This window comes from Dicentrarchus labrax, unplaced genomic scaffold (genome assembly GCF_905237075.1).
Source record: "Dicentrarchus labrax unplaced genomic scaffold, dlabrax2021, whole genome shotgun sequence".
Taxonomy (NCBI): Eukaryota; Metazoa; Chordata; class Actinopteri; family Moronidae; genus Dicentrarchus; species Dicentrarchus labrax.
Genome location: NW_026136714.1, coordinates 17554856 through 17699034, shown reverse-complemented (window position 1 = coordinate 17699034; position 144179 = coordinate 17554856). Strand labels below are relative to the sequence as shown.

The window sequence follows — 144179 nt, the reverse complement described above, 5'->3', positions numbered from 1 at the left end:
GAATCAGAAAGAGAGACAGAGACAGAGAGAATGTGTGTGAGAGAACACAGAGTGCTGCGAAAGGGAGAGGGAGGGAGGCCGACAGAGAGGGAGGGAGGCCTGTATGTGAGAAAGGAGAGGTAGCAGAGCAGCATAAAGAGAAGCAAGAGAACCTGAAGGACATAGGGAAAATGATGCAAGGTGGGAACGTGTTTATGTGTGAGAGACAGATCCAGCCGATATATATGCCGATGCCTGCTTCTAAAATTGAAATTCATCCAAGGCAGAATACAAGATCCATCATATTTCTATTCCCAACGTTTGCAAACTCAGACAGATTTAGATAAATAAACCTACTTTCCATCATATAAAAGTCCAACCACATTTCACTCATTTCACTCCTAATACCTTACATAATCATGACCTCGCAGTGCATATTTTAACTTTTCTTCTCACGTATGAATATATTCTCCTTCTGAATTTTCTATCAGCAGTGGTGGAAAGTAACTAAGTCTATCTAATCAAGTACTGTACTGTACTTGATTTTATGCTACTTCACACTTAATTACATTTGCCTTTCAGAGGGAAATATTGCACTTGAACTGTTTTTGCCACTGATAGGTATGAGCTACTTTGCAAATTTACAAATAAAACTTATATAACAATGTATCATATCTTATAAAATCAAGTGCTGAAAATATAGCTTAACCGCAACCAGCTACAGCATGAATTCTTTACCACCCACTCCTATTTTAGGGGACGAACTGCACTAAATAATAAAAGAAATGGACCATGTTTGATCATAAAACCCTTTGGATGAATTCAGACATAAAGTACTCAAAGATTTATTACATTGTTGGACTGCCTTTTGACTTTGAAGGTAGGGAAATGTCATATTTTAATGTCTTACTTACTCTGACAATTACAGGACAACATTTGTTTGACATGGCATTCTCTTTGAAAACTGACCACAATTTTTGAAAAGAAGCGAGTATAAATATGGGATTTATGTACTGATAGATACAATTCACAGCCAGTACTCATGGTCCTTTCCACTAGCAGTTCATGAAAATGTTCTACACAACGATTGCATCACAGAAGTGTGACACTGGTGGGTAAAAGGCTACTAGATATTATGCTTCAGTAATCATAAACTACTTTAAATTGATAAAGAGCAATTCTGCATAATATGTGCTTTTTATACTGCAGTAGATTTTATTGATATTACTTGAGTAAAGCAACTAAATACCTTTTAAACCACTGCATATCAATCCTATAGGTAAGCCTCTGTATTACTATTACTGTCACATGCATGCTACAAATGCTTACTGCTATAATACTTAATGTCATTATTTTTTTTTCAATATATCCTAAAATAACACATTTATAATATGTAAAGACGCTCAGTTTGGATAAGAAAAATCCCCTTCAGAAAACCCACATAATGTCATGTTGATTTCACAATACAGGGGTAATGCCAAGCTACATGATGTATAACCGTTGCCAAACAGTACAATCCGGTCTGCATTTACTGTACGTTGATGCATTGAGCTAAGCCATTGACTGTGGGCTGCAGGTTTTTTGTTGCTTAAACAGATGGAGCCCCCATCTCTTTGCATCTTGCTGGGTAGGTCACCAAGCTCACCAAAACAGTTTTAATTAACCCAGATCTCTGTAGAGTGAGTTTCTCCTAATCCTTATGTACTCGCGGCTGGGCACCACCACCCGCTTGTGTTACGCAACTCCTCCTGCCAGCCAAGAAATGCTACGCAATTACACATACACACACACACACGCACACGCACACGCACACGCACACACACACACACACACACACACACATACGCACACACACATACGCACACACACATACGCACAGGCACACCTCATCTGCCCTCCCTTCAGGTTGTTTAAAAGGAACAATCTTCTGTGAAACCTTTTAGCACAGGCAAAATACTTAAATACCTTAAAGGTCTAGGTCTATTTTGTTATCTGGTGGTGTGTTTTTTTTTACTTGTTACTGGGGATAACCAATCATAGAGTAATGTCATGTCAAAAACTTGTGAGTGTAGCCTATTTATAATAGAGTTTAATGGGGGAAAAAATCTTTGTCTGTAACATCAATAGTAAATGTCAGGCTTTGGTGTCATTCCCTCTGTATCAAAGAGCAAAAGGCTTCTTTCTAGTGTCATAATTTTGCACTGATGTTTGACTGTCACACACGAAGAAAATCCACCACAGCAGCAGAAATCATAATTTCTTCATTCCTCAAAAGCCCAGAATGCAATGCAAGAAATGACTTGAGTAAAACACACTGTCACTTTTACTCAAAGTCTTTTGCAGTTACTTTATCACCCTCACAGGTGTGATCTTTAGCTGAGTTTATGTGTGTTCTTTTTGGATTGTTGTTTTCCAGGAAGGATATGAAGTTATTAACTGATAGATGTAGGTGAGGCAGTATGGTACTTTCTTTGAACTCTGCACAATTATAGACACAACTTATTTGCATGGTGCCTTATCTTGTATAACATTTTCCAAATCCATCCTGCTATACAGCACAGTATGGTTTTATTGTTCTCATCTAAGACAGGGTTGCTGTTTTGAGCCATAGAGGTTTCAGGTCAGCCTGTGGAGATGAGTGCAAGCTACTCATAGTCTGAAATGTTTCTGCTCAGTGAATCAACTGACTTTGATCCTTAACACTAGTGTAAGCACTTTGTGATTTCATTTTCCCTCAAATCACCTTTTTTTTTACTGTAGACATGACACATGAGTTTTGTCCACCCTTATCATGATGGCTGCGAGATGTACCAAAAGAGGAAAAAAATAGTTCAGACAGCTGATTAAATGACATAATGTTGATGGAACTCAATTTCCTGAAAGACAGGATATTCGATATTCCATTGTTGGTGAATATGTGTGTGAGGTGGTCTGAAACGTGCCATTTGTCAGGTTGCAGCCATAGCAACATGTGTGTCGCATGTTGTACTTCCATTGACCTGTTATATGCTACATTTATTCTAGGGCATGGTTTAAGTGATGGTTCAGGAGTCATAGAAAACAGGATTGAAGAGAACATGACAGCTGGTAAAAAAAAAGCAGCAGCAGCAGCTCTGCCTCATGGTATCAATGAGGAGATAGGACAGGTGGTGCAACTTCAAAGCGGCTTAGATAGATGGGAGATATTGTCTCGTGAAAGATGGCATGCTTTGATAGGAATCAGTACAGCGATATTGACATCAAAGTGATGTATGTAATCCGAACCGTGGATGATCTTATTATCAATGCAGATCTGCAGCAATTAAACTGTAACAGATCCATTTCTTTAATTACACGTGGACACTGCACACAGCTTGTAGACCTCTGCTATTTCCTAATGTGGGCAAACTGCCAATTAGAATTGAGGATGCATTTTCTCACTTTATTTCAGTGATGCATTATGTTCAAGTGGCTTTGGTTTTGCTGTACCATTTTGCAGGCATATTTAAATGGTAGTTTTTAACACTTGGCTCAGTTTCAGTGCTCATCCACAGGCACAGAGGACTTTGTTGCAGCTTTGAGAAACCCTCTAAATGACACAGCAGCTTAATTCACTCAAGTCTGTGAGCCATATTCAATATGTCTCACCGTATTTAAGCACAACAGGAAGTGATTTGCAAAACCCCTGTGAGTGTTCAACACTGACAACCACTGTGAACACTTTATGGGCTTAGCAAAAGCAGCAAACAAACTACAGCACTCCCTATGTCACTCCCTCGAGGAAGCCATTTTAGTTAATCCTTGTTCCACAGACCTTGGTAGGGTGGGGCCAAAAATTAATTTAACCATTGGAAAGCCCCCTATTGCTACAATCCCTGGTTCCTTTTCTCATGAGAAATCTTCCCTGAAACCATTATTTTTTGTATGGTGTGTATCTGATGGCATGTCAGGGGACTTTAAACACATTACTCCCTCTCTTTAAAAAGAGAAGCTGTCACATTTTCTTCATTAGAACTCAGCTACATCTAGAATAGCATTCTTTTAATCTGGTAGTTTGGTACTTTAATCTGCCTCACATATGGTCCTCAGGATAAATCAGACAAGCTCCACTCTGCTCTGCACAGTACTGCCCCACTGGAATTATCAACATATCTATCCTTCAGCGGTAATAACTAGCTGCAATAAGCCAGAGTCAACTCTCATCCACTGTTTCTACACCGTTGTCATTTCTGTCTGACACCCTCACACTACGACAGTATCCTACTGTCTGAGCACACGGAGAAACTGTGTTTAAAGGAGATTTTTCACTTTATTTGTTGTGATGCGTGTCTGTGAATTCTTGTGCATCTCTGCGTGTGTGTGGTGTGAAAGAAGTTGTAAATAGATATGACATCCACTCCTCTACGCTGTCAGAATAATTTACAGCTATTAGCTTGCGACTTCTGTACTCAGCATTAATCTTTTGCGAAAATGACACACCTCCGACTTCCCCTGCTCAACATCAACTTGAGCGATCTAAACTGTCATCAGGATTTGCTGAACTGTTCTTTACCATAACCAAGCATTTTAACACATGGGATGAATGCGAGAATGCAAACGGGGCCTGTGTTTTGTATGGCCAGCCATCCGCACCAAATTTCTCTTCGACTCTACGGTACCAGACTTTTACACTTGGAAAATGTTGTAGGTGGACAGGATTCAGCTGGGATTATGTTTCCTACAAAATGTATTTACTACTGCAAATTAATTGTATGAACAGATTTTTTGGATAGGGTTGAAAGTGTTTGTGGTAGTAGTGGGAGAGCACTAACCTATGTGAGCTGTTTGGTGTCAGTCGGTAGCGAAATATGATGGAAATGCATTAATAAACTGAGCATGAATGAGACAACTGACTAGTGACAGCTAATCATATTCATAAAAGTGTATTAGGCAGATTTTACAAAAAGATGAAGAAAAACCTGAACTTCCAGGTCTGTTCCAGAAGTCAGAAAACCTAAAAAAAAATCCAGCCTCCAAACTAACCTTACTCAACAGATTGTTATGTGGTTTACTCCATATGTTTACATAAGGACGGTAAAAATAATAATTACAATAACAATAATATCTAATATATATATATCTAAGCTTTAAGAAAGTAGAGAAAGCAAGACATTTTCATAGAAGCTGTAGATATTTGAATCTCTAATAGCAAGTGCTGAAGTGGACAGATAGAATATGGAACATGATTATTTTTTTCAGAAAGACAGATGAAACAAAGTGACTAATCTCCTTATATGATTGAAGCTTTGGTATTGTTGTCATGCTAAAATCCAAGTTCATGTGTCTTTACAGCGATTTTACAATTATGTGTTCGGGAGAGGTTCTTCACAACATTTCTTGTTGGTGTTTGAATTCTTGAAGAGCTCCCTCAAAGAGCATGACCTTAGTAAGGATGGAATCTGTGGGGAAGCCTGTTGAATTCTGATTTGTTATTTATGTTTTACAGCATTTCTGCTTGCTTGGTGGTCATATGAGTTAATGTGACAATGATTGTGAGTTTATTCTTGTTTCTTTGAAATTTGTGATGCAGCATCCTGTCATACTGAATAATAGTGGTACATCCTTGATGTTTCAGTCCCCACTTGAGCATGTCTCTGCAATTAATGTATTGTAAATCTGACAGGGGTTGAGCCTTGTTAAAACTTTATTCTATCTATCTGTAACTGGTTACTGTCACTGTGAATATGGAGTGGATTACGTCAATGATAATAACCTACAGGCCTAGTGTCATGGTGAGGTTCTTCAAAGACGGTTTAAATGTGGGAAGGTTGAAGTCTTATGTGTAAAATACAAAGCCTGCCACTGGGCCTAACGTAATTCTTGGCATGGTTGACTCCATATGCCATGAGTCAGTACCATTAATTCAAATATTTTCCCCAAAGAGGTCTTCATTTCCCAACACACTGTGGGAAAATACATCATCAATCATACAATCCTGTTGAGCTCTTCTAGCTTGACTTGCCTTATTGTTCATGGGCACACTAATTTAAAAGCTCCCCTGCAAGGTGATTATAGCTGGGTCTCCTCTGGCATCTTTGGCAATTTGTTGTAGTTAAAGATGGCATTTATTCACACATTTAAATGCCATGATAATTATCTCAAAACACTCTTAAAACAAAACAGGAGCTCATTATAATATGAATATATTAACAGATTTAATTAACAGCTGACTAGTTATGCTAACTTAACATATATAGCCCAATTAAGGGCTATATATGGCAATAAGTAAGCAAACAGTTGAAGTTCAATCACAATCTGGGTCATGATGACAACTTTGGAATATTTCTCAAATATCTGACAATCCTTCAAAATGATAGGAGTTTATATTAAATCGTTTTGCTCTCATCTCAATCAGTGGAAGGTGATATGTTATTTTGACATAGAGGCTGAGGCCACTAACTGGATGTCATTAGGATTAAGCAGCAGAATGAGGGTTTGCGGTTAAAAGGTGGACTGGATATCCTCTCTGTTGGCACATATTTTCAGACATGATATATGGTAAGGTACACTAAGGGAGAGCGCTGTCGAGATTTTTTTTTTTGAAAGCAGGGATTAACCTCTATTGGTTGTAATTAGATGGAGCAGTCACTTCCACTCCACTACAATGGATTTGTGTACCAGTGGCTTCAACATGCTGGTGCTCCAATTTCACTGTGATTCATTTGTCGTTTGTCTGTGTTGAGCACTCGCACTGGACAAAGAGCTCAAGGAGGTAAATGGGCTCGAGTTTAGGATTTGGCATCTATCTGTCATTAGATTTATTATAACACAAGACACACATTAAACATGTATGATCTCAGCCATTTCTGGGAGAGGAAACCACTGTACAGTTGAACAGTGCCCTGTCACAGAGTTTTTGTAAATATAATTTAATAAAAAAAATAGAAATAGTAAAAATGTTCATTGAAGATAAAACTCAATCATCAGGCATAAAAGTGGGGATCAAGCTCTGGATGTTCTCATGTTCAGTGTTCCCTTCGATTTGATTCTTTATTGACTTGTTCTGTTGCATGGTGTAATAATAACCACTAGCTCACAAAGCCTCTGATTCTCAAATTCAAATTGTTTCAAAGAACTTAAAAGGACCAGTGTGAAGGAATGAGTGGCATCTAGCAGTGAAGTTGCAGATTGCAGTGCGGGAGAAACTAGGGTTGCCACTTGTGAAAAACACAAAGTCCCTACCTAGAACCAATGATTGGTTTGTCATCTACTGTAGAAACATGGCGGTTCAACATGACACCTGCGTAGAAGGGGACCCCCTTCCTCTGTATACAAGAATGGCACATTCTAATCAAAACACATAATGAAAACATACCTATGAATATTATATTCGATTTCTGACAATAGATCCTCCTAAATATTATACACTCGACCTTTAAGAGAGAAACAACTATTCACAGCACCAGACATACAGTATTTATTCAAAAAAATCTGAAATATGGTTGTTGATTCAGACATTTGGAACCTGGCTAGACTATAGACAAAACTAGCCTGAAGGAGGTTGACCAGTAGGTGCAACAATAGTCAGTTGCTATGGTTAAAATTCCTGCATCCCACCATCAGATTTTTTTGTCTCTCCTCAAATCCCTCGATTACATGCTCACTTGAAATCATTCCATGCAAATATACATACACCTTTAAACAGTTACACATTCTTATCTGCTCAGCATGTGCTGTATATTGCAAATCTTTTTTTAATGGTTTGTTCTTTTAATATTTATTCTGCCATTGTATTTGTGTGTGTATGTGTGTGCAGTGCATGCAAATGTTATGAGCTATATTATATTAATGGTCTTCAGGACTGATTTATAAGCATTATATTTACAAGACTGCCTTTACTGCCTTTTCTGCTTCTGGTAAACATGAGTTTACTCTCATCAGTTCTTTATCCATTCAATAATATCCCATTCTTGTTTAAAGGTGTGCAATGTATGGCATTTAATGAAAGATATGCTTTAATGTTTTTAGTGTTTTAATAATCTTTTTTATAAAATGATTATGTCAATCAGGGAGACTAAGTTAAAGCAAAGATCAACTTCCATTGGCTATAATTATATGGAGCAGCCACTTACGCTTCTGTAAAATGACTTTATTTACAAATGGCTTCAACATGCTTCTGTTCCATTTTCTCTGTGATTCATTTGTCATTTGTCTACGTTGAGGAAAGAGCTCAAGGAGGTAAATGGGTTCTGTACCAGGGAGTTTAGGATTTGGCAGTAATATGCCATTAGACCCCTGCTCCACTATGCAGACACATTCACATGTGTGCCTTCATCCCATCTTGGACAGCTAGTAAATCATTATGCAGATGACACAATCCTTCATGACTGGGAAAGAACAGTACATATTCAAGTAGAATTTTCTTATATTTCATTACACAGATTACTCAGTCCTGCACCATGCACAGCGCCCTGTTATGTTTGATTTTGTTCTATAATTTGCAGTGTAATTACTTTATTAGTCAATATGTAAATCATGGCAGATAAAATCAACATAATGCCATTAGGTGTTCAAAAGGTGGTCTACAAACTCTGCAACATTGTGTTGATGACTATTTGATTAATTCAGCTCAAGGATCCAACAAAGCCCTCTTGTATGACAACCACCGGGTTCAGAATAGATCATCTCTCTGCCGCAACAAAAAGCAGATAAGACCAAGAGCTGAACAACACATCCACCATCAGCCAGTCTTATTTACCAACCAGAAAATCAAAAGCGGCCACTTAATGAATCAGCACATCTCCAGACCGTCAGCCGTTTCAGAAGAAAACAATACTAAACAGCATTAAAATCCATAGTTCCATTGGAGACAAAAACCCAACGTGGAGGATTATCCGTTCAGCAAATTAGGCCAAAGAAAAACAGCTAATGTGTTGAAATGAGAAAGAAAAGGAAGGAAGAAAAATCTTTATGGGTGTAACAAGATACAAACAGGCCGATAATCCGCTTTAACAAGATGAGTGATCATGGCCTTTTGTCAGTGCGTTGAAGCTGCACAATCAATGGTGGTGATTTAGCCCCCCGTGAGCTCCATGGCCCCCTCTGTAGCAGAAGTCTGGATCTTCATTTATCAGGCACACGTCTTGCACAAGACAGTGCCCTCGCCTGTGTCATGGCTGATCAGGAGTAGTGGCAGAGGGGTGGGGAGGAATTTAGGGGAGGCAGGATAGGATGAAGGTGGGGGCAATTGGTGCGGACAGGAAAGGAAAGACAAAGAGGACAAGAAGGAGGAGGGAAACACGAGGAATAGAGATTCAAAGGGAGGCGAAGGCTCTATACTTGTCCACTGCACTGCTGTCAGGTAAATGCCATCTGGGTGTTTTACAGATGAGACTGTAGCTGTTGGCATTTTGAATGCACCTCCTACACTCTTACACAGGCTCCGCTGAGAACAGCCCAACATTTGACATTATCTAAAACTGGTATACTTTCAGAAATACCAATAGGTAATAAACATGTTGTAAAATCACAGCCAGTGAAGTACAGAAGATGGAGAGAATAATCACACTCTGAGGTACTGTATGGTATGTTTTTCCTAGCAGGGCTGTGCCTATTATATAATGACCACCACGTACTGTCAGGTTGAGGCTATGTGGCTAAATACTCAATCTGTTTTAGTTCCCTGCAGCCCCACTGTAGAAGATGAACACATTGGAATTCCCAAGACAATCCATCAGTGCTACGCTATTCCCATATTGGAACATGGAATACAATGTGGGGAAAACCCCACTGTGACTTTATGAGAATTAAAGATAAGATCATTTTTTTTTGCAGGAATAACTACTGGTCCATTTTCAGATTTTGGCCATGGTTATGACAGCACTGTAGTGACTTCATCAGCAATCATTCACATTTTTCTTCATGTGCAATTTAGGTTTTACCCTGAGGCCTCCAAAAATGTTTTAGCATTTGTGTCCTACTAAAATGAACAGTACCTCTATAGCAATTTTCTCTGAAGGCCATGAAGCTCATGAAAAATACATTTTGAAAGCCTTGAAATATTTTTATTCGGCCTTCAAACCTCTCTGCTCATAGAATAGCAAAAATAACAATAGATGTATTATTGAGACAGGAAATGCCTGACAAAAATCATCCTCTGCATCCAGTAATATGAATGATTGTCCCAGGAGATTTGGAAGAACTCTGAGCATACCCACAGCCGGGGCGTCCTGATAAAATTGCCCTGCTTGCTCTTAATTCTACAATATTCTCTCTGCTGTTATTGTCCATCTCTGAGAATGTAGGTCAGAGGCAAGCTGTTGACGTTCTGCTGAAAGGTAGATTTACACCACCGCCTAGGCTGTCACAGCCTCTGACTCACTGACTGGACGTTGAGTTCACACCCACCCTCAGAGGTAAAACCTGAAATTAAATTATTCTGCCTTCTATTTGTCCTGTAAGAACAAACACAGGTTAGCTCTTAGCTTCAGCTGCAGACATTATTATTACATTAAAACTAATGGGACAGGGTTCTTGATGCTCATTTTAATTTCATACCTACCCTCCTGTGGATTATGCAGAGTACTACAAAAACAGTGGTACAGTAGTAGTCTGATAATACACTTGCAGCACCTTTCCAGCCCTGCTCACAAACCCATATACCTGACACTCTAAACTTAATATGTTTTAGCTGCGTTTTTCACTCATGCATATTATGTCCATCTGATGATACAGACAGACTTTTATTTTGGGCCATATCTACATAGGTTTCAACTGCTTCCATTTTGTTCCCCTCTTACATGCAGTCGTAGATGATTGTATGTTAGGCCTGTGACTGTCAAAAAACCTGCAAGGCAGTACCGTAGTTAAACACATCCAGTTAAGACACTGATGAGGACTCAGCTGCTACTTTTGTGACACATTCGCTGTACAGCTGTAGACGAGGCGCTCGCTTCAAAGTGACCAAAAATAGCCTAAACCTCCTTGACTTGAATAAAACTTTGTTAACTTACTTGCTAATGAGAAAAGTGGCCAATTGTGCATGTCAAATACTTTTGAGGCTTTCACTTGTGTCAATGACCAAATTGTTAGTGGTTCTTGTTTTTTCTTAACACTGGCATCCAAGGGCTGTGATAGAAAATACAATTAAATGACATGATTATCTAAAAAGGAATGCATCCAAAGAATACAAAAAAGAACTCTTCTCTTCTACTACTTGTTGGTGAGAGCTAAATGTTGATATATATCTATATTGTCTGGGCATCAAGTGACATACAGGCAGATCTAATGCAGATCCCAGTATGTCAACTGTACAGTACAAAGCTTTAATCAGATTTTTGTCATTATATCAAATAATAGAAGAAGTTACTGTGTACTGTGGAGAATATCTGAGCAAGAGTAGAAAGATAGAGATTTCAAGCTGAGATCAAATTGGACTTTTAACAGGTATTCCAAGGTGGCCAATAAGATAAGGAAAATATACCTGTTTAGGAAACATTATTCTTACAGCAATTAGAGCAAAAACAATTGGTTCATTAATCCATTAGTCAAATGACATAAAAATAAATTGTGACTAATGTCATAATTGATTAATCGTAATTTAAAATTAGGTAATTAAAAAGTAATTTTCAAGCAAAAATGCCAAACATTTCCTTGTTCCAGGTTCTCAATTATGAACATTTTCAGGTTTTCTAAGTTGATGAACTTAATATTGTTATTTTTGAGTGTCAAAACTATTTTATGACTATACTTTTGGCATTAGGAAAGGACATTTCTTATTATTTTCTTTTTTAGACCAGTGGTTCCCAACCTTTTCCTTAAGGGGGACTAGTTTTCTATCATTGTGTAAAGCCACAATCATCACATTTTATGGATATTTCATATTATATTCAATGCCTAACAATAACAGAATAAAACTGATAAACTGTATAATTAACCCAAATATTGAACATAACAACTGCAGGAAGTTTGAGTCAAATTATCAGTTTGGATGAATTTCGACCAAATTTATTCCTTTGAATATTACATCAGATATGAGCTCTCCTGATATTTTTAATTACTTTTAATTATCTGTCTGTATTATATTTTTTAGCAATCATACATATATATTAATAGGCCTCTTTTTTTTGACAAATTCAGTCTTTTATCCTTTGATCTTTGGCTCTTGTTCTATTAGCTCTTTGGTTGTGTAGAATGAGGCTGTTAAGCAGAGAGTAAAGGCTCTGTGAATATAGCTTGTGTTCAGGTCTTCAGAGGTTAGATCTTAGATAATAATCTAAACTAAGCTAAATGTTCGCACATATAATTTGATTTGAAAGTAGATATGAGTAGAAATACCATGGATATTGAAGTGTAGCGCATTATAAAACTGTAATACTCTATTTTAATATGAATAGTGGTGCTGTAAGCCAGACAAGAAATAGAATACTTATACATCATAACCATCAGCTGTAATGACTAAAATGTTTCACTGTACAGTAATCTCAAGAGGAGGTGGACATTGAACTATAGTCACTGTTCAAAATGCTTGGTGTCCTCCATCATGTAGATCAAAAAGATGATTTAAAAATAAAAGATTAAGACACTGGTTGTCAAACCTCCACAACATGAGGGAATATACTATTTTAATCTCCTATGTATGAACTGACTGAATTGCTTCGAAGATCTTGTGAGATAAAATTATTTCTAGAAGGTGTCACTGAAAGATAAAGATTTGAAATTATTGATGAAAAAGCATCTGTCACACAGGCCACACCTAAACTATTCTATTAGCCTGGTCCCAGAGCTCTGAATCACCGCCCCCATCTCAAATTTTCCCCAGAAATTCAATGAAATGGCCGCTCAGACTGAATATCAGGCTACCATCCTATTACTACACCAGCCTAAATGTCAATGGCTAATTACAAATGGTTGCCTTATATGGTTCCCAAGGTCTCAGCTAATTGGCTATTTAGACCCAAGGAAATGGCACTGCCTCAAGGCCAGTCACCCCTGGATACCTGAGAATAAGCAACCCGACTCTCATGAGCAGGAGCAGGATTAATCAGTCAAGTGCGAGTAGACAACGAGGTAATGGGTTTGAAGAAGGTTTTGGTACAACATATCTTTGAAGGTTAGAGCAAAAACCTAATGACCCGTGTAAAACAGTATAAAGGGTTAATGGAGCCTGCTCTTGCAAAGCTCGGTGAAATTAGTGGGATGTGTATAAAGGAAATAACGTGCTCCATGCATGTCATTTGAGAGAAGTGCATTTCCTAACTACATAAGGATTGGTGGAAAATGGACTACAAACACAATCCAATGAAACAAAATAGAAGGAAGTATAGTGGTTGGAGGGTAAATGGTTTGATTGGAGATATACATTTCCAGCAATTTAGCTTTATCTCCCAAATTAATGAAAATAAATGTTTTCTACTTAAACTCAATCACCCAAAAGTAACAAATAACTCTGACATTAAACCTAATTTAGCCTTACATTAGTTCCTACCCCTAGCTTAGTAATGACAAAATACATTTTCAGCAACATTGTCTATTTTTAATTAATAGACTTTAGATTTCTAAGAGTAACACATAACACTGACAGCAAGCTGCAAGGGATGTAATCATTTCCTAGTCTCTGTAAGGATTATGGGCCACTATCCGACAAGTAGTGAAGCAGTGGCAGACTGATTCAGCAATAAGCTGTGTTGAAATGAGTTCCTGAAGTAAGACTCAAGCTGGATTTTTTATGTTTCCTGTTTGTTGTTCCTGTAGTAAAACCAAGACAGTTTAGTAAATGTCTGTTACGTTGCTGTTGCTGTTGATGTGGTTATTCCTCTATATCTGTCTTTGAGAATATGAGGGCCTTCTTTGGAAAGCTTGTATGACGAGACTGAATCATCTTTATCTCATAATCCCAAATCCGTAGCAGATATGATTGAGTTCACAGATATTAAGGCTAAATTTAGATCTAAATTTGCTTGATTTAAATACGAGTAAGAACTTCTACTAAAACTTGTACGCATATATTCGGACAATACCCTGTTTTGCACTGAATATTTTTTCAGGTAAAAATGTAGACCTCTTTATGTGGATCCTAAATAAACATATACCATACCATACAATAAACCAGCCCAAACTCTGACTATAACGTTGAAGTTGTTTGACTTACCTAAACTTAACCAATCTTTTCATATCTGACCTGTATTTAATTTTATTTAGTTGCATTTTAATTTATAAAATGTATTTTATTTGTATTTGTGCTCCTGCAGAATCCTTCATGTGTGGTAGTGCTCACATTATTCCTGTCCACTGTAATGTGTTTGAGTTTATTGGGTTCACAATTATATGACACTGTTTGTGTACAAAGTCATTCCATTTACAAAACTATATTTGTAAACTGTAAATATTAGTGTTACAAAACTTCATAAACCATCATAAGACGGCATTGAACAGAAGACATGATCTTTACATAATGAAAGAAGTAATATAACTCCAGACAAACTGAGGCCCTGAAAAAATAAATATTCTGTGTTCTTTTCACCTTCATGGATCTGGGGATGATAGATGTATCACACATGATCTTTTCCTCCCTCACACTCCAATGTTCACTTCTGGGAGTTATTACTCACCAGAGCTGTGGATATGAAAACACTTTAAAATAGATTGAGACTACTTGTTGAATAGATCACAAGGTACAGTAGAATGGTACTGGCTTGTATTGAGTCTGATTTAAGCATGGCTCTGCTCAAGGGTGCTTGAAGAAGAAGCACTGTTTCATTTATGTCCACATGCTCCAAAGGGGCAGCATTTCACCTCCTGCCACCCTCGATGCGATGACACTGTTCAAGACTGATAAACATCACAATATCCTCAAAAATGTAGCAACCTTTCCCAGTTATTTTTTTGTCCTCTCATGTAGGACTGATGGTAGACTGGATGCAGCAGTTACTCACTATCGCATATTGAGGCACAAGTGGTAAAATAAGACAGTACAGGCCAATAGCAAGATATCTACTAGATAGAAGAAGACAGAATGTTTGAACATTCATAAACTATAATTCTGGCCATATCTTACACATTACTACTTTAAACAGATACAGGCAGCAACTGTATGTGATCATCAGCCACTACTGTGTGTGTTACATTAGGCAGCTGCATTTAAGGTAGGTCAACTTAAATAGGACACTCAGTGACTGTTAGTGTGAATTATGAATGATCTAATTGCTGATCTAATGGCTGCTGTGGCACACGACTAAGCATAGAATCAAAAGCCCAATGGATAACACATCCCTGTCCTGTCATACAAGTACGTTAGATGAAAGAGGCGTGTTTAACTTTGTTTTTTTTAAATCCTGCTTCTGATTCAAACCATCTGTTGGATGTCTTAGTCCCCTTTTTATGTTGCATAACCGAATAAACCAGACCAAATAATAGATTAATTATTCATCCCCCTAACCCCAAATATCAGAAGGTTTTTTTTCCCAGTGGCATGAAGGAAAAAAAAATGGCAGCAGTCAGCACTATGGGCTCTTGCGCCGCTGAGGGCACAGAGCATACAGACAGTTCTATTTCCAGCCACATCCACTCTGCGCTCTCCTGAGATGCAGACTAAGTTTTGTCCTGGTGCAACAGAATGTCAGCACAAAAAAAAATAATGAAAAAAATAAATAAATAAAAAAAGGTCCATCCCTCTGCAAGAATGCAAAGCCAAAAAAAAAATAGTGTCTAGAACAACCACTCAGACATATTGTGTTTGTTTACAGTTGGAACAATGACCCTCACCTGCCCACTCCAGCCTCCCAAGACAAGAGATTACTGTACATACTGCTAGATGGTTAATCGGACTGTTGAATAAATTCATGCTTCAGAGTGTGTGTGTATGTATGTGTGTCATGTAGCATTGGGTTCAGTACAATGGGGTTTAACTAAAACCCCAAAACTATTTGCAGTCTGTACGGAGATGACAAATCTTTGAGGCGAATTGAACTGAGAGGTCACACTGCCGACAAAAGCAATTTCCCCTCCAGACACGCACTCCACACACACACGCGCACACAAACTTGGTTTTCAACAATGGAAATTCACCCATTGTATGCACATGTATTAGTGTGTTTGTATTGCCTTGTGACGTGGCAGATTTGTATGGTATTTATTAAAATGGCTTTAAAATGCATTATGTTTTATTCAACTTTCAGAAACTTGTTTACATAATCCAGGCCACATTAAGCGATTAGCGGTTAGGCTATTCAATCAGTAATGGAACTTGTCTAGTTTCTGAAGCCGCTATACAGCTCAGATTTTTGTTAAGATTCTGTGATGGTTACACTTGACAAGGAGGAAAAACATGGCAGAAAAGAAACTTGGAGGAAAACAATGTAATATTCATCTCAGTGAATGTGGATTCAACACAATAAGATGCATTCATAAAAAAGGTAATTTAAGTGTTTATATGTATATGTGAGGTATTATTGAATACCTGCAACTGCCCAAATATCTATGGATATTCATGACACATTCTCAAATATGCATGAATCCACAATATTCAAAACCATTTCAGTGGTGTGAGTCTCTTTTATATCTCTCACCACTGATGAGCTGACAAGCTGCACCTGACTGCACATTAATGTTAAGTCAAACCTCCCTGCAGGTTAATTGATCACAAGAAATTCCCTTAGGAGATAAGACTGCATAAAGAAAGCCTGGGATATTGGAGGGATATTTATAGGGTTTTTCCGTGAAGCGTCTGGTGAACAGCCAAGCTGTGCTGTCACAGTGTGTCACTTGATGACATGTTGGATGCGTGCCAGGTAGTTGTCCATATCTGGTTGATTAGACCTGTGTAAATTATATATTTATATATTATATTGGACAATAGCACAGCTAATAAAGGTTTGCTAACTTGATTGTAGACACATTGCATTTCCAATAATTTTTTCACAATAAAACAATCTTGTCGGTTTACCTTTTGATCTGGAACAGCAGCATTAGGAAAAGTTAGTTCAGCTTCCATGTTTGGAAGTGTAGTAGCGATAAACAAGAGTAAACAGTAAAATAAAACTGATATCTGAAAATAAAAACAGGAACACAGGAGCAAAACTAAACTCCAAACAGCATTCAGGTAGAAACTGCAAAAGCTGTGAGCTGAGACAGACTTTCCTCTCCAGCACAGACGTGTGAGTTTATCCACTGAGGACACAGTCAGGGGTTGGCCATGGTCAACCCTTCTACCAAGCAGGACCACAGCAGCATGGCTTGGTGTGGTTATCCCCTACTGTGCGGCTTTAGTGGAAATGTGTAGCTTGGCACAGTGTGGCTAAAGCAGACGGACCCGAGCCCATGGGTAAATCCTATTATCCTGTAAGTTTGTATTTATTGACTAAATATGTCATACAACCTGTTCCACTTTAAAGGCTTATGCAAGCAGAAATACATTCTTCTTTTGCCACTGGGAGGAAACAATCAATGTATCCTTAGCAGCCATCACTTTTACATAATCCATTGCATGTATTGTTTAATGGAGCCTTTAGGCAATCATCAACAACTTTAAAGTCAGGAAATGTCATGTGATCAAGTAATAATTACGAAGTATTTGTGTTCAGGAAGTAATCAGTCACAGGTAAATTGTGTGTCTCCAAGGATATTCATGCCACATTAAAGCCATTCATCATCAAATCTTGATAAAAACTCTGCAGGGTGCAAGTAACTCTAACTCTTGTTAGTTGCCTGGATTAATCAGATAAATTAAAGTTATGTGGATATATCAACCTGGTACATTATTTTCCAGTTTAGAAATGAAATATTACAGCTCATATTGTAACAAAAGGTATCAAGGGAACCAGTTTACATTTATATTTTGTCATCTACTCTAGGGCAACAACCTGGTGATAAACTTAGAGAGTTTTGACTTTACAAGTTGACAGAGGCCAACAAGAACCAGCCTTAGTTATGGTCTTAGTCTAATTCCAGGGGAAAGTGCAATCTCAGCAGGTCCTCTGAAGGACTCGTCCCACAAACCTAGGTCCTTTAGATTATCCTGAACTGGGACATAGCAACACAGCTGAACTCCCCCACGGGTATTACATGAAAAGTTAAATGATGATCAGTCTATGTGAATCCATAATGCCATTAAATTTAGAATATTCAATTCCAATCTCAGTTTTATATTGGTATATAAATGAACAAAAGGAAAATAATCATAAAACAGCAACAACAATCTACAGAATTGGATTTTCAAAACCAAACTGAGACAAACATAACTTTATTACCTCTTACTTAAGAAATACAGGGACATTGGAATATAGGTCAAGTACACAATTTAAACCAGAACACATTTGCAATTGTCTGGTGATCCAAGCATTTGTAAATTATGTAAGGGAATGTTTTTGTTGAACCACTAACACTTTTAGACATAAAGATATAAACCTTTGAACAGCTGCGCTAAGGAGAGCAATGAACCATTGCTTTTTTTAAAGGATGTTAAGTTATTGTAATTTTATTTTGCATTCCAGTTAGAGAGAGAATACCTAAAATTGCACCGCACATGCTGCCCGCATTTGTCTCTTTTTCAGCTGAGGAATAGCCTGTAGAAAATGCACAAATAACAACCAATCTTTACCTACAATGAGTTACTACAGAAGTAAGCACTTGATTATGCATGCATTCCTTTCCTTTTTTTTTAAGTAGCAGCTGATTCTTTGGTCAAGTGTTCTGCCTCACTTGAGAATTTAGCTAATGATCCATTTATCTGAATTATGCTGTGAATTATGTACAAGTTTATATGTACACAGTACCAACTCCCAAGCTTGTTAGAGTCCAGGGACTGACTTTTTTTCTCAACCAAACACTCTTATCTATCATGAAAGTCCATTGGAGCTGGGGCGTCAACTTTAAACAGACAATGGTATCAAATTGTCAATATACATCAATTTCAATTTAATTAGAAATAGAAGAGGAGTGTAATGAGGTATGCATGGTCAAAAAAAAGTGCCAGTAGCTACATTTGTCATTGCAAATAATGACTTCTGATTACAAAAAACATAGAAATTAAGAGTATAGGACGTCCATTATGTCGCCAGAGGGTGCATTTTGTTTCCGTAAAATGCTGTTGCTCCATGATGGATGACTGGCGAATATGGATTGTTTGGTGTGAAATGATGTGATACACTATGGAAATCTATACTGCACTAACACTCACTTAAGGTCTCATCCTAACCAGACCTCCGTCCTATTGGCCATCCCACATCCCAGGCATGGATCTGTCATCTCATGCTACACACTGACACACAGCATGGCGCCAAGATGAATACACAGCCCAATCAAGGAGGCAGGGAGACAAGAGAGCTCAGCATTTCCAACTGGCTGAGCAGAACCCGAGCCCTGAAATCTAGTGGAGCCTTGCGCAGGGAAGAGTGACAACGGATCGATACTTGTGATTAATTAACTTCTAATGAGTTCATCTGAGCGGTGAGAGACCCAGAAAGTTGGACACGTCCCATCGTCTCTTTCTCTCTGACCTATCCAGTCCCCCACCCTTCCTCTCATGCTCTCCTGCATCTATTGATCTGATTTGAAGGCAAGTGAAAATTATCTGTTGTTTTAATTTCTGATGTAACTCTTTCCTCTCTCGGGATCTTTTTTATTGAATTGTTAAATAATACAATTTTAAACTATAAGCAGGGCAACAACCTGAAACGGATTATTGGTTTCCAATTTTGGGTCGATAGCAGTCTGGGGGTCACAGCACAACGAAGGTACCTCATTGTTAACCATTCCTATTATTGTGCATCAATAACACATAGCACAGTGAAGATCGAATGCTATTGAGCTGACCTGATTTCCTGTAGCTCCTAAAGTTAGAGCTGCGTAAGTCGTGGTAAAGTCAGTACAGTGATGGTAGACACAGGTTCCCACATGTGATTACCCCAGCAGTCATTATGATCCTTCAGAGAGTGAGAGTGAAAGCTGGGAGCGCAGAAGCAATGGAGATGAATGGTCATGTGAATAGGGAAGTGGATTGGGGAGCCGAGGCTCCCCGTGTAGCTTGGTCTGCCATTTTCTCTCTCCATTTTTCAGCTCCGAGGGCCGAGCGCAGAGTTATTTGTCTCGCAGTGAAATTAGTAATCGCGCCGCCATCCATCATTGGCTGACCTGCTATTGATCGCCAGTGCACCTTCTCTTTTCAACTAAATTATATTACAAAAAAAGAATAGCAAATGTCTGCACACTCTTGAGTGGTCCACACTTTTGCTCGCCTCAGCAAACGACTCAGAGCAAGAAAAAAAAAAGCAAGACTTTTTCTTTGTGTAACGTTAGTGAGACATGTCAAGCAATTCTGCTCAAAGAGATTAGAGTTGTTGTTTTGAAGGTGACAAGTGTGGAACAGGTTTAAACGAACATAGACTCTAAAGCGCGGGGGGGGGATTTCAGCTATCACGGCTTGTTATACACCAGTGACACCTCAGTGACAAATGCTGTATGCTGTTCCCTTGTCCTAAACAATATACAGGATGGAACATGCTGATACAAGCATCGACTTGTAAATGTTTCAGAGGTAAGGTACATGCCCTCTCCAGTAGAGAGATTTTGCACAACATTCTGTATCTAAATATAAACTTTCAATTTCAACAACAGCTATAAAAATGTTCTGCAGTGCACCAAAATGAGGTCAAGAGCAGCTTTTTTTGTCTAGACTTTTTCCATTACACAGTCAATAACAAAGACAGGCACTGCGCTCACGATTAGCCTGCTATTGATCACTGATGCCCCATGACTACCAAAACACAGTACACAGAGGTCACTTCGCACCGCATATTCACTTGTGTCCCTTACAATAGCATGACTACAATAGGATTTGCTGCTGCGAGTTAGATTATGAGCTTAGTGGCTCGCAGTCAGTGCATGATACAAATACTGACATGATACAGACAGACCGTTAGAAGTTGGTGTGTGTGGGAGAGAGCTATACACTGCACAAAATACAGAAAAGGGAAACTCACTGTCACTGTGACAGAGAAGCACATTAAAGCAGCATTAATTACAATACAGCTGTCTAATTGCTAAAAGGGAAAGGAATTGTGGGAACATATTGGTAATAGCTGATCACAGCTTCCAAAACCTGCAAAGAGGCAGATTAGAGAAACTGAGATTATACTGTCGGGGAAAAGTAGGCCTTCTGTTTATCAGGAAAGGGGTTAAAACCTAGTGATGGATGACACACAACCTCTGCATTAACTGTGTGTGTGTGTGTGTGTGTGTGTGTGTGTGTGTGTGTGTGTGCAAAGTGACATAATGTGATGGTAAGGTTCATGTATTAAATCCCCTTAGGAGCAGATCAACACCAGGGCAAAGCGCTGTCCTCTACACGGAGGCCACTGTTTTGCATCTGACCAACAGGCTTCACTCACATTTTCCCATTTACAAATCCCTAATCCCTTACCCCAGAACTGGGACACTTTAGCAGAATTCTCCACCATATAATCACAGTACAGCAAACTGTAATCCCACAGGCTCTGTGTTCTCTCAAATGTACTGTACACAATTTTTTTTTTTTATTGCACAGCACAACTTATAAAACCTAATGAAAAGATGGTACATCTTGGCCTCTGACAGTCTGCTTTCGCACAGGCACATGAATGTTCTCCCAGACCTCCTTGTCTATCCTTATCTCAATCCTTCCAATCCTCATCTTCCCAACTGCCTTTCCCAATGGATTCTTTCACACACATTAGGTAGCCTCTAAGTCATCCAGTGTTGTGTCTTCTTCAAAAGTCTGTGTGCTGTGGACTTTGAACTGTGGATGCCCCAGGCACCCAGGAGAGACCTGAGAGGGCCTGCGGTTTGGCCTTCAATCTATCATATCTCGCCTGCAGCCATGAAGAGACAGACTCCCTCCATCTAGCACACTAACACACATCACAAGTATTGACCCCCTCGACAGACCATTGAAGATCAGTGAATCTCAGATTCCACTCAGACTGAGTTGATGTGTGGAAAAAAGATAACATTATACCACTTCAAAAAAGTGTGGTTTAGCCACATTGCAAATCTGTGGCAGCATTTATCAGTACTGGATCTTGAACAAGATACTGCTGCAAGTTCTGAGGCAAGTTCTTGGAGTTCAGTGAATCTAGTTGAAATTCCTGAATTTATTATTTAAACTGGAGACAACTTATTTGAATATATTTAGTTGTCGGTGTTGGTTTAAATATTTATGATCACTCTTAGACCTGTAGCTTGATTTCCTTCATCTTTAACAATGAGATGAAGGATTTCCTTTTCTTTTCTTTTGTTCATTTTTAGCTTTAGCTTTATAATTGGGCTGGGGGGTGGGGGGGCTGATTATATGGTCCCAATGGGGGAAGGACTCTTGAAAAGCATGGAATGAAAGGTTTGTGTTTGTTTGATTTTGTTATTTGTAATTAATTAGTGTCCTAACTAATATAAAATAGGCAGAATATCTCAATTTAGAGGGAAAAAAAGACTCTCTGAGGCTCCTCTCACCCACCTTACAGAAGGCAAACAATGGTTTAGTGTGCCCCTGCACTAGGATTCATCTCTAAATTCATCTAATGAGCCAGTGACCGCTAATGCTGGTTTGAGTACAGTCCTTCTTTGCAGCGATATTTAGCCCCTTTTCCATGACACGCTTGGTATCAGCAAATTCATTGCAATCTCGAGGTTCATATGATAATGCTGATGCTTCACGCTATCTTAAAAACTGAGCCCACAACTGCCTTCAAAATATGGTAATGTTAATACCAGATAATCCACCATCATTTTCCGAGGGTTAAAAGTAGGCCATATAATCCAAGAATTTATTTTTGTTTCCTCAAATAAAACATGGCTGGAGAGCAGACGCAAACATCACATGTGTCAGCATAGGCTACCATAAGATGCATTGAGTTTTTTTTTTCAATCACTGCAAGATTGATCATCCTAAGCCTACGTAGGTATGCTACCTATGTAGGTATGCTTCTTCAGCTTTCTAAAGTTTTAATTATTTAGCTTTTAGGTCTACGCTGTGGGCTTGAATACTAAGACAGATTCAATGTGTTGAAACTGTACATGCTACAATATATTGGCTAGCTCTTATTGGAAAGCAATTTGTTTGTCCTCTTGTTTCTGCAAATAAAACATGACTCTAATGAATTCTTGTCAAGTTTTCTTTTATTATGCAGTATAGTAAGCATTTTCTCAATGTAGGGGTTAGAAAACAGTACAGTATAACACGTGGTGTTTTTTTTAGCTTTAGTCTTATATCTTGGGAATGATAAATATTTCAACATGAAGAAAATAATGTTTTCTTAACCATGACACTCTAAGCAAACCTCATTTACCCACAGTAAACATTCCACACAGTAAATGTAGGATGTTGAGACAGAGCTGAAATGTGGTGAGATTTCAAACTGTGCAGACTTGAGCACATATCACAGTTTATCTCTCATTCAGTTTCATCATTATCACTTGTTTAAGTGTATGAATAGTTCATTCGTGACTACCCAAATAACCAAATATTTACAGTTATTGGCTCAATTATTTGTAATGTGTTGCTGTTGGTTCAACAACATTGAATCCACATATTCCCATTTTAAAATCCTTTGTGTTACAGTACTTCTACTCCCAGAAAGTGTAACAATTCTGCATGTTTATGCTGGCCATCAGTTTTAAATATTTTTTTAAAAAATTCTGAAAAACCTTGTTGTGTTAGTCAGTTTGGAATGTAGCAAGGCCATGAGACTTGGTTGCTGAACCCATCAAAAATTATTGATATTATTATTATTATTTATTCTCTTCCCTGAGATTTTGTGCACTTTATCAACTTTTTTTTAGAGAACCAGGAATTTAACAATTTTCTGTGGAAATGAATGTGACGTTTACCAGGGGTATCTGAAAAATACCTGACCTCACCAGCAGTCAACTTAATTAGTTGTTGTGTTTGTAATCTGTCTGTATGAAACTGAAACGGACTAAAAGGCAGCAATTTATCATGTCAGGGTTTTCTTTGTTCTGGACCAAGGGAATTTAACTGCAAGTGTAAAAGTCACCATTAAACTTACTAATGATATAAATTACACAATGAGTGTATGAGGCATGAGTTATTGGTATTGTTTTGGATAAGGCCCATGCACTTAAATGTCCAAAATCAATTTGTTGTGAAACCCAAGTTTTCTCAGCATATTGAAACACTGCAGTGACAGTGCTTCCTTTCAGCACTGCCTGGAAAGAGCCTTCTTGGAATTGAACAATTTCTTTTTCAAAACTTTGCTGTTGGCAGAAACCCAGCTATGCCTGAGCAATGTCTAATTGAGCACTTTGCTCTCAATTGTATTAAAATCTCTTTTTCGTGTCTAAAAACAAGTCTTGCTGAACAGACATCACCCCTTCTTTTTTTTCCCTGTTAGAGAACGGCTTATAAATGGTCTGAAGACCTCCATTAGTATCTGCATGTGTGATTTATTGAGCCCGGGGAGACTTCCGCTGAGGTGTAATGTAACAACTGGACAGTCAAGGCTGTATTTAGCCCCAATATAATGGATAACTACACAGAACGGCAGGCGAGAATCTGCTGAAAAGCCAGAGATTAAAATGCAAAAGAAGAAGACAATGTTCTCCAGGAGAAAGCGCTCTTTCATGTCAAGTTGTATACTCTGTACTCAAAGATGTACAGCTTTTTTCATTCCCAGCCTATAATTGATATTTTTATATAAAAGTGTAATTTCCATGTGAGCAATGTTTTTAGGTGTAAAAGTATCACCTTGACATTTTGTGCCCCAATCTATCACATGCTAATTAACATAATGCACCAAATTTATGACTCTGTGAAGGTTGGCCTGCCCTCATCACAAACTCCCACAACTCTGCACCACTCTTCTGATCATCCATTCTGGAGGCAGTGCTGGGCGTTTGAACATCAACTGCCCGTAAACCTTCCTGACAGGAGAATGAAGACATATTTCCCTCGTCTGTCCATGTATCCCTGGTGATTGTCTGGGAGGATGAGAACATCATCAATAACGCAACGTTAGAAAGCGGGTGGGTGGCTGTCGCTAAAGCTACACAAACCTCCCACTGACACCTCCACGGGCTGCAGTGAAATTAAATCGAATCAAAAGGAATCACTTTTACCCCTGATGCTGGTGCAGGAAACGTCTCTCTCACACACGCTCATACTAATATTATAATATTTACACACAAAAAAAAGACTGTAGGAAAGCTCCATCTGCTCCACCTGCTTCTTTGACTGTACGGTTGTTTATTGTAAAAATGACAGAAACCAAGAAGCACCCTCCAATTTCTAAATTCATCAACAGAAGGGGAGCGTCCATCTGTTCCCAGTCTCCATACATGGCCGAGTGTACGTTTACCTTTTGAAGGCATCCTCCAAGTCAATGCTGGCAAATTACAAAGAAAGAGAGAGGCAGCAATTGAAGGCTCAAACCATTAATTTCCCTGGAGAAAGTGTGCACTCTGCTTGCAGGGCCAGAGTGACCTTTCGCTGACAAGAGTGGAGCGGAAGAGACAGGCACAGTGGACAAATGAGATATTAGAATACAGCAGCAAGAGGGGATGGAGGAGAATACAGACAGCTGAGGATAGATATAATCACTGTAAGAATGTCGTTTGGCTCACGTGTATCTGAGAAGAATTAAAATATGCAGTAATAGTATATTTTTTCATGGTTGTTGGTTAGATGTACTTATGCTGTGTTTTGGTCCATGTAGAAAGATGAACCTCAGGCTCTGAATAAATATTGGCTTGCAGGCAAATTGCCTTTGGTGCTGGTCCTCCACTCAAACGCATTTTACTGAGAACAAAGAAATCTTTGTATAGTATCTCTCAACAAAAATCAAATAACAATCCAAAGCATTTTTTTTCCCTTGTTTGCACCCTAACTCATATCATATGTCAATCAGCAAGCCACTGAGGGCGCTCAGACTGCTTTACAGCTTTGAACAGTACAATTTTAAATAGCAGCAGACTGAGTGGGTGCTTGCATTTGTTTTTTGTTATGCACTACTTTTCTAGTGCTGAGAACAAGGTTTTGTGAAAACTCACTTAAAAATGTATGCAGCAGTATTGACGTCTTGTCACTCAGTATGATGCAGATGATGTTAACTTTAAGTTGTCAGCCCTGGTCTTACTGAACTTATCAGTATTAATAAACTGCAATTGCATACATTATATATTTTTTTCTTATATATATAGCAAATATAGGAATAAAGTGTTTTTGAGGAAGGGAATTTATTGTCAAAGTCCCAGATTTACTCCCTTTTGAGGTGTGACGCCGACTGATATGACTGTCTAGTGCTCTCCAAGAAATTCTGATTGTTTTGTCACAGTCCTGGTCAGCTTTGGTTCCAACTCTGGCTGTTTACCCAGTATGTTGAGAAGTCAGCTTTTATTTATGTGTACATGTGGAAAAAGATAAAACAGAAAGAAAAAAAAATAGATTATGCAGAAGAGATAAAAAGAACCCTAGGGGGTTATAAAAACTCCTCACCTCAGAATAAACAAAAATACACAAGTTAAAAAAAGAGTGCTGGGATAAATAAAGATACAACCAAGTCTGACTGCAAGTCCTATACGGCTGAAGTTTGAAAGATAATAAAAGTAAAGGCAGTAGCACCATATAACTGAAATCCAAGCCCATAACTGTCTCTTGGACCATGAGGCAATTTTATGACTGTGTAGCGTGTGTCATTTTGATGGACAAGGTCACCGTAAACAGGATACGGGTCTGTTGCCAGTTTCTTTCTCATGTGGAGCTCTCTTGTGAAATGTGTGTGTATTGTTTGCTTTGAGACCATACTTACCTGCCAGGGCTGAAACTGAGAAAAGTAATAAAGGTAAGAGGCAAGGAGCCATTGTGAAAGTTATAACCAACCTGTGTGTACTGGACTCTCAGAGCCACTGTAGCTTTGTTAAAGAAGCTTGATTTCACTTGGAGTTTTCTTGATCTCAAGATTCAAGTCAATTTTGTATACAATTTTCAGGTTCAACTTTGACATGTTGTACTTAGTTGTACATGCAGACAGTTTTTCTGTGAAATGATGGATTATTACAAACACCTTACTCCTGCAAATAAAGGGGTCTCGATCAAGGGGTCTCAAGAGCTGAATGGTAACAAAAAGGGATAAGAAAACAAAGATTTAGAAATGTTTTACTTTGAATTGTTAAATACTGGTTACTTTCACCTATTCAGGCCACCAAAAATCTGAAAAAAGAGTCTACAGCCATTCTAGCAGCTCTGTTAGGCTGTACTTGTTAACATCAACATGCTCACAATGACAAATGACTGATATTTAGCTGGTAGGGATAACATCACAACTGCTTGTTCACCATCTTAGTTTACCATGTTAGCATTCTAGCATTTTTTTTAGTACTGTATTTGTTTATGAACCAAAGTGCTGAACAAATGAAATTGTTGATCTAATGGTGGTTCTTGAGGAAAAGTCAGGGGGGCTCAAAGTTATCATAATCATCTTAATGAGGCATGAGTGTGTGTTCCAAATGTCATGTTAATATATCCAATAGTTGTTGAGATGTTTCACTTAAAACCACAAATGTCAACCTAGTGGTGCTATAGGGGAATAGTAGAGGGGGCCAATATTCTCTGAGTTCCTTAAATTGTTGTGCAAAATTTTACACTCACTACTTTGTTTATGGGGTCACAAGCCAAAAAACACATAATGCTGGCTTGTTTACAACCTGTCGGAAAATGTGGCTGCTTTTGACCTGTCTGACTTTGTTGTACAGATCGCCATGTTCATAATCTCAGCAATTACTTTGGCGAGTACAGTGTAAGCATAACTAATAGAAAAATAGAATACAGTTTAAGTCTGACCACACCCTTGTCAGATGCTCATTGATGCCAATATTTGACATATTCCAGGCTTTTAAATGCATAGTGGAAGCAAGTGTATGTTGTACTTCACTTCACTGTTGTACATTGCTCACTTTTGAATTTGAATTCCAAGACATCAAATCACCTTTAAATGCTCATGGATGTCTATGACCAAACTCTTAATAACCTTAACACCAATAGTGCACAAGAGTCTACTACTTTCCTTTTAAGAAATCCCATCACAAAACTTCAGGAGGCTCATCACACAAAGAACAAGCATAATAAAGTGCCTTTTTCAAGGGTACATTAAAGAGTTTGCATGGACTAAAAATCAGCAAGCTTTCAGCCAACCTGCAGTCCTGCATTAATTATAACTGTGAGGATGTGAGGATCAGCGCAGTAATCTCATAATATACATCCCCTACCCACACAGAGAGAAAATCAACAGCAACCCCAACAGTGACTAATGACTAACACCCCCATGCCTGGTCTAAATTACACAGTAGCCACTTCAGTTCAATGGATATGGTGCACTAATGCACATTGCTATGTTGTGTACTAGAAATATATGACAGGCTTGGGCACTGAACAATATCTGAGAGGGTACTTAGGCCAGAATGTCTAAGGTTATATAACAAAGAAATCAATTGAAAAACATAACAGTGTCAAAACCAGAGTGGCAAATTATAATTTTGGCTAATCAGGCAGACTAGCTGCCTCAGATCTTACCCACTTTTTACCATTTGATTTGGCAGATGTTTTCGTCCAAACACAATCTCTGGGAGCAAAATAGGGTTCAGTGTCTGGTTCAAGGGCACTTGTATACATGTGACCTGTTGAATAAAAGAATCCAACCTTGAAGGTGAGCTACAGTGAGCTACTTTGATGCATAAAACCCAAATTATTTGGATTTTTGAAAATTATGCACTGCATCTTTTTTATTCAGAGAATGTTTAAGGATGGTCGCTATACTGATTTTAGTGTTCCCTATTAGAGGTTAGAGAAGCAGGCTTTAGACTGGAAGGTCACCAGTTCTATTCCCAGACAGGCAGACTACATCTTGGTGGTGAAATTGAAAAGCAATTGCTTTCAGTTAGACAAGTGAGTGCCTCAAATCTACCAGACTCTCTGTTAGATGTTTTTATCATTTTGTCATTATCATCACCAAGGTGCACTTGAGCAAGTCCCTTAACCCCAACTGGTCCAGTGGAGTTGCACAGCAGATTAAACTTTTCACCAGGCGGCTACCAGGTGTGAACGACTGACCGTGATCAAACAGTATCTGCAAAGTCGAGCCGGCTGTTTGTAAAACCTTAACTGAATAAATAAAGTTTTAAAAACACACCTTTTCAAAATATCTAGAAAATATTATTCAAGGTTCAGAGAACAATCTACTAGAAACGAGCTTTTAAAAAAAACGACTGTGGATAATCGATAAAGGGTAGCGATCTAAAAAATGTTCCAATAACCAAACATTGCATAGCTTATAAATTGAAATGTTCAATATCTCAGCTCTTGCATGTGAGAGCTTTAAACAGCATAAGATGCAACCTCAGAGTGCGTTTTGATTCAGTAGATAAAATAGAAGAATTTCTTCTAATATTTCATCAGCCATTCATTATTTTTCGTATTGGACAAAACACCAACAGTACACAGAATGTGTTTTCAGATGATTGAAGTAAATGTTTAAACAACACATCCACACATATGCACTTACATACAGCAGGTATGTCAGTTGTCTGAAATGCTTAGAAGCAATAACATTACATTGACTGTGTTCAGGAAAAAGCCCTTAATTGGGTTTGAGTGTATTGACCACTGGCTGCGTTATGGGCGGTCGATACACCGGGGGTAGCGGTCAAAGGCGATAGAACTTGTCCTCCCGCCTACATCAGCTTCATGTTTCTGCCCTTAGGTCATGGTTGTATCTGTCTATCAGGAACAAATGTTCAGAGAGGAGTCCAGTAAGTTTGCCTCGAGGTGTTCCTATGGAGCAAGCCCACATGTGTGCAGGTGAGAAGGTTGAATTTGGCAGCTGTCTGACCTGACTCCCTACTACACTGCATTCAAGTTGGTATGAACCATTCAAACCATTACAGAGGTGCATGTTCCAAACATGTTCAACCAGTTTATTATCTGCATTTTGTTCTTTTAGATTTCATCCTCTTCATTTAAACCTTTTCTAAAACTTGATTGTGTATAACAATGTGAATGAGCAAAGCAATATAATCCATCTGCAGTGTCTTTTGAAGTTGTCAACCTGACAACTATTTCCCAAATTGTACTAATTTACACATTGTGTGCTCATTCATTACAATTAATTAATTACAAGATAACATGCCCCAGCTAAAGAGCAAAACATTTACTAAAACACACTGCTGCATTATGCTGTACAAATTAAATCAATCAAAGGAATTTTCACAGTGAATATAATTTTCTGTGACACACTGTGTACAAACATTTAAGATGATTCAAGACATACCTGTGAGAAATTGCAGCTTGTGTTAACATACTTCCTTCATTGATGTCATGGAAATAGATCACAAAGCCAAGACTGTTTACTATACAACTTGACGGAAATTTGCATCTTCCATATGTTCAAAGGGGATGTGAATGGCCATTTTACATAGTATCACAGAAAAAAAATGCATGAATATAAAGCACACACATTACTTTACATAAAACATGTATGTAATCATGTGATCTGCAGTGTTATAAGTAAAAGGGACCAAAAGCATGCCATGGTCCTTGGCATGCTAGGAGTGGTTACCATGCTATGCTTGAGTGTGTTTTTGTGCAAAAGATTGCCACCAAAACAGCACAGCGTTATGTCGTTTACGCATGGTCACATTTAAACTGTACATTTCTTTGTTCAGCTGGTGTGAATCACGCCTGAAATAACCTGTTTCATTATCACAGCTTAATTGCAGTCAACAACGTAGCATGATTAATCAAAGTGTTTTTCCGAACCGGCTGGAATTGCCTCTCTCTCATTTAGAGGAGCACATCCAATCATGACATCACAGGCACATCACAACAAATTAGACGGGGCGGTTTCCATCTAATGATGTTTATCGCTTGATGTGTAGATGTAGGGACTTAATCACATTTCCTTCACTTGGTGTGAAACTAAGTGTTTATCCTTGAGCCGGGCTAACACATTTGTGTTTAGTGATGCTGTAAGTGCATCATGACTGGAAACTTATCTACAGAGGACGTTCAATTACATCCTGACAAGAAGATAGGTTTTTCAAACTCCACGCAAATGCTTTTCTCTTCTTTAAGCCAATTAAAGGTTTTGACGAAAACACTTCTTTCATTATTCATCATAAAGCGTGTCAGCCTTGTCAAAGTAGGACTGCTCTCACCCTGATCTAAGTGCTGTTAAACACAACACCACTGTGAATAGTGAAATGTGTCAGAAACACAGATACTGGCTCCGGGTGCTGCCGGCCTGTTTCCACCATCCCCTGCCAAGGATTTAGTCCTGTGAAGATGGCCTGCCGAGTTGACGGTAATTAAACTCCACATTTCCATTGATCTCCTTCATCTCTTCCTACATCCTCCCTGCCTCCTCCCTCATTCCCATTCTCGTCCTAAGGAGGGATCCTGAATAAATAATGCAGGTTTCCAAGTGCGGGTGTGTTAATTGGCCTGTCTTTATGAGCCCAAAGGGTTCCTGCTGACCTTTTGCAGAGATAGCCAGTAGCCCGGGGCCAGACGCCTGCAGAGAGACAAAGTGAGAGCTGTTAGCCATGGGATTGTGTGGAGGCAGCTGCCCAGAACTTCTACTCTAGCAGGGATTAAGTCCAGCCTTTGTGCTCATTATGCCAGGTCTAATGCCACTTGTGTCACACCTGTGAACATCCCATGAACATCTATGATCACGTCAAGACTAATTGTTGATCAATTTTATTTGAACCTTTATTTTTCAGGTAATTTTAACCGAACAAACATCTAACAACCAATAATGCATTAACTCACACCCATGCAGTTCTACACGGGGGACATCCAGCAGAAGACTGTTGACCACTGAGGAGCTTCACAGCATAGATTTAAGTGTTGCACATGTCAAATTAAAGAAGTGTGTTACTCATAAACAGTTACCACCCATTGTCTCCCCTTTAAAAGAGGTATTCCATCCTTAAACGTGTTTTTGAGCTGTAAACTAAATCATATGACTAGTATACTGTGATGAAACACATCAATGCCGCCTTTCTGCCCCCCCCCATGGTTTTAAATCACGCTGACATAGAGTTGACTGGTTACTGAACGTCATGACATTTAAAAAACAGTGTTAACGCCCTCTAATTACAAGCCACAAGCTTTGTTAACCATTAGGCTACAACTACCAATCAATGTGCAGTACTCCATACAGAATTGAAGCTTACCCATAATAAATCGTCATATTTTTGGTTTTTATTAATGCAACAAATGATCAGGAGCATAATTTTTAAAGTACTCTGTCAGGATTGGGCTGCCTTGATTTGGCTCAAATCCTGCACATATATTGATATTTTTCTTAAAACTTAAATGTTACTATTGATGAATAATATCCATCATTGCTGAGATGCTACTAGAAATTCCCAACCAGAAAAATGCTAACTAATCATGCATCCTGGTGTGCTGCCTGGCTCTGCAGATGGCAGGTCTAAGAGTCAAATCTTTGACTGCAGGCCACACGAAGGGTGTCACAGAATGGCATGTGAGCCATCAGTCACTTATTAATTTTTACGACACAGAGAGGTGGCAATAAACTTCTAGCCGACCCTTGAATATTTTGACCATATATATCATTGTTTTCTGTAGTAAAGTGTCACAAATCCACGAGTCTGTCTATACATACTCCCCTGGTGCCTCTTATGAGTAATGCAATAGATTTAAATCCATTGTTCATTAGTTTCTGCACTAAGCACTAGGCTCATAAGTGCCTTGTGTTCAGATGATAGAACATCATGTTCTCCTTGAAAGATCATGTTAGCATGGATAGGAGTCATTATTTCATTAAGAGTGGATCATGTCTTGGTTTAATGTAAATAGTCGGAGACATAAAGATCTGTGGAAAGATATCCAGACATATGCACACTGGGATAGGCATTTGCTCTGCCTGTCGTGAAGTCACCAGTAAGCTTATACTTTAAACCAAAATTGACTTAGAAAAAGACACTTACCACCATACTGTTTCTTGGATATCAAAGTAGAGACTCTTCAGGCTAAACCCCTTGTGATTTCAGAGGCAAACCTGGTAAAGTAAGCAGATGCATCCTGCCAGGCTCAGGGCTACCTGGCTTCCTCTTTCACTTCCTGCTCAGAGACACTTTGAAGCCCCTTGTACATAGGCAAGTTCTGTAAATCAAATGGACTGCCTCATCTGTAATTCATTTTGTCAGGGTACATGTCACAAGGATAAAAAAGATTTACAGTATTCCTAGGAAACAATGTATATTTATATGTTCTGCTGAGAGGCTTTAAGGGCTTTTTTTGGCTGGCAAAGAAGATTTTTTCAAAGAAAATGAATAGTTACGCAAGCCGGACTGGCAGATTGCTCACAATCTGAGAAATATAGCATGTTTCTTTTGGTTAATCATGTGCAGTGGTCATTATTTTAGTGACCATAAGCATGCAATCTTGATGCGCACGTCTTATCGCCTTTTGTAAGCTTAGAGAAAAAATATTTCTATTCTATGCAAGATTGATTACATTTTCATAGACTCACAATATCTCTCAGGAAACCATATTATTCTGAACGATTTAACAACAGACCACATTTAAATTCAAACATAGACATGCCATCAGACTGTATCAATCTGGGTGTATCTCTGTGCAATACATGCAACATGTTATTGATGTCGTCGTATGATACCATCTATATATCAGGGAGTAAGAAGATCTCATTATATGATTTCACAAATCATAAACTCAGTAACTGTGGCCAGGGATTGCATTAGGATTTTAATATTGGACTCCAGTGGACTAAAAGATCATCAATTGATAAAGCTCTCTGAAATAACTTTGTTGCGTATCATGTTACATTTACTGAAAAGTGATGACTTTAGACGGTAATTGTCTTGAAGAATACAACAAATCTGATTGTGCTGGAAAAAAGCACTGCATCATTGCACTTCTTGTGATGCTTTCCCCAAGACTAATACAATGAGGGAACAGAAAAAAAATAGACTAAGCTCATAATCCAATCTGATTCAGAACTACAATGTGATCTGCCTTCCCTCAGCTTGTGAACAACAGAAGCCCCAAAATAGCCTGGAATTTGGTGGCAAATCCTAGACTCCTTTAATAATTTCATAGGTGGAACTGAGGCAACCGCTGTGTTTTAGTCATTTCCTTTGAAACAGCTGTTGTATGTAGTGAGTATGACTAAAAGAGAGCTAGCTACAGTACTGTCTCAATTACCACATTTTGTGAATATCTCGAACAGTATTTCAGGTTATAAATTTGATAGTAAGGAAGAGTCAAGAGAGGGAACAACTGAAGTGAGGTTGGCAGTGGAGATTACACTGAAGTGAGGCAAATTACCTAATTCCATTTAGACGGTGTGTAATCGGCTTTATCTACTGTGGAGATGGTATTAGACCACTAAATAATCTGGAATTTGAAGGATTTAAGAAATAAAGAACCGAGAGAGTACTGCCTCAGCTTTGCTCGTCAGCTCACCTTGTAGATTTTTAATCTGACCTGAATCGACCTGGAATCCAAGGGAGCGCAATATGAGTTCCTGTAAGACTCCTTTGCTTTGCCTTGTTTCTTTGTTCAGGGCAAGTCAGGACAAATTGTTCTGGTGCATGCTGTTACACAAGAACACAAGAACACAAAGCAGACTACATAAAAGACAAGTGTTTGATCCTAAGGGTAGTCGAGTAGCTTGTTTTTAAAATGCAATGACCACACACTCCTAAATAATAACCAATAAATGTCCTTCATGAATAAATAATATTAAATTTAAGAAAGCCTTTCAAGTGCCAAATTGCTCAGAGAACAATAGACAGAGATATGTGTAAAATAGAATAAAATATTTAGGAGCTGTGGATAAGACACTTACAAAATGTTTAATTATTACCCTGTAAAAGGAGGCCTAAGGATAATTACAGTATGTCTGTCAGTTAGTCCAGTCCAAGATGTTTGGGATAAATTGACAGAATTTGGGACACTTGATTGTATTGTTGAAAGCGCCACCGTCAGGCCAACATTTACATTTTTAGCCATGCTTGTGGCCAGGCCAGAAATGGCAATGTGCTGTTGGTCAGTTCACCACTTTGTTCCAGACTGAAATATCTCAAAAACTATTGGCTGGATTGTCATGAAATTTTGTAAAAAAATAAAAATAAAAAAACCATTCTCAGACAATAACTCCCACTGAATTTGGTGATCACTTGCCTCTTAATCTCATTCTATCCATTAAGCCAAATTTTAAGTTATAAGCCACCAAATCTAGCTGTGCATTTTGTTTAGTACCAATTAGCCAAAGTTAGCATTTTAAACTAAAATGGTGAACATTATAGCTGCTAAACTCAGCATGTTAGCATTTTCATTGTGAGCTTGTTAGCATGCTGATGTTAGTATTTACCTCAAAGCACCACTGTGCCTAAGCCTCAAAGAGGTGCTAGCTTGGCTGTAGACCTTTAGGGTGTGTCCCAAATTCATATCACATAGTAGTTCTATACACTATACATGTACTCATCATCATACTGTTGAAGCAGTACAGCAATACAGAACAATATTGTATGTAGTTTATACTAATAAAACACACAAAAGCCAGAGTAAAACAAACATCCACTGACAATGTACATCATTGTGTAGGTTTTCAAGTGTTAACACACAAATATAAACTTAAAATCTGATTAGAATTAGCATCATTAGTCTTGTATTTACACATACGATATATCATGCACCAGTGCTATGTAATTTAGTGAGTACATTCATGGTACTAAAGGGAATAAACTCTGGTGCATGGCCTTTTCATAGTCTGGAACTCTCAATATAAACTATTTTAGGCCTAAGTAAGAATAGCTAAATTATCAGTAGCCATGTTGTTCTAATCTTCCAACACTTCTGTATGAGGTGTAAAGAATACTGCAGCCTCTGGGAGCTGCTAGACCTTAAATCAGTTTCAATCTCATAAAAATGTAAATGTGTGTGTAGTTGCCAACATGTTTCTAAAAACTTTCTGTACTTGTTGGAAATTCATTTCAGAAAAAACAGATATTCCTCATTAAGTAACTAACTGACATACTAACTAAAAGCAACACAGAGACTGCAAATGTCTGCTAACAGTAAATTATTCTTCAATGTGCTACTGGAGATTTGATTTTCACATTTTAATTGATTTAAGTAGCTGTTTTCTGTTTCAGCTGATGTATTTTAGAGTGTTTTTTAGATGTGTTGAAAAAAAAAGATCTGATTAAATGTTCCTGGGCCCAAAGGCTTCATTTTTGTGCCAGTTTTCATAGGTTTTTAAGATTTCTTGCTGGCAGGCAAACAAGTACTTCAGAGTAAAATCATGATCTTCTTGCTTCAGGTAATACGTTGTGTCAAATGCAAACGCCTTTTTCTTATTTGACTGATTTCCATAAAATCATGTGGTCATAATGTTCAGGAAAAGATTCCAATGTATGTTTCGGTTTACATAATTTAGAGAAATTGTAATGTATCCTTTGGGAAGATTGTGAGTGTACACTCTGTGGACTGACAGAGGCGGCAGGAAGAAGTCATGGCTGACATCTCCTATCTGTGCCCCCTATCACCCATTAGACAACACCAAATCAAATCCACATGAGACAGATGCACAAAGCCTGTGTTCATCCAAGCGTCACTCTTTGTCTCTGTCTCTCTGTCTGTCTTTTCCCTTTTTTCTCCCTCTCCGTCTTTCACTCGAAAAGGACGAGACAAATCAAGGTCAGGCCACCAAGCACGTGAAGTTGCAGGGGAATAAATTTCCACATACTTGTCCTTTCCGACCCACTGACAGGCTCAAGGAATGTAGCCTTGTCAAGCCAGGTAATATATGAGTAGTGAAGACATATGGCATGTTTACATGGGGCCCTATGTCTACCCTCCCTTTCCTCTCTCCTTTCTTTATCCTCTCACACACGGCACTCAAATCCATATAGAAAATGATGGGTTGGTGGGTGGGTGCTTAATTCATGAGTCAAAAGCAAGTCCACATTGTCAATGTTTGAGTAGAGGAGAATCTAATTAAATGGCAAATGGAAAGAGAAGAGAGAGAGTGAGTAAGGGAGGGAGAAAGTGAGTGAATCAGCATAATTACAGCTTAATGCAAACAACTCCACATTGTCTTTATTCCAATAAGTTAATGAGGTTACAGACTGGAAAAAAACAATTCCATCACTACTATTGTCTTCTGCAGGCCACCAAGGAAAATGAGCTGTCACCCGATCTTAATGGCGACAGGGTTTTCACCCAGGCCAGAATTAATATCTGACTCCCAGGCCTAATGAGCAGGAGCTGAGAGAGCAGAATGAACTCTTTGTCCTGCGAGTTTGGAGAAGAAAAGGGAGCAGAAAAAAAAAAACCTAACAAAATAAATAAGAAGTGGACGCGCAGAGAATAATGGCACACGTCGCTATGATTGGATTCTGCTCCTCAAGGGCAGTTTCAGTTCAAACATGTCTTAACAGTGTGACTATCGGAAAAATTAATCTCAAAGTGATTCACCATACACTGCAAAAAATATATACAAAGTATATAGTAGTAGTAATAGTAGATTACAACTAATTGTATGTGTAATCTAGCACCAACACCTACCATCTTACTGTTTGGCGTTATACATTATAACTAACCCTAAATCTACAGTACAGTTATATGTGGAATACATATTCATTCACTGGAAACCCAGGACAGTCCCTGGAGTTTTATCTGGTGAATTTGGGGATTATTTGCAGTTTGGGGAAAGTTTTCATTAAAAACTTCCATAAGGTGGGGTATTTTACATGCTGATTTTTAGATTTAGTGTTTTCAAAATTCTCCACCAGAACTGTGATAACTGATATGTGGAGAGGGCAATCCTTCATACAGGTATTACAGAAAATATAGACAAATACATACAAGTGAACAATTCAGACTGTAAATATAAACTACCCCTGACCAAATTATTTTTACACTTCTTGCTATAGGGCCCTGTCTGTACTGTACTAATTCTAATAGTATATATTTTATTTGGATGAATGAGTAGCCATTCTTGCAAAAGTAAGTATATGCACACAGATATAGTACAGTACACATTGTACACTGGCCTCACATTGTAGACAGATGTTTTCTGTCGCTGCAAGAGATGTCGGCATATATATATATATATATATATATATATATATATATATATATATATTTATTATTTTTTTCTGTATTCTCATTTACACAGACGAATCTCCGCAGCGTAATTGATACTTTTGTTTGAGTTAAAAACCCTAATGCTCTATTTGAGACAGATTTCAGGCCCTCTTTAACAGCTCCAAAATCATACTTAACATTGTTTTATTCGCTAAATACTTCACAGCTTTTCCTAATTACATGATAATTGCTCCAAACATGTTTTTAAACTGATGTTTAAATGTCATGTTTCAAAAGTATACTACAGAAAATAATGCATTACATCTGATTGGGGGTCTCAGACAGCCTGCATGATTTCATATGCATCACATCTGTGATTGTTGTTAACAGTAGTGTTTAGACAGCAGCGTCTTCCAAAATGTATTAAAATTTATGCAACTGGAATTTTGTAAAGAGGTCTAATGGGAAATGATTTCTAACTGACCCCAAAAATAAGTAACATCACTATGTAAAATAACATGCTGCACATTTTTTGCCTTTGAATCACTTCAGTTGATATGTCAATATCATCAGAGCACAAGGGCTATGCTTGACAACATACTTTATCTTTATCTGTTATCTATATTTCTCTTCTATGTTTTGCTGCTTTTGTATCCTCTAGTCTATCTTCCACCTTTTGTTTGTGAGAGTTTGTTTAACATGGCCTAAAGGAATAATCCACAAATTTCTTTATTATGTGCAGAGTTATGAGACCAATAACTCATATTCCAAAGATTAGTATAAAAAAATAACAGTATTGCTCTGAACTGGTTTTACCTATTATATTTCACAAACACATACTGTGTACTCAGCCAGCAGTGATTCCCTTCCTGAGGAGGATTTGCATTTTCTCTCCTTTTTTCTTTCTTTCTTTTTTGTTCCTTTTATTGAAATCAAACATTTTCTATCCTAGTCACCCCATGCTGCGGGTTTGTGAGAAAGTTGTAAAAAGAGTGGTATTGCCTAAAGTGAGAAATGTACTATTCCAGCTCAGTTATGACCTAACAATGGCCCAATGCAGCAGAGAACGTGACAAACACATGCATCTCTTACACCTTTTTCTTGAATATATTTGAGAGGACTGAAGAGATGAGAAAAGCTCATTCAAGAGGAAAACTAAATATGCCACAGTGATGCTTGATGTGAGTGTATGACGGATAGATGACCTTTGACACATGAACCACCAACATTATGCTCTACCTCATCCTTCAGTAATCTTGAGTGAGTAAAAGCCTTCAGTTTTAGCCTTCATTCATAGACTGTAATTAACACTGGTCCCACTGTATAGCTCCTGTGGCAGTGGGACACAACTAACTTTCCCATTACCAAAGGAAGTCATTTATGCTCCCGTTCTCCTTTTGATCCGTCAGACTTGTGATGAAAAGAATAGTAAAGCTTCAGCCTAGGGATCTGCTGCCTTTGAGACTCAACAGCTTGACTCATTTCATTACTGTCATGAATTAAAGATCCCCAATCTCTTTTTTTCCATTCACATGGCAATGATCCACCCTTAGTTAATTTACAGTCGCTCGTTGTGCAAGGCCTCCGGCCTCAAAGCTCCCATGACAATTTACCTGTGTCCTTTTCACTTGCTGGTGCATATCATTGTGATATACTATAATGGAATAAGCGGAGGACTTGGGAGTGAGTGGGCATGTTCTAAAATGAGCTGGGGGAGGTATAGTAATCAGTTACAGTATACCTTTTACTTCCTGGCAAAAGGAAGGCATCTTAACCAGTGAGCCAAATGAGTGTTTTTCTAACTGGGGATATATTTAGGAAGGGTTAGACTCTGGGAATGTCTTGTTGTGGCCAATTTTTGTGATCATGTCAACATTGTACGCTGTGACTTAATTAAGATCCTTTTTTATATGCAACTCATGTTTGTGTCTTTTTAATGATGTTTCTCTTTTAAGCTAAGAGTTAGCACATACATGAAAGTGATTTCACAGCAAGTAAACATGTCTCCAGAAGTGAGTTTCTCCAGAATATTCTATAGGCTATTATTCTGCATACAGACTACAGCTGATATATGAATGTTAGTTTAGGAAATGCTGCATTTCCTATCAACGCCCCCACCCCTCCCTCCTTGTTAGTAGTGGTGATAACAGTTCATTATTTTTGGTCTTGTGAAAAGCCTTATAAAATCCAGCCCCAAAAAATGCCTTTTGTCTGTTACAGTACACTCCAAGGCACACACAAACACACAAACAAACAGCATACAAATGCATGACAGGATTATGCACACACACACACACGTGTTTGCTCACACGGATGCATTCAGATAAAGCAGGAGAGACATAGACAACTGTGAAAGGTGACAACATTTCCTTTTCTCGCGGGGTGACCTCGTTCTCAGCGGGTCGCTGCGGCAGCTTTGGACTGTGTCTCCACTGGCCATCTGGCCGTGCCGGTCTCCGCTGTGAGCAAATTCCAGGCGAGTGGCTCACTGACATATTCTGATGGTGTGATTCAGTATTGGTGGTAGTTGTAAGCTTGGGATTAGCCTGCTGCACATACCTCCATTTCACTCGACTACACCACCCACCTGTCTGTGGTTTCCATTCACCTACTCTCGAACGTAATCTGTTCTCAGTCTACATTCTATAGTGTAATTAACGCAAGCATTTCCTCCTGTGCCAGTGTACCCCCATAATACACACAAGCTGTTTTCTGTATGTATCACAATTCAACAGCTAAGCTGCTATTTCAAGTGACAGATTGAGTGTGCAATTTGGAAAAGTTCCCACATTTCATTATGAATGTACAGGCCTGCAGATGGAAATATTTCAGATTCCCTTATAGGAAATGCAATGAATATAAATAAGTGTAACTTTGTGCAGTCAGTAATTTATCTGCCAGAGCTTACAAACACATATACTGTATGATTCCTTGCTGTCTTTTAGGGCAGGGAATCCTCTTCCACAGATGAGACTTCTCTGTCTCTGTCCATGGTGCTGATCTATTTTTATGATTGCCGGTAGGGGGCGTGTGGTACCTAAAGATAATAGCACTGCTGCTGTCCAATCCTCGTGGGTCTCCAAACTGAGCAGAGCTGCAGACTCGAGCAACGGTGAGCTGGTCCTCGGTCCGATCAGCACAGCCATAGAGTGTGTCTATGCTGCTTGATAATCACTTCATAAAAGCAACCATTATCATATCAAATGCATGGAAACGGAATGTCTAATGCGGGATTCTCTCTAAGGACATGCTTTTGCTTGCAGGCACTTTGACTTCCCACATGAAGACAATGCAGAGCCAAAGGTTAATACATAATATATAATAATTACACAACAATAACAATAATATACAGAAATGCAAAAGTATTTTCTACACAATAATGAGTAATACATTAGAATGGGAGGTGGGAGAAAGGTGCTGTGCTTTTACTGGTTTAGCATTTTAAAAATCACCAGGAGATCATTTTCATAACAATCCCACGTCTCAGGTAAGTTTGAGGATTTAAAATGTTCCTCTGTCTGTCCGGTTAACCAAGCAGAACTGAGATCTTTGTTTATTCCTCCGCCTACGACATCAGAACAGCCAAATTGTCCAGTCCTCGGGAGGATGCGCAGGTCCCACAAGCAGGCCTGGCCCTTCCCCTGTCTTTTGGGGGTATTTTCGTATGCATGTGCGTGCCTGGCCGTGTCCGATCCAAATAGATTCGCCTCACGTCACCTACCCACCCACCACCACCACCCCCTGCACATAAAACATTCATTAGAGCGCAGCTCTGTGCTGCAAGAAATGTCCGTCCGAATAAGTCATTATGTCTCAGATTCACTCTCAAAATCTTTAAAGTCGCTCAGTTGTGTAAAATAACTTCTTTTCACAGTACATTTTGGTTTGTGTAAGGAGTTTTTGTCTATACTATCTGTAGTGAAAGCAGGCAAAAAATACAGCGGATGAAATAAACACAAAAAATCTCTTTGGTTTTCCTTGATTGATGTGAAAATATCACTTTGAGATTAAAGGGGAATATTTTTTGCAGCGTGATATATACCCATAAAACATTCATCTCTGAATACTCTCTCTCCCTCTTTCTCTCTCTTTCCGCCAAACGCACCTCACTGCCCCGCCCTCCCTCCCCACCTCCCCACCTCCCCGTGGTAAACGCACACTGACGCTCACCAGCGCGGCCGACATCCGTGCGCATCCACCGCACTTTTCTCCGTGTACTTGGGAAATATCACAGCGGGGCAAGAGATCCGACTGGATATGTGCTGCGATTTCCAAAACATGGATCCAATACTGATTTTTCGCCTGTGTCGCTGATTCTCCACTTGTGCGTTAACACTTTGAGCTCTTCTCTGTTTGCGCGTCCTATATTTTGGGGAGGTGTCGACTGGTGTGTCGAGTCTACTGATCCCAGTCTGGATGTTTATTGCTGACAATTTTTTAATCCCTCGTCCAAATGACTGAGCCTGGGTGCAGCCGGAGACGTGGCTCCCCACTCGGGAAGACCTACGGCTAAAGTTTGAAGGGTGCAGGGGTGCTTTAGGTTGTCCGTCTCCCACCGTGCACTGGATTTGCAATTACCCATAAATTGCAATAAACAGCGGATATCCTATCTGTCTCCGCACACACTGGGATTCATTCGACTTGGATTAATACTGCTTCTGGATTTCATCCCCATCTAAATCATGAAGATCGTTATTATTGATGGTGAGTAAGCATGAGACAATAGGACGTCTTTGTAAAGTTTTCTCATAAAACAGACAGGAAGACCCTGCTGGGTTACTGCGCAATGATAAAATCCACGCCGGGCAGTGTAGCTGCTCTGTAGAGAACAGACACAACCAAAGATAAATCAGATGTCCTAATTGGAGTTTACTCTGCTGGCTCCTCCGGGCGTTTGGTTAAACTGGTACATGACTGACAATATGCGCAAAAAACACCTCCAATCTCCACAGTAACAAATAATTATAGATTTTTTTTTTTGGAGCGGACCACCAAGCAGCGGCAATATCAGTTATGGATATTGCGGCTGTGAACGACCTTGACTCAGTGGCTCTTAATTGAGTCATAATTCAGAGCAGATTTCGTGCGTGCTTCTTTCTTGATCTCTTTGCGTGCGCGTGTGTACCAGTGCGCGAGCGAGCTGGAGCGCGTGAGAGAGTGAGAGGTTTGTGGCGGTCAATATGCTCCGCATGATATCGCAACTTAACCCGGGCATCCGTTCAGCCCGTCTGGACACTGTGGGCTGAGCTTTTTGATATCTGCAGATGGTCCGCTTGGCGGCCCAATAACACCGCTTTACTCTCCAGCTCCTTGGCTTATAATTGGTTGGGGTTTTTTTGTATGTGGCATCATCCCACTCAGGGTGCCGCGCAAAAAAAAGACAGGAAATTGGGCCTTGTAGCTTTCACCGACTGGACCTGGAGCTATTCAAATGAGGACGGGGATGCTTTGCATTCCCGCCGGAAATGGCTAAGAATTCCATTTCTTGGCAGGGGCGCGCTGTAAGGCTGTGTGTTTGTGTGTGCAGACACGCGCGTCCACGCTGATAGGTGGAGGGAGGAGGGGTGGGGCAGTGGGAGGGGGGGGGGAGCACCTGGCATGTCAGTGCGTATGTTCCTGCGCGCCTGAGTGTGCCCGTGCCTGTTTTATTGTGAAAATACCTTAAAAGAGCGCAGAGAGAATAACACCGGCATGGCGTGAGACGTTCGATAAGCAGCGACACTATGAGATAAGTGCATGTATGTAATATCCAATTTGTTCCATCACAAGCTTGTGGAAAACTCTCATCTCCACCCTGCCCCACCCTTGCACACACTGCCTCAGCAAACACACACACGCACAGTGCTTATGCAACATGCTGTACACACTCCCTCTTCCTCACGTTGTTCATTACTTGGCTAAAACTGATTATGGTAAGAAAGAGGCAGATTATTGAAGGCCTACAGAGTAACTTTGCATTTCACAACTAGCAAAATCAAAGAGGCACATCTACTTTTGCATTCTCTTTGATATGTCACAGGGTGATGCAAATTCAAGTGCACACCCCTTCATTGGCACAGAATGGCTCTGGGTCCCTCAGACCCTTCAGGCAGGTTTTCATCATCCAACTGCTGCTGTGATTTAGCACCAGGCTCCAGACACACACCTATGTCTGATTTTTTTTCCTATTGTAATTACAACTGGTATCCATCTCTCAGGCTCCTGATTTGGCGGAGAAAATATGGCCTGTCGTGTCTTGTGTTTAAAGTGTCAGAGTGAGGAGGGACTTTAATTTGCACTCTTTTTCACCCAGTCAGCATATGATCAAATGACTCTGTGGGAAAGCTGTTGCTCGGGGGTGCCGTTGCTCCCTGTCTACTGCCAAGCAAAGCCAATAAAGCCCAAATGAATGGATAAAACCATTATGGTGGAACTGAAAGCTTTCTCTTCAGGAGTTTTAAAGCACTACACAATGAGGGCATTTTTTTCAATTAGTTAACTTTGTTATTGTTTTGGCAGTGCCTTGCCAAAAACTCTGCCCTAATTTCAAAAAATAGGCCACAAGATGCAGCATCTGAGGTGGTAAGATAATTGTTTAGAACGTATCAAGCTGTAAATAAAAAGATGCCGTGAAAAAAAAAAAAAAAAAAAAGAGAATAGCAACAGCTCATTTGCATAGCAGCATTAGGTGGGATCAAACATTGTGCCATAAACTGACAATGAGACACGGCATCTTCCGCATCCTGAAAGAGAATGTGAAATTGATCCATCTTTGTGTTTGTATGGGTGCATATTTGAGCACAGGAGGAGGGCTGGGAGGGATAATGTGTGTGTGGGTGTAGTGTTCTATGAGTGTATGGGGAGGTCTGAGGAGGGGAAAGGCAGTGAGGAGAAAGAAAGATAGCTGGAAAAGGAAGAGAGAATGTGAAATTTGATGTCAATGTGAAAATGCGGAGTGTGAGTGTTATGTGACTTATCATGGCATACCACCATGTGTTTTCCGGTTGAAGTGTCTCTCATCACGTGTGTCAGCTGCATGGGTGATGCAGCAAAGTGAGAGAAAGAATTAGAAGCTCTGTAATTTTGCTTTAACATTGACTCCATCGGTGAGGAATGTGTTTGCATTCTTGTGAGTTCTTGTTGAGTTTCTTTCTTCTCTTAATTGGCCATGGTCTGCAATGAGACCAATAAAAGGACAACTCTTCTCTTGAGGTATTCAAAGGGAAATACTATGTAGGATTTTTTTAACTCCCACAGTACAAAATGCCATAATATATCTGTAGCTGGCAAGGTTGTTGATCAATACAACTGACTCATTGATTACTCTGCCAGGTGCTGAGATTTCTGGCTTTCATTTCTAGCTTTTTCAGCCTGAATTTCAAGATCCTCCCAGTCTCCCCGGTCTTATTTATTCTCTTTTTTCCAAGTCTTTAACAATTGAGGATGGTATGAGTAAGACCTTTCAGTTATGAAGACTAATAAGCCTCATTAGCTGCACCAGAGACCAGAGCATCTCCAAGAAGAGGAGATAAGTTCTGCTAATGTTGTTGCAATTCCTTCTGGTCACCAATAGAGGTCGATAAAAGTCACAAATTGGTTATTGGGCCCTTTTGTGATGGAGTTTTTGGGGGGTCAATAGGAGTCAACACTGATAAATTCAACATATAGTTTGACCAAATCACACTGAACGCCTTAAACAGAAAGTTTGACTTAACAATCCAATTGTGTTCTGCCACAAAACATATCAGCATTGTTCCCTGGGTTGCCACTGGACCCAGTAGACAATGAAAGTAAGTACAGAAGGTAGCTTTTAAGGGTAATTGGCTCCAATGCAAGCATTCACTTGTCTCTGTCTTATCTGCAAAACATTGCATTTTTCCCCATCACAAGGGAATCTCTTTGTTTCTCTCACAAGTCAATAACACTTCCATCCAATTATTTATTTACCTGTTCACCCAGATTCATAATTAAAGTTTTGTAGCAACAGATACGGTTTGATAATGGTATTTAAAACTTAATCTCTCTAAATATGTACAAAATGTGATTGTTCTCTTCATGTAATGCATTACCTGATGATATAATTACATCTCTGGAGAGTTGGTGTTGAATTAAAATATGGAGAGCTACTTTTTACATGTAATTATTTAATTTCATTATGTTTTATTTAATGCATGACAGCTTATGTGATCGTGCTGTACATTATATAAAATAACAGATGATTACATTTTGTCTGATGACCCATTTAGGAACATATTACAGTTTGCCAATTTTGACTTGGCATTGCAATATTATTACTGTTATTAAAGTTACATTGTATTATTGGTGATTCTAAACAAGGGCTTGCATTACTGGGGACAGCCCATGCAAGATACAAGTGCAAAATTCAGTGCAAAATTTAGATTCATACATAAAAAATGTGTCGTTGTACATTTGTGTTCCTGTACATTTATGTTCCTTGTAGTCATATTTACTTACCGACCACTCAATGTCTAAAGGATGAATATGTCAATATTTTGTGCTACAAAGCCTTGGTGGTATTAATGCCTTAGTTACAGTGACAGACTGCAGCAGGGTATCTGAGAGTGGATCTGCTATGTTCACTGCATCCTGATGAGCACCCTCCTTCAGGGGCTTCTTTTAATTGGCCGCGCCCTTCAAGTAGCACTGCATTTATTTATACAGTACATACACACACACACACACACACACACACACACACACACACACACACACAGATTCCCACTGATACACATACACAAGCATGCTGGCCTCAGATATCCTTGGAACTTTCCGCTCTAGGTTATCCCAGCCTCCCAGCCCCTTCAGCCCTAATCAGCAAGACAGAGGAACTAAGTGGATAAACAAGTAAAATTCTATTTGTTTATACAGAGGAAGCTAAGGGGCGAAAATATACAGAAAGTAGTAGAAATGGAATACACTATTCCCCCAGATTACCAGTCCTTAATCCTCTCTGTGGGTTATTATACTACTGTCAGAATATTTGGACCGACAATGAGCATAAAACACACTGTAGATGCTAACCCCCCACTCCCTATACTCCTCTCTTGAAATGAAATAAAATAAAAACTAACAATAAGTGTCTCTTGTCTTCTTGAGGAGGGTGTGGGAGAAGAGGGAGGACCAGAAGAATTAGCGTTATGCAACTTTAGGGTGGTGAGGCGGGTGGAGTTTTTATGGGGGGATTTATTTATGTCTTTTTACAAAAATCCACTCTGACACTGTATCATAATCCTTTAAAAGTGCCTACGCATGACAGAACAGATCAAAACCTCCAATGTACTAAAGCCCAACCCTTAAATAAAAGACAAGTGAAATCTGCACACTATATGCAGTTGCATCAGAGCTGCGTTCACACTAGAGTCGTGATACATAACAACCGGTGAGCCAGCAAGCAACACGAAAGCCCCCCCAGGGGAGCGAATATGCATCTGTTGATTCCTTTAACACGGCAATAACATTATACGGCCGCAGCTCCTAGCAAGCAGACAGAGTTGGCTAATTTGTCGAACACGTTGCCCATCTCACTCTGCTGCACAGTGTCATCTTTCAATCTGTGGTTTCACAGTTGTTCTTGTTGTGTCCTTGGAACTCACCGTGCCCATTTTTCTCTCTGTGTATCCATGAAAGTTGCATGGTTGTTCTACTCCTATCGCAGATCCGAAAGTGTGCACCGAGCCGGCTGAACGTTGGTGCCGCTGATTATACCACAATGGGCAGGCTGACTGATGGCCTAGTAAATTGTTAATTAGACAGAGCAGAAGCCGCTCTTAAATTAGACGCACGAATGGAGCCGTTGTCAGCCTTATAAGTCAACCCTGCTCCCCTCCTCTTCCTGCAGGCTGCAGTGCCACTCAGATAGATAAAGTGGCTGAATGATCCAAGACGTGAGCACGAGTACAATGTCATTGATCACAGCGTTATGAGGTGGGCAGAACTGATCAATGGCAAAACACACATACATAGATAGATAAATAGATAGATAGATAGATAGATAGATAGATAGATAGATAGATAGATAGATAGATAGATAGATAGATAGATATAGTAAAACTTTTAAAAGCAGGGTCTTTAGTCCATTAAGAGTCCACCGATCAAAAGAATCAAAGGATTTCATTAAAATTAATCTGAGTTGAGGAATCTTGTCATGTGAAGTCTGTTGCTCACTTTCTGTTTGCTGGGTGCCGTAAATCTTTGACTTCTGTAACATTACGTTCACGTTCAAGTGTCATGGCAGTGGCACAGAGGAAAAAGTGCGACCTGAACTTCAAGCTGTTGGTTGTCATATTTGTGCTGTATCCCGCAAGTTCCTTTTTATTCACACCAACATTGCAACTGTAAAAATCCCTGAAATTGTTGCTTTTTCAGTTAGAAGTGTTTTTGGTTTGAGGGAAATTGAATTTTTGAGTATCACTACTGATTCATAGGATGCAAACTACTTGTAATAAGAAAAAGGCATAAAAGTACAGAAATATCAGAAACAGTGTCTACTGCCATATCTGTGAAACCCTGATAGATGTATTCAGTTCAGTTCAGTTTTATTTGTATAGAGACACAGCCTCTTCCTTGTAGATATTTTAGTTTGTATTTATTTTATGACCTGATCTGAAGCCTGCATTGAGTCAGTATTGGCTGCTGCACTTGTAACAGCAGGACTGTCAAATGTTCCAGTGCATATTTTAGTGAGGATACCCTGAGGAAGAACCTCCGACTTTTTTTCTCCACGGATAGATAAATATTCTCTGGTAATTTTAGCCTTGTTGATTTTATTAGAATCAGTGACGCAAAATGGAGTCCCTACCGATCCTCTTGATCACTCTGAGTGAGTCTGCCGGTTGTTGTGATTAGTTTGAAAACTCGACAGATGGGAGTTGGTGTTTTGATGCTAAATCCCTGGCAGCATGTCTTTGTGGTGCTTAAGCCAAGTCACCTTTCTCTATTCTATGCGTTGTTGGATCCTGTTCTTCTCGTTATTTGTCTTCATTTAAGATGAAGTTCTAAAGGACCACTTCAGAAGGACTCTGTGCTTTGCATAAATAGCTGCATATATGGGTGTTTTTTTTTATGTGAAGGACAGATGATGTATGCTGAATTGAAATACTGCATATTTTAGCAAGCTTTCAAATGGTAGATCTGCAGCGTGGGGTGAAAGAAAAAAGCACCTTGAGATGACGGAGTAAGGAGCCCACTTAATGACAGAAAGGGCAGCTTACTCAGACAGACAGGCTAGACAAACCATAGATAGACAGATAGATGTATTTCACATGCCTTTCAAAAACATTTGAGGGAAAAAAAGATTTTGCTGATAGATGGATAATTTACCTATTTATGGCATCAGAACAACACACTGAAGTCTCCAACAACAATTTTAACAAGGCATTGTGCTCATTATAACTTTATACAATCATATTTTCTTGAAACAAGTTTAAAACCATCTTCCAATAAGCTGATGCAATTCTTCATTGTCAGAAATGTTCTTTAAAGGACCAGTGTGTAGGATTTAGTGGCATCTAGTGCTGTAGTTGCTAATTGCACCGCTCTAGCAAGTAGGAAAAACTATGGTGGCACAAAAACTCACAAAAAAATGCAAAAGGCCACATTCAGAACCAATGTTTGATGTACGACTACTGTAGCAACATGGTGGTTCAACATGACAGACTCAATGGAGAGGACCCATTCCCTCTGTAGATAAAAACGGGTCCTTCTAAAGTCCCTTAAATTTAATTTCTGCCACTAGATCCTCCTAAATGTTACATACTGGACCTTTAAGTTGAAATCCTTACGTTATCAGTCCTGGTGGATGGAATAACGTTACAGATAACACTCCTTAAGTAACAGAAGAGCAACTGGTGTATCTCTTTACAGTGCAACCAAACAAATTCAAGTTTTATTAAAGAAAGTCAGTCAATAGTAATTGAAACCATGATCTGATTTTATACTGCAAAGTGCAAGTAGTTTTAAACACAACAGCAGGGTGCAGTAAAGGGTGGTCAAGTACAGCTCTTTACCTAATAGCAGCTTCTTCTCGCTCTATGCAAAACATACATAAGCTTCCTTGTTTTGTAGACATATTCTTTATTAAACAATCTCAGTCAGTGCTTTGAGAAACACATTACATTTTCTGTGGCTGCTTCACAATATAAGTGTTTCGTCAGTTGAATGCCTTGAATGTGAAGCAGCAGAAGGATGTTCTGTTTGCATTAGCTGTAACTCAATACAGCTTTGACACGGTGTAAAGAGAGTGAACGCTAAATGGTGAGCCTGTTATCGGTGAGATAAAATTGGCTGGATTGCATGCATACCTTGTTTCCAAGGATTCATGCAATTCCCTCATGCTTAGGTAGGTATGGGGGATTTACCTCCCAGCCTGGTAATAGTGGACCAATAAACTAATATGTAGAGGGTACTTTAAAGAAGGAAATATACATTGGAAACAAGTGGAATTATTTTTGGAGGGTGCTTGTTTTGGAATTTAATTCAAAATGACTCTTTAAGATGTTTTCCACAGTACATCATACATATTCAGAGAAAATATCTTGTATAGATGGATAGATGGATCTGAATTTTCCATTGTGCTATACTTCCTTCAAAAATTGAGGTAGAACAAAGCATTTCAGAAACTCAGTGACAGATTGTGGTTTCATACAGTCACATTGCTATACAGTCACCACATGTTTCTCCCTGTGAGCTTGGTAGGTAGTTCACAGCTGAAATATGTATGGGGAGCCCTTCAAAGGAAATAGGTCGTCACTCCTTGGCTCAGGGGAAATTGATCTGTTATAGATGTGAAAGCTCATTCTGTAGGTGCTAAACATATATAATATATACCTGTTCTGGAGGCTTTATACAAGAATTCCACAAATTTAACGTGGCAGATATAACTTTATTTCATACACAAATCAATGTGCTCAATGGCAAGTGGGAGTAAAAGGATTTGTCGAGCAGGAAATGCATAATCCTGCAACTGATGCAGGAGCAAGGTAAGACTTTCTAAACATACTCAGAAGCACAACAGTGGAATCAATGAAGATCCCACTCGTCTGCTACAATATGAGCGCCCTATAACCTTCCCTTTGAAAGAACAACACTATTGTTTATCTGCATGTAATTGGACAGGGCTGCCCTGGCAAAAGCAAAATATAGTATGAGGGAAAGGTAACTCCTTCCAAGTTAAGATGTAATGTCTGTGTTCAAGGCCGTTCACTTGAATCAGGTTTTGCTCTCTCATCTCAGGGGCCCAAAGTAGGTCATTCTTATTAAAATGCAAATCTGACAAGTGCGCTTCATCTGTACTCTCCTATTGTCCCTGTGGATTGTGTGCCCAATGCTTATTCCCTTCGAATCTTTATGATATTTCCTTCACTCATGCGCTCTCTTACTCCTCTCACATTGTGTTGGTTATTCTTCTCTTTCTAATTCTATTACTGTCTCACCCCCATACACACTGTCGCTCATCTTTCTGTCTTCACTCTCAGGTGTAAATGCTGATTATCTTGTGTAGATATCAGGCCATGGCAAATTAAATGTGACCGCAGCTAGCCTGCCAGGACGTCCATTATAATGATATCTGTAATCTGCTGGGCTCAGGGGAAGCAGTTGGGAGGGGTGGAAAGATAGAGGGATGATGATGGAGGGGGATTCAGTGTGTATCCGGTAGCTGGCAGGAGAGTGGCGGACATGGATTTTCCTCCACTGATGAGGTTTGCGTGGACTGCGGGACCATATGTCATCCATGGGTTTAAGTCCCATGAACCAGAGGCTGAAACATCAAAAGATGAGGTCATGAACTGTTGTATACAGTATGTCGAGCTAGTGGAAAGCTGATTTTTTTCCCCCTTACTTTAGCCTTTTTTTCCTTTTTTGACTGCAACTTTTGTGCTAAGTGTTCCTTGTATGATGTTTCTGCACCATAAAGAGTGATTTAACATCTTAATCTCTGTATTTGTATTTGTATGTCTGTTGGTAAGTATCAGTGGTCTGATCTGTGTCTCTTCAGCCATATGGTAGCAATCAGTGATCATGATTCCTGTTCTCCAGGGGATTTTTCCCGAGAAAGATCAGTGTCAGTATCAGCAAATATAGACACTTTTTATTAGTAAGTGATAAAGACTGAAACTATTGTTAATCATTATATCAGGGCACCGTGCACCATCGAAACAGCAGCATTGATATCCTGCAGTGCAGCATTTTGAAACGATTCTCAACGCATTACAGCGGGTGGGAGACCTTTATAAAAAAATTCCCACGGAATCCCTTTGGAGAGCACAAAGGAAGAATTGATCTGATGAGCACGAAGATTGCACTGGGGATATGATACTGTCGCTTGGCTTTTCCAAAACCTCTAATCAGAAATGGTGCTTGTTTTCACATGCCTGTCCGTGTTCCCAGCAAAGCCTGCCGTTGCAGCAATTATTCCAGTGAGGCATTGAGCACTGCCAACACTCCATCTCGGAGCTGTAAACAAATTATGCTGAGGGGTCTTGATGATGTCTGCGTCAGAAACGAAATAATCTGAAACCAATTTTGATGGTCCCGCTGTGCCTTCTTGGGTCCTTAGCCAGCAGATACTCATGGGGTTGAAAGTGTGTGCGTGCTGGAAGGGAGCTGGCTGTTACAGCAGTGCCTTCCAGATGTACGGTGTATCTGTGAAGTATTGGGTTTTTTTTTTGTCTTCCCAAGCTGTATTTACCCATTTTGCATCTCTCATCAAAAGTACAGACTCCGCTTCACTTGTTTGGATAATGAGTTTTGATGGATCCAGCTTTTTCTCTGTTAGCATAAATCAAAGCTTAAAATTTCCACCTGGCAGTTTCAAGAAGTAATTGATGAAGATACAATTGCCATATGCACTTTTAAACGTAATATAATTCAACTTGATGCCGTGAAGTGAGAGGAGGTAATTTTACTGACATGACTTTGTAATTAGTCAAACAACTGGTGGCTTGTGTTTTGATCTATTGCATGTTTAAGCTCTTTTGTCTTGTGGAAATTTCTGGTGGTTTTCAATAAATCTTTCAGTGGTTTTGCCGTGGGTAATTGACAGGTTATGTTTTCTCCCCCTCCATCGCTCCCTTGGAAGGCATTAGCATATTGAGTTTCGTGCCTGACTGTGAAGCGATTCCCACCATGCCTTTAAAAGGCATCGCATGAATAGGCGGCACATTATACCGCAGAGAAATATGAGACAGGAGAGAGAGCACACTCTTCCTTTACTTCTCCTCTCAGCTCATACACACTTTCAGGGAGATGAGCTCGACACACGTGCAAACACACACATACACACACTGGCTGCTAGAGGCCCCTGCATGCTGACTCATACAAGCTTCAGGAGGCGGACCGTATTTTCGGGAGGTGTGAGTAGTGCATGTTACATTCCCATCTCCCATGGTTAACTCCGGAGAAACAGCCATGAAATAGGTACATCTTACCCTCCAAGTTAAAGACACCTGATCCTTCCCTGGTTTTTCGCTTGTTTTTTGTTGCCTACTCTACCGTGACACTGAAATTAGAGTTGGAAACTCTACAGAATCTGATCAGTAGTTCGAAATCACACCTAACTACGGGGCTGGAAATACAAAATCAAAGTGCTGGACTACTTTTCCTCCAAAAGTCAATAACCGAGTTTGGATTTACTGTCAACAGCGCTATGTACCATCAAATAAATTTCTGAGACGGCTAACAAATTATCTCATGGAGAATATTTAACAACATTGATTTTCCAGCTTTTCACTTGCATAAATTAAAACCAGAATGAAGGAATAGAGCGGTACTTTTACCGCCATTCATTCGTTGTCTTTTCTGCAGATATTATGTTCAATTTAAAACTATACTTAATTAGAATTACATAGGCTGTTGTATATAGGCTATAGGAGGGGCTTTTCAAGTCAGTTACGCTAGAGCGATCAACATGAACATATGTTTCGTATAGGAGGTCAAGAAAGGCCTCTAACGACCATATGTCTTCATTAGTTATTCTAGGAACTAGAAGATAACAAGAAGTACAGAAAAAAGATCACAAAGTATAAAAACATTGATGTATGCATTTAAATACATTAATAAGAGATAAGGAAAATACAAAGATCCATCGCAATCAAGATCACAAGCACAAAAAACAGTGGACAATAAGTTAAATAGTAAAATAAAACAAAAAAAAGTTTGCTTTAATTGTTTTTTACGTAAATAGAAAGGTTAAAGTTAATAGAATGTCAGTGTAAATATTACAGAGCAGAAAATATGCAGATTGATGCATTTAAGTAGAAATATCTGATATCAAGTAAATATAATAATGTATTTCCACTGAGACTGAGATATCTGCTGTTGAGATTTCTGCTTCCACCCCAATACAATGGAAGTGAATGGAATTTTGTTTTTGGTTCTCAAAGAATCTAACAATTAAATCTGAAAAGCAAGATGTCCTTTCATAAACAATGTCTCTGTTATTCGGGTTCCTCAGAATGATCCAAAGACCTCACAGTCAACAGTTTTTATTTATTTTTAAGTATTTTAAGTATTTTCTTCCTCTGAAAGTAGAATATTAAACTAAAACATGGTTTGAATTTTTAAAATTATTGCGCACATTTGGGATATTTTGAAGCATATAGAAGAATGTGTTTGTTTATATCTGTTTTTGTCTTTGTCTAGAGTATTGCCATTTGTCAGATCCACATAAATTTGGTGTATATTATAACAGATTTCTCAGATCTTTTTACCTGTCAACAAATACAAACAACACTTTAGCTGTGTCTGGTAAGCTATTCTACCATATAGGCTCTTTCTGCAGGTAGCCAAATTTCATATAGAGTTACTTTTCCATTAAAAATGCTTTGATAGGTCAAGCCATTCAGAAATTCAAGGAGGTCACTTGTGGTATCACAGTATTTCCTATCAATGGATTCTATCTGCACACAGTGTCGTAATAGAGACCTGTTATTTCAAAAGCTATAGCATCCTGCATTAGAAACCATAAACAGCCATTAGCTTCCTCTAGTGTGAGAGCACTGAACCTCACTGCCGGCTGGGCAAGGCATTACTCAGCAAATGGAGGGTCTGGAGACTGGAAACTTTATTGCACATGAGCAGATGAAAGGAGATATGGTTTACTGACATGGACTTTATGGGTCTCTCTTCCTCAAAGTAGCCTAATTTACTGAATTTGCAGGGTATTTATTGGGTAAGCATTTATTGGGCAAACATTGTCCACTAAAGCTGAGATAATGATGTCTTTGTGTTGGCAATATTATTTTAGGCAGCTTTCACTCTTGAAAGGCGGAAAAAAAATGTATTGTAGCTTTTGTTATTTTTTCCAATTTTGCTGTACCCATATTCTTTCTCCTTCCACATCACAAGGATAAGTTTACTTTATTATGACAGGAACATGTCATAATAACATGCCCAACCCTCCACTGACAATGGGCCCTGCTGATGTTTTGTCTCCTCCAGTGGAAACTTATTCTACATTATGTAAGTGACATTGAAACAACTCCTCTTTAAGGATTCCTCTGTCAATACAGCAGCACTCTAATTATGTCCTTTGCATATCAGCGAATTGCGTGAGTACTGCCTGATATGGTTCAGGAGTATGTGATACCTTCTTTATTACTGAATGGGTTCATCCAGCCCGCCCTCTGCCATTGCCGCACAAACTATCCTCCTGTGCACCACCTTCTCAATGAGATAGAGTTGGAGCTGTGCACATTGGGACTGTATTACAGTATCGACTGCTCATCCACTTAACGGGAGAATCAGCTCCGTTTACGACTAATTAAAGCCATTAAAGGGGGCACACGCTAATGCATTTTTGCACAGATAAGAGAAACATGGGCGGCAGTGGCAGCCAGGGCTCATTTTACCGGCAGGTCAAGATGAGAGTAATTAACTGGGTATTAAAGTCGCACCGTGACGTGTTCACCAGCTCTTAGACGAGACAAGATGGAGGCTTGGGTGCAGAGTCTTGATACAGGCGTTGTCAGAACTCTGGCAGATTGCCTTTCACACTCAATACTTTTTAGTTCAAAAGCTCTCTTCAAGGATCCTTGGGGAAAAAAAATCATGGCTGTAATGAAACAAAGATGTGCATCAAATGTTTTACTAAAGAGTGTAGATGAGTAAAACTCATGTTTTTTTTTTTATTATTTTAAATCCAAACACCTGCATTCATAATGTATTTATACTTTATTTGGAAGACAGTGATGATAAGAAAATCTTATAAACACAACACTTGCAGCAGCAGGTAAAGGTGGAGAATTAAGTGCTTGAGGAAGTGATATTACAGATGCTGCTTTTCTATACACCAATTTGTGTTGCAGCATATGCTGAAACTCTGCCTTACTTTGGAGCAATTCTCAAGTGTAACTCCTAGGAACAATTAAAGGTTACATCATCGGAATTTACATAAAATTGTCTAACGATTAACTGAGTTTTGTACCGCAATGTACCAAGTTGTTTTGACTTTCTAACATTTTCATTATCTGCAATTTTAATGGAGGATTATGCAGGTTAAATGCATGAAGGACTTGCATAATGGCTACGACTGCTCACACGTAGCCCTTATAACTGTGCATACATTATTCCAGAATCAGTGGCAGACAACAGCCACTGCTTACAGCAGGCTATATGCCATGATATACACACATTTTCATCATACAAACTGTGAAGCAGGGGAATCTATACCCAGTGTACTTAAGTACAATTTTGAGGTACTTTACTATTTTATACTTTGTATTTCTATTTCTTAAATATTGTACTTTTCACTCAACTACATATATTTGACAGTTGCACTTACAAAACACTACACTACACTTTTAAAGATCAAGGTTTATGAAAACATGATGCATTAGTTTAGAGTACTTTAACTAGCTGCCACATTAAAGAAAATCTGTAATATATAATAAATTGTTTCATGATATTATCACTGACAGGTATCAGTATGCATAACAATTGCATTTTACTGCTGATACTTCTGTACTTTTGCCCAAGTGAGATTTCCAATGCATGACTCTTTGTTGTAATTGATTATTTTTGTCTTGAGGTATTGCAGCTTTTATTTAAGTAAAAAGATCTGAATACTTCTTCCGCCACTCACTATACTTTTTGAAATCCAGCCAGACATGTGTTGTTTTGCAGGGAAGGATGTAGGAATAAGTAGAAATTACATAGATAAATATTCAGTGTCCAAATGTAGATTAAAAAGACAAAACAAAGCCTGGTTTCTTCCACAAGGAGCAAGATGAAAGCAGAGGGCTTGAAGAGTTCCTCCACCTAAGGTAAGCTGTTGCTAAGCTGAGTCTGCAGTTATCTCTTATCCACTGTGCTGAATACAGGAAGAGGGGAAAGGGAAGGCAAAATAAGGGCTAGGCATTCTGTTGCCAGATTGACTCCATCTTCAAAGAGATATTAACATAGCACCAGTTTTCCTTTTATCTTCCTTTAATTTCAAGGATGCCAGCCTAAATTAAAATGCAATGTGAGTGAAATGAACCTAAAATATCACCACAAAGGAAGGAGAGAAGAAAGGAAAATAAAAAAAGAAGACGTGCAGGTTGGAAACATTGATCTGAAAGAAAGAGGACATCTCTCTCATTAACTGCATCATCTCAGGTCATATTTTCCCTCTAATCCATGTTGGTACTGTTCACATTTTATTTCAACAAACCGAACCATGTGTGCTAATGTTCCAATAGTCTTAATATTAAAAACTAATTAGACTTGTAAATCCTGACTGATGACAGATGAGAAGATATTTTGAAATCATACAAGTTAGTTGCAGGTTTAATGATTCAATCACAGAACTGTCAGCTAGACACTTGGAGCTGCATTGTTATTCTCATACTTGTTTAGAGAAATTATCAGATAGACGCTCTAATAACACTGAATTTCAATATTTACCACGGTGAGCTGGTTTATAAATTCACTGGATTCCCAGGTGACAGTATTTCATTGGTACGCAAGATGGGCTCCACAAACACTCCAAGTAACTGCTTTAATGACTGTTTTCCATGTCGGCAACAAAAAACTCCAGACTTGCAGCTGTTCCCCACTCAGTTTGTTAAAAAATGAGCTTATGATGAGGCAATGCTGCCTCCCAAATGCGGTGTGGAAATTAAAAAGAGTTAGGCTAAATGCAACTAGTTCTGAATACCAAATATAGGTTTTAAATAAAGCCCATACAAATTGTCACAGGCTTCCTATAGGTTGTTCAGAGCAGCGGGGAAATGGAAATAACCTATTCTGGATCGGGTGCCACCAACAACCACACAAACATCTAGCAGTGTGACTGCAAGACAAAACCTTATTTCTCTCTGTCACCCCAGCGCTGTATATATATTTCATCGGTGTTGCATTTCTTTGAAAGTTTCTTTGCCTTCTGTGTTTGTATCTCAAAACTTGTAGTAAATTTTAACCATGTCCCCTCGGCAGGAGTATACATCCTTCTTCCTTCTCTGCGGAGCGAGCTGGCAGCATAATGTTAGAGATCGAGTGTCACAACTGCTTCCTGAGCATCTCAAAAGAAGATTTCAGCTGCTCTTTCCCCACTGCGATGTTGCTGTCACTGACATAGCATCTTTAAGATAAAACAGGGAATAAAGGATCTTGGAAGATGATGTAGCAGGGCTGGTGATGGCACAGAAGATCAGACTGCAGTAGAGAACACTGGGAACTGAGAAAGGCAGAAAAGAGAGGGGAAGCATGCATACTAATGCTGCCCTCTGGATCCATGTCTCTCTTTCAGTACTTTGCATAGGGACCTTCCACTTTAGAATTCACTGTCTTCATGTAAAGATGCCACCTACACAATATTCCTTTTTCCATATAACTTCCCCCACTGAAGCACTTGTGATTCACCAAGCTGACGTGTTTCCATTCTGTGCCATCAATCTGTCTTCCTGATTTCCCTCCAACTGCCTTTACCTTGGTGTCAACCCGATAAAGGTGTCTGCACTGCATAGAAGTAATTTACATATGGTATATTGTGGGTAATAACTGACACAGCATATTGACTGGGCTAATTGACTTAGAAATGATGGTAGTAAGAAGATAAATTGCTGGGTGTCTATCGTATATTTGTGTCATTAGCTGCATACTGTACCACAGTGAATACCTGAGGAGGTGCTCAAATGAGTTATCTGTCTGAGAAAAGGTGATGGAAACAGATGAAAGTGACTCATGCTGGAGTTGTCTCAGCATGGAAGATGGGCTGAGATATAAGGGGTGATTTTAAAAGTCTCATATGGCCAAACATAGCCTTAGTCATATGTTGAGATAAACTGCAAAGGGAAATTTTGATTATATGCAATTTTTGTCATCGATCTAAGAAAAAGAAGTCAGATGGGGCAAGACACATGAGCAGTCAGATAGTCCGTTTTTAAACTAGCCTGCAGGTTTGGAGGAATGAATGAAGACTAATAGTAAGAATTATTACCCAAAATGTCAAACATCCATCACGGTTTACAAACCACCTTCCTGGTTATTGTATGCATGCACACATTTTTCCTGTGCATCGAGAGATAATTATAGACAAGTGAACTGATGGCTTGTTTATAAGCTGTCTGATCAGCTGACAGCTCATGTTTCTAGCCTTGTCAAGCTTTGACGTGGCAATGTTGCCATGTTCCCAGAGTGCAGCAATTCAATTATTAGTTAAGTTTGTTTTGTTGAGATAAGTGACAGCTAAAACAACTAAAATATGACCTAAGACCAACATTTATACATACCAGGATTGCATCTAGCTATTATTTTCGTAATTGATTAATCTGCCAATTATTTTTTTGATCAACTGAATACTTTGGTCGTGGAGGAAATCAAAAAAGGAAAAGATTTGGTGAAAATCGAAGCAGCAGAGGCTGAGATATCCAGACTTTCAGTCCCTAGTTCGGGTTCCCAAAATCTAAAAACTGTGAATCTTACATTTCCTATGATGTACCTTTTTTTTTTTTTTTTATTCAGCACTCTCTGTCTGATAATAGCCAGATCTTTCAAACTACACACCTAAGATTTGTAATGCAAGCTTTGTGTCATACATTTGTGGGCTCCCAAGCGCAGATAACCCTGATGACAGGGGACAAGGACATAATCAGGGTTATTTTTATTTATTTTTTCAGAGCAATGGAAGACATTATTCAACTGTTTTCACAGGCTGCATAGTACTCCTCATGGCGAATAAACGGAAATCAATGTGTAAAATTGCCCATGTGCACCTTTCAGTCTAGGAAGGATTACTTTTCTTAGACACACTTTCTCTAGTTCTATTGGGCTAAAAAGAAGAATAAGTCACATTGAGTAAATACCAGATTTAATTCCCTACATTAAGTAACTTTGGCTTTTTTTAAAGCTGGAAGGAATGTGGCACACAGAATGGGATGGTATTTTTAAAATAAATGTACCGCATGACAATATTTGATTTGACTTGCGTAAAATACCAAATGGCAATGTTTAACTGCAGGGTTTGATGTTGGACAGAAAATGTCAAAATACTACTCTGAAAGAGAAAGTAGGCCAGAAGTCGGCATGGGACATCTGTCTAAATACATTCACACCACCACACAACACCTTGAAACAAGTTCCAGGATTCCCCAGCAATATAAAGGCAGTGTGCTTCAAAGTAGCTCACAGACACGTGTTCAGATTTCGGGTGACATCGGTAGTCAACAGGTGCCAGAACACAACAGCTGCTGCTGCTGCTGTGACTCGCCTGCTCTGAAGTTGCCCTGGGGAGCCCAATGTGTGCAACCTGTTTTGCATTTCTGCAAGGTTTGTTATGGCAAAAATGAGACGTGACAATAAAAAGGCTGTGGGGGAAGTATTGATTTCCTTGCTGAAGGTATGGGCAGAATCTTGCTTAGATCACTTCAGAATTATCAGCTTGACTTTAGTGGAAGGATTCAAAAAATGAAGTGAAAAAGAAGGTGAGCTCGTTTTGGGATTCAGAAAGTGTTTGGTTCTCAGTCAACACAGCAATGAAAAACCCAAAGGTTCTGGAGGGTATAATGGCCTCTTGACCTCTCTCCAAATAAGAGAGATGGAGAACGTCTCCAGGTGTCTCCTTTGGTGCCTATTTAAGGAGCCGCCAGTCTGCGCTCCCTATTTTATCTGAGCCACAGAGAGGCTATTGGAGTCCACATGATTGATGTGGTCTCATCTCTCAGACTGTCACGCTCTCCTGATGAGCAGATACTTTATCGACTCCGTTTTGGGGAGTGTGTCTAGTCTCACCTTTCAAAAGAAAGTATAAGCTCTTTTAGGGAATAGACTCCAAATAGTGACCTCAACCCTGATCTTCAAAGTGTCGATTTAAGTGTAAGGTCCCATCAGATAAGTTCTCCTGGTAGGATATTAGTTTCGAAGAGAGGGCAGGATTCAACAAACTGTGTTGTAGTGCTCTGTGCCGTATCCTGTTGACAGAACAGAAAATACTGGAGTTTGAATAATGACATTAGCTAAGGTGACAAAAGTCCATTGATGTTTTCTTTTGATCTGTAGTCTTTTTTCACCCTCACTATTGGCTCTATCCTGCTGCCAATAATGTCTAGCTGGTCAGCTTGCCTTGCAACCCTGAAAGCTTCTCAGAGACATTAACCTTTGCATGTGCACACATGAAGATATCACACAAGAAACTATTTCAAACAGAAACAGGCCTGTATATTTAATACTTTACATTTAAAAGTACAAGAAGATTTCCTGCTGTTGTTTGCTTATCTCTGCTCTGTGCTGTGATACTGTGATCGTTAAAAGAATGTAATCCACAAAGTGTCTCTATCCTTGCAATAAGATGATGGCCTTGCATTTTCACTCCTAAGCTGTGCCCGGCAGCTTTCACAGAGATTGTACAACCCTGTGTAATAGGCTACTTCAGTTATAAAGGGCAGATGCTTATCTTGTCCATATAGGATCCTTTGGTCAGACTGATTTGGTGTTGAGACATTAGATCATAACCTTCATGTCCAGTTCTGGCAGGTGAACAAGCTCTCAAAGAAAAAAAAAACTACAGGAAATACTGTGGAAAAATCCATTGAATGAGATGCTCTGTTCGTGACAAACGCTTTTCTTCCTATGACCCTTTCCTCTTTTGTATCTTGCACTGTCTAAGGGAGTCGTGGTTAAGACAACCAATTTGTTCCACTAAGGGAAGCAGAAATGCTTAGATAATAGCCCTAAGTATCAGGGGGTTGTCAGCGTTGTTTTTCTATGCCCTGTTAAATCATAATGAGAGGACGAGACAAAAGCCAAGACTAAAAGTTAAAAGAGTGAGGTAGAAATCGTTTAGCAACTTTTGATTAAGATTTACTAAGCCATGGCCTTCTTTCACATTATGCTACAAGGCTGCCTGTTTCATGCTGCTACCATTGTCTTCTATCACATCCCTTCCTGTTTTTACACAGTGTTTTCTAGTAGACTCGGTAACGAATGTCTTCCATTCTGCTATTTAACATGACTTTGAGTAGTATAAATTTAAGGGTGAGATCATACAAAAAAAAAAAAATAAGTGGCTTGTTTTAACACAGTCTGTTGTTGCATGTAGGCATTTTTAGCCCTGACTAAGAACTGGCTCTCAACAAGCAAGAGTTTTGACTGGGAGCCAGCATCATAGACAGCAGGGTTTCCAGTGTTAGGCTTCACAGTGTGAGGACAAAAAGGCCATAGAGTAAGTTACATTGTTTTGTTCATAGAAAAAGCCACGACCCATATATATTATTTCATATTAACTCATTTAATTTTATTACCATACAGCAGTTAATGTTTATTAAAATGTCACTGTGCTTCTTGCACTCAGGCATTGTAGTAGGAAAGTGTTGTTGCTCCCTTCAGCCACAAGAAGGAGTGCACCCTTTGAGCGCTTCTGTCAGGAGTAAACAGAGTCAAAGCACTTACATTGTACGGCTGTGCAAAGAGAAAACGCTGGACAGAAACATGGGAACAATGTACGCAATGTCTGTGTATTTTACAGGTAAGTAAACATGGGTAATAAGCAGATGTGTAGCATGGTGTCATGATATTATAGAGATGGTGGGAAAGTTGGCTTTATATTCCTCCTGTGTATCTTTTAGTGACACTTAACTTTTGTTGTAAGTCATGTAAAAGGACCCAGCGTTGCTATGTTTTATGTGGGTGTGTGTAATGCTTTTGCCCAACTGTGAATACAGTCATGTTGAAACAGGGAGCCACAGCAATAGTTTGTGTAATATGTATTTGTTTTGCATTAGTAGGAAGGAATTTTTTGTTTAACTGTCAGGAGTAAACAGGAGTCAAAGCACATACATTGTACGGCAGTCCGAAGAGAAAACGCTGGACAGAAATGTACGCAAACGAATGTATGCAATGTCTGTGTATTTTGCAGTGCCAGTAAAGGAAGAAAATACTATGTCACACTGAGTCTTTATTCACGTGTGCAACCCCAGACTGCAAAGCAACAGAAAAACAGAGTAATAACACAGCAGCAGTCAGGCCCAAATGCATATATCTTAAAATAATACTATCACTTCACTATGAGGTTCTGAATCAACAGTTGACTCTTGTGGTGTGTATTGGTCTAGTCATTTGAGTAATTGATTAGTTTTTCAACAGAAAATAAATAGCTTGAGCTATTTATTGAGCAGAAATGTCAAATGTGAGGAATTCCTTTTCTCGGCTGTAGCTTAGGACTTTCATGCACTAATCAGAGGGTTGATGGTTTAGTCCCCAGCTCATCCTGTGTATTAGTGTCCGTGGGCAAGACACTGAAGCCCAAATTGGTCAGTCCTGTGCTTTGCAAGGTAGCTCCCTGCAGTCAGTGTGTGAGTGTATGTGTGAATGGGTGAACGAGAGACAAATTGTAATGTGCTTTGGATAAAAGTGTTGTGTGCTTATATAATCACCACATTTTTTTCTTGACAAAGTGATGATAAGAGGAATTTACCCTAATCGGGGATATTGACACTGTTCAGAGATAGTTTTAAAAACAACATTGATAGCCGCATTAAGATGATGACAGCATAAGCTGCTGCAGTCACTTTTTGCTGTGACTGTCTTTTATACCTTTGGCTACTGGGATTCGAGCTGTCAAACTGCAACATTTAGCTGAGATGCAAAAGACAAAAAAGATTTTGGAACATCTCTCTGGTGTACAGCATGGACAGGAGGACTCATATGCCTTTTCACACACAGACAGATGTTGCCTGGGCAGCTGGAAAAAGTTAAGAAAATGGAACTGCATGAAGACAAAGAGTACTGCTTACGTTTCTCTGCACTAGGGGTGATATGCATATGACATGATTTTGTATGGGACTAGTTTTTGTTCAATTAAAAGTCATACCTTCTAATTTAGTGTTGGGCTGTTTTTCATGAACTTTCTGATTATGGTAGTTGAGTCATATAGCTTACGGTTGCTCCATCCAATTTAATTTTCATTAAATCATTTTGTGTTATTTCCCTAGTCCAAGCATGTTGAATGTTTTTTTTGTTTTCTTCGTTTGCCTTGCCTAGTGCTGACATTTCAGTGTTGAATCATTGCACATTATTAAATCAAATCTGCTGCTGGCGATACAAAACAGACAGTTTCCAGAGCCAAGCAGAAGAAGGTCTAGTTAATGGATCACATTCTTTTTTATCTTTCAAATAATGAATCTTTCTATTAATGTAGTGCTGACTTTGATGTTGATCCACAGGCTTATAGTAGTAGCTATGAAGTCTATTTCTCACTGTATTTTTTTTTTTATTGAGTCAGTTATAGTAATTCTTGAAATAGGCCATATCATTCCACTTGTTTGCAATGTAGCTTTCCTTGTTTAAGAAAATGACTTAAAATGACCATCACTATCTTGAAACCAGACTTTAAAAGGCAGATAGTTGAACTAGACTAAAAAAAATGACACTTTGTTTAATAAAAATTGCAACAATTATGTTGAAAACAGGTCAAATACTAATACCCCCTATTGCTCGAAGAAAACGTAGGTTTAGGACGTAATAACAGACATAATACCTTGTTAAAATGGAGACCTCTTTGCACTTTGTTGTTCTGATGCCATCAGGGACTGGGATGAACACTAGGGGGCAAGCTTAAGCCTTTCTCACATGTCCATAGCATATTTAGGCAATTACATCTCCTCTCTCCTCTCCCATCTTTTAACACTTTAGATTGTGTGTGTGTGTATGTGTTTGCTTCACAGTGGTATGTGACAGACTGTGAACTCACACGTTTGTACATATTTGTTTGGGTGTGGGCTGGCTTGTGGTGAGCCACCCACATTAATCTTAATCCAATAATAACATTCATTGGGCTATTTACCATTCTGATTGAGGCAAGTTGTGTGGACTTCTGGCATCTCGGATTTAAAATTGATTGCATCCCCAAATCTTCCCCTCTCCTTCTTTCCCCTCTCTTCTTTCTTTTTCTTTCCCTTCCCCTACACACACTGTCAAGTCTCCGTTGTTGCAGGCTGTCTCTTAAGATACAATAGTCTTTCTCTCTTTCTCTAATCTCTCCTGCTTTTATACTCTCATTGTAGGGCTGCTACATTCACTTTTTTTTCTTTTTCTCCTTCTTCTCTTGCCCCAACCGTTCGTCTCCCTTTCTCCTGCTCCCTCGCTATCGAGAGTCTCTCTCATTGCGCGGCGGCTCCTTTGCAGTGTCTGCCTCAATTTGCATCATTCCATGGTGTGCGGTGTCAGCTCAGGCCTCTTGATCAAAACCTAGCAGCTGATGACTGCTTTCATCCCACATTTAGCTGCCTCGCGTCCATGTAGCTGCCTCCCTGTTTCCCACAATGCTTTGCTGGTGCGGGAGTGGTGTCCGCCTGTGTCTGCTGGTCTGTCTGTTGTTTGTTGCTGGGGATCGGCGAACAGATGGTGCGCTACGTTTCCCCCTGCAGAGTGTGAGTGCTACAAAGTGTAGCATCATGCAAGATGGGTTTTTACTGCAGAAACGATTACCACAATAGATCTCTTATACTTTATTCATTCCATCTGCAGAAATAAATACTACTATAGCATGTCCTATGTATGAAATGGTAGTTCCCGTCTCATTTATATAACTCTTTGCAGCATTCCTTATGTTCTTCGAAAGGTTTATTTTTTTTTGCTGAATATTTAATCAAGGATCCTCATAATGCCTCGCTAAAGTTTTCATACCAAATTATAGCTGTAAGATTGAAAGGATTGTCCTTGACTATTTTCAATGGATAACTGGTGAATTATTAAGAGCTCCGTTAGGGGACCTCTTTGTGCTATAGTACTCTGAGATCCACAGTCGTTTGACAGTTCTGTAGAGATTATGGGCTTCAGCTAAACTCCCTGGGAAATGCTTCTGTAGCTAGAAATATATTTGTAGGAAACTAGCATCGGTTCAAGCATGTAGGCAGGACATCCCCCCAGGAGGATGAGTGGGTTAGTACGGATGGTAACTCTCAAGAGGCTCCTCTTGCTAAAATATTAACAAGGACGGATGAATTAATTTCACTTAAAAGACTTAATTTAATTTCCTACCAATGAATATTACCACTGGTCTTGCCAAGCACATGAATGGCAGAGATCTGTAAATTGGGGGAAATAAACATCTATGCAGACACCATCATACGGTGCTGAATTGTGCCACTCACAGCAGAGGTGCATTTTTCACTGCTAATGAATCATTTGAGTTTGGGCCAATGCCAGGCACTCAGAAGCCAAGATTAAAACTCTGCTCTTGCTAATCATAACAAAAGCCATGGGATTAGTCATTGGAGATAGAGTCAAGGTCCTTGCCCACACAGCTAATTGAGCTCTTATCATGGCCCAGCCGGTAATGCCATTAATCATAAATGGCATGTCATGTTCATGAGAAAATGTGGAAGCTCCATAAGCTCCTGATGAGCTCTAAAAGTGCATAGTGCTTTGTTTTCAAAAGCCCATGCAGAGCCTTGAGGATAGTGTATGAAGATTAGCCTATCAGGGTGTTCTCTTAGTTAACTTGGACTCATAGAAAAAGGTAATGCAGACACGCTGTGATTTGCTGCTCTTCTTTATGAACACATTTGTGTTCAATTCATTGCGGCACAAGCCTCTTGCCTTGCTTTCTGCTGGCTGGTGAGACTAATGATAATCTGTGGGAGCATGATTTGTTGCTTAGAGCAGACACAGAGCCTCTTCTTGTTTACTCTACTTTACTGGAGGCGGTTTACCATAGATATAGCCAACAAAAGTGGAAGAGCAAACATAATCTATTGTTAACCACTTCAGTTGCTACACAGCTTTTTCTAGATGCCCTGTAGAAATGCACTGGTATACCTGTGAAGCTACATGCACTGCAGTTAACTGTCCTTTCTTTCTGTATTATTTGCCTTTGAGCTATTTTTCTCCTCGTAGAAACGTGTATGTATAACCACGTACTGTTGTCTTATGACCTTTGAGCCGATTTTCCCCAGGAGAGAGGACAATTATTGTCTTATTTGTGCTCCTGTTTCAAATCATGCATAACTTTAATTGCCAGCCCATGATGGGGTCTATGAGAAAGCTCTAAAACCTGAGTGCTCACATCAGTGTGCACTTGTAAATTAGCGTGACAGTGGCGGGTGACTGCACTGGGAGTAAGGGGGAGGCGGTGGTGGAGTTGGGGTTACGAGCTCAGCAGAATGATTGAAATCCCTGCTGTCAGGTGATGGCTGCTCAGGTGATGCGGCACAACGCTAGCGCCTCTCTAAGCAGAATGCAGACGGAGGGAAGACTTTAGAGGTTTTCATAAGAGAGGGGATCAAGAGAGATTTCATCCCGTGCTGTCTGTTTCTTTCTTGTTTCTTGTCAGGGCCGCGTGTCACATGCAGCCTGCAAACATACACATAATGTGAAGAGGCACAAGTACAAACCACCAGCTAATACAAATGCATCACGCTGACAGAAGAGTATACAATCTGCCATATATGTTAACACAAACAATCAATCAAAGGACATTAATTATAAAAGGGGGCTTACTTGAAAGAACTCTTCTTTGTACAACAGCATGTCGTCTTACAACCATTCCCTTGGATGTGTCCATGCCAAGTGAGCAATATGTTTGTAGTATTAGCACTGACATAGATATCTGGACAACTGTAAATTAAAAAAATTAGACATTGTAACATGAAACCATGCAAATTCCTTTCCACACGTCATATTCATTTGAAGATCAGCGTGTTAATCTTTCATTGAAGCAGAACACTAATTATAATTATTATATGTATACAGTTATAATAATAATAATAATAATAATAATAAGGTATTTCCAGTTTATATCATGTGCAAGAAAATAATACTTAATAATACTTATTCTGTAACAAATGTCTGATAGCTATGGTTACTAATTATAAAAACATATGATCACCTCCAAATATGCTGCACTGTCATAGATCAAACGGCACCGCCTACACAAGCTACAACATTAACATGCTTCTTCACTTTAAGGATTCAGTAATGAAAATCCAATAAATGTTTGAATTTGATATCAAATAATCTTTCTGATTTTACATCTGGGTTTTAAGTTAATGACCTAATGCTGGTGAAAAGGTGCAATGATGTTGTCATAGAACATCTGGTGTTAAGTGCTCATTTAAACACGAGAATCCCAAAGCTGTTTATCAGCCATCAGAGACTGATAGAGGATTTTTCTTTCTGTACATGACAAAGAAAATATTGCAAATAAGATAAGATACATATCAAAACACTAGCATTACACAGGGTGAATTAATGAAAGTAAGGGCATCATTATTCTCACTTAAACAATTTAATGCATACACAATCTTTGAAATAGTTTTTTCCAGCTATGCATGGACAACAAGACTTTAAAGGACTGCAACTTTTATCTAAAAGAAGAGTCTGAACCCTTCTTCTACTGATGTCAATTTAACATTTCCTGAAATCAATTAACTGCAACATTGAAAGAGAGTCAAAATTTGTTGTTGTTGTTGTTGTTGTTGTTGTTGTTGTTGTAATGTAAGGGTAAATTAAATAGTTTTTAATTGTTGACGTGCTGTGTAATTCAGGGACAGAATCTCTTTATGTCTTTCATTTTTGCCCACATTTGTTCTATGAATCAATACGTACATGCTTGTCGGAAGTACCAGAAGTAAACAAGTGGCCATTACTACGGTAGCGTCTCCCTACAGTATGCTGTCCAAAGAAGTGTATAAATTTCTACTTTTCTCTTTACATTTCTGTGTAACATTTTTACATTTGAACTTTTTTACTAATATAACTGTGGAACACAGACCGAATTTGTGTTTAGCTCTTGAAATTAAGATTGCTGGGTTAGATGGGAAAAATGATTTCTCACACATACTAATAGTGTACCCATGAGTTATAACATGACAATACACTGCCAGCAGCAGTCTCCTATTTTTTTAACTCACACGTATATGGTATTTTGTTGCATTGTGCAGAGCATTAAGTCTTAATCAGCAGGGCACGGACAGACCAGAAGTACCATTAAAAGCACTGTAATGCATTTGTATTATTCAGACATATCAGGCCCATTAGCACAAGCACTAGAAAATGGCATTCATATTACAAGCCACCAAGAGCTTACAAGCTGGAGCTCCAGGGAGAAAGGAACAGCTGAAGGATGCAGTTTAAAAATACCAGATTGTTTTTCTCCAGGGCTGGAATGACTCATTACCCAAGCAGCAAAGCAGGAAGTCTTGTCAGTTGGGTCGTCCCATAGTACAGTGACACGCAAATTGCACCACAACATCACTTGCATTGCTACAGTCATTTTGGGACTGTGACAACAATACACACACTTGTACACAACTTCACACAAACACACACCTGTGTTGGAATCCAGGGCAGTGATGTGTGCAGATTGTGGGAGATTTTTTGTTTCCTGGGAGGTAGGTTTATGTCTCAGGTGGCTGCCATATGCCGGCGTGTTTATCCCTTCTTCTCATCTTGTGGCTCACTTGTTCAGAAGTGATTAGATAGCCTGACCAACCCATCGCTCAGATACTACCGTGCCACCGTGATGACTTGCCACTATTGGATCTTTACTCTGGTCTTATCTGATGCCCGCTCTGCCGTGAGGTGTTGGGAAACCGGTGCTCACGTCACCAGCTCTCCTCCTATCTCTCTGTATGCAGTCCACGGAGGTGTGAGGGTGATGTTGAAGGGGTTAGAGGGCATATTGAGGGCAGACTGGCATGGCACTCAGCCATGGATCATCCCTCACCTGGGAGATAAAAAGCAGGAATGATGACTTCCCAGCTTGAGCTGAGCTTTGGGCCAGCGCTCGACCTTTCCAGTAAAAAAGGTGACTGATCCGTGGAGGCCTCTGATGTAAAGAACCGTCCTTATCAGGCCAACAGGGAAGGAGAGGAGTTGATGGCAGAAGGGCTGGTGCAAAGAAATTTAACTGATTCTGAGCTTGGCTGGGTAGGGATGTTCCTGTCTGTCTTCATCCCCTCCTTTTCTGTTATCTATCCTTTGCTCCCTCTATCCTTCTTATCTGAGCTCCTTTGCAGAAAAATCCATTTTCTTGCAGTAGGCCACTTTGTCTGCGCAGGGTGCGGCAGTACTGAGGCGGGTGGTAAATAATGCACAAGTCTTCAACAATTCTTCCAAAGGAGGGAGCGCTCACTATAAGACCCTCTCTGAAGTGGGCTTATTAAACCAGCCAGGCCGCAGACGTTTCTTTCATTTCTTTTCTATTCTATTCCTTTCCACCTTTTTCTGGGGGGGTGTGAGGTGAGATAAAAATTAAAATGTCCCTAAAGAAAATATCTGCTGGAAATGCCCATTATCCCTCTCCCTTACCCATTGAAACTAAAAAAAGGAATCCAAATGGGAGACGCATACAGCTCCCGAAGTCACTAAGTTTGCCTTTGCTGTGGTGCACTGCAGAGATCCTGCAGTCATGTTGTGCCTGATCCCTTGTCGAAAGATTGCCAACTTGCTTATGGATTCTCTGACATTTACAACAGAAAATATAAAAAAAGGGAAGCAGATGACCATCGTCTTCTGGACAGGATTCAAAGCAAGGGTTGATGAAAGTCAGGTTTGGAAATCTTGCTCACCTTTCCTGACAAGCAGCGCCTTGATATGAAAGTACTGAGACCAACTCTGGCATGTCTCTTTTTGGCTGTTCCTCCCTCTTCTGGGTATTAATATAGATTATATTTGTTTTATTTTATTTTTGATTCGGTCAATTTTTTCCATTTGCTTCACAAATAAAGATGACTGTTTTCACTCAAATCTGTAACCTCGCACCAGCGGTGTTTCGTTTTCAGTAGAAGTGCTGCAGTAGTCATTTCTCTATAGCAGAGAATAGAGACCTTATAGTGTGCTTGAAGGTCTCAAGTCTCTGCTGTGATTTAATATATACAGTCAATACTGTTTGAGTCAACAGAGGCGACCAAATTCAGTTTCAAAGCTGCAGTTTTCACATGCTTTGGGTTTAAGTGGAAGGTCTAAGACAGAGAATGAATCAGATGTATGCGGAGGCAGGAGAAGATATGAGATCCTATACCTCACTAATGTCAAAAATCCACCTACATATGTTCACAGAGAGTATTGCAGCCTCCACAAATATTTACCAGATTTTCAATAGTTTTCATTGCGCAACAAATCCCAACATATCCCTTTTACAGCACTATTTTGGAAAGGAAGGCCTGTAAAAAGATCCAATGTGATGGGAGCAAAACACTGCTGAGAACACTGCTCTTGTTACAGGGCAGAACAGCAGAAGTAGGCCTTGTGTTATTGGCCCTAATACATTTGCTTGCAGGATCTGACTCAAAAGATGAAAGGAAGGGAGAGGTTTGTCTTTTTCAGGTCAACATGCCTCCAGGGCTGCCTACACATCCAAAATAGATGGATCTACAAGAAAGCTGGCCAGAATTAGTTAACGCTTGCACAATGATCTAGCTAATTTATTTATTTATTTATTTTTTCTTTTCATTTTCTGCTAGTCTCAGGATGTCTTTCTTCCTCTGGCGACTTCTTACAGATGCTTGTGGGCACACTGTGTCTCTGTATTCCTTTCACTGTGTGTCTGATGAGTCATGCACAGGGACCAAAAAGGAATTAAACAGTCATTATTTGAGATAATGGATAACTAATGGCTACCTTATGAGATGGTGCATGAGAGCATGTGTCGTGTTAGATGGAGTAATTGAATATACTGTATGAGAAGAGAGATTAAACATGCGGACATTCTGATGTGATGAAATAGACCATGTAAATACCACCCGCACAACAACAAACCAGTCAGTCACCACAGACTGCAAACTGGGCACCACCTGCCCATCTCATCCCAGTTATCTGCCTCATTCATCTTTTTCCTCTTGAGATCTTATTGACGCCGCTTTCTTAGATAACAATCCAGCCTCTGGATTGATGAGCACTGTGTATGACATGCTCATGGTGAGCTAAGTCATTCTGCCCGTCTGTATATTTCTTGTGAAAAATAACTCAATAGTAACTGACTTACTGGAAGACTCTTCACTGTATTCAAACAACATGTTTTGGCACAGGTTGTTTTAATGAATACTTCTTTCTTACTTTCTTTATCAGGTATCCAATGAGGACTAGACGCAGATGGCCAGCTTCAACATTGAAAGTCCGCAAAAAAATGTTACATAATTGTTAAACTACCACACAGTCAGGGAATAGTCACAGACAGGAGGAGAGGAGGATTCAAGAGCTAAATATTAAAAACCTACTCTGTACAAAAACTACCAAACTCTATTTTATTAAATAAAAAATAGGAAATTATGTAATAATTATCCATCCTCAAATACACCCTTGGTTGAATAAAGACCAGATTGCATTTGGTTTTCTTGTTACCTAAACCAGCATTAACTGATATATTTAGAAAACAAACTGTGACAAACACCTTTCACATATAATTAAAGTTTTAAGTTGATATGGTAATGTGCACACAATTCCCCTATGCAATATTATCATTCCTTTAGAATTATGTGCGTTCTGATTGGTTCAATATTCATTCTCCTTTTTGATTTTTTGTTTTCTACCAACATTTCTTGAGGTTCTGAATGCTTTGTTATGTTAACCTTCTAGTTGCTTAGTCTTTATCTCCTGTTTGGTGCTGGGCAGGTAGCGTACAATGGGTTTAAGAGCTTTTTCACTTAAAACAGCTGCCTGCTGCAACTGGGAACTACAATGATGAGAGCAATGAGATTACACAAAGACAAAAAAAGTTGTGTGCAGTAAAACTAACACATAGAGCTGAAAGATGCTAAAATGCTGCTGAGTGGGATGATTATACTCTGTTGGTTCGTCACAACAAGCAACTCCTTTCACATAGTCACATAGTTTTTTGATCCATTGTTAATATAAAATGATCTATTTCAGCAGCTTTAAATAGCCTACCTAGTTGACTTATTGCAGTGACAACTCACCCTTTGTTTTTTATTCATTTTAGAACACAGGGTTTCCTCTAGTCTTGTTAATACGTTTAATTTTTATTTTTTACCCTATGCATGCTTAATTGCATATGTGGATACTGTTGTAGCAGATAGTGTGTTCAGATGAACCTTATGGATCTGTCTATGCGTGTATGTTTTTTGCGTGCCACAACACAGGGCATAGTTTGTATTGTATCCACTTACGTGACGATGAGTTCAGTGATGTTTGCGGTTCTTTACGACACTTGCTGGTTAAAGCATGTCTTCCAGGGCTTGCCCAGTCTCAGCCAGTCTAAGGTGATTGCAGATGACACATTTACAGCCAGTCTGCATAGTCAGCTAGCAAATCCAGCAGAGTGCAATATTGCGAAACCGGAGAAGACTGACAAAGGTTAGATGACACATTATGGCAGTAAAAAGGGTGTCAATAATGGTTTGTGTTGTGAAGCATTCTCAGGCTCATTTTCACCACCTCTCGCCTCAGGCAGTGGATCTAACTGTATCAGTCATTGCATTTTCAAATGAATGAGAAATCTGCCTACTCAAAATACCACTCTGTGCTGTACAGTATATTCACCTATGCATAACCTTGGAATGACTAATGTGTACGCTTGCAATGGTTTCTATCCTGGGCACAAGGGCTTTGCAAGGTTAAGTAGAGCATCCATGTCAAGAACAAAGCAGCAAAGGTGCTGGCAATTTAGAAATTCTTTTTGGTTTCCCCTAAAGCTATACTTTCCTACACTGCAATTCTCCAAACCAACTAAACAGATTACTCAGAGAATGACTTTGGTTTAGTCTAGACTGGTCAAAGATTAAGTGCTTGTTTGATGTATTTTTCCCCCAATTGTAACTCACACAAACACAGCACTTCATCCGGAGCTAGTTTCTCTTCAGCAAGCACAACAAGTGCCAGTCTAAGAGGGCCGTTGCCAGACATAGGAATTTTGTAGTAATGCAGCTGTCAGAAAGATGTGGTGTGTAATGTTTGCCCCGCTCCACTTCCAGGCCCACAGAACAAACCATTCTTTTGCCTACAGTAAAGTTGACATAGCATACAATGGCATCGAACTATCATCAAACTGTGTAAGCACTCATTAAAGCATGTTGTCTGCTCAGACCGCCTTACTAACTCATCTTCACATGCCCAAAAATACAAGGCTGCCTGTGGGTGCTGTCACTGCTCTTTCCCTCTCCAGTTGACACTTCACATGAGGAGGTGTTAGCATTATTTGATGCCATCATCCAATATTTACTGGGGTGGTTATCCTTTTTAGATAATACAGCAGTGATTCATTAGGCCTCATTTGCTCTCATGCCAGTGCAGAACATTAACTGTGAGGGCTCGCAATCCTCACCCATTTCAAATTGTTGACACGAGAGCCCCAGGACTACATGAGAGACCAGTTTAGGGAGTAGTGAAATCATGTTTTTTAGAGCACCTGACATTTAAGGACCTCATTCAACATAATACACCCCTTCTTCTCAGAGTCATAACTTAGTCAACTTGAAACACATGCATGACACATACTGCTGGAATCAACACCACTTATTCAATCCAGTGATATATGTTGACAAAAAACTTCTATAAATCAGTGTATAACTTTATTTCTAACAGTGATTTTAGTGCAAACAAGAAATGTGAGTAACTAAGGCAAAATTGCCAAAATATAAACAAATGTGGGCAAGAAAGAAATGGGTGCATTCAGTGACTCCAAGGAAATACTTTGTGTTCGCATCACACAAAGCATTTTGGGAACTGTATAGACAAAACAAAATGGACTACATATATATATATATATATATATATATATATATATATATATATTCTCCACTATCCATCCAGCTGGAGTTGACTATGGGGAAAAACCATTGGCCATACACAAAGCAGAACAGTTCCTTAAACGTATAGGAACATGTATAGCAACACTCACAAACCAAACCTAACACCAAATGTTAGTTGATTAGTTGATTTATTTATTTTTATTTCATGTATTTAGGTGTTGTGTACCATTCTATGGTGCCCAGCCCATATGGGCTTACAAGACACTAAAGCAACATCAGCCAAGGTTGACACATGACAAATCATAATATACAGAAAAAGAAACAAATTCTTAAGATTTAATTTTCATGACCAGAATGTTTAATTATGTTGGTAACAGTGCTCTCTGTCTTAATTACTTTGCATCCTGGAAGTACACACTCAACTACATTATACATAATGGCATACAGGGCCAGCCAAACTCAGCTTAGAATTCAGTTAAAGCACTTTGTTGGGATGCTTTATATTATGAGTCTCACCTGATATAATGCTGTTTCCTCATTGATGTGTATTTCTTTTGCAGGATAGATTTCCACACAAATCCTCTTAGTACTTGAGGAGGATGATACATACTGTCTTAAACAAAAAGAGGATGCCTCCTAAAATGTTGTTAACACCTGTGCTAAAGTCTGCCTGAGAGCTAAGCAACACCAAGACACATGGGGCATGTACTGTAGCAGCTACCCTAATTTATTTTCTCTCCAGCCATGTGTAGATAAGACAAAGTCTTATACACTCTGTTAAGCAAAAATGCTTGGCTGCACTACTGGCAGCCCGCACGGCACAAAACCCAAAGTAGGGCATTCCAAATTTTTGCTCCTCTGTGGCTTGAAGAGTGCATCTGGACACCCCCACAAACTCATGCTCGGTGGATGCCTGCATTATTTTCAGCTTACATTACTTGAATTATGCATTTTACATGGTTTCACATGTGAAAATTGCCCATGTCCGTGACATGTGGAGGCGGGTACAAAGCTGGATTTGAGCCATTCTGAAAACCTCACGGGTAGAGTTGACTCCCAATGCCTTCTGTGGAACAAGTCATAGTGAGCTGTAGCAGCATTAAGGGTGACTTGGTTTGCTGCCAACTATACAATAGAGTTGTGAGGAATGTGCCATTTTTGCCCCCTAATCCAGTGGCTCTATGCCACCACACTACAATTAATCCACTGTAGTGGCATTTAAGCATACATAACTCTATTTTAGCTATCTTTAAATAGAATTTAGAAGAAAAAGCATTGCCATTTTAGAAACTAAGTTGATGGATAGTTGCAGGAGTGCTGCCCACATATACAGTTAGCGGTGTAAGAAGTATCCATTCTTTACTTACCATAGACTATTTAACAGTCATGAGGAGTACTACACAGCCTATGAATGCAGTTGAATAATGTTATATGTGGCTCTGAAAGAGCTTTGTCTAGTCTGAGAAAATATTCAGGTGACAGCCCTTGATTATCTCAACCCTTGTAGACTACAATTTTGTAATGGAAAGCCTTCAATAATGGTCAAGGGGTTTGAAAGACATGGGCATTTACTAGGCAGAAAGGGCAAAAAAAGGATGGTTATCGATTTGCAGTAGTAGGTGTGGGATCAATTGTTTCTGGAGCTTTATAGGGAATAAATATCAGGATATCTCAGCCTCTGCTGCATCGATTTAGAGAGCTCTTTTTAAATATATTTTCCCATTGCATATTTGATAGGAGTGCAATATTAAATTAGTCTAAAGTAAGTTAATTAGTTCATCTTAAGTAAGTAGCAATACCACAATGTAAAATACTCCATTGCAAGTAAGAATCCTGCATCCAATTGCTGTTACGTATACGAAAAACGTGTAAGAAGTATTGTAAAGTAGATTCTAGAGTGGCATAAAACGGAAGTACAAGCACTTAAAAAATTTACTTAAGTATAGTACTTGAGTAAATTTAACAGCTTGTAAATGTTGAGCACAACATAGTCTTGACTGATAATCCCGCTGAGTGAGGATTTGGCAGCTGGGAGGTCAGTGCATCTCTCAAGAGTCGATGGTAATTTGATGGCAGTTGTTGAAAGGAAGAACTTTTCACTTCCACTTTATCTTCCAATTGTTCGCCAGCCGAGCAGGGATTCGACTGGACGCAAGCACATTCTCTCACTGTCAGGATATTGTCAGCCAACTGCATATTGATACTGCTGTCACTTATCAGTAGTGTCATATGACTATCTGCCTACTGCAGTTATGCCAAAACAGAAGTATTTACTCTTTGTGCATTGCTATTGATTTCATCTTTCTCACTGACAAGAAGAGACCCCCATGTATGTGCACAGATGACCACACACATCTATGTAGACACTTTTATTCCTTCACACACACACACACACACACACACACACACACACACACACAGTGGCTCTGGCTGTGTTTTTCTTTCTGCCTGCCGACCTCCGGTTCCCTCAGTTATTCATGAGCCATCTGCTTGGGCAAGTGCTGTGTCAGATGTGTGTCAAACAGGACCTCATCTGTCCCCCCTGTTCATCTTCTAATTGTGTCCTCGTCTGCATGCTGGAGCCGCCACTGATGCCCCTGCAACACTCCATGGTTAGCCAAGGGAGTCCAGCTCGACTTTCTGGTCCATCATGTCCTAAATAACCTGTTTAATCTGATATGTGCATCTTTATTTAAGATCATGGCATCTGGTTCATCAATGTTGTAAAGACAAACATAAATCTGTCTTTGTGTGCTTGTCTGTGTGTTTGCACTGACAGTTTGTGTGTGCCTGCTCTTCGAGGGAGTGGGTTAAAGACGAATCATTTCCACATTGAGATGCATACTTATAGGCAACTTTTTCAATAATAAACATTAGATCCACTTATTATTTAAGTCAAAAGGTAAATGGTGCACTCTCCATTACAACCAGGATCACATCTTAGCAGCTAAGACACCAGTAGGAAGCGAAATTAGACAGCACCAAGGTTGAAAAACTACTGGAATGTACAAGTGAAGAAATATTACTTGACCTAGAAGTAAGGATAATTGCATTGAAAACTGAGTAAAATAAGAAAAGTAGCTCTTTTGAACACCACACTTTCAGTGAAATGTAAAAAAGTGTAAATATGGTAGCCATAAAAGGGCCAATGTGGCCTTCTGATCACAACCTTTTCCATCTGAATATGCCCTACAAACCAATCCCTCTGCAATTCAGTGATGCTCTTGAAAGTAAAGACCATTTCTTCTCTATAATAAAACTTTTTCACAGGCTTATAAAGGAAAAGAGGTTCAAAGCAAACTTAAATTGAATATTCTCCTGGTCTGCCATGATAGTGTAACTGTAGGCTACTCTGTAATTCTCACCTTTCCAAAAGTAGTGCTTTATCAAAAACTCTACAGGAGTGGAAGTAGAAGCACTGATTTAAGAATGTACTTACAAGTAGACAAAAAGGTATTCATTTGCAGTTATAATAGAACATGTAATTAGTTGCTTCACTCAAGCTCATAAAGCAATGATAATCATCAGGGTGAACCTGAACTTTGATGAAATTGCTGATGTTCTGGGTGAGTGTAATTAGGGCGAGTGTGATTAAGGAACATACCTGCTTAATGCAAAGCACAAACACGGCTAAGTTGACCATGTTTTCACATTTATTTGTTAATAAAAAAATAGCAATAGGTACTTTGAGAGCAGAAGGAAGCCAGTAATGATAGGTTTGAGAGAGAAAACAGAAATAAACAAATTCAACATAGACAAAAACAGTACCATAATAACTGATAGAAAAAATATGGTAGAGCAGTCTCCTGCTTGTGTAACAAAGGTGCAAACTAGAATTCTGACCCCTAAAAATAATGAAGTAAAGAGTCAAATTGCAGTTTTAGAAAGATTTAAAAACAACATAAAAAGTAGGCCTTTCTGTGGAAAAAAAAACGATCTTTTGTTAGTGGAGGAATATAATGTTCATATATTTGTGTTCACTCCTCATAAGAACTGTGAGTGTTTGTGAGTTTGTGAAGTTATTGTCCTTTATTACACTCAGCTCGCAAAGTCATTTATAGCTGCCTTGGCTCATACAACTGTCATATCCTATACAGTTTCTCTAAGTTATTCCTTTCAGCATGATATAAAAACAATTTATGCATGCATGGATGGATTCACACAAGATACGTGACGTAGAGAGAGGGATCATGACTATATTAAATGCAGGCCCGCCTCTGAGCAACACAATAATGTATGATTTCAGAAAGAGGCCAGGAGGTCCCTCCGGAGAGCTGCTGTGATTCATCTCTGACAGAGACATCACTTCCACTCCGGGCCAAGGGGATAAGACTGTCATGTTAGCCGTCCCTGCCCAATCCCCAGCCCTTCAAAGTAAAGCCACCGTGATGAATCGGAGTCCCTCTGAATACGCTGTCCCGACATGCCCTCTGTGTTCATTGCGGGTTTCAGAGCACGAGGAAGGGTTCAAATGCGTGTTGTATTTTCATAGTAAGACAAAGGAGCGCTAAGAGTTTTAGAGCTCCAAACATGCCAGGGACACATGCAAATGAGCGAGGAGTCTGGCTAAGTGATGCTCTCATACAAAAAGTAAACAAAGCTGTCTGTACCCACTCATACCACTCCTGTGGGCATTTTTCTGTTTTGCTACTGAATGTAATGTCCTCTAGCTGCTGCCACAGGGCTGATACCGGTATTTTTTTTAACTTAAAGTTCACTTAGCTAATATTATTTATGTATATCACTCAAGTCACATTTTCGATTCTCTCAGTCTTTATTTTTTCTCTTTGAGCATGGGACAAACCTCACTTGAAATCTTACCTTAAAAAAAATATTTAAGGTATGTTGTCAACAAGAACAAAGCAGGTTTCAAGTCTTTCACATTGTCATGCCTGAAGCTGGCTGAATATGACTATATCATATCACAATCTAAGCAAGGGACACTGAGAGACCAATATCCAATTTTTGGTAGAAAACCAATATCAACCCGATTTAATGCCTTAACGAGAATGTCCTCAGTAATATCACATGAGTTTGGAGAATTTGTTTTGACAGACAATTTAATTAGTCAAGCAAGGAAGCTGTATCACCAAGGAATATTGGTCGCCTGCAATTCGTTAACCTGCCATATATTGTCAGGCTCCTATTGTAAGTGCTTGTCTTGGAGTTGAGGGAGCTGGTAAAAAAAATGTACTCTACTCAAAGCTGAAGGGGCAACCGTGTCAGTCAGGAGGAAACAAAGAGGCTTGTCTGCTCTTAAACAGAGTGATGATTGCTACTGTACAATAATATAGCTCTCAGAAGAGAGGCCACTAGCAGGGTTTGAACCAGGAAGGCAGTGCTTGGGGCCTTGTTTTGACACAGCAGATAGGGGAAGATTAAGTGTTGGAACTAAAGCTGGCAAAAGACGATAAGGGATGGATTCTTTTTTTTTCACCCGAAACCTTGCTGCTGTATTTTAAGATATAAGAGTTTGTGTCAATAACAGCTGTGAGGACAAACAGCTCAACATTAGGTCATTTTTTAATAATCCTTGCTACGATTTAGATTTCAAGCAAAGACAACAAAGTAGACATGAAGATAAAAAGGGAAAGACCAGCATTGTTGACCGATCTATACAGTGGTGTGAACACAGCATACAAGTCTCTGGAGTGGAAGGTGAGAGGTCCAACTCTGAAGTCATGCAAAGGTTATTGCGAAATGTGATTATGAAAGAGTGAAATAGTACAAAGATGTCAGGAAACCATGACCCACCGATTTATATTTGTCTAATACGGTATTGCAATCAGTGTGGTGCAGTTGTGAGGATGCTGTTAGTGAGCAAAAAATAATTGGGATGGAGTTGATGACATTGTGGGGTTTATGCTGTCATTCAACAGATGCTAACAAAGACGAGACATATTATGCCGAGAGCTGAGGAAACCAGGCTTTGACATGCAATGCGTGGGTGGAAATAGTCTGTTAATGAATAGACAGCATAGGGGGAAAAAATGAAGACGGCAGAGGAGATACACGAAGCGTGCTGTGCGATAAAATATTGCTATTGTTAGGCAGTGCTGAGGGAAAAGTGCTGCGATGCAGAAAGAGTGGAAAGTCTTGACAGCTTTCCGGTGGCAGTCTGACGGCTGAGCAGGGAGATTGGAAGGAAAGTGCAGCAGAGGGCTGCTGTCAGGCCACACCAGAGCTCCGTTTAACAAGGTCCAGAGATGAGCTGCACCACAACACATTGCAGGGGAATGAGAAGAGGGAGAGTGGGAATGGAGGGAGGGCTGAATAAGTCTCACGCATTTTTCCAGAGCCTCACTACCTGTCATGCCTGCAAGGCTGGGATTCCTCACATGTGCATCGGAGATTGGAAATCTTCAGTAAGGACAGAAACTGAGGAGGATTCAGAGATTTGGAGGAGTACCTGTCATTATATGGTGATACTAGACATGACAGTGACACTTTGACACCACCATCTCTGCATGAAGGACTGAGTGAGCACCAATAGAAGCACTTAGTTTTTACCTAGGCTGTACTTACTGCAGTTTAATGTCAGAAGTGATCATTCACATGTGCTAATTTCCCTTATCGTGGTACTGTGTAGCAAGCTGATCTGGCAGAGCACAAGCAGAAATAATTAATGCAAGCAAATGCGGAATACGCCTTATTTTAAACATGGATGCCTTCAGGGCAAACATATATAAGAATCTTTACAAGCCTAGCTCTTAGTGGTACAACACCACTTGTATACAGTATGTCATTTCCATGCTGCATTTAGAAAAAATGCTTCAGTCATGGCTGAAGAAACTCTAGCAGGGCCCTTGTAGCCCTCTTTCCACCTTGGCCCCAGGCATCAATCTCTTAGCCTGGTATGAAAGCTTATCTCCCAGCGTCAGGCTGAATGTCAACCTCAGGATCGCTGAAACGCCATTAGTTATGTCCGCCCTATTAGAGAGAGCTAATTCCACATAAAAGCTACCCACCCAATTTTAAACGGGTCTGCCTTCACAGGACTCTGTTCAGCTGGTTAGGTCTTCATGTTAGCAGAGGCAGCAGGGAGGAGATGTGTCCCCAGATCCAAATAACATCACTGTTAAAGTACATGCTGAATCACTGTTACGAAGAGGATTCCCTATTCTGTAGTAATGTGCTGAATGTTACACTTAATGCAAGAAAATGTTTTGGATTTGGTTGGTTATGCTGCTTGGTGGCTGTGCAGTGTCATTGTGCATATTGAATATTGCTCATACAGTTCAATCCTTAATGTTGTCGAAAATGTATTTTCAAGCATATGAATATAAAAAAACCCTACACATCTATTTTATCTACACTTTGAGTTACCTTCATGCTCAGACTGATTCTTCAGTTATGTTGATTCAAATGTAGGGTGTTCTTTCAAGGGTTTATACATATTACATTCTGACCTGAATTCATCTATTTCTACAGATTTATGTGATTCTTAGAACTGTGACTTTTAATATTGATATATATATTATTTACTAATCCACTGATTTATTATTTTATTTTTTATTTTTCTCCATAGGGGGGCGACTCCTGTTTCTGGTGATGTGGCTGAACCTTGTGCCTCAAACTGACAGCTGCCCTGCCAAGTGTGTGTGCTACAGTGAGCCCCGGCCCACTGTGGCCTGCCAACAACAAGGACTGTTTTCCATCCCTACTGAGATCCCTGTGCGTAGCCAACGGATATTCCTCCAGAGCAACAAGCTAATGGTGGTGAGATCCACCAGCTTCAGTTCTTGCCACAATCTCACTGTTCTCTGGCTCTACTCCAACAACATCAGCTACATTGAGGCTGGAGCCTTCTACGGCTTGGAAAAACTGGAGGAACTGGACATTGGAGACAACAGCAACCTCCGCACCATCAGCCCTACAGCCTTCCGGGGCTTAACCAAGTTGCACACCCTCCATCTGCACAGGTGTGGCCTATCAGAGCTCCCCGTTGGCGTTTTCCGAGGAATGTTCTCCCTACAGTACCTTTACTTGCAGGACAATTACATTTTAACCCTGCATGATGACACTTTTCTGGACCTTGCCAACCTCACCTATCTCTACCTGCACAATAACAAAATCAAGATAGTAACAGATAACATGTTTCGAGGCTTAATCAATCTGGACCGGCTGCTGCTACACCAGAATCGGGTTATCTATGTCCAACCAAGAGCTTTTAGTGATCTTGGCAAGCTGAAATCCCTGTTCTTGTTCTTCAACAATCTTACTGTCTTGACAGGAGAGACCATGGACCCTCTGTTGTCTCTCCAGTACTTGCGTTTAAATGGGAACCAGTGGATCTGTGATTGCCGAGCGAGAACCTTGTGGGACTGGTTCAGACGTTTCAAAGGTTCCAGCTCTGAGTTGGAGTGCAATGTTCCTGAGTTCCTGGCAGGAAAAGACCTGAAACGCCTGAAAAGTGAAGACTTGGAGGGTTGTGTGGAAACGCCTCAAATCCAGACCAATCTCTTCAGCTCCAAGGCACAGTCTGGAAAATTCCCTTCAACTGAAAATCCTCTTGGGGACACCATTCCAAGGTGTTGCCTCGGAGATAATGACAAGTCCTCCATCCTGTCTGGCAAGAGCCGTCAAATCACTAACAACCCCCTTAAGGATAAGGAAAACATGTCTAAGACTAAATATAAGGAGCCGGAACGAACAAAAAATGAGACCCAGAACAAGCAGAATGATGGACCACTGGGAACCTTGTCCAACACCTTGGACAAGTCTCTGGAAAACCTAAACCCTGACCTTATAGACAATCTGGAATCATCTACAGCGTCAAACAAAAAGAAAAAGAAGTGTTCCAAAAAGCCCAAATCAGACACCCAGTGCATCAAAGGCCGGGGTTCTACTTTGCAAGTGCTGCGCTTTCTCTTCATTCCCATGATCTGGATATCTTTAGCCATGTCTTAGGACTCCTGATCTCACTCTGAACACAGGACTCAAGATTGTTGATGCTCATGACAATGATAACAGAAGATGCAGTGACATCCACAACAGACAGTGACTGAAAAGCAAGAAGTCACGTTGACCCAACACGGGTGAGGACAAACAATGATAAGGACGTTAGAGTACATTTAACAAAATGGATGCCTTTACAGAACACTACAGATTTAATGTATATAATGAATTGGTGCCCAAAATTGTTTGTTCTCTATGTACTTAACTGTACTGTGTCTAAGCTACACTTCGGAGACTCCTCCCTTTTTCCCTCTCAAAAGCTTTTACTGCTTAGACAGACCACTGGAAGAATTAAAAAAAATAAAAACAAAAAAATAAATACAGGAAATCAGAGACAGAGTGCACACAAAGAATGTTTGGTCCGTTTAAATGAAGATAAAGGATCTCCCCCATTATTTATTCAAAGTGATGCATTTGTTGGGTAATGTTATGTTTTTTTTATGTTTATAAAAACAAATGTTTTACCTCCCCTTATTTTAGTTCTATTTTCATGACAGAAAGGGTATATGGATAGCATTTACCAAAAGAATGCTGTCAATTTGTTTATGGAGATTGCAATGGAACCATAGATATGCATTTTATTTTACTTGTGTACAAGTATGAATATATTATGAATAAAAGTTCTTATTTCGTAGATCTTTTGATATTGTGTGGTATTTTCCAGTATGACAGAAAACATGGACATCAGTTTCTGAAGTGTTGATGATGATTGATTGATTTCCTGCTTTTCTCTTTTATAGACATACAACATTGATTTATAAACATTATGAATTCAGGTTTTGAACATTTGGTTGGAAAAAAAACAAGCAAATTAAAGGAATTCACTTGGGTTATTATAAAATTTTGATGAAGAAATTTAGCTTTTTTTCTTACTGTTTTCAGACACTTTATTATCACAAAAGTAATCAATAGAGTAATCAGTGATACAAAACTATAATATTAATTAGACAATGAAATGGACTTATTGTACATAATACTAGCTCATGAGGATCTTTTTGTGCTCCATTTCTGGTGCACTATTTTAATGAGCTGAAGAGAAGCTACATTAGAGGGGACCATATTCTGAGATTGTGTCAGCAAAACAGTTCTAAATGAGTACCAAAAAGCATTTGAATTTACAAAATACATTTGAATTTAGCAACAGCAGCTCATATTATGTCTCACTAATCATATTGAGAGCCAGACAACATTCCTCCTCCCAAACAGATGGTTGGCCCACTGTGGCGTGTTCATTGTTTTCAGGATTGTTGGGAGAGTGATGACTGACTGCTTTGTCAAATCTGGCCTCATCCCAAACCTCAGGCGTCCAGATTTTGTTTGTTTTCTCCTCAGCCTCTTCAGGACATTGGCATCGCAGTGCTCTCTCCAGACACACTCGAGAGAAGCCCAGTGTGAGCTCAGTTGCACTGAAATCAAGATCAGAAATAAAGGGACAACATGATTACCCTTTTGTTGATATGCATTTTGAACTTTTCAACCACCTATTTTAACTTTGATGTTATATTGGTCAAGGAACCATTGGTCTAAGAATAACTCCTATTGAAATTCAATTAGCAGGCCTCTGTTTGATCTTTATTACTTACAACTTCTGTTCTTGTTAGAATCTCCTCAGGCTTCCTGAAAGATCAAACAAATCAATGATTATGCCATAATATGCAATTTAAAACAAGGTCACCACCCAACATAAACACCAACTTCATGCAGTATATATACAAGTTTTAAGTGACTGCTGCACATGCAGTATGATGATGTTGAATGAAATGCCCCAGGCAGGCAAGAAAATTCTGCATACAATTAGAACAAGTTATGTATATTACAAACACTGCCACATTTCTTATAATTTTGAGTGAATTATTAAACAGTGTCTGTTAAAAAGTGACTCAGAACATCACAACCTTGACTTTGACAGCAGACGAAACCCTCAAAGCATCATATTAAGTACTGACATGTAAATAACAGTAGGAAACATTTGAATACGAAATAATTGAAGCTTTGAAATGTCACCTTGTCGTACAGTTCTGCTGGGTTGAGTTGCTATGTGGTGAGTTCATGCTGGCGTGTCCACAGGCCAGGATAATGTAGAGATTCTGCACCAAATTAAGTCAAGATCTTGCCAACAGCCCTCAATTTATCTTGCACAAAGTGAAAGGATTAGAAGGCAGGGTCTCCACAAACCCCTGGAGCTTTCCATTGTCGTCGATTAACCCTGGAAAGTAAGACGACTGAAGGGTACCTGAGAAGATATTGATCTTGAGTAGGAATCAACAGAGAAAATCAACAAAGCTCCTCCAATAGAGTCCCAACTTCTGCTGATACAGGAGCAGCTGCAGGATGAGGGGATGCCAGTAACTGTGTCTTTATTTTGTCAAACCTTTACACTCCCTATCTGAGTTCTTTTCATACTGTATGATAATTTCATGCCCATAAGGGCCTGCTAGTGCTTTACTCCACAATTACACCTCTGTAATGTGTAAAATAGTTCAACAAGTTTGGTAAAGCTGTGATAAATGAGAACAAAACAAAACACTTTCTCTATGTTAGCCAATATCTTCATAACATGTTAATCTAATAACACACTTTTTTTTTTTAATAGTCACTCTTTTGCATGCCAGTATACATAAATATTACATCCATGACTGCTATCACAAGTGTTTTTGTGTTTGTTTTTAATAATCCCGTTGAGTGTTCCAATCACATGAAACCTGCCCTCATGTCACAGATTTTCTTAAGGTCAAACTAGTGAACTGATTTCCAAAATATCTTAAATGTACTATTATACTATATTTCCAATATACTGCAGAAAATACCAATAATTGTTTGATTTCAAAGCACATCCATTCATATTTCACATACAAATATAGGGGAAATGGTTAATGCATGGTCATTATTACCTCCTTAGTTGTTTTTATTTTCTTGCTTTAGGATAGCTCCAAAATAATTCAAGGTTATATTGTCATTCTGTGTATTTAATCGATGTCAGGATATAAATTCAGATACAAAAAAATCTAAACATTCCCATTAACATCCCCCCGAAAGAAGTAAGGGTCTCTATAGAAAATCCAATAAGATTTAAAGAAAGGTATGTTTTTTTTGGATTGGCCATTATATTTGGCAAAATTGTTGCATACCTGTCCCACTTCAGCATCCTCCCCTTTTTGTGGATTTTGGTTTTCTGTCTCCAAAGAAAACAAGAAGGGCTAAACCACATTCTGGTTTTCAAAATGTCCCTTCAGAAAGTAAAGTATTGCTGTCCCTGCTCATGCTGTCATGCATATCTTTCTGTTTATTTTAAACAAATCACTGCTGCTGTTTTTCATTTAACAGAAATCACTGCTGACAAACATGCACTGGGATGAATCACCACTGTGAACTGTGATAGAAGTCCTTGTCCTGGATTTTTACTTAAAAGGCACTTCTCTAATAAAAATATTATAAAGTGTCTTGACTTCAAGAGCACACTTTTAAATTAGCTTGATCATCAGAAGCATTTCCATGCTGGTAAACACAAGGCCTGTGGATGTGAGACTTTGAAAAGGAGACTCATGCTGAGAGGAAGCTAGAGTTCCTCCTAGCATGAATAACATTCGGAACATTTGGCAAGATACAAGGATGCGCCCTCATGAGTACATCACATCTCATTCACACATTAGATTATATATTGTTCCTCTACGATCACACATACCTAATAATTAGATTCCACAGTATCTCTAAACCTCTCTCTTATCTCTTTATTCTCTCAGCAGATTGCTGGTTTTCAGGCAGCTCTATTTTCCAGTGGGATTTCTTTCTGCTGTCTTTTACATTTTGGCAGTGTTTTGAAAATAGAAATGTGGCTTTGTTAGTGTGAGAGGTTTGAATCAAACATGCATGATATTTATCTACTGCTTATAAGTATGTACAGAGCCACTGGCAGATGATCACATCTTGTGATATAATGGTTATCCAGAGCTTCCCAAAGTCAAGATATTTAAGGACAAATTATTTAAGTAATTTCATTTTAATTTATGTTGTGAGTTGGTAAAACTGTACTTTTTACCACAGTGTTTTCTTGGATGGCAAATTCCCTTTTATTGTTGTTCTCACCACAGCTAACTCCACTGTTAAGCTCAAATTCTACTTTCCAGTAACAGAGTTGGATGTGACGTAAATGAAGACTATGTACACTGAAAAACGTGGGAGCATTTGCACCTATTTAGATAACTAACACATTGCAAACAGAGCTGCATACAGGTCTGCTGTCTGTCCATATCCAGTTTGGAATGTATGCAGCCCATTAAGGATGTAAATAGCCATGATGCCTACATATGATGCCAACAGCCATTTCCTTTCCTTGATAGTGGAAGGCTTTATCAAAAGTGACAGGCAGAAAGCTCTGGCAAGAAAACACAGGGTCATTTGGAAAAAAGATTGAACCATACAAGATAAAGGGTAAAAAGACTGGTGCTGTAATACCTTCCTAAAGTTGTAAAATTGTCTCACAATTATTTGTGCCGTGTTTTTATGTGTGATAAAACTTGTTGGTGTAACTTTGTCCACTACCTGTAGCAACTAACCACACACACAGCTTTTAGGTCTATAAAAGGTACAATGCATATTATTCTGACCCTTCAAGTGCTCTGACCAACCATTTGGAATTACTAGAACAGCGACATGGACAATTGTGTTAGTTTGGATTCCCAACCAAACCAGAAGGAGGTATACATACATACACGTCCTTATTTCTGGAAGTATGTCTTGCTGCCCCATAACACACACCAACACACACACCACAGGATCATTCCAATTTTCTTCCAGCTGGCCGCCCAAGGAGACTAAAAACCCATCAGCCCTGGCCTCTTTACAAGCCCTGTAAGTTGTCGGCAGAGGCTGTGAGGTCTGACAGCAGTGCCATGCTGGGGCCACAGCTCCATTTAACAGTATAGAAACACGATGACCTGCGCCTGCAGGCTCCTGCTGGACGTCAAGAGCTTTCCCATCAAACTGTGCAACAACTGAAACCCACCCCTCAGTCAGAGACTATTTCTTGGTCTCAATAAGACTTTTACCCTCCTTTTGCACTGATGAAGGGAAATGCAGCTAATTATGGGCCCTCCATCTGCAGTGAGGGTCCGGATACAACATGCATTAGCATCTTGGTAGGGAATCAGAATAACTACAGGCTATGGAAGAAACTCTGGTAAAGGAAAATAATCAGCATACCCAAATGTTGCATTTAGCGGTTGTTCTGCGCTCTGTAGCTGACACCCATGTGAATCATGCTTTCAACATACCTACATCAACAACCATTTGTTATATACATTAATAATATCAGCTATAGGTCAATCTAAAATTTTTTAGTTAAATTTAGTTAAAGAATTCTGGGTTTGGATGTGAATGTTTTTGGATAAATGAAATCACTGTTCATCTAACTAATCATTTTAATGCCACAAGATTCAAGAAAATCTGTTTCTCCTTTAATTGTTGCAGAGTATACTATTTTTAGAAATGATGTTTTGTCACACAATATTAATATAACCTGCTGTAACCTAAGAATTCATTTAGTTGTGTAAGACTTTAACTCAGGTTATGCTCTATTGTCTTAAATTGTAAATAAATTTCTTATTTTCTGAAGAGCTTATGTCTGCTGATTTCTTTTGACCCCATAATGGACCTCAATGCACTAAAGCTCTCCATCAACTTAAAAAAGCTTTAAAAAACTAACAAAATTCATAGCTTTTTAGCAGGGGAGAGACAGGTGTTACTAACTGCCACTTCAAAAGCAGGTTGAGTAGCATTGACTGACTGATTTTAAACTGAAAAGTCAAGGAGATGTGAACCAGCCAGAGCAGTTGTAAGCCTCAAAATTTCCTCAAAAACCATATAGTAATACTTCCATAGTGTACAGCCTGGGTGAACTCCAAAATAGCAAAAAATAAATGCATAAATAAAACAGTATTAAAAAATCATATTAATACAGAAATATAACCAACACATTATGAAATAAATTCAATAAATTATTCACACTCAGCTCAAATGTTTCTTTATTTTTTTCATTGTTACAAGAAGGGCAAATATATATATATATATATATATATAGAAAGAGAGAGAGAGAGAGAGAGAGAGAGAGAGAGAGAGAGAGAGAAATTGAATATAATATTCCTAGGTACGTTTTCATTAGTGTAAAATCACCTAAAAAATAAAATTGTTAGGTTTTTGTTACCTTAGAATATTTATTTCCACAGATGCTGTGGGTTGCTTTCTATGGGGTCCGCCATGTCTACAGTTGCCCAGAATAGACAAAACAAACACTGTCTCTAGATAGGGCAATTTGATGCCACTAAATGCTACACATTGGACCTTACCTTACCCTAACTAAGGTTAGAGAAATTACTTGGTTTGGACAGAAATTACTTCTTTAAAAGGTATGGGACCTTCGTTGTCATGGTTACAATAATAAGTACTTAGTTAAGGTTAGGGAACAACCTCGGTCATGGTTAAAAGAAACCTATGTTGACTGTCGATAGGAAATGGGAAACGAACTGTGGTCTCTTGTCTCTCCCACCTTTTGTTGACCCATTCACCCTCCCCGACCTCCTCACGATGCATGTCACCTGATTTCCTTTTTTGCTCCCAATGGACCATAGTCATAATTCCTACAGCTAGAGGGCTTTGGTAATTGACTGTAAATGAATGTTGTTTGTGGTTAATAATATATGTATATAATAATAATAATAATAATAATAATAATAATAATAATAATAATAATAATAATAATGTAATAAAGTAAAGGCAGTATTGGAAAATGGTTTTGGAACAGGGGTCATGCTAATGGTGATGAAGGTAAATAATAATTACAGTATTTTATACCAAGCCGGCCTGATGCAGCTGACCAGCTTGAGTGCTTTCAGTGGCCCCAATCCTCGTTCGCTGCCTTGGCCTAGCATATTTCATCATTATTATTACTAATATTAATAATTTATTGTTTTTTCTTATTTCTATACTCCTTTTTTCTCTTTCTTGTCACTCTCATGGCAGATACACATACACACACACACTCAAATAAACAAACATGAAATCAACAGAATAGCTCATTTCCAGCCAAATTATACAACCCATAAACCCTCATTATTGCAAGTGGATGTAACCCCCATAATTGTCCTGTATTTGCCTTTTGTTTTGTCCATCTTGTTTTCTTTGTTCAAATTGCAACTTTGACGATATTTAACTAAAACTCAAATAAAATAATCAATAATCAGATGATGTCATACTAATAAAATGGGGTTTAATAGTCTATACAATCCCTTTGTTGGTTAAACTTGTAATTTCTTCATATTTATTATTATTATTATTATTTATTTAAGAATGTCTTCATTTTGCGAGGACAAGTATCTTCTAGTAGTTGTACTTGTGAGAATACATACATTGTGTTATGTATTCAAGGCCAGAAGGTTCTACAAAAGACAACATTGAGTGCAGCAGTCAAAGATGTACCAAAAAAATCGTGTATCCTTGGGAATTTACTGCAAAGATTTAAATAGATAAAGGTCAAGTAGATTATTTTCTTTGCAGGTTTCATTTTCATGTGATTTGACAGGGAGACAGAGATTCAACACTTCATTCCTAATAATCATATCTAGATTTCATGTAGCTCTGTTTACCCATGTAAACTTTCTTCAAAGGAAGTGAGCTTAAAAGCAGGGAAAACAACGAATCCCCGCCTGTTTCTGGGTGTCTCTCTATTCACTGAAAATGACCCGCCTTCAACTCCTAATGCAAATTCTAGCAGACGCTCCATGTCTCCTCCAGAAAACACCAACCTTTGATCATAAGTAATAAGGCATTTTTTTCCACAGCTTCAGTGAATGTGACTGAAATATTTGAGTTTATGGCTCGAGGCAAAGGCTTATATGAGAAAGTTTAGACCGCTCACTGCAGAGGAGTCCCAGACTTCGAGAGAAGGGCTAAAAGTGTTTGCCTTCCGTTCTGCATACTAAACGCTCCAACGCTATCATGCTCTCTTTCTATCAAATCTCACTCCAATTCCCTCTCTATGTCCATCTATTTATTTCTGTCACTCTCTCCTCCTCTTGTTCACCTTTCTCCACCAGTGCACACATACAATAATTCATGCTTGGAAAGTCTCTTTGATTAATATCTTTAGGGATCATCTACTCAAACAAGTGTTTGATGTGTTTTGATGCTATTAAACATTTTTAAACACTGCATGGAAATTAACCAAAAGGCTGGAGAAGCTGAAAAAATGTTTTAAGCAAATAAAGTAATTCATTTTAACTGTAACATGAGTAAAATAATTTAAAGAAAATAGCACAAATAGCACAAATAGTACACAGTTGTGGCTTTGCTATGTGCGATTAAAATGGTTATGTAGAGCATAAGATCGACATTTTGGCTACTTTTTCTTTCTGGTGAGAGGATATTGATACTAAATGTTGATTTTTTTTTTTTATTATAAACTGTACCCTACATAAAACCTGGACTGGTTTACCCTAATATTTGTTACTGATGGCGTTACCGTATAACTTGTTTCATTTTTGGTTAAAGGATTTGTACAAATTGTACCACACACAAAAATTTCACCTCTGGACTGATTTTGTTCTCTGTTTATTTCCTTCAAACAGCCAATGTACTGACTGCACAAATTTTAGCTTTAGGCCAGCTAGCAACTTAGGCATCAACTGTGTGCGTGTGTGTGATTGTGCCTGTGTGACAGCCTAGACTCAGACTGTTCTCAGAAGTCATTAACACTTCCAGTTCTTTCTGTAATCTTCCCCAGAAAGCTGGCGGAACGCTGATTACAGAGCAGATGACTTGACACACCTCTGTCAAACCACAGTTTGAACTTTGTGTAATAAAGTGAGAATGGGCATTCATGTGATCCAGGAATTTCATACATCATGAAACCTCCCCACTGGAATATTTCATACCTCACATGAGCGGTTTACTCACATTATGAACATTGGTGCTAAAATCTAATAAATCCACTGACCGTCACAATTTTAGTGATCTCTGGAGCCAACTCTAGAATTGTGACTGTATTGGATTTAGCCCCCATGAGCCCACTCGAAAGGTCATATTAGCATGACCTTCATCCTGATCCTCTTTTAAATGATGAGGATCATGATTCTATTTTTGCCATTAGTGCTATCATAGCATGAAATGCTGCTAAAGGATAATCTTTGAGCATTTTAGATGGGAGTGGACTGAGAATGAAGCTTTCACCATCCAGGAGAGGTCAAAGTCTACAGGGCTATCACGATATTTGTACCACACTGAAAATTATGCAGAATAAGACACATGGCTGGGAAAGATTCTCCAAATATCACATGATTCATTTTAGAGCAAAAGAATTACGGTTAGATTGACATCTACACTGAGGACATTTGCCTGATGAGGACAGTCCTATCTGACTTACACCGAGGCTTTTCTACGCTTGTTATGTCCATGTTAAGTCTGTATGTTATGAAACAATTTGACTTCCTGGCCAGGAAAGAGGTGAGCTGTATAATTCAGAGGGGGATAATCTCGTGAACCATTTATGTGGGCTGAGCTGCTCATTATTTCTCAATCACGGCTGGATTTGGAAATGTAGAGTGGCAATTTGTTCTCAATCCTAATTCAGACAAATTAATGCTGCACGTATGTTCATACCCAGGCCTGCGCCGAGGGACACAGAGTCCCCACCAAAGCTGCAACTGGAGGCTGCAGAGCTTTTGCAGTAGATTAGGCCGATATCCAAAAGGATTTGGTCCTGTACACCTCATGAAAGCATGGGTCCGTCTAACGATCCAACTTAATATGATTAAAAAGAATAAAGCTACCCATATACACATGCTCTCCCTCTCTTTTTCTTGGTCAGTCTCTCTCTCTCTCTCTCACACACACACACACTCACACACGCACACTGTATTACCCAGGGCCCTTCACATTACCCAGTTCTATGCCAGTTTGTGCAGCAATTTGTGCTGATGTGTGGTTATCCTCACAAGGCCAACAGCACACGCAGAGTCCATTAATCTGCTCCAAACCAAATGTCCACAATCCGAGAGCAGGACTCACACCACGCCTCGCCTACTGAAAAACACCCACCAGCACTAATCCACTGTGACGTAACGCACAAATACAAACCGACCGGGATGAATGTAAAGTAATAATCTGCAAATTCATGTACTTATTCATGAATTTATAATTTGTTTCTTTTTTATTCATTTCCTTATGCAATCTTTGGTGTTGAATGGTTATTGCTGGGAGGGTTTTGTACTGCAAGATAATGGTCACTCAAACAGTGTAGCCAGCACTGTGATGTGTTTTTCCTTGTATCATTTGGTGAAGCGGCTTCGGTTCCTGGAAGTGATGCTCCTTCCCTTGTCTGATCAGGAAATAAAGGCAAAGCACAATATCTAATTCTGTAAGGGTACATGTCTCTGCAGTAGGACACAGTGAGGGTAATTGTGTCTTGAACAGGAGCCAAGTTTACATCCCTACATCCATGAAATCTCCACATCCTATTTACCATATCAGTCACATATTTTATGTTAATGCAGTTTGCAGGGTGGCTTCTTTCTTTTTCAGCATCAACAGCATATCAAACCAACTGAAAACCATGGGAGATGGATATAAGTGCATAGATATGGAGCAGCTAGAAAAATACCAAATCCTAATGAGGATATGAAACCACTCTTGACCTAAAATAACCATACATTTAGACACAAACATTGATGTGTAAATAAAATTTGGAGATTTCCTAAACAGGAGCGTTTATGAAAGGACAGAGACAAGAAGTGTATCATTCAGATGGGGGAAAGTCATTGACACCATTGTTTGTGTCTTCTCTAAACATGACAAATATGTTGATTTAACCAAACTTTAGATTAGAATGTCATAATAGTCAATGTTGATATTGAGGTGTAAACAAAATATACCTCCTTTATTTAGAAAGAAAATTTGATGAGGAGAATAGTGTTCATAAAGTACAAAGCTTTCCTCCATGTTGATTTTTTGTGGTTCCGTCAGTGAAGACTTCCACAGTGAGCAAATAAAACAGCCACATCGCTGCTCATGCCTTTAACCCAGTTCTTCTATTTATTTTTGTTGCTGCTGTTTACAGTAAAATAGTCAGGTCTGGACTACCACAAAAAAATAAATACTACAGCATTCAGAAACTGGATATAGGTTGAATCGCTAAGTGTTATCTCAGTCGGTGATAGTGAGCTACCAAAAAGCTAATTTTTCATATGAAAATGTACTGGATTTAATTGGGCTATAGGATTGGAAAGTGTGAGCCTTTTAATCAGACCCAAACCCATAGCATACAAGATGAAATATAACAGGAGTCAGTTTGTGTGGAGTAACATGTTGCATTAATGTACTCTCTACTGCAAAGCAATCTTCATGGGCAGAACATGCTCTTAACTGGGAGAGCTTGGCAAGCCAACATTTCTTGATGTACCTCGGGGGCTTAGGGGGACTGATGTCCAATTCTTTACACTTCCATGCCTCCAATTTTCACTCTTTAATGGAGTGAAACATGTTTCAGTACTAAGGACTTAAAAAAAGGAGTTTCTGTTCTCTACAGCACTGCAGGGCTGCAGAGTCACAAAACAGTAAAAATTACAAATGGATCTTTTTTCTTCTGTTGATTTACTATGAATAATTCTAGAAATAAATGACAATGTTCTTTTAAAGCCATTTGACCAGAGCTTTACTTTATTTTTCCTACTGTTGGATTATTTTAATGTTATCATTAATATTTATGTATGTATTTCTAGGAAATGAAAACAAAGACCTCTTTCTGTCAAAAGCAGTTGGGACATGTTCATAAATCTTTTTCTACTTTTCACCAGGATTGGCTCACAATTCTGCTCCTCCACTGCCAATAACCTGCTCATGCCTCGCCACAGGGTAAATCTGTCCTGCTGTTCACTCCTGTAAATATGACTGATTCCTTTTAATCCGCACCATTGTCTACTTACTCGTCGCTCAGGTTCTTCTAAATCTCCTCATTCTTGGGTTTAGACAGTGAAGAAAGCAAAAAGAAAAATACAGAAAGAGAGAAATGGAGGGAGGCAGGAAGGGAGCAACGTATGATGCTGTTTATTGCTGGAGCCCAACCTATCTCATTAGTCTGTCCGTGATTAAAAACTACTCTCAAGCTGATATCATTAACCTGCCCACACAACCATACCCTCTCAATGGGGCCTTACAAACTAGCAAGAAGAAATGAGCTTGCGCCTTGTGTGTGAGCTCTAAATCCACAGCTGCAGCAACATAATCATGGGGGGTGTTTTTTAAATACACTGGAAAATAAACAGACATATATATATATATATATATATATATATATATATATATACAGATATTGGCGTACACACTGAGTAGCCTGTGACAGGGGTAAAAGGGACATTTGCCATCTATCAGTGATTATAGTGGAATCTATAGCCTTTTCCCCACTGTCACCATTTATAATCCCTTTCTATATTCCCTTATCTGATTGCGACCCCAGTCACAAGCTTCACGGTGTGAGATTACAAACATCTGGCGGGTCATCTACTCTCAAGCTGTTATGATAAACTCAGCAGCAGAGAGGGCTTCTGGACAACCACAGGGAAATTTAGTGATGGAATATCCCACACAACTGAGGTCCTAATGTAATGCTTCGTCATTGCAATGAGATCCACCACCTAATGCGCTGCTGGTGTGGATATTTGATTAAAAAGCGTAATCGGAGAGGTTTGTATGGACTGATATGCAGTATATCACCTCACAGCCAGAATTTCTCCTCTTAGCTACGTTTTTTCTTCAGGGTTATCTTGTCTGCTAGGGTGTCAAATGTTGTATCTAGACGGCATTAGTGGGGGAAAAAAAGAAAATGAGAAACATGCAAAATTGCCTGTGGATGTTAAAGGAAAACATTGAAATCTGTGATGAGAAGAAAAATTATATGCTCCTCCTGAATTTTCTAGTCTATATACAGACATTACCCTCGTCAGATCAAAAAGGTTGTTGAATTGCATCCAAAACATCTGACACACAGGGTCTGGTAAAAGATCAAACCAAGCTCGAAATGGAGAATTGAAGCTTGTTAGAAAGTTCTTGCAAGACTGGGGTGTTAAAGTCAAAGAGAGCATTAGTAGAGTTAACATCGCAGCGTGTGTGCTAAACATTAACATTTTAATCTTAATCCTACCACTGGAATAAGTACAGAAGGTCATTTTAAGCCATGCTAAGGGCATTTAGGAATGGTAATGTTTTTCTGTCAGTTGGTTGGTCTGTCTGTAACAGATGGTTGCCATACATTTTGTACAGCCATTCATGTTCCCCAAGGGATGAATCTTTAGGACTTTGGTGGTCCTCTGACCTTTCCCCTAGCACCTCCAGCAGGTAAAAGTGTCCACTTTTCCACTGAAATATCTCATCAATTACTGGATGGATTGCCATGAAATTCGGTACAGACATTCATGTTCCACTTTGACGTGAATTGTGATCGGCTTACTTTCCTTCTGGCACCGGACACTTTTGTTTACGATTACATACTTGCAAACTAATGACATTCCCATCAGTCTGACGTGTACTTTATGTTGGTAGCACGTTAAACCATTATAGTAAACATTAGACCTGTAGAGAATCAGTATGATAGCCTTACTCAAAGCATGTTAGCATTTAGCACAAAGCAATGCCGAGTACAGCCACACAAAGCATGGGTGCAGACGCTTCCTCTTCGTTCACGCATTTTCAGTATGAAGAATAATGAATTTTATTCTTCGTTGTATGCAGATCACAATCAGGCTACATATCCAGCAAAAAAATTTTGCACTTTCCCTAAAATCCAAAGGGATGCAGATCTGCATAATTGTTAATTGTTTATCATTTTAATTAGAGACAATAACAAGTAAGCAGATGTCCAAACAGCAACTGTGGCTTTGAGCAATTAATCATTTCTCGAGTGCTAAATCTGACTCTTTTAATTTAATTTTCCATCTACTTTCATCAAGGCTGAAAAAGGACAGATGCAGCATAAACTAAGATTTTACACTTTTGGTAAAGCTGTGACTCTAGCCAAGCGAGTGCACTTCAATGAGCACCTGAGCTACAAATTATGCATTCATGCTCTCAACCCACACTGCTCTGTCTCCTAACAACTTCATAGACATTCAGGAAACAGAATTTCACTAACACCAAATATAACTCTTGAGTGTGGCAGGAGACTCAACCAAGGAAACGTTCAAATGAATCCACCAGCTAAGGCACCCTTCAAGGTCTCTATCAAAATGTTACTGTTCCCTCACAGTTAGCAAGCACTGCAGTGCAGATGCAAAGATTTTTCAGGAAAGAGGAAATGAAGGGGAGGGAGATAGAGACAGGGTGAGAAGGAAAGAGACATTAATAAACAAATTTTGAATCCTCCATGTCTCTATCATCCAACCCTTTCTTTCTGTTATTCTGCCCAAATCTAACAGCTGGTGGCACAAAAAGGGAGAGAGTTTGTTTTGATGTTTGTGCAGAGTTGAGGCAATAAATTGGACAGGGATTTAGCAAATCAGAATTCATTGCAGAAACTTTCTGATCCTGGAGGTTCAAGGGCTCTGGATAAACAAGACTGATTGTTTCATAGGCATGCATATATTACCCCTATTTGAATCCGAGCTATTACACACAGACAGCTCAGGGAATATAAGCCAGACTCATATTGAAACTATTTTGCAGCAAAACATGGCTAGATCATTGGATTTCTTTATACAAGTGAAGCAGGCATTGAGAGACATTTCTTACAAAATGTTCAAGCCTTGATACATGACAGACAGGATGTTAAATGTCCTGGGTCCTGCTCAAACAGTATGCATGACAGAATAGTTAATCAGGGGCCAAAACAAAAAGAACAACTGTCATGTTCCCTTTTCATTATAAACGTTATACTGACAATAGCTGACAGCAAAATACTGAAAATATTAGGAATAGACTTAAAATATCACAGCTATCATCATCTCCATCCTTTAACATGACCTCAAAGTTCACGGTATAAAAAAAAGTATCTCTTATAATACTGTGCAGAGGGTGTTGACAGGCCAAATTCACAAGACTTAGCCACATACTTCTGAGGACAAGAAACTTAATATTTATGCAGTTCACATAAGGAACACCCAGTTAGCTCACCAACTTTCCACTTAGACTTGGAGTCTGAATTTGGGATCTTCATTTTCCAGAGAACATAATCTCAGTGAGGTTATTTAATTTGCAAGCTTTGTCACCAGTAAAAGTCTTTTAGACATGGAAACTCCTTTTAGTGGCGTTAAGTATGATTTTTACTGCCCCATTGCACCAAATGTTCGTGATATATGTTGAAGGGGACAACGGTAATGGGGTTGTTGATCAGTACCAATGACTCAACGATTAGAGGTGCAGATATTTCTGGCTTTCAAGAATAGGAACAATAAGTCTGTGCCTAGTGGGATTTCAAGACACCCACTCCCACTCTCCACTGCACACACACATACACACACTAGTTTTAAATACTTGTTTCATTTACAATGATTTTAAAGCTTCATTTTGAAGGCTTTAAATATGCTGTAGTACTGTATTTCCTCTTTAATGCTGGCCTGTTCTGTTCTTAAGATGTGAGTTTGTTGTTTAAGTCAATTACAGGGTGACAGTAGAGGATGTGATGGGTCAGAGGACACAATGTCAGAGACTTGTGTAGGAGCAGATTAGTTTGTATTGATGTGGTAAATCCTGCTGGTTTGCCAAAGAGGTCACTACAGAAGGTCAAGGATTATGTATATTTAAGTTGTGCTTAAGCTACAATAAGAGTTTATCATATATTTAAATTTGGTTCAAAAGTACAGATTTAGAGTGTGGAATAAAAAAGGATCCTGCACACGAAAGACTCTGTGAACCTTCTCATATCACTTCTACTCTACTCAGCAATTAGCCGAGTCGTGGATCTCCGTTACCAAATACACATTATAGCAATAACAAACTGGTTACAGGGAATCTGAGGTGCTGTCTAAAGAATGTTTTCACTGCATTTCATGTAAGGAGAAAGACCAGAGCTCCACATGTGGTAACCATAGAAACAGCTGCAGCCACAGCTGCCACATGCACGCCACTGTCAAAGAAGCTAGCAAGTGGATTTTGTTTATTTTTTTAATTTTATCCATTATTTTTCACTTTGGCAAATATAATCAAAAGTAAGGAAGTATCTTACTTTAAAGAGACAGTAATTGAAATAGTTTGCCAGAATGCACGTACATAGACTTACTGAAACTTTTTTACTTCAGAATGGAAAAGCCACTTTTAGCTGTACCTAAACTTCAACTAAATTAGTTAAAAACGTATCAAAGGGAAAGGGGTAGTTATCTAAAAAATTATGATTATATCCATCCAATACAAATAGAGCCAACTACAAAAACTGACCAACAGGGATGTGATACATGTTGGTACTGTATGAAGGGATTGGTGAAGGCTACTAATTAGCATGGGACCTTCATCACCCTTGTGGATTTAGTGTTTGAAATTGTGATCTAGCAACGTCAAAGTTATTTTGGAATAATTATTTAGGGTCTTTTCATGATATTTACGGTACATATACAGTATAAGTGCTGAAATGATTGGTAATTTATCAAGCATAAATGCCTATAAATTGCTCTTGAATTTCACAATTTGCTACTTTTTCTTTGTTTTATATAAATAATAATATAAATTAAGTATGTTTGAGGTTTGGAATCTGAAGATGTTAACTTAGGTCCTAGGAACTGGAAATGTTTAATTCAGACAAATAATAAACACAGAATCAATTAAAATAATTGTTAGTCGCAGCACTACTTTATATACAGTTAATTAAATTTTTTCTAATTTCTAACACCTCCATACTGTAAAAGTATCTCCTTACTTCAGCCATAATTTCTCTTGTCCTGGTTGTAACTTTCCAACAATAGAGTTGTGGGACTATACAACCTCTACTTGTCTCCTCCTCATCTGTACTGCCAGTTCTATATTGAATCTATGAGTGCATTGTGCAACATAAGCAACTCCTCTCCACCTCCCATGTTTCAGTGAAGTACATCTATTTTCTGTTGCAGCTGCGGATTAATTGGCTTGAGAGCAAAATGTCATTATTAATAGTATCAGACAGATCTCAACCCCTGGGACGAGGGGTACAGTGGAAGTTCCATTACACTCTGCCAAGCTTCATCCTCAGCCCACTGATAAAAACAAACCATTTGGATGCACGAGCCCCATGAACGCTATGCATGCCATATCAGACTGACTTAGTGTAGTATATATACCAGCAAAAGCTTCCAGCAGTGTGTCGATCAGAGTGTCAGAATCCTGAAAATTCCATTTCATAGGCATTTGAGTAAGCTTGCATACCTGATCCACTCCAAGAGGTCTATTATGTGTTTGTTACATCCCACATGCTTTATGTAAAGCTTGGATGAAAGTTGTTCTTTTGGTGTGCCCCACTGCATATGTTGCACAGTGTAAATGACTGTGGCCCCTTACATGTCGCTCATACAGGAGGAATCAACAATCCACTACTTCAGAGAGAGAAAGCATCATATTATGGCTCCAGATTCATATTAAACCCGAAGAAAGAGAGGTCGTTTTTATAAAAACAAAATGGATGATAGCTTAACTTGCACCTGACAGAACATGACTTTTCAATATGACTGCTCGGAGTGCTGTCGCAATCCGACAGGGGTGTTTTTTGGCGAGGAATTCATCAGCTGGAGAAGGTCATCCAAGAGGCATTCACCCCACGAGCCCTTCTTGGAATAGAACACATTAAAGAGGGATGAGCCTCCACTCAGGGAAGAGGTTTGCTGTTTTCATACTGTAGGCTGAAATCTCACAGTATGTCAGCACAATGGTGATCAGTCACCGTTTTATCCAGAGATGACAAAACACATCTTTGTAACCAGTAAAATATTGCCTTCAAGCCACCTTCTGTCAGTCAGACAGCACTTTAATGTCATTAATTTAATGACAAAGTGCTAAGGTGTTGTATAACAGCATTAATTAGGTGTTTGTATTACAAACAACGTCAGACATGTCCCCTTAAGTCGTTATAATGAACCTAGCAAACAACTGGCTAATATCCAGCTGACACAAAGCAAAATGTTTTTGGATTTGGAAAGCATTTATTTGGAGTTTTGTTTCTGATCACTTGATGAATGTAAGTCCGATATTCACTCTTATTTTAGCTGTTTTAAAGTCTAAGATATCTGGTTCTACAGCTGATGCTCACATGTTCAGTACTAAAACACTCAGAGCTACTAAGTTTGGGGGATAATCTCTGTAGGTTTATGACCAGAAGCAACATCTTCCATATTCCATATAATAATTCCATCCATTCCTCATACTGTTTAAGAATACTGATTAAAGACGCTTTTAGTCCTGTCAATGGCAACTTGTCTACACTGGTTCTGTTCTGTTGTTTCTATTCTTGTAACAACAGATTTTTCACATTCTGTTAAGCCTGCCGGAATTATTGGTGATATCCATGAATGGTATTTATGGCCTGGACATATGGTAGGTACATATGCATGTAACATATTTCATAGCTTAATGAAAATGTTTAAGAGATTAAAAAGTTAATTGTATTTTCACTATTTCTGGGATTGTCTTTAATTAATTTACATGTAAAATAATTCTGATCATTTGGGTAATGGGATTTTAACCACTCAGGCCGGTGCAGTGAAACCACATGGCACATGAAAAATGATATTTGTGTTAAAGCCATTGAATGTCCTTAAGACTCTTTGTGACCATAGCTCACAAAGTTGCATGTAATTTTATTATGGCACATAAAAATTCAAGCTGAACCTGAAATGCACCAAATGGCTTTGGAAATAGGTTAAAACATTACAGGGATAGAAACATAAATAGCCTAAGTAATTGTGTTAGTACATTTTATAGCACATTCCTGTTTTTCCATAAAGCTTAATGCTACGTTAAAGTTTAGAAGCCAAAAAAGGGAGGGGGGAAACACTATTATGTGGCTCCAGCGCTTCTTCAGATGCAATATCACGTCATACAATAATAACAGATTCAGGCTGCTTTCCTCTAGCACTAATATCTCTGCTGCTTTTAGAATACTCTGCCAATGGTTGCTACCATTTCACACAACCTCCCACTTCTGCAACCATTCACCATTTATAATGTATTCTGATCTATTTGTTTCAGAAGCTGCATTTTGAAGGCTCCAAATTACTTCCTGGAGGAGCCTGATGAAAGCTTTATCCAGTGATATATGACAGGCAGGGTGACATGGAACTGTGCCTCAGTGCAGGTAAAACTCAAAGGCGGCTATTGCATTGGAACATTACCCAATGACAAAACTTTATGCTTCTTTGTGTTGTGTGCTTCCAGAGAAGGTATGTGTTTTTGTTTTGTTTTTTGTAGTAAAAAGGCATTCTTAGTGTAGAATGTGAAGATTAACATTGTGTTTAACGACAGTTTGTTTTGGCTCATCCAGGAATGTGAGGTGTGTTGCCAGAAATGCCACCTGGAACAGGGAGCCTTGTGTGATTATGGAGAAAGCTGTGAAAGCTGCCAGGTACTGCAGCTACCATCTCCCTCAGCACATTGTTATGAAACCTTATTTCATGCCACTTTCAAAAGAAGTGTCTCCAACCTGTCCTGCAGCACTGTTTCCTTCAGTTTATTGTTTTGAAATGAAATGTTTTCCTAAATTTATTTGCACTTGATCAGGTAACTGAAATGTTTTATATGATGTACAATACTGAAATAATTAAATTCATGTTTCTTATAATCAACATACATTGAGTTTGACAAGGAGGATAGTACTACTACTATTGTAGAAGTACTAGTTATATTTGATATAAGTGAAAAAAGTCATCATAGCATACGGGTTATATTTATGTATATGCATGTATATGTATATACATCAAATAAAAACTTGGAAAGTTTCAAAATAATTTATATTCAAGCTGTGATTCTAGCTCTCTAGTACTCCTGAGACAGGAGTAGTGAGAGCTTTTGCAGGGTAAAGAGGAAGAGATGTGAGCATGGATGACCTTCCCTAAATCCGTAGGAAGCAGGAAATAACCTGATATTTGATGGTTCTCTCTAACAGGAATCAGGATAAACTCTGCTCTTTAACTGCTCTTCAAAAGCCATGCACTAAAATCCTGCAGCATTGCACTTCGGTACTTCTGGCCAAAGAAAGTGTGTCTGTTTATACCACTACACTTACTCTCCACAGTAGTTACAGGCACAGTTCAGTCTTCAGATTTCATTCCAGAGAAAATAGTTGGTCAGTGATAAATGAATCCACAAAGGTATCGACATTCCTGTGAGGAAAGTCAATAAATCTGGATTTTAGTGATGTCTCATTTGTTGCCTCTATTTGTTTACTGTTAGAACAGCATTCACTGTGGGTGAAGGCTAAGTAAATCCCTTCTCCTCAAGTAGAAATACTCAGAATCTGCTTTACTGGCCATCATACAGCTTTTATAGCATGCAAAATAATTAACTACAGACTGATATTCCTTGGTCTATAGCTTAATTGTCCTCCAAATTCTGTTAAAATGTGTTTTTAAATGACAAATAAAAAATAGAACATCAAACAAAGTAAAAAGCATTCATAGAATACCTTTACCAAGGCTGCACAATCCTCTCCTTCTTTTCAATCAATGAAAAATGTTGGTAGGAATAAATTTGTGTAGAACTGTTTCATCTGGATCCAGATCTGCATCAAAATAATACAAAATAAAACAGAAATCATGCTTGCCGGAATGTGTCCCTTTGAACTAAATACAAAAAACAAGGAGAAAATAAAATGTTAAAAATGCCATATCTTTAAAGAAAAAAAATGTTTAGTTTTCGAGATATCCTGTAAAATCATGACCAATAAACAGGATTTGAGGGTTTGAAGCAATGTAGATTATGAAGTGCATTGACATACAGTAGGCCTGTTTATTTTTATATACAATGCACAACCATTTGAAACCAATGGGCAAAGCTATTATTTCCTGTCACTGTCAGAGAATCCAGGGCACAGTCCTGCATTCACATGTCTACTGTATACCACTATTACCAGAGTTTCTTTCAAAACACAATAGCACAATCATCATGTCCAGTCCATTCAACCCTTCCTCCTCCTTCCAGTAAGCCTGCCAAGAGAAGCACCGATGAAATGTGTTTCCCTGACTTGTGAGAATGGCCGGTGTATTTGATTTTAGCCACAGTAACTGAGGTAATCAGAGGGTGGTGAGGAGTGCACAACAGCAATTTCCGGAAAGGTCACCTCTCTAATGAGGAGCATTAGCCCACTCACCAGCCACAGAGGAGCTGAGAACCATTTTGTGGCATATGAGCAAGTGGAGGCTGGAAGCTGAGGGGCCTTCAGGAAGCAAGGTTTTCAGGTGATTTCTTTCCGTGGGTTAGCCATAGTCTGAGCTGACCTCAGAAAAGGCAACAAAATGGATAATGAATGTTTTTGAAGCAGTTAATGTTCTCAAGCCTTCTCTGTTCAGGATAAATCTTTGAGCCTATCTATCATGGGAATTGTTAACATGGCTGATGACTTTGAATATTATGCTGATGTCTTCTTTTTTTTTTTATTGTAACTGACCAGCTTTTAGGATCACTGCACTCGTAGAACAATTTTAAGCCAAAGAAGGCTCTGTACAGTTAGGTCTAAGAATGTAATCATAATATGCAGAAATCGTGTAAAACAACCCTCATAAACTGCACACACGTTTACCAGCCCATTGTTTTCCTGTTTAGCTTCATGCTAGGGAGATAAGATATAAGAGGCAAGCACAGAATCTTTACATGCATCTGTTGGGGGATAGTTTTGTGTATCACTCTAAAATTGTATTGTCATTTTCTGTGGGCTGGGAAGGGTGCATACCTGACAGAAGAATAAATAGTGCAAATCTACAAGGCCTCTGTTAGTGGGAATAGGATAGTTCTCTTTTTGTCTGAACTGCTTTGAGATTTACAGTGATAAGGCAGATGTATTTCAACATGAATCTAGCCCAGCACGTCATTAAAATGTTCCTCACAGACACTGAAAAATATGCAGCGTCAGTTGGGTTTTGTGTATCGGAATCAAAGGATATATAGAGCCGCTTCCAAGAGTGCAAGGATCCTTTCAAGAATTTGTGACAATCAATGGAAAGGTGAGCCATTTTGGCTGGCATCATTAATGTCAAAAGAGACTAAACCGAGAGTCAGCCCCTCAAACTTGAGTGGCAATCCGAGTGTAAACATTGCACCTGTCAGCTCATTACTGGGGCTTCAGTGTGGCAGCAAAGCTGTTTGCAGGATGGACGGCAGTTGCCTTGCAGCCAGGGTAAATACCTTGCCCTTCTGCTGTATTCCCAGGATTCATTATACTGCAAGCCAACACACAGGAGGAGCTGTCAGGAGTTACCAGTTCCATTACCCGCTAAATCCTTTAACAGGGGCTTTAACTTGTTGAATGAGACTGATATTGATTTAGGGCGGATGGCGAGGTTTGGGGGCAGTAGATGGGTTGATTCAAACCACTAAAGTACTTGAAACCGACCTTTGAAAATCAGATCCCACTGAATTATCCGCACCTTCTCACTACCAAAGTAATTTCTGCAGTGCAACCATAATAGTAGGACTTTTCATCAATTTCCATTAATCCAAATCACTCCTCCGATGGCACTACAAAGTTGCTTATTAACTGTGTTAAATAATGTAGCCCATGAAAAATAAAATCCCTTTAATTGCCAGGCAGATAAGCTGCTTACCTCATCTGCAAAAGAGCCGAGCTCAACCTGATGCAAGACTTTGTTTTCCTTTATTTACTATCCAGCTAATGAAGTAATTTACCCCAAGAGTGCAGTCACCCCCAGCAAAGACTGAGCTGTGTATAGTCTGTTTTAATTTAGTGTTTCATGTGATTTGAAAATCCATCATCATTTGATATGTGGGAAACAGCGGCCGTTGATCACTGGATATGTGTTTGAGTTGTTCATGGGATCACCGAGTCAACAGAACAAGCTGTGTCTAAAATCACTCCCCGGTTCATTAAAGGTGGGGTCAGTCATTCTGGAGAAAGTTAGTTGATCGTTGACTCTCATTTCCAGGTCGTAAATACCAACACTTTGGTTTATGGTAAATGGTAAACAAACAAAAGTGTCTCGGAGGGAGTCACACAACACGCATTTTCCACCGTTATTTACCTAAACACTTAGTTGTTGACTCTAAATTAAGAGTAAGTACAGTGAGTTCACATTTGTATCATTATCATCATGTTTGCCAAATAACTGATAGCTGTTGTGTTGCAAAACTGTAACTTTACACACCTCTCAGAGGCAAAACATTGTTGGATTTTGAGAAAAAGGTCGTGCATGTGCTATAAATAATACATCCCACTGTCAGATGTTCAGAATTTGACATATTTTACTTACTACAGTTTTGGACAGCAACAAGTAGCAGTATATTTTTTTGGAATGAGTAGTGTAGGTATTACAATTTAAAATGTACAGTAATTACACTACACGTAATCCCAGTAATTGATTTGACAATTTAGGGTTTTGGCCTGTTTGGGAGTTTGATGGAGGGTCAGTTTGGTCGCTGTGCATTCAATCAGTCAAGTGCATGTAAACTTGGCACAGAGGTGTGAGGTGGCAGGGACGTTAAGATAGGTGTGGATGGTCAGTATCAGTAAATAAATCCAAAACATAGGCTGACAGCTTGTTATGTTGAGTAATACAATGTAATTACATTTCATTTATTTTTTATAAATAATTTCACTTGGCAGAATTTAAATTGTTGTGGATCTTAAAATTAAGCTTTTTTTTTCAAATACCCTTTATAACTTATCAACAGGAAGACAAAAATATACAGTGTTGAGTGTGATTTTTACAGTACACAATAAACACAACTGTGGCTGCTCTATTGATAAACGAGCACCTCCAGTGACAAAGGGCTCTTTAAAACTGTAAACCTTTTTTATATATCTATTTATATTCACATAAATGTTATATAAATTCAATTTTCTTCTTTGTGGGAGAGGTGTACAGTAGCTGTGTGTTGTTCCTCCTGGAGGCATGTCTTTATATCACTGACGAGCCATTTTCCATTCTAAAAGTGCGACTCTCCCAGGGGAATATTTCGCACAACTGTGATTTATGATCCTACAGTGTCGTGCCTTGAAGGAAAACTGACAAATTTCGGCAATAATTGAGGTAAATGATGGTTTTGTCTCCTTTTAACTGATCATTTTTACCCACAGTTCTTTGAGCGAACAAGTACATTATATGAATGTCAGGAAGAAGGTGCGTTTATGTGCTTGCTTCATGTAAGAGAGAATCACTGCTGTGTGCAGCTAGCTTAGTCTAAATTGTCTATGGTGAGATTATGAATAGTAAGTGTTATATAAATGTAATATAATTAGGTATGCATTGATTTTGAGTACATTTTGCTATAATTGACAATTACATATCAATAAAAAAACAAGATGTATGACCTTATATTCAACTCTCTGTCTTGGGCTATTTTTTTTTTTTTTTGAGATGAGCATCATTCATCCATGACATTTCTGCAAGCGGTTGAAATCCATCCAGCATTGCAGCTTTAAGGGGCACTATTCTGATTAGAAAATGATCAATGCCATAAGAGAAAATTGTCCATATGCCACACATCATTAGCTGACTCTCCCTGAGCACATTAAATGTGCCAAGGCATGTCTTTGAATCCATCACTCTCGTTGCCGGTGATCACCTCTCAGTTCTTTAAAGTTCTCTCTCCCCCTGGCCTTTGTGACAGGAAATGCACACAGTAACAAAGGGTATGAGCAATCTCATGGGATACGCTCAAAGGCGTCAGTTGATTCACGTCTTTGTCAAACCTACAAACATTGTTATGTTACCTCTGACAGTCATATCGGGTGCTTGCGGGGGATGTGTGTCACATTCCTGCCACACACTTTAGACCACAATACCTTTCGCTGTCAAGTAACTGCATCAAAATGATAAACACGCTTCATCTGTTGGTAACATTCACACAAGATAAAGGCTATGCAGTTATAGCCAGGGGGAGAATGATTTAGAATTTATAGATGTTGCCAGAGTTATACGTTTTAAGAGGAAGGCTGCACTTATTCTGCAAATTAAGGATGAGGTTTTACAGCTCCTCTGCTAGTTTACAGATAAACAGGGTCATGTTGAGTGCAGAGGTACAAAATAGCAAGTCTGCTTGCTTGTTTGAGAACAAAAGTAGAACAATGTGACAGTGACATGGGCTGACCAGTGAACCCCTGATGTTATTTTGTTCAAGATCAACCAGCAGCAACCACCAGTTGTGCCATGGATGTAGTGCAGCATTTTAATCACTAATCGTGCCTTTGGGATGGGGAAAGTGTCCCAGATTCAGAGGGCCGCTGGCTGACAGATCAGTTTGACATTATATTAGAGGGAGCCTCACAGCATTTGGAAAGCAGTCTTTAATCCAATGAGCTACAAGGGGGGAAAGTGCAATGAGAAGCACAGCGAAAAGGTCTCACACCAGAGGATGGTGAGGCAATCAAGAAATTTAAGCCATCGGTTCTCTCTGAGAGAATGAGGTTGTTGTAATTGCCTGACACACGTATACATTTCCACATACCAAATTGTCCTGGACCAGGAAAATTAATGCACAAGTTACTACATACTTCTTATGCAAACTACGCCCTTTTTTCACTATTATCTAACAAAGAGAAGCATTACAAAGGGATTTTTATGACTCTGGCACACCACAAAAAGGATTTTGTTAATGTTGATGAGGGGCTGGGAATTTGGAACTAACTTTTCTACCTTGAAAATAACAGCTTCACTATCATTTTGATTCTACACTGAGTTGCAATCGGGTGAATGGTACCTCTGTCATTCCCCCTCTGCACCCTGTATGCAATATGTAGCTGCTGTTTGCTTGTTAGCTTAGCTGTACTGCCTTGGACACCCAGGGCTGGGTGCTCGGAGCATAGGAGGAGTACTGGTGTTTACACTGATAGCACAGGAGCTTTGGACTGTCAAGGAAGTTTTCAAGAAACATGTCTCTCCTGATTGAATATTAGCTGAATATGTCACAGTGATTTGAAAAGGTATTATAGCTTTAAAACCTTTTATCTGCTTTTGCAAACGCCAATGTGTCCCTACATTACAATGTGGCTGTGTATATAATTTGTGTAAATACATAGCCTGGTTCCTGTAATTATATGCCTGCTTATTGACTATCAGGTGTTTTGTGTGCTGATTGCTGTCGGCCAGTAAGAAGTCATTTGCTCTGTTCCCTTGATTTGCCATTGAGTACACCTGTTAGTGCAAATGAAGGCAATGCAGCACAGCTGCAGGCTACTACTGACTGAAACATCTGCAGTCTTTCAACTTGTTAGCTGTTTTGCACAAAAGCCCTGTAATTTTAAAAAAAAGTTGGACTGTGCATTCCTGAAATAAAAATCGAATCAGAGCTAAACATGCTTATTAGGGATGCTCGATATTGGCTTTTCTGCCGATATCCGATATTCCAATATGTGACGCGTTCCATCAAAATGAATCGGATGTCGCAGCGGCCCGTTTGTGTAGAAACACGTTTTTACAAGAAAATACAATTTTGGGCTATTTTCAGTTTTTACATGTTTCTAATTAAATAAAGTCTCAGCTTTCATACCATGTCAAAATTAATGTAAAATACAAAGGATAAATATAGCTAGCATAAATAAAACGAAACAGGTGTGAGAGTTCAAAACACCAGCTAGCGTGTTTGTGTCATCTACGTCATCTGTCAACTGTCAGTTTAGATAGACACGGACACAGAGACAGATTGACAGATTGACAGCCTAGACAAAATTAATATTCGCGACGACGAAATTGCTCGACTTTTAAATTAAATTCCTGTAAGACATGCTACGACAACTGGATCGACCTTATTACGGACTATTTCACCGCACCGGCAGCTGAGAGTGACAGCGGCGGCTCGACCTCCGAGTCTGACTTGGATTTCGCGCTACCGACACCGGCCGGCTCCGATCGTGATGGCGAAGAAAGTGAGTGTGACGGAGGCTAGGAGGAAGATATTCCACTCGTGGCTGACCCGATGGTAGCATACAATGTCTCTGATTATAATTATGTAAAGCAGTAAAGCAGTAAAGTTTATTTATTTGAATATAAACTGTCTATAAATGTCTTTCAATTCATTTGGAATATGGCGGAATGTTGATTGCTATCTTTAGAGCCCTTTTTCTCAAAAACAAGGTTTGATGACAGTCAACCTTTGGAAGAATGTGTCTCATACAATTTTTGGTGTTGAAAAATAATTTTGGAATTGCCATAAAGCTGAGACTTTCCTCTTTAGAGCCATGAAGAAAACTCTCAATTTCCGATACCGATATATGCAGGTGCTTTTTACACCAAAACTGTTGTTAGGTAACAACATAACATATCTCCTATTGTGGAATTAACACATTATGCCTAATTGTATTATAATGCCCCACTGGATGCATACATAAATGCAACATGGCTTTCCAAATGTAAACACTGTCTGTGCAAAATAAGAGAACAACTTCAACTGAAAAGAGCGCTAACGCTAATCACTAGCAAAGCGCTCGCTTTGGTTAATGTGTTTAATTGTATTATTCACCTGAAGGAGTGCTAATGTAAATTCTAAGCCAATTGTTAGTTTGGTTAAGGAACAGCTCATAGCAGGGTAATATATTCAAGGTGCATTGCACTTATTTTGTGTTAATATTAAAATCATTCAGCTTTAAATTGTTTGCTTGTTAGCTATGGTTAGCAACCAACCAGTCTAGCGTGTAGTTGTTGTTGTTATACGTCATCTAGCGCGCGCCGGTAAACGTCCCAACCTGCGTTCATGCAGGCTCGGAAAGCTGAAGCCTACAGAACAAACATCGGTTATAAAAACCTGATACCGATAATTCCCGATATTAAATTTTTTAGTGAATATCGGAGGGCCAATATTATCGGACATCCCTAATGCTTATGTGTAGCCCATATATACTGGTTTATCTAATCTTTTTAACAACAGCTGTTCCTTAGGTGGACCCTGCCTCTGGTAGATGGTGACTCACAGTTTTCATGCCTATAAATAACTTTTTCCAACGAATCTGAATTGAAATTAGTTGTGTGCAGCTCATTAGGAAGGCCCTGATTGGGTATACTGATTAAATGCTGGATACCTTTTATGAAAATATAAAAAAAAGTTAAAGATAAAGTTTTTCCACTAAGGACATTGGATAGGGACAGCATATGATACACAACACAAGATCCCTGCAGTTTTCATTCAGATTGGTTACACCATGAAGAGTTATGAAGAGAACTTACTGTATAATGTATGAAAAAAAGGTACATTCACACTGTGCAGTAAATTAAGTTCACACTTTTGCTACTGTATCCATTTTCAAATAAGGTGAGACAAAAGTCTATGACTATTCTCAGTCATTCAGGTAATAGAATACCCAGAAGAAGTTGATGAAAAGCAACTGAACTTGTTGTTTTGTTTTAAACTCATCAAAGAAGCCCAGTCAATACTTTTGGGGAGTGATTTTCACAAGATCTTCAAGAACAAAAGTATAGAATAAAATAATTTAAACTTTAAAATTTTCCATATGCAAAGAATTTACCTCCTTCTGTCTGGCCACTGCTGATTGACAGTTTTCACAAAGTCACATTGTCTATAAGTTGAACTGACAATGGTCACAGGGCTGAAAGGGTCCCTTTTTAAGAACATTTTAATAGTCTTTTTAATCATGCAGGAATTATAAGACCACAGTTAGCAAGCTATTTTAGAAGAGAATATAAAGATCAGACAGTCCTTGATGTGCTTTACAAGCGCATCATCATGAGCTGCTGTTTGATATCTCACCATTGATTTAAGGGGCTTCCATCCATTCTAGTTTGGGGTTCCAGACTTGTTTACCCCTGGGGCTCATTCACACCTTGATGTCACATGAGACATTAACTGAGGTATAAAATACCTAGGTTGGCATTAACTGGAGATGAACTGGAACGGCTTTTGCTTTTAAATCAATATCCATGCTCATCCTGGGACGAATGTTTGAACCTCCCGGTTCTGCCTTGAAATAGTTTCCCCTTCTTAAATGTCCTACAGATGAGTTTTCTTCTTTAAAAAAAAAATAAAATGTTTTGGGACTTTTTGACCTGTATTTGATAGTACAGCTGAGAGTGACAGGAAAGGGGGGAGAGAGAGAGGATGACATGCAGCAAAGGGCCACAGGCTGCTGCAGTAACGTCTTCGTACATGGGGCGTGAGCTCTACCAGCGCCCCCTCTCCAACCCCCAGATGATAAATGTATGATTCCTAATTAACTGTGAGGGCTCACCTAACACCAGATTAGCTTTCTCACTACCTAATACTCTTTAGCTGATACCTTTTTTGTTTACAAACTATCTCTCTGCAGTTTAATAAATCTACCAGTTTCATTTAAATATAAATGTGTTGCAACTCTGTGGCCAAGTAATAAAATAAAAGGGTGTCAGCTCTATTGATAAAATCTATTACATTCCCAGGAAAAAAATCTCTGATGCAAAGGAAGCAGAGCTTTTTTTTATTAATGGCTGCAGAATCAATGATTTAAAAAAAGAAAAAGTCATGAGATTGTAACATTGTGTGACCAATTATCCACAGCAATAGGAAAAATACACTTTTAAACAATGAAATGGACCCTGAAGTCCAGCATGCATTGTCAATAGCAGTTTTAAAAAGGGGTAATGTGTTTTGTGACCGCTCTTCACATAAATGCTTTAACATCGTTTGGTTCTGTTTATTGTCCCTATGAATAGTATTCAGTCCTGCTGGATGTTATTATATTTTTGCACTAATGTTTTTATTGTATTGTATTGTATTTATTGTATAGTCTTTTATATCGTACTAGTTATGTATGCACTTTTACGGAGCTGCTCTTTAAATCTCATTGTACTGTGTATAATGACAATAAAGGCTTTCAACTCAATTTCAATTCAATTCAATTTTGTGATCTAAATAAAGTACACTTACAAAAGAGAAAACATTTGATTGCTTCAGTATTCATTGTTGTTTGCTTGCTTGAGAATAAAACTTCTCAACTTTTCCCTTGTAGACTGCCATGGATTGTTCTCCAGAGTTCTCACCTCGCAATATCAGAATTGCCAACTATGGAAAAATCCTCTATCATAGTATAGTTGATTTCATATTGCATTACTAAAATATAACATGCTATAGTATACTGACAAATCAAGGTAGTTTGTCCCATTGATACAAAAACAAAATCTACTCTCTTCTATCTATATCTATTGCCATGAAGCAGTCCTGTTCATTGTTTTGCAATATTGCTCATGGCCTAATACACCCACAGATTTAAAAACAAATACATTGCCAAGCATCATGGCCAAATTTAGGCTATAGAATATTCGGTAACACTTTATAATGAGTACACACTATTAAGCATTAGTTAAGCATGAATAAATACGAATTCATCATTTATAACGCATGAATACACATTAGTATGTAGTTTATAAACATAGTTAAAAATGTTTTATTCATCATTGATAAGCACATTAGTTATGGATTAGTAAATACTGAATTCATCATTTATAAAGCATGATTCTGCTGTAAATAGTCATTACTATGTGGTTTATAATCACAGTTATAAATGTTTTACTCTTCATTTTACTGTACATTTCTGCATGCACTTGCACATCCACTATTCAGACATGTATTAATGATTAGTGACTGTGTTAGCAGATGTTCTATAAAACCCACAACAAATTCATTTTCTAATGATGGCCTATAAACAGTTATTAATGCAGGAATTCACAGTTACAAAGCACTTACTACTCGTTAATTAAGTATTTTGCACGAGCTCATCTAAAGTGAGCACTATCTATGGTTTATTAAGAATTTACAAATGAGATATAAAGGCGACAATGCCTCGAGACTCACAAATTGTTCAGTTATCTTAACAGACGAAGGAGAACACAACACAAAGGGATATAGAACATATTGTATTGATATTTACTGCAACTTCCCAACATATTGTATGAAGACGAACAAGGCTGGTTTATGAAGACATGCTATTGTTGTGATCTTCTCTGTTTGGGACGTGTACGTTGAGCTCCCGCTCTCAGCACGTCATCAACGTGATGACGTGCTCAGAGATGTTACGTCATATTTACGTTAACTCTCAGAGGTTTCTGACAGTGCAGCCAAGAGGAGCATGGAGGAGCACATTGGAGTCGGCGGCCGTCAGCGGCTCTAGTGGAGAGTATGTGACTTTGTTTGGTAGCACACATTATGGTTGAAAGATAACGTCAGCTTGTCACTTGACACTAACGACTAACGTTACCTACCCGCCCGCGGTGGCTAAGCCGACCTGCCGCTGCTAGGCACTCACCTCGCCCGGCTAGACGAGACTAGACTAGGTCAGCTTAGCCACCGCGGGCGGGTCGGTAACGTTAGTAACGTTAGTAACGTTAGTCGGGGAGCGAGGGCAAACACCTGCAGCTGCTGACAAGCTGACGTTATCTTTCAACCATGATGTGTGCTACCAAACAAAGACACATACTCACCACTAGAGCCGCTGACGCCGCCACTCCAATGTGCTTCTCCATGCTCCTCTTGGCTGCACTGTCAGAAACCTCTGAGAGTTAACGTAAATACGACGTAACATCCCGCTCTCAGCACGTCATCACGTTGATGACGTGCTGAGAGCGGGAGCTCAACATACACGTCCCAAACAGAGAAGATCACAACAATAGCATGTCTTCATAAACCACCTTGTTCGTCTTCATACAATATGTTGGGAAGTTGCAGTAAATATCAATACAATATGTTCTATATCCCTTGTGTTGTGTCTCTCCTTCGTCTGTTAAGATAACTGAACATTTTGTGAGTCTCGAGGCATTGTCAGCCTTTATATCTCATTTGTAAATCCTTAATAAACCATAGATAGTGCTCACTTTAGATGAGCTCGTGCAAAATACTTAATTAATGAGTAGTAAGTGCTTTGTAACTGTGAATTCCTGCATTAATCACTGTTTATAGGCCATCATTAGAAAATGAATTTGTTGTGAGTTTTATAGAACATCTGCTAACACAGTCACTATTCATTAATACATGTCTGAATAGTGGATGCAAGTGCATGCAGAAATGTACAGTACAATGAAGAGTAAAACATTTATAACTGTGATTATAAACCACATAGTAATGAGTATTTACAGCAGAATCATGCTTTATAAATGATGAATTCAGTATTTACCAATCCATAACTAATGTGCTTATCAATGATGAATATAACATTTTTAACTGTGTTTATAAACTACATACTAATGTGTATTCATGCTTTATAAATGATGAATTCAGTATTTATTCATGCTTAACTAATGCTTAATAGTGTGTACTCATTATAAAGTGTTACCGAATATTCTTTGACTTTCTCCCAGAGATTCACTGCAGGATGGTTTTTGTTTTGTTTTTCTAACAATGGCTTTCTCTTTGCTTCTCTGTCCTAAAGGTTCAACTGGTGCACTTGGATAATAGACAAAGACTTTTGACTTCTCATGGTAGGAAAGCAGGTGTTACTAATAACATTAACAATGGCTCTGTGTCTCAGTATGCATGCATAATACCAGGAACCCTGAAACTGAAGCTACTCTATGGAATTCAGCCATTTACACCTGTGCATTTATTTTTCTTTAAGTATTTTTTGGTATTTTTGAACCCTGGGCCGCTGCACCAAGGACTCAGATTCGGTACATGGGACGCCAGCTCTACTGACTGAGCTAACCGGGCGCCCAACACCTGTGCATTTCTAACTGTATCATGTCACAATGACTTGGGTAAAATGTTTTTGTTTTTAATCCATAGGTTTGGATTAATGTGTCATGTGGCAGGATATTTGAGAATTTTAATCATTCAATATCCAACATCATCCCCCAACACGCTCAAAACATGTGACAAAAGAAGAAAAGTGCTCTGTTTTATTTAGCTCAACATAAACACATTTGGGATTTATTTTTAAATTTTCACGTATTATAATATTATATAATATTCAAACTAAAGGTTAGCTTGTGATACCTAATAGCTCTATTCACAAAGCAGCTGAGTGATGTGAATAGAAAAGCACAAAGCGCAAGCATAAATTATGAATTGGTGTAGTGTTGTTTGGCCAACAATTTTGTAAAACTTGTGGCTTTGATTTAAAATAATCAGATAAAAAATTAAGTCTTTAATCCATGCTTCAAAGGTTTGATGGTCAGACTCTATTATGTCCACTGTTTGCTTCTCTGAGGGGATAGAGAATCTTCAAGCAGTATGGCCAATTAATCAGATGTCAACACGTGCACATTTCAATGACAAAAAGAACAGCTCCAACACCTTGTTAGCGGTCTAAGGGTGCATATGCCTACTTGTCATAATTACCACCTTGAGTGCCACTGATTGGAAGCCATCTAAACTGAGCAGGATTCCTGTTCCAAGCGATGTCTGCTGCAGTGGATACTCACCTCTAATTTATTTTTTCATCAAATTAGTGAGAAAGATACACGCCAGACCTGCGACTGTAGCTAAGCAGCTGTGCTAAGCATATGCAACATGATTAGTAAGGTATGTTTATATTTCTGCAGTCTGACAACCGACCTCATCTTTGACTCGACTCCGCAAATCATCTGTTGTTTATTTTATAAAATAGAGGGAGAAAATTAGTAACATGTGAAAATTGTTTGCAATAGTTTACAATGATTGTTAACATTAACATTTGATATGCATCTAAAGGGCTGGATCATTTTAGACTTGAAGGACCCAAACAATCTGTCCAGCCTTTGAACTAAACCTATAGCACCTGCATCATCTTGACTCATATGTGCTCAATCTGTACCGGGCCACCATGATTGAATCAGTTAAGCCTAAAATCACCATCAGTGTAGTAAGACAAGTCATGTGGCTTCTGAGTAAAACAAATGAATTCATGGATTTTATAATTAGTGCATCTTTGTAGATCTGGATCAAGATATTTGGAGATGGTTGTGTGTTGGAAGAGGAGCTAAGTAAGCTGTCAATATTTGTTTACAGCTAAAGATGAAGCAGTTTTCTTTCAGTTTTTTACTGAAGTTGAGACAGTGACAGTTGATTATAAGGGGCATTTAATGAAGCTCACAGTATCTTACGATTCATCACTGTATAAGAGCATGGCTTTGATAACTGCCACAGCAACTCCCAAGCCACAACACAAAAGGATGCTATATTTAAATAGGTACAGAGCTAAGGTTGTCTGTGAATTCATTTTACACAGGACATGGAGAGCATTATCTCGTCAGTATCTATCATCTTCCGCTTTCAGAACATGTTATGAAATGATGGAACAACATTAAGAGTGCATTATGTGTTGGCTCACTGTAGGGCAGAGGAAGCCTCCTACTCATCCCAGGAGGAACCAGAGATGGGAAGAGACGGTAGAGAGGATGCTTGAAACTGAGAATAATATTGTTGTCTATTTTAAGTATACTGTATATCCTCCTACTATGATTGAATGTACAGTACTAGAGGAAAGCCATATATGGTGTAATTTTTACCACATTTCCTGTGTTAGGCCTGATTACTGAATGATGACTCAATGACTGAATCCACACACAGTTGTAGCAGGTTACATAATGAGGTAGCTGCAATTCAAATTTACATTAGTTTACTTTAGGCAGTCCTATAAAGGTATAGATAGTAAGATAAGTTTCTTTTAAAAAAAGTCCCCTGTGTTTCTGTGCACAGGGGGATGTAGTGCGAAGAGTAGAGAAAAAATAAAATACAATAAAAGATAATACAATAAAATATGATAAAATATAAAGAATATATATACACTATTTCCAATGAAGTGGAATATGGTAAGCCTGTGTATAACTGTACATGAGCAATGTTTCAAGGTATTGTGCGAGTCACATGGCTGATGACACAAATGAGCTTCCCAAGCACATTGAGGCACGGGGCTGGATCAGTGTTGTCTGTCCAGTCCAGCTTATTGTTTACCTGCACCCCAATGAATTTATATACCATCTCTACCCCCTCCCCCCTTATTGCGACTGGGGAGGGGGCCTCTTGCTGCCCTGAAAGTCTGCCACCAGCTCCTTGGTTTTCCCTATGTTGAGCTGTAGGTGGTTGCTGTCGCATCATCCTATGAAGCTGTGCCAAGTGGTTAGTGGGGATACTTAAGGAGTTGTAGGCTGAACACAATCACTGTTTGCCCATAACTGTATGATTTTGGCACAAAATGTGTGTGTGTGTGTGTGTGTGTGTATGTCTGTTTAGCTTAGTTTAGTTTATTAGGATCCACATTAGCTACAGCATTGCCGCAGCTATTCTTCCAGGGGCCCACACAAGCTTTACATTGTGCACATGCACCATAGCAAGTTTCATCATAACACACACAGACAAGCTCCTGACAATACTAAATGTATGATATCATAATAAGGTGCAGCCGACTAGTGAAAATTAAATACATAATAATATTCCAGCATAATAAAGATGATGTTGTTTCAATGCTTAAAATCCCCATATGGAGTATTTGTATACTGTGCTCCAGAACACAAACTCAGTCAGACCCAGATACATCAACACAATCCAGCTCACATTTATATGTTAAACTCTGCTAATTGACTAGAAGTTCAACCTCAAAAGATACTGTTTTAATAAACGTTTGAATCGAGTTTTACTGTTTTCTCGTGTGGTATGTTTGGGGAGTAATTTCAGTTCATGCATGACTCAGTACAATACTGTCCATCTGAATTAGTTGCAATTGGTAATATAAACGTACCTCTGGTAGGATAGTTGTGTCTATCTAAACTAAACAATATATTATTGTACAAAATAAGTCTCGTCTTTGTAACAGAGATATCTCTGATGAATACAAATAAAGAGAAAATTATCTATTTTTTAACTAACCAAGCCAGACAATTATGCATTGTAACAACATTTGTTCTGAATTCACAACAGAGCGCTGCTCTATTTTGTACAATTTTTGTAATTTTATTTTTTCCGTGTGTGTGTGTGTGTGTGTGTGTGTGTGTGTGTGTGTGTGTGTGTGTGTGTGTGCTTGTGTGTATTTGTAACAGACTTAGAAAGTATGTACCTACATCAGAGTGCAGCACTGAAAGCAACAAATGGTATTTCTATTTAAAAGTCACAATATGTGCAATGCTCATAATTAAAAGAAAAGGGTTTAAAAGGAATAACGCCATATAACAAATCGTTCTCAGTTGAGAAGCCTGTATGACATGCATCCAGTTAAACATTACTGACTGCTAGATTCAGGGCAAACGTGTTATGTTTTCCAATGTTGCATTGTCTATATAAACTGTCAGCCCTAGATGATGCAACATTTAGAGCTTGCTACAATATCAGCACAATTCAGTGAGAAAAAATGTGTTAGTAAGTAAACCTGTGATGAGCTAATGTAATGACTTGAAATGTGTGATTCCTTCACTTTGCTAAATTTAGTGTATCACTTGTGCTTTTATTTTGTGTTTCACTGAGAAAAGTTGAACATAAATGGGTCTGTCATCCAGACATTTCAAATTGATGCATAGAAAATTAGTCTCCCTGGACTAATTACAAAGCAATGAAAAGGGTAAATTGTCCATTATATTTTATGAGCTTATTCTAAGAAACTGATAATAACTCTATAATTTATACCTAAGAGCATGGCACGTAAATGTTCCTAGCACTCTTCCATGCACATTAGTACTTTTCATATACAATACTTTAACACATGTCTACAGTCATTTATATAGGCCTATCATGAGTGCAATTCAGATAAGAATTCATTATTTCTTATCTAACTGCTGCAGTAGCCACATACATTGTTCTAAGGAGATTACTGAGAACTTGTAATTAGTAGCTTAGATTCTAAAGGACAATTGAATATATGCATATTATTGGCAGTTCAACAACTTTTATCAGTTATAAGTTATTATTGTCTACAGTTTCTGTGTGGAGCCCCAACTGATAGGGCAGTAATGACTGTATGAGTGAGACAGGTCTTTTAGCCCACAACTACCTGATATTTTCTTTGCAGCCCTGAGGACAGTATCCTGTTATACTATGGATGACCTTGGGAAGGTAACATTGAGCAACATCACTAGGGATTGTATCTTACCCCAGCTGTTTGTTCCACATATGTTTCACATATAGTACTTCAATGTAACATCCATTTTCTTGGTATATTCCCTGTGGGATAAAGTATTTTTTACATTAAAGCAAACTCACGCAAGGCAAACCCAAAAGAAAAAGAATGAAGTAGCCCTTTTAGCAAATGAGAATTTATATTATGTTCATAATAACAGTGATTTTTTCAGCCGACTATCAGTACTAACTCAGTCTCATCTGTATTCTGGCTCTAAAGCTGTTCTTTTCGTTACCTCTTGCAGCTCTGGTGTGATTGTTGCAGGATTTATTAATAAAACATACAGTGCCCTTTAATTTTTTCAGCTTTGTCCCTAACCAGTGATTATTTTTTGTGCAGTCTTGTCCCAGGCAACCTGATGACAAAATCACATGACTAGAGGTGAGCTTAAGCAACACCATATAAATGTCCTTCCCGGCAAACACCCATAAAAACCTTCACTGAGTGCAATTAGATTGAGACTATATATCAACACGTACAGGACAGATCAATAAAAGTGACAGGCACATATATAGCAATAGCCAGGCGGGAGAGATGGCAACACCTTTATATTGTGATTCATTAAGCCATTAATGAGGCATTTTACAACATGTCAGCTTGGTGATGATTGACGAGGCCTTATTTATTCTGACCTGTACAATATGATTTCTCAGATCCTGACTCCCAACTGAGAAAATGTAAAATGCCTTTATCACAGCTGGAGGAGAGAGTTACAGCCTATGATAAAGCAGTAAACTATATGGAAGAGATATTGTGACAGAATCTTAAGAAGAGAATGAGTAAGATTTTCCATTGTAGCCATCAAAATTAATAACTCTGTGGAAAATTGGACACATTTGTTCAAAGGTATCAGATATAAAGCTTTCGCCCTCAAGTGCTTTTGATTAATCATAAAAGGGCTTAGCCCTCTAATATGCCTTTGTATTCAACTGATAATGAGTATAAAAATAATGTAATAGGACCTTTTATGCATGATTACATCTTTGGAAATGGATTTGTGTGTAATAGCTTTGATTTCTATTCATTACAGAGCACAGCATAAAGGTAATGCAGCAATCACCACATGCAAGACAAGGTGAAGGATAATAAGAGACAGGATGAAGAGAAGGAGTAACTGTCTGGTATTCATCTTCAGGCACTGAGACAAGCTGCCTGACAGTGCCGACATTCGATCCCCAGTGCACCTGATAGGGCAAAAACCATCGAGCAGAGTGAGTGTACCGAACCCGAACTGTATCGAGCAAGGAACGAAGGTAGTTGGGGGATTAGAAACAGGAGACAAGAAGGTAAAATTGATTCTGCATTTGCTGAGACGAGGCAGGGCCAAAGCTTGGCAAATGCCAAGAAATCTCAAAGCTGCACAGGGGTTAGTGTATCAGTGCATTTCAGCACTGCTGAGCTGATGGAGGAAAATGGCATGTCAGTGAATGGAGCTGTGATTATAGGACTACAGATTGTAGCAGGAGAAGTTCTTCATTACACAGATTGCCTGTCGTTATCCAGCATTTGGATCAATACTGCAACAAGGCCTCATTCTTATGAAATATCCCTGTTTTATGAATCAAGCACTGAGGCTTATGTTTTCGGAATTTACATCACCATAAATAATGCAGCGTCCTCTGACTTTTCAGTATATGAGTCAGACTGTGTCCACACTGCAATCAAAGTGTATGTGTATTTCCATATGTCTATGTATAAGTATGTGCAATAGAAGTCGAATTGGCTTTTTAGGGATATGCAGTTTTATGTGAAAACTAGCACAGCCTAACATATGCTTACAGTTCTGCCACTGCCTTTTTGGCATCATGCATATTTATATGTTGCTTTTATGTTTCCATCAGTACACGCATGTATGAAAGCCCATTTAGGAATTTCTTGTACATGTCTGGTTAAAACATTCAATATTTCATGCATGCCTTAAGTTGCCCAAACAGACTACAAGGCCAATCCACAAGGCGCTTGTTGCAACCAGCATACTGGCTAATACTGGGTTATTCAAAAAATTTATATTAAAAATATTAAAGTGTTAGCTAATCTGATTTGTTAAAATGTCAATTTATAACTTACTTTACACTTGTTACAGTTCATACTTGTATTTCTCAAGCAATAAATCTCAGGTTAGGGTGTCATGTTTATTTGTTTTAAATAATGTCACATATCTATAAAGCCTTGGAGGAACTGTTATGGAATAAAATCACTGGCCGTCTGAGCATCAATAATTTAACCTGTGCCAAAAGCTCACAGTATGTAGTACTATCTGGAGCAGAGAAATAATGAAGTCCTATGTTGATTCATTACTTCATTAAACCTTCGAGAAACAAAATGGATGACTGCTAACTATGCATTTACAATTCAGCAGCCTGACACTAAAGTGTAATTGGAAAATGCATGAGCTGTATTAAATGCCTTCAAAATGAATGCAGTGATTTACTGAGAAAATTCGACATGTTTCTCAACGTGTATAATCTGATCCATGATGTAATTTTGTGAAACGTCTATTCACTAAAACAGAATTTTCTGTTTCAAGGAGAATTCTTGACTGTATTGATCACAAAGCTCTTACACGACACCGTTGAAAGATCCACAGAGGACTGACACTCTGAAGAGTTAGCACAGTGTTTGATCTTGAAGATTTAAAAAATGTCTACATGCAGTGGTAACTACTACAGAAATCCTCTATGCATTTATCTTCAACAGACCCTGCTTTCCAAATGCAGATTATGATGAAATTGCCTCTCAGCTGACAAGTTACTGGCAGTCTATTGTACTTTTAGGGACACCTAAAAGCGACTGCAGTGATACTTAAGCCAACAAAGAATGAAGCAGCACTTGGTTGGACAATGGGGTGATATTATTCTGAACTGGTGCATTAGCACTTATGTTTGCTCGATTTGCGCATTTCCACTTCAGATCTATATAAACCTTTGTTCAAATTCTGCTATCATCTATTTCAAGCTCCCCAGCTTTCAAGCTCTATGGATTCTACAGATAGTAGAATTGTGTTGCTATTGAACATTAAAGGTGTATAGTGGATTGTGTTTATCCTTGAGGCCTTACAAACTCAAAAAATGCACTTCCCTCCTCCAAATATTTGCAGTTCTTTTTTTTTTTATCTGCATCCCCTTATGTTTCTTTTCCCCTGATTTTTGTTGGAATTGGTACATTTCTTTACACCTATTTACACCCAGCAATCTTCAATCAGTGGAAGAGTTCATGTTTTATGATTTGTGTGCAAATTTGGATTCCAACTAGTGGAAAGGAAAGGAATCTGCCAGTTATTAAGATCTAGTAACCATTGACTCACTGAGGGTTTCACATCATAGTCAATAACAGCAAAGACAGTGTATTTATACTGAAAGTTTGATTTCATGATCATTTGTTTACTGCATCAACATTTACCCTGAGGAGGTACTCAGGGAAGATGTATGAATACATTAGCAAACAGATGCACACTTTGATTTCAAATTTTAACTGTTACAGATTAGCCATCATTAAATGCATGCAAACAATGCAAATACTCCTGCTTCTGCTCCGTCTGCCAGAGGAAATTCTTGGAATATATATGGTGTTTGGTGTTTTGGAGTACACTGATTTTGCTCTCCTAGTTTCAACAATATATTTCTTGCAGGTATGATAGTTACCAGATAAATTATTTCATTCAAACAGATCGGTCATTTTATAGATTGGCAGACGAGAAATAGGACAGATGCACGCTGTTGGATTTCTGAAGTTATTAGTTATCATCATAAGATAGTATTGGAGTTATGGCCAAATCATGTAGAGAGCCTAGAGGGTGATCCTCTATAATCCAAGCAGTCGATACAGAGGATCAGGGCTGCTGTTTTTTTTCTATTTGGCCTTTTGACGGCACTTGATTGATCAGCCGAGTCTTGCCATTTGCCAAAATGGATGATGAGCAAAAAGAGCTGGAGTCAGGGGTATCAGTTGCCTTTGAGAAGCTGACCTTCAAGGTTATGAGGTTGCCAAGGGCCAGACAGCTTTGACTCCAGTGGATTGCCACGGCATTTTACCTCAAGCTAATGCACACCTGCCTTCGCTTGACAGAATTTACAGATTGTTTTCCATCTGTCCAATTTCATTGAAATGAGCCAGAATGTTAATTATTTTTTGTTTCATTATTTTTATTTGGAAAATTGAATGACTTTTGAATTCTAGTATTTTTGATGGTTGGAATTTCATTTTGTCCAAATGTTTTGAGATGGAATAATGTGTATTGGTTTTTGTGTTTTCATGGGATTTGTTGACAAGAAGAAAAACATAGAATATCTCCATCCTTATCCTTTAAACTGACGGTGTTTTATCTATTTACTGTATTTTAAAAATGTCCAATTGTAGTGTGTGTTTTTACAAAGACAAACAATTCTATTGCACAACCAGTCGGCTTACAGGCTGATGCAACCGTGAGGCCATCAATAGTGTGAACCATATTTTCTGCCTCACCTGATATTTTATTCAAACATTCTATCTGTTTAATGGTGAGACTTAAGGGCAAACATACAGAGTAATTGGTCCTCCAGGGACAGGCGACAACGTGCCTGGCAATAAGGGACTCACAGCTTTCTCACAGGTCCAGGGTGCGTCAGCGCTGGGAATATCTCCCACAATGCATCAGCAATGTTGTGCTTGCAGCTGTGTGATATAACTGTGCTTTTTCCATAGGTAGCAGCAGAGAAAGAAGTGGAAAGATCAATTCCAGTCCTGTGCTCTTTCTTTTTCTGCTGTATACATTAAAGTCTTTGATCTTGCAAATACAAGGGCGAACATTCAAAGAGGAAGAGTCATTCTTAAAAATAAACATTTGGCTCATAACAGATGTTTTTAGGTGGCTGGACTAAGACCACTCAGCAAAAACTACACAAAAAATGTTGGGAGTATTGATATTTAAATGTTAAACCCAATATTGGGCTAAAACATCTGAGATTGTTTTGCTCCATGGTTTGCCTCTATAATTGCATCACTAAGCTTTTTTAACTTCCTTTCACGGTGTATCCATGCCTTGAGGTTTAATGGCGATTGTCTGCTCAATACTCTAGTAACTGAATCCCAGATTGGCCACATTTTTATCAAGGATCTCTTTCTTTTGTGGGGGAAAAATGGACCTTAATTGATTCCTCTGCAATTAAATACAAAGACAGCGGTTGTTCCGTAATTGAACCATTAAGTACAACTCGGTCCAGTAATAATGGCGGCTCCGATACAGAAGGAAGGGTTCAGCCAACAACAGGGTGCACTCTTTTATTAATCAAAGCAGCACTGTACCTGTTTGTACTGCCCAGCAAGACAAGCTGGCAAGCCTCTGAGTGTTTCACAACAGCACTGTAATTTCAATGAATTATCTCTGTGACAGCAAAACAATAATTAAACAGGCAGTGATGCCTCCAGGCAGGCAGAGTTGGGGGTAGCCTTTGTGGTAATGCCTTCTCACTTCCTACTGACAACTACACCCCTACTGATAATGGCAGAGTGAATGCACCCTTTTCATACCATGGGTGCTTTTTTTCATAAGCATGTGATCAGACAGAAGGGGTGCAATCTTTGGAGCATGCTGTGGTGGATGTTTCTACCTCGCTCATCCTTCAGGATTAGTGTTTAAACCATGACCCAGTGGCTCAGGGATGATGAGAACACTGTTCCAATCTCCTCCTCCTCGGCAATCCTTGGCGTGGACCCAGAAAACTGTGTCCATCAGCAGTGACTTTCCCCCTCCACCACCACCTAAGATTTAAAGTTAGACTTTTCAGACCTCTAAAGCCATACATTGGGTTGATGCCCATATCCAGCAATAATCTTCATTTGAACTGAAAAGTGTCCTATTCAGTTGTAGAGCATTCTAATTCAACAAATGTGACAAAGAGTATAATTAAGATTTAAATCTACTTTACACAGACACACTCCGGCTTTGACTTCAGCCCTGCTTTCTCACTTGGATATATACACTGCAATTAGCATAACAAGCCCCAGCCTTGTTATGGAAGAATCTCTGCTGTCAGTGGTAGCTAAGCGGGTTATAACTCACTTCAGATGCTCAGTGCTCTCCCCTCATTCTTTTCATGTAAGTATCACAGCTTCTGTCTGTTATTCTGGAGTTTGTCTCATTAAATACGTAATTATGGCAACTGAACTGGTTTCAGGTACAGATTTTTTGAGTTTCATATCTTGTGGTTTGGTGTGCATGTCTGAACGTGGTACTATTGACTTTAACTTTAAATAGTAGACATTAATAAATGGTCCTAAATGGAAAGTTAGGTAATGTATCTAACTTTCTCATGAGCCACCAAGTCTGCACTTCTAAATGTTAGTAAGTTGTTAACAAATAGCTTTTCGGGTCTAGGTGCTCCGCAACTTTTGTTTAGGACTTTTGTTGTCTTCCTGATGAACTCAAAAGACAAACCATGAAGGAGCATTAACACCAAGAGAGCTGGCATTCCAGAAATTGTTTTTATGAAATGCATATAATTTATCAAGCATTAGCATGGATTTATTAAGCAGTTATTAAATGGTGCCTTATTAGACTGTAAGTGATGACCCATTATGTAATCTAAGGCAATCGAATTCAAGTTTTTTCTGTCTGTTGCCTGGCGTGCACTGCTTTTTCTCCTATGAATGATGTTGATGCTAATTTGAAACTGTAAATATATTTTGAAGACAATACTCAGGTAATGTTAGGGAAAGATTTAGGTCTTGGTTTAATATAGATAAAAAGATTTGATGCATGATACACAACATGTTTATTTTATTAACCCACACCCTGGTCTTTCTCTAACCAGTATTTCTGATGTCTGAAGCTGATTAGCATGTTGTACATAGTAGCATTTCACGTACTTGCAAGAACATTAGGCTTGAACATAACCCATGCAGCAATTACATTTCCCATCACAACTTCATATGGAAAACAAATTAGTAGTATAAACACAAAATCTCAAAGACAGAGTTGTGCAGTGGATGACCAATGATCCTTTAGCTAACAATTTAAAATGAAGCTAATTCTGAGGCGACAAGTAAATGTGTGCTGCAAAACTTTAGCATACTGACATTTCCGTTTTTGCTGTAGGCTACAATAAGTTTGACACATGAAAAGGCACAGGTTGAATCCTAAATACGCTTTATGCCTTCTGGAAATCCATAATGAGATTGGCTAAAGAATGTGCAAAGTTATCTCTTATCTTTATAAACCTTTCTCATAAAGACAATTGTGATATATCTGTGTGTTACATTGCACAATGTATTGTTTTTATACTAAATAAATATATATTATATATATATGTATATATAACAAAAAAAGTATCGCCAGTATCTTTTTTTATTTATTTTTATTTTTATACAAGTTCTTATGACCCTGAGTACTTTTCATTAGAATCTATTTGTTTTGGTGAAGCTGGAGACCTTGTAAGAGGAAATGAATTCTCAAACAGAGGTGTACAGCCATCTGCAGTGCTTACAGTGCTTGCTTGCTCAATGATTCAAATATATATTTATAAAGTCAACATGCAGAGAAAAACTGTATTTTGCTGTTTATCGCAAATTTCTTGAGATGTTTTATTTTTGTACTTTAGTTGCTTAACTTAAAAGAATAACCCTTTAGACTTATTAGCTTAGAATTTCTTTCAGAGCACTGCATGAGCAAATAGCCCATTCAAACATTAATTACAAGCACAAATGTTGTGACTCTGCTTCAAGAATAATCTGCCCATGGTTCGAAGTCCCTTTGAATGGCAGATTCCTATTCCTAAGACCGTATGTGACATTTCATATATAGGATGTTATATTTGGGGATGGTTAGTATTGTAAAGAGAACTGGATGCGGTCTCACTTTGAATGGCCTTGCAAACAACTAATGTACATGTCATTGACTGTATTCTTGACCATAAAGGCATGTGAAGGCTTTATGTTTAGCTGCTATTGGACAACTTACTATTCATTACACAAAGTTATTTATTGACGATCTGATAGTGGTTGTTCTTTATGATGGAGGACATGCTCTTCCCTTCATAAAACCTTGAATCTAGACCCCGGTCTTCACTGCTCCTCTCCTGCCCTTTGTATAACCTTAGCTAGATGGCCTGTTCAGCCCAGCTGGTGATGGTTCAGAGGCACACACAGCTGTGCGTGAGTCGACCTAGAGGGCACTTGTTTTGGGACCTGAATAGTCCATCACCCAGCGCTTCCTGCTTCAAGGCTGCTGTCCAGGGTCCCTGAAATGGGGTGCCAAGGCCACAGAGCTTCCTGTCTAAGCTGTTGCTTCTTTCCACGGCCATGGAGGGGAATAGGCACACTACTGTGCTTATTTTAAACAAGAAAAGAACACTTCAAAGGACCACTGATCCCCTCAGCCCCATTTCCACCACTTGTTTACTGTCTTGACAACTGAAAAGAGTTTAGTCCCTGGGAGCGGTGTTCTGTGTGAGTAATTACTTTTTATCTGTTGGAAATGGGTTCTTCTTTTTTTCACTCAATAATGAACATGCCATATTGAAAAGATTGCATTTTGATCACCTTCCTTTTCTCTGAGGTTTAAATTCATGCATTGGAAATGAACACTTTAGGTCTTAAGGGGGCCATGGATTACAATGTGCTGTTCTGGGCAAACAACACTTCATTAAGCAACTGCTTAATATGTATTAATGTAGGATGATCTGTTATAAAAAGTCTGGTTGCAATAAAATAACCCAAACATTGCTCATGAGGAGGTGAGCTCGTTTAGACTCTAGTGTCTTACTGAGTTTTGTAATCTGCTAAGCTCTTTGCCAACAGTGACACCACTCATTAACACACTGTTTTCCTTTTTAATGACCCACATGAAACAGACAATTTTAAAAGTTTAAGAATTAATAATTGACATACTAAAAAAAAAAAAAAAGAAAGCACAGAACTCCATGGAAATTATTCTTCTACAGAACAAAAAAGTCTTATAGCTCTCCTTTTGAAACAGGAAATGCTGTCACCTCAGGCAAATTTCAAAAAACTTTAATTGAATGCTATCAAAAGTGCTGTCAATACTGCTCACTGTATATTCTGCAAAGTAGAAAAAAAATGCTGCCAGTGTCCAAGAGCCCAGAAAAAGAATATTCTTCTCATCTCATCCAATCTAAAGAGCACACAGTCAGAGGAGTGGAGAGGAGACTGGGGGAGGAAGGGAGGGGGGGCTTGTGAGTAGAGGAAGGGGAGGGGAAGAGGCAGAGATTCTCTTCTAATGAGTATCTGGTGGGTGTTCTCCTGGAGTCGTGACTTGTTTGTTCTCCTATTATTCCCTCAGTCCTCCATCCCTCCATCCCTCCACAAGCAAGGACCCTGGCTCAGAGAATAAGATGTCGCTGCAGCGTTAGGCTCGTCATGGCCTCCTGTCAGAGGCAACTAATTGGATCCAGTCGGATTGACCCCAGATCCTTTCCCTATATCTCAACTGTGACCTAATCCCTCTGAGTGGTCCCTTTGACATGTATTTAAATGCTATGCTTCCATATTACACTAAAAAGGAATTGTTGAAGTTCTGGGTACCAGTTTCAAATCAGCCTCTGTGACGTTGGACGAGGATGTCCCTGGAGTTAAGGGTCCACAAAAGATGGTGTGTGAAGGATCAAGGCTCCCCTAGCATTGCTCCATATTAATATATCCACCATAAAGCCAAATTATATATATATATGTATATAGGACCTGCAGTTAAAACATGTCACACTATCTTTGATATACAGTGAGCTTATTGTTTTTCTTCTTGTGATTCCTCCAATGTTTGACTTTAAACTTCACTCTTTTGAACTCCAAGATAATTCTTCCTGACCCATTTCTCTCTCCACTTATGTGTTTCACTGGAATAGGCTGAATTTAGGTATCTCAGAGAACAAAAAAAGGGAAGAACGTGGTGTGAGCTTATAGCATCATCTCACCTAATTAGCAAGCAGGAGATAAAAGGCTGTCATTCATAATTGAAGCTGGCGGAGGAACCCTGTCATCCCTGAATTTGCAAGTGAGAATGTTGAAGCTGCGTGATTCCTGCCCTGCTTTCATCTGCAATAGCACAGTGAAGAAAATCTAAAGGGCTAGATGTGTCAGTTTTTCAGCCTACCAGTGAAGGGAAATTAAGCCATTGTGCTTCATTTAAAATAAATCCTCATGATATTCCCACACATACACACACACATCTCCCTGTCTCTTCTCGAACGTAGCTGTTGTTTTTTGTCTCATTGTTTTGTTGCCGAGGGGCAGTAAACATGAAGAGTCTCCAATGATTTGGTTTGGTGCAGAGCAGGTGAACCCCGCTCTGTGGAGTTGCGCAGTGTGTCAACACTTTGCAGTAAGATGATCAATATACTGCTCAAGCAGGGCTGGTTTCCCACTTCCCACAACTCTACAGTTTTTCAACATTTTTATTCTGAGTCACGACAGGACTTCTGAGATCCTCTTTCTGCAGCAAAATTAACTTACTGTGTGGTCCAAAACAGTGCATGATAGTTAGTTTGAGTGTGATGTGATAAATTAACTGAACTAAAAATACACTTAATTTAACTGATTTATTTACAAAGACATAAATTAAATTGCAAAAGAAAAGATGTGGAAACCCATTGGTGTAAGTGAGTGGGTGAGTGGGAGATATGATAATCAACCAAACTAAGCACATGGAGAGAGCCTGTGAGAGATGACCAAGGTGGCAGCTTTCATAGTGGAGCACTGGGCCCATGTGCTCCCAGTCAAACCAGGTGGACTGCTCTGCCTACCAATTGCATGAACTTGCAAAAGAAGAGCAAACAAGGCACAACCAACCAGGCCAGAGGGTCATCACAGTGACAAAACCAGGTTCACTCTCTATATTGTCATCCTCTTCAACTGGTCCTGACCCTGCCTTTTAACGATCATTCGATTCTTGATTCATTGTCTGGGGAAGTTCTCAGCTCATTGCCCCCCCTCCAGGGAGAACAGATCACCTACAGCAGGTCACCTACACAATATTGGCCAGACAGATACTATATATTTGCTGCTAGTTCCTAATGTTGGCAATTTTCTTTACTTGATCACTGTAATGGCTATAACATAATGTCATGTATTATCCATGGAGAGATTATGGCTTATAATGTTGCAACAGCCTTTTTTTTGAGGCACTTGGCAAGAAAATACAAAAGCTTTTTTGCTCTTTTTCTCTGGTCTTTAGTTAGGTTTTATGAAGCCCTCCATGATGATTTGTTAGGAGGAAATCACAGAAATTGACAATGCTACAGTCATCAAAATACAGGGTTAATTCATAAATTAAATTCATAATTTGTCAAATTTCTAAAATCCATCCACCTCATTCTCCTGTTTCAAGCATGTAGAAATTACAGTGGCCACAAAACTTGCACAAGGCCCTATGTAGGGACAGTATAAACACAAACATAGGATTCTGGATCATAACTACAGGCTCTGTATTGTTGCTTCATCCCTAAAGGAATCATCTTAGAGGTTCTTGTGCTCATCTTTTTATTCCTTGCTAGGAACAATCATGAAGTAGTTAGATGAGTTTCACAGTTATACTATAACAGTGTACTGCTACTATATAACTACTACACAAGAATGTCCTGCTGCAGTGTGTAAATGCGGGATGGCAGGCAAAAAGCATGCAGAGGAATCACTGTCTTCTGCTGTATCCTGATGTTGGCACACTACATAACTTTAATGATTGTAGTCTGTACATACACACTCTCTCACACACACCTACACACATACACACATACACACACACACACACACACACACACACACACACACACACACACACATCCTTTAACTACGCATTTGGATGAAAAACGCAGATCAGACGAATAAAGAACAAAATCTTTCATTTAATAGCTAATAGCCTATACAAAGCCTATAATTTTGGCTGTATTACAATTCATATCAGTGTTATAGTCCAAAAAAACAGTGTTTCTTCCAACTTTAACAAAAGGTACAGAGGCAGAAATACTTCACTCTTAATGATTGAGTTGTTGGCTGGCAGCTGCTTTGAAATCAGCTTCACAGAGAAGTTCTTCCTTTAGTTTTCTCCCTCAGCTCTTTCTGTCTCGCCCTCTGTTGCCTCTCTTTTTAGTGGGCACTGTGACTGTAACAAAAAATGAGCACCAGCCAGTATGAAGCTTAATTAATGAAGCCACATTAACCTTAGCCAACCACAATCAACAATTAGCTCTGTAATAAGCAACCATAAGTGCTAACATGTCTAATACAATCTGATTAAATTTCAGGCATGGATTGTTCTAAAGAGATTATGTAAGGAGTGTAAATCTCTCCCAAATCTTCGATGTTAATTCACTAAAAGAAAAAAAAGGAAAAGATAAATGAATCCCTCAAATCAATATTCACCATAATATTCATTATAATTGCATTACTTTACTGACATATTGTTAACACAGTGTTTCAACACACTGGCCACACAACCAAACACAAGTACAGTGGCCATGCACTATGATAATTAACTGATAAATGAGAACCATTTCGAGTAGAAAGTGTCATATAAAATTAGTTTCAGGCAACCCAACCCTAAATGCTGTAGAAGTTCCTAAAGTAGTTTCATCATGTTCATTTCTGCAGAAATTAAAGATCCAATGTGTACATTTAGGAGGAACTATTGACAGAAATGGATTATTGTATGTACTGTGAGTATATTTTCATCACTTGAAAATCAGAATCATTATGTTTTTGTTACCTTATAATGAGCTGTTTTTACCTACAGAGAGAGCGTATCCTCTTTCACAGAGACTGCCATGTTCAACTGTGATGTTTCTACAGTAGCTCAGAACAGACAAACCAAACACTGGCTCTAGCTAGGGACTTTTGCATTTTTTTTCCAAGTTTCACAGCCACCTTAGATTCTTCTGGAACTCAGCCCTAAGCTCATTTGTTCCTATTTAAACATGAATCTATTCAAATCCGTCCCAAATATAAGTCAATTTAAATAATTTCCTGAAACAGCTGGCACAGTAGTTTGTAGAAAATACTGCTGAATACTGCCGAAGTGAATAGTGCATTTGTTAAGGAACATGTGCCACTGAGCATTTATGGAACAAGAATTGTGGGATTGACTTAAAATAGACTGCAGTGCCCAACGGTGTCGATCATTGATATATTTTAACAGTTTTTAGAGCTATGTGGCACAGAGGAATACTCTATATCACGCTATACAGACAATACTTATGCGTATTTGTCCAGATAGTCACTTCACCCAAAGAGAAGGAAGGGTCAGAGGCTTGCACCAGTGTAGCCACTGTACTCTATGAATCCCTGCGTAAAAGCAACTAAAACCCTGTTACTTACCAGAGAGCTTTTAAAAAGCACTTCAATACAGCACCACTGCTCCTCACTGTGACATTCTCACATTGAACTCACTCAATTGAGCTCTGTCTCCAGACTTTCTTGCTTTTTACTTGTTGTTACCAGTCCAGGCCAATGCACTCCCATCTAAGTGGTTACCCTGAGTCTTTTTGCTCTGATTGCCCTTGAATGGTCCCTGTGGCCAGCTGTGGTGTAATGGCTGCCTCCCTGTGGGACAAACAGCCTCTTAGGAAAGGAGAGGAAGGACAATTACTAATCAATGTGCACAGCTCCCCAATGACACCCAAAGGAGCGGTGGAGGCTGCGTCACATTTCAGCCCCAACGCTTTCTGGAGGAAGCGGTCTTCCCTGAGAGGTTGAGTGAATGGTTGACTTTTAATGGATTGGCTGTGACTGACCACAGTAATACCTACGAGCGATGCCGAATACAAACAGGGATAATGAGGGTTGAAATGTTTTTATCTTTTCATCCAGACTTCTTTATAAACCGTTGTGACAGCATATATTTTGTGTTATTGGTTATGGTGCATGTAACCCGGTCAAAAGCATGAAGTCATTTGGGAATAAAAACATTTAAATAGTTGATAAAAATGTTAAAAGCTGTTTAAAAATGATTATATGTTTATTGTTTTATTTAAAAGACAGGTATTTGTGAAAACTGTCTGAACCAGCATTTATGGGGTTAATAGCAATTGGCCGGACCGCCTGGCCTCAGGTGTTTCAGCACAGGTAGGGGAGGGGACAGGCCGAGGGAAGCTGCCGGAGTGAAGCGATAGAGTGAGCGTGACCCAGAGGTTTTCTGAGTTAATTTGTGAGTTAGAAGTGCACAAACCATTGTGTAACTTGTGTCTTATGATTATTTGCACAACAACCAGTAAGAAGAGTGACAAGCTGCATATTGAGAAACGGGAGGAATTTCTACCTGAAGTTCAAGTGCCTGCACCTGTGACTGAGGAAGGACGGAACAGAAACCTAAACTCTGGTATTGTTTATTTTATTATGCTCGCTGACGAGTGAAGCGTCCATTAAGTTTTGGGCCACAACGAACACGTGCAACGCAACAGGCCTGCAACGGTACATTTTAGTTAAAATAAATCTATTTGCCGGCTTTAGATTGCATTAAGGTGTGTGTGGGCCAACACATTGTGTTTAAGTGACTTTAAAGGTGATAACTTGAGGTTTTCGGAATTAATCCATTTATGGGTTAAAGTGGTTATATTGATGTGTATATAAGGTACAGTATTTACAGTGCTTTCCTGAAAAAAGGGACAATTCATGTTAAGTATTTTCCTGATAAAGAGGGACATTTTATTTTGAAGGATTAAAAAAGAACATTCATATGTTTATTGCATTTCCTTATTTCATTTTAAACAATCATTTCCTTATTAAGTAAATAATTGAGACATATTTTTCTAAAACCTTGGGTTGTGTCATTTTCTTACTTACCTGGAAAGAGGTTATCATTTCATTCTGAGAGAGACATATAGACGCATAGGGTTAAAAATATAACTTAAAGGTGAGTTAGTTTTTTTAACCTATAAGTAGGTTAAAAAACGTCTCAGGTGTGTAGAAATCCAAGATAATATTTTAAATGAGTTAATCAGGGTTATACCTATTGGATAGATATCTTTAAAGAACCCAAAAGCCCTGCCTTTATCCATAGGACTATTGAGGGGAGCGCTACATGCAAAATCCTAAAACACCTGAAACCTTAAGAATTGGAATACATTGATTTTGTAACCAGGTTTGTATATCTCAGCCTAAATTATGCATGTATGATTTATGATAAATCTTGATAAACAACTATTTACATCAAATGTTTCTTCATTTTCAAATAGCTCTCATTGTGGAGTAGCAGAACATATACAATTCATATCTGCAGCAGATTTAGAAAAGGAGGTAAATGGAAGTTACAAAAACAGAATTTTTGACCTGGGTGTGAAAGTTTAAAAAAAAAACACCAGTTAAAACCGTTGTGCCCTGAGAGATGTTATAGCGCTTAAAAATGCTTCCTGTAGATGTGGTTCACAATAAAATACAGACACATGTATCCCACTGTTTTCACTTTTACCTGCTGTGCATGAAGAACAACACTTGACAAAAGAACACATTCCTCTTCAAGATAGTGTGGAAGTGCAATCTGTCTACTCTTGGTTTCTGTCAACTCTTTCATTTTGGCTGTATTACTCCCTCTTGTCAAAAACACAAGGAATGAACAAATGTATTATTGGGGTTATCTACCTCAGTGGGTGAGTGAAGCGTATCGTCTACAGCTGATTACATCATTCTGTTAGTGCACCTGTGTCTGACAGGAGGAGCTCCACCTCCTCCAATGAAGAGACAAAGTGCTGGAACAATCCAATCTGATTCACTTACAGGAGGCACGCTGCCGTCACAATCTAGTGACAACTGCTTTCAGTCAAGCATGTTGCAGACTGACAGTGAATAAGAAAAAAACACACGGAATGGTCAGGATGTCTTTCTGTCTGTCACTGTTTTTGTCCTGGAGTGCCATCAAGGACAAGATGTTTGCTTTTAGGACACACAGGCTTCAGTGCTGGACTTTAAATCAGCAGTGACCTATAATAACTTTTTTCCTTTAAACACAGAAACCAAAACAATGGAGGCTGCACTTTTAAAACTAAGATGGATGACATGAGCTGATGACCCGCCTCTGCTCTCATATAGTTTTTTTCTATTTTGTGCCATGATTCACAATGCATTCATTCCACAATCTGACAAGCCTCAAATTGATACTGTGCAGTCTGACACAGATTGCGGCCGAGAATTTTTTAGAACAATATCTGGAGGTGTGACATGCAATAATCTTGCATGATTTTGCTGTACAGTCTAAAGGCACCTATATTATATTAACAACTAGGTATAGGAGTTGCAATAAAATATCAACAGCACAGCCGCCCATCTTATGACATCCGGTCCCACACACACACACCACTGATCCCTTCACCTTGACAAAGCCCATGACTCACACTAAAGTAAAAGCAGAAAATGAGCAGAAGAATATACTAGAATTTATCTTAAGTATTAAACCTGCACTGATTGCATTGACTGTACCACTTAAATATTATCCTGTCACAATGTTTTTGTGGCGAAACTATTTACACTCCCAGCACACTGAGCTGAATGGCGCTAAGAGTAAGGCTTCATTGTCCCTTTTCAAATGATGATGATGCTGCTTTATAATTGCTTTACAGTAAGATACACAACATCCTGACTAGTTAGCAAGGAATGAGAAGAAACTAAAAACAAACTTATTAATGAATACATAGTAAAAGTATTTCCTGACTAACTCAAAATTAAGGAATATATTAAGTGTATATGAAAAAGTGGGTAATTCAAAAGTCTCATTCAATTTAACAAAAGTTTCAAGTCCCCTGTTGCCACACATACAACAACCTCCTCTGAACAGAATACGACAAAAACAGTCAAAAATCAAACTAAACCATATAAATCATTTGCTTACAGTTGGCACCGGTGGTCAACTGGAGAGAAACACCAATCCACCGTACCTTTCAGCTCCTGTCAACTAGGCTATTGCCGTTAGGCAGGCAGGCAGGCCACTTGCCAAGTCAGACTGGCTGCCATACCTGAGCAATTTAGACACTAGCTGGGTAGCAGCACCATCAGCAGCAGCCTGAAACTGTGCCTCTCTGTTCTTCAGCCATGGTCTCCTGCTCATATGAATCTGAAATCATTTTACAAAATGTAAACGAGCACTGGCAAGTATTTTAGAACATTAAAGTCATATTTCTACAAATTGAAATACAGTAAGGATTGTCGTCACAAGTAATGCAATTCATCTATTCATGTTTGTTAAAGTTACATTATGGAAAAAATGCAGAGGCCAACTCAGTTAAAGACAAAAAGGGACAAAAATGACTAAGCTTTTTGGCAAAATTACCAGCAAATCTAAAACTGAAATATCCTGCATTCAATAATGGCAAACAAGTGCAGTATACACAAATTGTGGTTTAAGAAGCTAAAACTTGCAAACACTAATATGGCCCCTCGTTGTTTTAAACACATGGCCACTTTAAATGTGTTTTGTGCTAAATATGTGTATGATTTCAATCTAAATACCCATTGCCAGGCAGGTATTGCAGTGCTGTGTAGGTGTTCATTGGATGGGGCACAGGTTGCCAAGAACCATCTGTACAGTTTATTCTAGTTTGGGGTTAATTTTTAAACACTAATGTTGAGCAATAGAACACCTAATGAGGCATAAATACCATATTTTATGACTTTAGGGTACTCATGGCAATGGACTTCAGTGAGAGTGTGTATTGGAGGCCACATGGCTCTCTTTCCTTATTTTTCTCTTTCTTTCAGTAAAAATAAATAGGCCTAATGGCATTCCAATTCTAAATGCCGCTTTCCAGCAGATGGCGGCTCCGTGTGAGGCTTAACTAATCATAAACATGTAAATAATGCAAGGCACTCTGGCTGAGAGGGCTTGTTGTAGGAGGGAGAAAGAGACAGACAGAGGGGACTTTAGGCTTCACCAAACAGGATCCCCCTGTCTGCGAGCCAGAACATTGCAAAAGTCCTGATACCACTCCATGGAAAATTCTTCCATTTAAATGATTTACATATTGATAGAGGTCATTCTCATGTTGGAGTAATCAAGACCTTATGTTTGTTCATGCTGTCATGAATATTTACTGAGGAATTTTGATTAAGAGTTGGGCCTAAGGCTGTGATGACACAGTGCAGGAGGCGTCCAATGGTATAAATGAGATTCTTCACAGATGAGAGATGTGAGCACCGCTGTAAAGCACTTTTGTTCTTTTATCAGTTTGTGTCTGCCTACCTGATGAGTGAAGTCATTTTCAAGACTGCAGTGAAACAATATGTTCCCCTTGACACAAATCATTATCTTCAGGTGGTCCTTCAAGCTCATTGACTTTTAACTTCAAATTTTTTTAAATAATTTGCTCTCCTTCAAGTAAAAACGCACCGACAGAAAGAGGGACGTCCAATGATTGAAGAGATATTAGCTAATTAACCAGCAAATGATCTTGGTAGAAAAGGAGGAGGTTAATAATGGGCCAAGAGTGAGTCTGTCTGTCTATTTATCCATTTATCTATCTCTGGCTGCCTGTTGATTTGCTATTTTGTTGGTCAGGCACAAACAGTGTGAAAATCACAAAAAGGTTTAACACACACACACACACACACACACACACACACACACACACACACACACACACACACACACACACGTTAGCAGTTATAAATAATGGAACATATCAGGAAAGACTTCCTGTTTTGATCGTTTGGAGTCCCTCATTCAACCAGATGTCAAATTTTGGTGACTTTGAGATGCACATACAGTATACTGTAACCTGTAAAACCTGAACCCAAAAATCTTTTAGCAAAGTCCTTATTTGTTAGACCAGAATCTGGTTCTAAAGGTTAATGAAACACTGGGAGGTATGAGAAAGAAGATAATGACCCACGTAGGTAAACGGTTTTTAGGGGTTGATGTTTTGGTTCAAGGACAACACATTGATAGAGGGCAAATAACTTCTTTGAAATTGAAGCGCTCTCCTACCCCTTGAAGAAAACATAATGTCACCTTCCTTGACAGAGACCTGTAGCTTAGGTTGATTGGATTGGACTATATATATATAGGGGGGGTTGAATCAACAAAACAGAAGAGATTAACTGTGGTAAAGCTATTCTACAAATGAGGTGTCAGCATTGCTGTGGATTTGCAAATCAAAACATAAAGCCGAGGCATTGAATAAAAAAAAACGTTTTGTAGGTCAAATAAAGAGGAAATGCAATCTTTGAAAATATGTAAAGTACTCAAAATTGAAGAATGTGGCATGGCAGAAGCACTGCAGAGCATGAACCCTTAAAATCTATGTAATAATTAATCACATAGCTAAGTTCCAGACAAAGTGTGTGTTGTCTAGACCTTTTGTGCCCAGGGACCTCTGTTAGGAAAATAGAGCATGAATGTTTGATAAGGCAAAGCTCTGTGAAGACAGTCATAGGTTGCAATATCCTGTACTATAAACTAGGGAAACTAGATCAGGTGATCTATTTTTCCTCAAGGTTTAAGATTATGACACTTTTGTCAACTTATAAACACATTGTGTGTTGATGCAGAACATTTCTTTGATTTAGACCTTCTACAATCATAAGAGACATTGGCGTGGTGAGGTGGGCCACTTTTTTAATTGAGGAGTTTTTGCGGTAACACTTTATAATGAGTACACACTATTAAGCATTAGTTAAGCATGAATAAATAATGAAATCATCATTTATAACGCATGAATACACATTAGTATGTAGTTTATAAACACAGTTTAAAATGTTTTATTCATCATTGATAAGCACATTAGTTATGGATTAGTAAATACTGAATTCATCATTTATAAAGCATGATTCTGCTATAAATAGTCATTACTATGTGGTTTATAATCACAGTTATAAATGTTTTACTCTTCATTGTACTGTACATTTCTGCATGCACTTGCACATCCACTATTCAGACATGTATTAATGATTAGTGACTGTGTTAGCAGATGTTCTATAAAACTCACAACAAATTCATTTTCTAATGATGGCCTATAAACAGTTATTAATGCAGGAATTCACAGTTACAAAGCACTTACTACTCGTTAATTAAGTATTTTGCACGAGCTCATCTAAAGTGAGCACTATCTATGGCTTATAAAGCATTTACAAATGAGATATAAAGGCTGACAATGCCTCGAGACTCACAAAATGTTCAGTTATCTTAACAGACGAAGGAGAGACACAACACAAAGGGATATAGAACATATTGTATTGATATTTATGGAAACTTCCCAACATATTGTATAAAGACGAACAATGGTGGTTTATGAAGACATGCTATTGTTGTGCCGCTGCTAGGCACTCACCTCGCCCGGCTAGACGAGACTAGACTAGATCGGCTTAGCCACCGCGGGCGGGTCGGTAACCCCAAACAGATAAGATCACAACAATAGCATGTCTTCATAAACCACCCTTGTTCGTCTTCATACAATATGTTGGGAAGTTGCAGTAAATATCAATACAGTATGTTCTATATCCCTTTGTGTTGTGTCTCTCCTTCATCTGTTAAGATAACTGAACATTTTGTGAGTCTCGAGGCATTGTCAGCCTTTATATCTCATTTGTAAATGCTTTATAAGCCATAGATAGTGCTCACTTTAGATGAGCTCGTGCAAAATACTTAATTAACGAGTAGTAAGTGCTTTGTAACTGTGAATTCCTGCATTAATAACTGTTTATAGGCCATCATGAGAAAATGAATTTGTTGTGAGTTTTATAGAACATCTACTAACACAGTCACTAATCATTAATACATGTCTGAATATTGGATTTGCAAGTGCATGCAGAAATGTGCAGTACAATGAAGAGTAAAACATTTATAACTGTGACTATAAACCACACAGTAATGACTAGTTACAGCAGAATCATGCTTTATAAATGATGAATTCAGTATTTACTAATCCATAACTAATGTGCTTATCAATGATGAATAAAACATTTTTAACAGTGTTTATAAACTAAATACTAATGTGTATTCATGGGTTATAAATGATGATTCAATTATTTATCCATGCTTAACTAATGCTTAATAGTGTGTACTCATTATAAAGTGTTACCGTTTTTTTGCTTCAGACCCTGGTTCCAACTGTGCCCCCCTGTGTCCAAATATGCTTCTGATCAAGGGCACCTAACTGAATTTTTTATGTGTCTAAGCCAACTCCAAGGATTTTGTGAACTAGCTTTTGGAATTCAACAAGAACAACATGCATTCAGTAACTGTTAACAAAATGGAGCCAAAAGTTTCACTGGCACAGACACATTAATAATGCATGAAATGTGCAAAATTGCATGAAACCTGTCTAAACCCTGTGTCCAGAAGCAGCCTCCTTGTTTCTCAGATGTCTGTAGTTGCTGAGTGCTGCACTATATCACAGAAAACACGTTCAGTTTTGCAAAACAAAGCGTCTGGAATATGGACAGACTATAAGGGATGTTGATTTTTTGGCAAAAATCAACACTGCACCCAGACCCCTGTGTATGGGAAGGGATCCCTGCACATTTAATAGACAGCAATCTGCTTCAGATTTTTCACATCAAGGTTTTATTAGATGTTGGGACTAGTCCCACATGAATTCCAGATGAATGTTAAGAATCTGCATATCCGCAGTTTTTTAGAAGCCTGGTCACCCCCTGCTGAGAGAGGGTAGGCACGACCCCATTAAATTTTCCTCCCTTGCTCCTTGTCTAGGACATGTCAATCATTATTAAACATGCTGCATATGTTGTCTTTGTGTGCTACATTGACTCATCTTTAGGTGTGCACACCTCGAGACGGAATTTACAGTCAGGAAATATGATCTTCTGATAAAACCGTGGCTAGTGGACCTCTGGCCTAAGGCATCACTTATCATGCATACTTCTTATCAGCCTCACGCAACAAGCCTGGGGCTGCAGATTTTTTTTCCCCCTCTATTTTGAGACACAATAGATTAATTTTACTTGCTGAAATAAAATTCTGATCTTGTATAGTATATATGTTTGTCAAGGGCGGAGCAGGGTGGTGACTTCTGGAGCTCCAGTCCCAAATGCTTTCTCAAAAGCCCAAAATATTTCCCACTGTAAAAAAGGATATGAGGTTTTAGTTACCTCAGCTCATTTCCTTCAGTCAGTTCAACTAAAATGTGTGGTGTACTTGAAATATCAAGTTTTTCTGTGCCCAACTAATCAGTTCAATCAGAGTCGTTCAGGCAACATACATTTCTTAGTTGACTCAACATATGTACGTGTGGCCCCTGCAAAAGTGCATATGCAACCCCACACAGCCAACAAGGGCTATACACCTCCATGTGCCACGATAAACTTCCTTTCGGATCAGGAGGCGGAGGATCAAGGTAAGAACACACTTTTAGCCTGCTTGTATTTATCAAAATGCTTGTTTAGTGCTTAGTTAAGTATTGTTAGATAGATAAATTAGATAAATGTTACACTGGAATTTTCAAATTAAACCTGGCAGCAGCAGTTTTTAGTAACATAAGATTTTTTACGGTGAATTTTAGAATTTGTGTAATTTTTAGTTGCTGTAGGTAGTAACATTAACAGTAGTAGTAACAGTAGCTCAACTATGGATTTATATTTGTGCACCATATCTGAGTGTGTTACGGAAGCTGTAAGCAGTCATGCATTCATACATTTTATTTCCTCCGTTTTCTCATGATAACAAGTTAATTTGACTTTGTTTTCCTAAAATAACTAATATAATTAATTAGAGATCTCGAGTTAACAAATCAGATATAATAGGCCTGAGAGTGTGGAGTGAATGTGTGTGTATGGCGAAGTAACAGAGCAGGTTAGCAGTAGGAGTTCGGTTAGAAAGAAATGTACAGTATGTTGCAATACACACTTAAATAAAAGGCTACAGTGTTTCAAAGTCTGGCAGCCAAGCAACAAAGTTTAACACCAGAAAAGGCAAAGTCTTATTATCCCAAGATCGCTGGATAATTATCCCGTTATCTCGAGAAAA

General features: G+C 38.8%; 1 protein-coding gene across 2 annotated transcripts; it reads left to right on the top strand.

The window, feature by feature from the left end:
* Nucleotides 1–42216: 42216 nt before the first annotated feature.
* rtn4r (reticulon 4 receptor) lies at nucleotides 42217–84772 on the top strand. 2 transcript variants are annotated; one of them, XM_051423366.1, is made up of 2 exons: nucleotides 42217–42766; nucleotides 82709–84772. In XM_051423366.1, exons 1-2 carry the CDS (start codon nucleotides 42745–42747, stop codon nucleotides 84088–84090), a joined length of 1404 nt encoding a protein of 467 aa, XP_051279326.1. In that variant the 5' UTR covers nucleotides 42217–42744; the 3' UTR covers nucleotides 84091–84772. The 2 variants fall into 2 exon arrangements, with proteins under 2 accessions (XP_051279326.1, XP_051279325.1); XM_051423365.1 differs by lacking the exon at nucleotides 42217–42766 and adding an exon at nucleotides 62914–62999.
* Nucleotides 84773–144179: the final 59407 nt, after the last annotated feature.

Coding starts and splice junctions, on each gene's coding strand:
- rtn4r (XM_051423365.1), top strand. CDS start 62,963: ATGGGAACAATGTACGCAATGTCTGTGTATTTTACAG. Junction 63,000..82,708: donor AATGTCTGTGTATTTTACAG/GTAAGTAAACAT, acceptor TTTTCTCCATAG/GGGGGCGACTCCTGTTTCTG.